The sequence below is a fragment of the Rhynchophorus ferrugineus genome, unplaced genomic scaffold, assembly GCF_030347505.1.
Source record: "Rhynchophorus ferrugineus isolate W39M unplaced genomic scaffold, kcgeb_rfMv2 rfM10, whole genome shotgun sequence".
Classification (NCBI taxonomy): domain Eukaryota; kingdom Metazoa; phylum Arthropoda; class Insecta; order Coleoptera; family Curculionidae; genus Rhynchophorus; species Rhynchophorus ferrugineus.
Window position 1 is genome coordinate 14537965 of NW_027472589.1, and position 131076 is coordinate 14669040.

The 131076-nt window shown below is 33.8% G+C and overlaps 17 protein-coding genes and 2 long non-coding RNA genes across 34 annotated transcripts; 7 read left to right on the plus strand and 12 right to left on the minus strand.

The window, feature by feature from the left end:
• Positions 1–10719: 10719 nt before the first annotated feature.
• Positions 10720–12239, minus strand: LOC143204162 (uncharacterized). Its single transcript, XR_013007532.1, has 3 exons — positions 12103–12239; positions 11152–11271; positions 10720–10954 (listed from the first exon to the last, which is right to left on the minus strand). It is a non-coding gene; the product is annotated as an uncharacterized LOC143204162 (long non-coding RNA).
• A 191-nt stretch (positions 12240–12430) lies between these two features.
• LOC143204153 (gamma-glutamyl hydrolase A) lies at positions 12431–22276 on the minus strand. Of its 2 annotated transcripts, XM_076416630.1 has the most exons (6): positions 22144–22276; positions 20967–21135; positions 18285–18335; positions 18129–18231; positions 15085–15433; positions 12431–12920 (listed from the first exon to the last, which is right to left on the minus strand). In XM_076416630.1, the coding sequence occupies exons 1-6, from the start codon at positions 22145–22147 to the stop codon at positions 12655–12657; spliced, it is 942 nt and encodes a 313-aa protein (XP_076272745.1). In that variant the 5' UTR covers positions 22148–22276; the 3' UTR covers positions 12431–12654. The 2 variants fall into 2 exon arrangements, with proteins under 2 accessions (XP_076272745.1, XP_076272744.1); XM_076416629.1 differs by lacking the exon at positions 22144–22276 and having other exon boundaries at positions 20967–21258.
• A 774-nt stretch (positions 22277–23050) lies between these two features.
• Positions 23051–36268, plus strand: LOC143204139 (zinc finger protein ubi-d4 B). 2 transcript variants are annotated; one of them, XM_076416606.1, is made up of 8 exons: positions 23051–23347; positions 23484–23859; positions 23923–24048; positions 24108–24246; positions 27647–27946; positions 30499–30900; positions 34333–34445; positions 35619–36268. In XM_076416606.1, exons 1-8 carry the CDS (start codon positions 23280–23282, stop codon positions 35742–35744), a joined length of 1650 nt encoding a protein of 549 aa, XP_076272721.1. In that variant the 5' UTR covers positions 23051–23279; the 3' UTR covers positions 35745–36268. The 2 variants fall into 2 exon arrangements, with proteins under 2 accessions (XP_076272721.1, XP_076272722.1); XM_076416607.1 differs by lacking the exon at positions 27647–27946 and having other exon boundaries at positions 23062–23347.
• A 2795-nt stretch (positions 36269–39063) lies between these two features.
• tsr (Cofilin/actin-depolymerizing factor homolog tsr) lies at positions 39064–42977 on the minus strand. The gene is made up of 4 exons (XM_076416634.1): positions 42787–42977; positions 41421–41537; positions 41049–41254; positions 39064–39445 (listed from the first exon to the last, which is right to left on the minus strand). The coding sequence occupies exons 1-4, from the start codon at positions 42787–42789 to the stop codon at positions 39325–39327; spliced, it is 447 nt and encodes a 148-aa protein (XP_076272749.1). The 5' UTR covers positions 42790–42977; the 3' UTR covers positions 39064–39324.
• Positions 42978–43379: 402 nt separating this feature from the next.
• LOC143204161 (uncharacterized) lies at positions 43380–43734 on the plus strand. Its single transcript, XR_013007531.1, has 2 exons — positions 43380–43520; positions 43591–43734. It is a non-coding gene; the product is annotated as an uncharacterized LOC143204161 (long non-coding RNA).
• An 827-nt stretch (positions 43735–44561) lies between these two features.
• Rtf1 (RNA polymerase-associated protein Rtf1) lies at positions 44562–49411 on the minus strand. The gene is made up of 10 exons (XM_076416598.1): positions 49048–49411; positions 48562–48778; positions 48336–48501; positions 47988–48242; positions 47564–47935; positions 47317–47500; positions 45586–45798; positions 45381–45529; positions 44951–45318; positions 44562–44892 (listed from the first exon to the last, which is right to left on the minus strand). Exons 1-10 carry the CDS (start codon positions 49111–49113, stop codon positions 44792–44794), a joined length of 2091 nt encoding a protein of 696 aa, XP_076272713.1. The 5' UTR covers positions 49114–49411; the 3' UTR covers positions 44562–44791.
• Positions 49412–49591: 180 nt separating this feature from the next.
• On the minus strand, positions 49592–51912 carry Arp2 (Actin-related protein 2). 2 transcript variants are annotated; one of them, XM_076416622.1, is made up of 8 exons: positions 51771–51912; positions 51603–51713; positions 51512–51526; positions 50962–51120; positions 50776–50904; positions 50531–50719; positions 50253–50477; positions 49592–50197 (listed from the first exon to the last, which is right to left on the minus strand). In XM_076416622.1, the coding sequence occupies exons 1-8, from the start codon at positions 51816–51818 to the stop codon at positions 49874–49876; spliced, it is 1200 nt and encodes a 399-aa protein (XP_076272737.1). In that variant the 5' UTR covers positions 51819–51912; the 3' UTR covers positions 49592–49873. The 2 variants fall into 2 exon arrangements, with proteins under 2 accessions (XP_076272737.1, XP_076272738.1); XM_076416623.1 differs by lacking the exon at positions 51512–51526.
• Positions 51913–52028: 116 nt separating this feature from the next.
• Positions 52029–53272, plus strand: LOC143204152 (uncharacterized). Its single transcript, XM_076416628.1, has 4 exons — positions 52029–52169; positions 52225–52284; positions 52337–52578; positions 52647–53272. Exons 1-4 carry the CDS (start codon positions 52071–52073, stop codon positions 53239–53241), a joined length of 996 nt encoding a protein of 331 aa, XP_076272743.1. The 5' UTR covers positions 52029–52070; the 3' UTR covers positions 53242–53272.
• A 185-nt stretch (positions 53273–53457) lies between these two features.
• On the minus strand, positions 53458–54718 carry LOC143204156 (mitochondrial import receptor subunit TOM20 homolog). Its single transcript, XM_076416633.1, has 3 exons — positions 54506–54718; positions 54233–54441; positions 53458–54035 (listed from the first exon to the last, which is right to left on the minus strand). The coding sequence occupies exons 1-3, from the start codon at positions 54630–54632 to the stop codon at positions 53910–53912; spliced, it is 462 nt and encodes a 153-aa protein (XP_076272748.1). The 5' UTR covers positions 54633–54718; the 3' UTR covers positions 53458–53909.
• A 168-nt stretch (positions 54719–54886) lies between these two features.
• On the minus strand, positions 54887–56024 carry RpL18 (Ribosomal protein L18). Its single transcript, XM_076416632.1, has 4 exons — positions 55902–56024; positions 55686–55772; positions 55365–55623; positions 54887–55177 (listed from the first exon to the last, which is right to left on the minus strand). The coding sequence occupies exons 1-4, from the start codon at positions 55902–55904 to the stop codon at positions 54960–54962; spliced, it is 567 nt and encodes a 188-aa protein (XP_076272747.1). The 5' UTR covers positions 55905–56024; the 3' UTR covers positions 54887–54959.
• An 82-nt stretch (positions 56025–56106) lies between these two features.
• Positions 56107–61240, minus strand: LOC143204154 (uncharacterized). Its single transcript, XM_076416631.1, has 3 exons — positions 60977–61240; positions 56512–56684; positions 56107–56456 (listed from the first exon to the last, which is right to left on the minus strand). Exons 1-3 carry the CDS (start codon positions 61168–61170, stop codon positions 56146–56148), a joined length of 678 nt encoding a protein of 225 aa, XP_076272746.1. The 5' UTR covers positions 61171–61240; the 3' UTR covers positions 56107–56145.
• Positions 58130–60979, minus strand: Sply (Sphingosine-1-phosphate lyase). The gene is made up of 3 exons (XM_076416608.1): positions 60172–60979; positions 59928–60097; positions 58130–59314 (listed from the first exon to the last, which is right to left on the minus strand). The coding sequence occupies exons 1-3, from the start codon at positions 60665–60667 to the stop codon at positions 58334–58336; spliced, it is 1647 nt and encodes a 548-aa protein (XP_076272723.1). The 5' UTR covers positions 60668–60979; the 3' UTR covers positions 58130–58333.
• Positions 61241–61327: 87 nt separating the features above from the next.
• Positions 61328–65581, plus strand: LOC143204142 (DDB1- and CUL4-associated factor 11). Its single transcript, XM_076416609.1, has 12 exons — positions 61328–61455; positions 61511–61674; positions 61859–61946; positions 61998–62102; positions 62155–62317; positions 62384–62530; positions 62588–62769; positions 62851–63001; positions 63056–63244; positions 63301–63453; positions 63509–63615; positions 65232–65581. The coding sequence occupies exons 2-12, from the start codon at positions 61514–61516 to the stop codon at positions 65373–65375; spliced, it is 1590 nt and encodes a 529-aa protein (XP_076272724.1). The 5' UTR covers positions 61328–61455; positions 61511–61513; the 3' UTR covers positions 65376–65581.
• Positions 65582–65874: 293 nt separating this feature from the next.
• Positions 65875–66627, minus strand: LOC143204159 (histone H3.3C). 2 transcript variants are annotated; one of them, XM_076416636.1, is made up of 2 exons: positions 66492–66627; positions 65875–66421 (listed from the first exon to the last, which is right to left on the minus strand). In XM_076416636.1, the coding sequence occupies exon 2, from the start codon at positions 66395–66397 to the stop codon at positions 66026–66028; it is 372 nt and encodes a 123-aa protein (XP_076272751.1). In that variant the 5' UTR covers positions 66398–66421; positions 66492–66627; the 3' UTR covers positions 65875–66025. The 2 variants fall into 2 exon arrangements, with proteins under 2 accessions (XP_076272751.1, XP_076272750.1); XM_076416635.1 differs by having other exon boundaries at positions 65875–66435.
• A 922-nt stretch (positions 66628–67549) lies between these two features.
• Lamtor4 (Late endosomal/lysosomal adaptor, MAPK and MTOR activator 4) lies at positions 67550–68560 on the plus strand. The gene is made up of 4 exons (XM_076416691.1): positions 67550–67710; positions 67766–67910; positions 67964–68054; positions 68138–68560. The coding sequence occupies exons 2-4, from the start codon at positions 67774–67776 to the stop codon at positions 68174–68176; spliced, it is 267 nt and encodes an 88-aa protein (XP_076272806.1). The 5' UTR covers positions 67550–67710; positions 67766–67773; the 3' UTR covers positions 68177–68560.
• Positions 68561–77989: 9429 nt separating this feature from the next.
• Positions 77990–111790, minus strand: babo (TGF-beta receptor type-1 babo). 10 transcript variants are annotated; one of them, XM_076416613.1, is made up of 10 exons: positions 111689–111790; positions 111379–111617; positions 111041–111167; positions 99317–99471; positions 96162–96404; positions 95873–96103; positions 95642–95809; positions 93505–93677; positions 93270–93451; positions 77990–81756 (listed from the first exon to the last, which is right to left on the minus strand). In XM_076416613.1, the coding sequence occupies exons 2-10, from the start codon at positions 111440–111442 to the stop codon at positions 81573–81575; spliced, it is 1527 nt and encodes a 508-aa protein (XP_076272728.1). In that variant the 5' UTR covers positions 111443–111617; positions 111689–111790; the 3' UTR covers positions 77990–81572. The 10 variants fall into 10 exon arrangements, with proteins under 10 accessions (XP_076272728.1, XP_076272725.1, XP_076272730.1 ...); XM_076416610.1 differs by lacking the exon at positions 99317–99471 and adding an exon at positions 97038–97201 and having other exon boundaries at positions 96162–96401; positions 111689–111789; XM_076416615.1 differs by having other exon boundaries at positions 96162–96401; positions 111689–111789.
• Positions 88690–92189, plus strand: LOC143204147 (uncharacterized). The gene is made up of 2 exons (XM_076416621.1): positions 88690–89215; positions 89318–92189. Exons 1-2 carry the CDS (start codon positions 88801–88803, stop codon positions 90181–90183), a joined length of 1281 nt encoding a protein of 426 aa, XP_076272736.1. The 5' UTR covers positions 88690–88800; the 3' UTR covers positions 90184–92189.
• A 176-nt stretch (positions 111791–111966) lies between the features above and the next one.
• On the plus strand, positions 111967–114453 carry Paip1 (Poly(A) binding protein interacting protein 1). 2 transcript variants are annotated; one of them, XM_076416624.1, is made up of 6 exons: positions 111967–112388; positions 112438–112644; positions 112697–112969; positions 113026–113204; positions 113270–113401; positions 114116–114453. In XM_076416624.1, the coding sequence occupies exons 1-6, from the start codon at positions 112098–112100 to the stop codon at positions 114216–114218; spliced, it is 1185 nt and encodes a 394-aa protein (XP_076272739.1). In that variant the 5' UTR covers positions 111967–112097; the 3' UTR covers positions 114219–114453. The 2 variants fall into 2 exon arrangements, with proteins under 2 accessions (XP_076272739.1, XP_076272740.1); XM_076416625.1 differs by having other exon boundaries at positions 113273–113401.
• A 60-nt stretch (positions 114454–114513) lies between these two features.
• On the minus strand, positions 114514–121417 carry LOC143204135 (leukocyte receptor cluster member 8). Of its 2 annotated transcripts, none has more exons than XM_076416597.1 (8): positions 121354–121417; positions 120282–121030; positions 119856–120223; positions 119566–119793; positions 117199–117469; positions 116940–117138; positions 116672–116879; positions 114514–115139 (listed from the first exon to the last, which is right to left on the minus strand). In XM_076416597.1, exons 2-8 carry the CDS (start codon positions 121020–121022, stop codon positions 114977–114979), a joined length of 2178 nt encoding a protein of 725 aa, XP_076272712.1. In that variant the 5' UTR covers positions 121023–121030; positions 121354–121417; the 3' UTR covers positions 114514–114976. The 2 variants fall into 2 exon arrangements, with proteins under 2 accessions (XP_076272712.1, XP_076272711.1); XM_076416596.1 differs by having other exon boundaries at positions 121180–121393.
• Positions 121418–131076: the final 9659 nt, after the last annotated feature.

Here is a 131076-nt window from a genome sequence, read left to right on the forward strand (position 1 = left end):
TACAATAACATAAATGTTTGTTATTGTCATGCATATGTACTTATATTCATTTAATTTTTAGCGGAAGCAGAATATGAAATTGAGACCAATTAAATAATCAACACTGCACATTTTGATAAGTACCACCTTGATTGGCACCACTTTGGATTGGTACCACCAGAATTTTTCACATGATGAGGTAAATTAATATCAAATAATCATTCGAATAATGTTGCATAGAGTAAAGGAAGAATTAAATCGACTCACTTGAAGCTTATATTATCATTATTTTGAACATTTAATTGACCTATAAATGATTTTACTATCAAAATCCTATTTTTACAGAGATTATAACCGAGAACAGAGGCCGACATTGTGAAACTATTAGTGTGAATATGAAATAATAAATATTTATTTATAAATCACAGGTGTTTAATAAGTAAAAATATATTGTCATATAAGTATAATGCCATTTTGTTTTCTTGCTTGTCAGCGTTAAACTGTAATAATTATTATTTTTCATACAGGTATTATCGGAGGTGAGGATTGGCAACTGACCATCATTTGGCCCAGTTACAACTTCATCAAATAAATGAGGCAAGAGGAATGGAAGCATAGATGAATTGATGAACATTGGAATGAAGTTAGTTATTATTCAAAAATATAATGTTATGCATCTTAACATACACTTCATTGTATGTCAAGTTGCCGATGGATATGCCAAAATTCATCTTAAGATCCCTTAATTATTTGAGGAAATATTTTTTAATTTATATTAGCTATTAAGTCTAATTTGTTCAATCATTGATTTGATATTGGTATTTTTAAAGTTTTTCAAGACTCATAGTAAAAATTTTTTTAATGATAATACTCATAATTATTATTCTTGATCATTTTGATTGATTAAGCCACTAATATTTTTACTTTTCTGTCTAATTTTATACATAGCATTTGGTATTTGTATAAGCATTGTGGTGGATATAGTGGAGATAAATATCCTTTTTTTTATTTAACTATCTTGTTAAATTCTATTCATTGCCTTTATAGGCAACTCAAGATACACTACATTGCATGTGGTGTTGTAGATTTTAGGATGTTTGATAATTATGGTGCCACTTTAGGGAGTTGTTGGAATTAACATTAGTTAGAGTTTAGTCACAACTGTTAGAGTCATTAATTTTACATACCTTCACTGTTTAGTTTCGGGAATGATAATGAGTTACTTAAATATTCCACTTCTCTATAACCCTCATTTATTATGCACTAAATGTCTTTAAGCTTTTTAATCTTTTAATAAAATATTTAAAATAAATTTGTATTTACCATCGTTTATTTATGTCTATTTTTTTAGTCTTTGTTATTATTTTTAATTGCATTATAACTTATTAAGTATGTCTAATTGGGAGATATGATATTAAATTCAGAGAAATAATTCAAGTTGCCATGGGCCATAATGTATTTCCTTCATTTTTACTACTAAGATAGAAGATAATTCCATTATATGTGGATTTTTTAAGAATAATTTTATTTCTCCCATTTTAGATCATAATGTAAGACAAGAATTTGTGTTAATTTTAGAAATCTCATATTAAATTTCATTTATTTTTATATATTCAAACAACTCATTGTTATAAATTCTATTACGTTATACATTTTAATTCCAGTCAGCTAATATAAGAATATTTTAATAAAACTAAATTATTTAATAATAATCTGATGTGCTTAAGGTTTATATGAAAGAAAATGTAATAAAAATTATGATTTGCTACTAATATTTTGAATTAATATTGAATACGTTTTTTAATTTTGTTCTTGTACATAGAAAGCAGTAAAGTAAATAAAGTCTATTTAAATTATTATGGTATCTTTTATTTCTCAATATCCTAGTATATAGATCTCTTAATATACACCAACGTGTATATTGGGTTGTATGTTTAGTAAAAAAATATTTGTGCTTGTGATGTTGACATTTCTGGCAACTGTAATTTCCCTTCAATTTATATGCTGGTATAAGCCAAAAATGAATGTTCTTGTATGTTCTGATACAAGAACATTTTTTACAGATACATTTTTTCAATTTCTTGTTCCACGACGTTTCTTGAAAAATTGGGACTTTGATTAAGAGCATAGAAATATCAAAGAGGTATTTTAGAAGTCCTACTCAAAATTTAACCTTCTCGCTCTCGCATGCTCCTGATAAAGACTTCGGATTTTTTCATTCATTTTGGCAAACGATTTTCAACAATTTCTAGTTGGACGGTTCTAGTTACGGTTCGCTCGCCGAAGGTCGAGACAATTTGCAGTTAGAGCACGACGGGGAAGTGTCGGCTGTGATAAAATAAGGCCACGAAGAGCCGAATGAGTTATTGACCTAAAATATCGGCCAGCTCGGTTGTCCGAGAGATGAAGTGTGGAGAAATATCTTGAGTAGAGCTTGGATATAAAACCGTGAACTTGGGGGACGTCTAATTCTCTATGAACTTGATTGTTCCTGACAAACCAGGGGGCATTGATTATTCTCCTGAGAATTTTTATTGAAAGACTTGTAGACGTTCCACCTGGCTAGGTGAGACGTATTTTAGGTAGACACTGGAGCTATATAGAACCAGGCATCTTGTACAGGAGAGATTTTAAAGAGAGAGGAAGCCTGCTGGCCCGGTTGATAAGCGGGAATAGCAAATTAACAATACCTTGACCTTTATGGAGGGACCTTTGAATGTGGGAATTCCACCTAAACTTGCGGTCGAAGACAAAACCGAGATAGGTGGCTTCTACTGACCATGGGATTTCGGCGCTCTCGATTTTAAGACGTGAAATACTCAGTGCAAAACGCTTCTTGTGGAACAAGATGGGTTTATAAACAATTTACCTTCCTTCTAGTTCCTAATGCAGACATCAGATTTTCAAAGTTCACATTTTGGTAAACTCAACAATTTCGATGATGGATTTTGAAAAATTGGGATTTCAAATAGGAATAAAGAAATCCTATATAATTTTGATATAAAGGTATATATAAAAAAGGTATCAATTTGGGGTAGGCATTTTAATATATTCTCTATCCTACTGTCTCTTATATGGTACTAATCTATTTTTTAATCAAAAAATACATAGACTACACATCTTAGGTGCTTTGATTTCCAATGTAATGATCTTGAGGCATGTTAAATTTTACATCCTGAAATAACGTTTTATATAATACTGAAAAATATAATCCCAGATGTCGTTTTTTTGTCAGTTGGGCGAATGTAAATTTAACAAAATCTCCACCTTACTACCCCTATAGTTTGTCTCATATATTGTACTCAACTATTTTTTCAATCAAAAAATACACGGACAACAGACTATATGTGCTTAGGTTGCAAATTTGATAAAAAATTTGATATAGTGCGTTTTCCTTGAATTTTTCGTTTAATAAGATGTATCCATTATATGAAACCCACCATGTGTCTTAAATCTTATTTTTCACAGTTAGGCGTAGGTAAATTTAACAAAATCTCCATCTTACTACCCCTATAGTTTGTCTCATATATTGTCCTCAACTATTTTTTCAATCAAAAAATACACGGACAACAGACTATATGTGCTTAGGTTGCAAATTTGATAAAAAATTTGATATAGTGCGTTTTCCTTGAATTTTTCGTTTAATAAGATGTATCCATTATATGAAACCCACCATGTGTCTTAAATCTTATTTTTCACAGTTAGGCGTAGGTAAATTTAACAAAATCTCCATTTTACTACCCCTATAGTTTGTCTCATATATTGTACTCAACTATTTTTTCAATCAAAAAATACACGGACAACAGACTATATGTGCTTAGGTTGCAAATTTGATAAAAATTTTGATATAGTGCGTTTTCCTTTAACTTTTCGTTTAAAAAAATGTATCCAATATATGAAACCCACCATGTGCCTTAAATCTTATTTTTCACAGTTAGGCGAAGGTAAATTTAACAAAATCTCCATCTTACTACCCCTATAGTTTGCCTCATATATTGTTCTCAACTATTTTTTCCTTCAAAAAATACACGGACAACAGACTATATGTGCTTAGGTTGCAAATTTGATAAAAATTTTGATATAGTGCGTTTTCCTTGAATTTTTCGTTTAAAAAAATGTATCCAATATATGAAACCGACCATGTGCCTTAAATCTTATTTTTCACAGTTAGGCGAAGATAAATTTTACAAAATCTCCATCTTACTACCCCTATAGTTTGTCTCATATATTGTTCTCAACTATTTTTTCAATCAAAAAATACAGGGACAACAGACTATATGTGCTTAGGTTGCAAATTTGATAAAAATTTTGATATAGTGCGTTTTCCTTGAATTTTTCGTTTAATAAGATGTATCCATTATATGAAACCCACCATGTGCCTTAAATCTTATTTTTCACAGTTAGGCGAAGGTAAATTTAACAAAATCTCCATCTTACTACCCCTATAGTTTGTCTCATATATTATACTCAACTATTTTTTCAATCAAAAAATACACTGACAACAGACTATATGTGCTTAGGTTGCAAATTTGATAAAAATTTTGATATAGTGCGTTTTCCTTGAATTTTTCGTTTAAAAGAATGTATCCAATATATGAAACCCACCATGTGCCTTAAATCTTATTTTTCACAGTTAGGCGAAGGTAAATTTAACAAAATCTCCGTCTTACTACCCCTATAGTTTGTCTCATATATTGTACTCAACTATTTTTTCAATCAAGAAATACACGGACAACAGACTATATGAGCTTAGGTTGCAAATTTGATAAAAATTTTGATATAGTGCGTTTTCCTTTAATTTTTCGTTTAAAAAAATGTATCCAATATATGAAACCCACCATGTGCCTTAAATCTTATATTTCACAGTTAGGCGAAGGTAAATTTAACAAAATCTCCATTTTACTACCTCTATAGTTTGTCTCATATATTGTACTCAACTATTTTTTCAATCAAAAAATACACGGACAACAGACTATATGTGCTTAGGTTGCAAATTTGATAAAAATTTTGATATAGTGCGTTTTCCTTGATTTTTTCGTTTAAAAAAATGTATCCAATATATGAAACCCACCATGTGCCTTAAATCTTATTTTTCACAGTTAGGCGTAGGTAAATTTAACAAAATCTCCATCTTACTACCCCTATAGTTTGTCTCATATATTGTCCTCAACTATTTTTTCAATCAAAAAATACACGGACAACAGACTATATGTGCTTAGGTTGCAAATTTGATAAAAATTTTGATATAGTGCGTTTTCCTTTAATTTTTCGTTTAAAAAAATGTATCCAATATATGAAACCCACCATGTGCCTTAAATCCTATTTTTCACAGTTAGGCGAAGGTAAATTTAACAAAATCTCCATTTTACTACCCTTATAGTTTGTCTCATATATTGTACTCAACTATTTTTTCAATCAAGAAATACACACACGGACAACAGAGTATATGTGCTTAGGTTGCAAATTTGATAAAAATTTTGATATAGTGCGTTTTCCTTGAATTTTTCGTTTAATAAGATGTATCCATTATATGAAACCCACCATGTGTCTTAAATCTTATTTTTCACAGTTAGGCGTAGGTAAATTTAACAAAATCTCCATTTTACTACCCCTATAGTTTGTCTCATATATTGTACTCAACTATTTTTTCAATCAAAAAATACACGGACAACAGACTATATGTGCTTAGGTTGCAAATTTGATAAAAATTTTGATATAGTGCGTTTTCCTTGAATTTTTCGTTTAAAAAAATGTATCCAATATATGAAACCGACCATGTGCCTTAAATCCTATTTTTCACAGTTAGGCGAAGGAAAATTTAACAAAATCTCCATCTTACTACCCCTATAGTTTGTCTCATATATTGTACTCAACTATTTTTTCAATCAAAAAATACACGGACAACAGACTATATGTGCTTAGGTTGCAAATTTGATAAAAATTTTGATATAGTGCGTTTCCCTTGAATTTTTCGTTTAAAAAAATGTATCCAATATATGAAACCCACCATGTGCCTTAAATCTTATTTTTCACAGTTAGGCGAAGGTAAATTTAACAAAATTTCCATTTTACTACCCTTATAGTTTGTCTCATATATTGTACTCAACTATTTTTTCAATCAAGAAATACACACACGGACAACAGACTATATGTGCTTAGGTTGCAAATTTGATAAAAATTTTGATATAGTGCGTTTTCCTTGAATTTTTCGTTTAATAAGATGTATCCATTATATGAAACCCACCATGTGTCTTAAATCTTATTTTTCACAGTTAGGCGTAGGTAAATTTAACAAAATCTCCATCTTACTACCCCTATAGTTTGTCTCACATATTGTACTCAACTATTTTTTCAATCAAGAAATACATGGACAACAGACTATATGTGCCTAGGTTGCAAATTTGATAAAAATTTGATATAGTGCGTTTCCCTTGAATTTTTCGTTTAAAAAAATGTATCCAATATATGAAACCGACCATGTGCCTTAAATCTTATTTTTCACAGTTAGGCGAAGGTAAATTTAACAAAATCTCCATCTTACTACCCCTATAGTTTGTCTCACATATTGTACTCAACTATTTTTTCAATCAAGAAATACACGGACAACAGACTATATGTGCCTAAGTTGCAAATTTGATAAAAATTTGATATAGTGCGTTTTCCTTGAATTTTTCGTTTAAAAAAATATATCCAATATATGAAACCGACAATGTGCCTTAAATCTTATTTTTCACAGTTACGAATGTAAATTTAACAAAATCTCCATCTTACTACCCCTATAGTTTGTCTCACATATAGTACTCAACTATTTTTTCAATCAAGAAATACACGGACAACAGACTATATGTGCCTAGGTTGCAAATTTGATAAAAATTTTGATATAGTGCGTTTTCCTTGAATTTTTTGTTTAAAAAAATGTATCCAATATATGAAACCGACCATGTGCCTTAAATCTTATTTTTCACAGTTAGGCGAAGGTAAATTTAACAAAATCTCCATCTTACTAACCCTATAGTTTGTCTCACATATTGTACTCAACTATTTTTTCAATCAAGAAATACACGGACAACAGACTATATGTGCCTAGGTTGCAAATTTGATAAAAATTTTGATATAGTGCGTTTTCCTTGAATTTTTCGTTTAAAAAAATGTATCCAATATATGAAACCGACCATGTGCCTTAAATCTTATTTTTCACAGTTAGGCGAAGGTAAATTTAACAAAATCTCCATCTTACTACCCCTATAGTTTGTCTCACATATTGTACTCAACTATTTTTTCAATCAAAAAATACACGGACAACAGACTATATGTGCTTAGGTTGCAAATTTGATAAAAATTTTGATATAGTGCGTTTTCCTTTAATTTTTCGTTTAAAAAAATGTATCCAATATATGAAACCCACCATGTGCCTTAAATCTTATTTTTCACAGTTAGGCGAAGGTAAATTTAACAAAATCTCCGTCTTACTACCCCTATAGTTTGTCTCATATATTGTACTCAACTATTTTTTTAATCAAAAAATACACGGACAACAGACTATATGTGCTTAGGTTGCAAATTTGATAAAAATTTTGATATAGTGCGTTTTCCTTGAATTTTTCGTTTAAAAAAATGTATCCAATATATGAAACCCACCATGTGCCTTAAATCTTATTTTTCACAGTTAGGCGAAGGTAAATTTAACAAAATCTCCATTTTACTACCCCTATAGTTTGTCTCATATATTGTACTCAACTATTTTTTCAATCAAGAAATACACGGACAACAGACTATATGTGCTTAGGTTGCAAATTTGATAAAAATTTTGATATAGTGCGTTTTCCTTGAATTTTTCGTTTAATAAGATGTATCCATTATATGAAACCCACCATGTGTCTTAAATCTTATTTTTCACAGTTAGGCGTAGGTAAATTTAACAAAATCTCCATTTTACTACCCCTATAGTTTGTCTCATATATTGTACTCAACTATTTTTTCATTCAAAAAATACACGGACAACAGACTATATGTGCTTAGGTTGCAAATTTGATAAAAATTTTGATATAGTGCGTTTCCCTTGAATTTTTCGTTTAAAAAAATGTATCCAATATATGAAACCGACCATGTGCCTTAAATCTTATTTTTTACAGTTAGGCGTAGGTAAATTTAACAAAATCTCCATCTTACTACCCCTATAGTTTGTCTCACATATTGTACTCAACTATTTTTTCAATCAAGAAATACACACACGGACAACAGACTATATGTGCCTAGGTTGCAAATTTGATAAAAATTTGATATAGTGCGTTTTCATTGAATTTTTCGTTTAAAAAAATATATCCAATATATGAAACCGACAATGTGCCTTAAATCTTATTTTTCACAGTTACGAAGGTAAATTTAACAAAATCTCCATCTTACTACCCCTATAGTTTGTCTCACATATAGTACTCAACTATTTTTTCAATCAAGAAATACATGGACAACAGACTATATGTGCCTAGGTTGCAAATTTGATAAAAATTTGATATAGTGCGTTTTCCTTGAATTTTTCGTTTAAAAAAATGTATCCAATATATGAAACCGACCATGTGCCTTAAATCTTATTTTTCACAGTTAGGCGAAGGTAAATTTAACAAAATCTCCATCTTACTACCCCTATAGTTTGTCTCACATATTGTACTCAACTATTTTTTCAATCAAGAAATACACGGACAACAGACTATATGTGCCTAAGTTGCAAATTTGATAAAAATTTTGATATAGTGCGTTTTCCTTGAATTTTTTGTTTAAAAAAATGTATCCAATATATGAAACCGACCATGTGCCTTAAATCTTATTTTTCACAGTTAGGCGAAGGTAAATTTAACAAAATCTCCATCTTACTACCCCTATAGTTTGTCTCACATATTGTTCTCAACTATTTTTTCAATCAAGAAATACACACACGGACAACAGACTATATGTGCTTAGGTTGCAAATTTGATAAAAATTTGATATAGTGCGTTTTCCTTGAATTTTTCGTTTAAAAAAATATATCCAATATATGAAACCGACAATGTGCCTTAAATCTTATTTTTCACAGTTACGAAGGTAAATTTAACAAAATCTCCATCTTACTACCCCTATAGTTTGTCTCACATATAGTACTCAACTATTTTTTCAATCAAGAAATACATGGACAACAGACTATATGTGCCTAGGTTGCAAATTTGATAAAAATTTGATATAGTGCGTTTTCCTTGAATTTTTCGTTTAAAAAAATGTATCCAATATATGAAACCGACCATGTGCCTTAAATCTTATTTTTCACAGTTAGGCGAAGGTAAATTTAACAAAATCTCCATCTTACTACCCCTATAGTTTGTCTCACATATTGTACTCAACTATTTTTTCAATCAAGAAATACACGGACAACAGACTATATGTGCCTAGGTTGCAAATTTGATAAAAATTTTGATATAGTGCGTTTTCCTTGAATTTTTCGTTTAAAAAAATGTATCCAATATATGAAACCGACCATGTGCCTTAAATCTTATTTTTCACAATTAGGCGAAGGTAAATTTAACAAAATCTCCATCTTACTACCCCTATAGTTTGTCTCACATATTGTACTCAACTATTTTTTCAATCAAGAAATACACGGACAACAGACTATATGTGCCTAGGTTGCAAATTTGATAAAAATTTTGATATAGTGCGTTTTCCTTGAATTTTTCGTTTAAAAAAATGTATCCAATATATGAAACCGACCATGTGCCTTAAATCTTATTTTTCACAATTAGGCGAAGGTAAATTTAACAAAATCTCCATCTTACTACCCCTATAGTTTGTCTCACATATTGTACTCAACTATTTTTTCAATCAAGAAATACACGGACAACAGACTATATGTGCCTAGGTTGCAAATTTGATAAAAATTTTGATATAGTGCGTTTTCCTTGAATTTTTCGTTTAAAAAAATGTATCCAATATATGAAACCGACCATGTGCCTTAAATCTTATTTTTCACAATTAGGCGAAGGTAAATTTAACAAAATCTCCATCTTACTACCCCTATAGTTTGTCTCACATATTGTACTCAACTATTTTTTCAATATAAAAATACACGGACAACAGACTATATGTGCTTAGGTTGCAAATTTGATAAAAATTTAGATATAAGTGCGTTTTCCTTGAATTTGCCAATTTGATGATGATGCTTTTTTCAAAACACAAATTATACGAATCAGATTTGGGATTTTGATTAGGAACATAAAAGTATGGATGAGGTACTTTAAGTCCTACTCCTGATACTTGATATAAATGTTGTCAGTTTGGTGAATGCCTTTGTATTTATCTATTCAACTAAATTCCAGTTTATAAGATCCAACATTTTATTTCCTTGATCTCGTACCTTCTAATATCGGGTTTCGCATTTTCACCTAGAAATTCGACTTAAGGAATCGAGATTGTGATTAGGCGCAATATAGGTATTTAATTCGTTCTCCGGATAGCCAGGATGATGACAATTTGGTGAAGGTAATTTTTTTTTCCTTTAGTGAAATCTAGATTTGTTAGGATGAATATTTTATCTTTAATGATTATTCCAGATATTGCAGTAAAATATCACACATTGGCAGAACAAATAAAAAAGACAATATTTTTTAAAAAGGTTTATTAATTAATGCTCATAAGGATATTAACTAAAATAATATTAAAATATATAATAACTTATAATAATATATAGTAATTAATAATTACTTAATATACTATACGAATTATTAACACATATATCTTATATATATTAACATCATATATACATTATATATTATACTAATTATAAATAATATGTAATTACGAATTGCAACATATTAACAAAGCAACATTATATAGTAATTAATTTAATTCAATATACCACAATACTTCAGATTTCATGATGGGAATGATGATGAGTATTCTGTTTTACTGAAAGGATTCTGACTCTGGCCCCCAATGATTCCAGCACCATTGTCTAGAATGAGAAATTATAAAATTAACATATTGGCAAAACAAACTAGATTTCTTACATTTTATAAGTTTAATTTTATATACATAATTTATCTTAACAAATGGAGACATCACTATTATAGTGACAATATATTACTGTTTTGTTTTTAATGAAATTGATGTTACAGTACTAATTAATTATTATTGGATTGTAATACTTACTGTGCCAAGAATACTGATCATGTACTATACAGGAAACAATCTCTATTCACAGTAAAATTTCGAATAAAGTTGTTGTTGGACGTTGTTTGACATCATCTACTCTGCGGCTGACTCGTTTCTCTGAAACCCGTAACTAATATATAAATATCTTACCTAAAGCAATACTTATAACTGTCATGTTTAATATTTAGACTTAATGGAATTATTATATTTTTAGATTTTCAGCGATGTAATTTTTATTTCAATTTCTATAATTCAATAAAAATTAATAAGTTATGTATAAACATATTATATAAAAAGGATAAAATTAACATATTCCATATTAAGTATACATATTAATATGTATATTATATATACATATTAAGTTAAATGTCTTTAAAGTCTAACATTGTTAACTCTACGTCAAGAATTTATCGTCTGATGTGTTTTACAAACTATTGTTATATAACTCGATATACCCCAATGTGTATCTTATGTTGCTGAAGATACTAGGCAACTTAAAATACATTTCGGTGAATATTGAGTTGCTTGACGTGATTGGCTCGATATACTTGATACATTTGATTTTTTAAATTGGTGTTATATATTAACTGAACTTTAAATACACTGCCGTGTAAATATTGTTATCTAATAACAGTAATTTTTGACATCGTAATGTCTTATTTCATTATATATCTGTTATATGATATTATTTGTAACTCGATACACACGATTGTGCATGTTATTTTGCTGAATGTATTAGGCAACTTACAATATATTTTCTGTGTATAAGAACTATAATTAATATTGATTATTTGTTTCTAAAGAGGATTATCTATAGTAATCAATAGAAAAATGAGATTAATTAGAGAACAAAAGAAATAACTCATATATATCATAAAGAAAAAATGATTTAGTAAGTGTGTTTGTTCATCTAATTTATTTAATATTAAAATTATTATTTTCCATTACCTAATTGTACCATCTTGGTATATTCTCTTTCATATTATTCATTATCGATATTCATGCTCAATACTTCTCAACCAACATGTTATTGTTGTTGTAGCAGGACTTCTTCACCAAATCTCAACACTGTTGGAAATCGACTGCAATCGCTCTGGTCTCAGACAATATTAGTGTTCTGCTTTTCGAGGAATTTTTACGGGAATCCCAATTTAAAATATGAATTTCATCAATGGTAAACCAGGATATATAGTGTGAAGGATATTTAGTTTAAATAAAATTTTTTTTTGTTAATAAACAATAATACTACTTAAAGAAACAAAGAAAAAGTATCACAAAGGATATAAAATACTTTATATATCACATATCATAATGAGTTAGATATAATTTTAAAATATAAATATTTTGAATATACTTGAACTTGTACTGTTTGAACACAATTGAAGCGATAGACTTAACAACTAATCAATCATAATCAGATAACTATAATTGTATAATATAGATAAAAAATAAGATTTTTTAGGTTTGGTTTCAATAAATAAAGTTCTTAGCTGATAACGACTAGATGAGCTGATGATTTTCGAAATCTCTTCTTAAGAATACATATATTTGGGTGATACTGCTTTGGTTTCTTATGTATTCTGGATTGAAGTTGAAGATCAACGAGCTGGACTCGATCTCGTCATTTGGAAATTTGTTCGTATTCTTACGACATTCGTTCACGAAATAGTTAGCGAAATACTGGGACGACCTGATACTGTTTGCGGAATGGGGAATGGACGTTCTACCGAATTCGAACATGTTCTTTTCTGGATGAAACTGTATACCTGTAACATACAAATGTCGGTGATTACTCTCCGGTTTTCGTAACTGATTTCATTAGCCATAAGCATGCAATGTTATGATTTGATGTCATGTCATGTGTCATTTTATTCTACGGGCTTTAACATCAAAACTGGCGCAATGGGTAGGGTTTCGGGAAGGTCATAAGACTGTTGTCTTTTGATTTCATTCAATTAATAGAAATTATATTGATTATCAAGAAAAGAAGACGCGTTGACGTTGTATTGGCAGTCGTTCCTCAATTACTTGAAGCGTTTCTTAGTGTAGTTCGGGCGGAAGTATCGCAGCTGAAGCTGTAAGGTCATAGCCGTAAACAATTACAAGTAAGAAACATTAAAACTCTGAAAAACCAACATCACAACTCAAAGTGTAGGAAAGACTGAATTTGCTGTAAATTAACGTAGTCTAGAGAAGGTTGCAATTCAAGGTAAACGGCCATCAAAGGCAGATTGCAATAGCTCCATTTCTTAACCTTGTACTATTGAAATATGGAGTCACTAAAATTGAGAAAACCAATTCGATAGAGGGGTACCATGGAAATTCGAGGAGAAACTGTGCCATTTCGAAGACCTTCGAAAACTAACTAGCGGACGAAGGTACGGACCTGTAATGTTTTCTTTAAAAGGGAGTTGTCATATTGTATGACTAGTACAGCACTGGCTGCCGACTGCACCGTAATCTGAGGGTCTACTACGAGGGTCACTATTAATATTTCGGGAATTGGCAACACTGTTGTCATGTGAGTCTATCTGACGTAAAGTTCCATCGTAAAGTTTGACATTTTTTACGATAAATGTACTCAGAACATTTTGTCGCACGGGCGCTATTTATTTATTTTATATTTAGTTCAAAGTTTCCTCTCGACAAAAAAATTACACAACAAGAGTGCATCAGTCAACTTAATTTGACTTTTGGCAATGAAGCTCCATCAAAAACCACCGTGTATCGCTGGTTTAGTGAATTAAATCCTGGTCGTAGTTCGCTGTCCGACGAGTTTCGTGAAGGTCGTCCAAAATCGGCTGTTGTGCCAGAAAACATCAATACTGTGTGCGAAATGATTAAGCAAGATCGTCAAGTTACCTATTGTGAGATTGAGGCATCCCTAAGCACCAGCATATATGCGATTTTACATGAACACTTAGCTGTGCGAATGTTATGTTCGCGTTGCGTACCACACAATTTGACAATCGCTCAAAAAAGATTCGTGTCGATTGGTGCAAAGAAATGTTTAAGAAATTCAATCGCGGTGCTTCGAAAGGCGTTTATAAAATCGTGATCGGTGACGAATCATCAATATATTCGTATGAGCCTGAAAGTAAGCAGCAGTCGACTGTATGGGTGTTCCAAGATGAATCAAATCCAACAAAAGTTGTTCGCGCACGAAGCACTTCAAAGAAAATGGCCTGTTTCTTCGGGAAAACTGGTCATACTGCAACAGTGCCTCTAGAGGATCGTAGAGCAGTAAATTCTGATTGGTACATAACCATTTATATGCCAGAAGTCTTCGATGAAATAAGGAAAAGCAACAAGAGACGCCGGATTGTTTGTTCTTCATCATGACAATGCGAGCTCGCACACATCGGCTCACACAAGAGACTATTTGAGCACTCCAAACATCGAATTGATGGGTCATCCGCCGTACAGCTCTGATTTGGCACCCAATGACTTCTTTTTGTTCCTATCTGTGAAGAATAAACTGCGTGGTCAACAATTTTCATCGCCCGGCGTATGTACAAAATAACTTCGAATAGACTATATGTTATATTTAATATTAAGAAGAATAAAAAATTTGTGACCTTTTAAGTCAACCTTTTAAAATTATATTATTAGCCTATCGAAAAGAAATTAGTATTCCCTTAAAGATCATAACTGTCAGATTAGATAGGTGTTTTTGAAGTTTTATTTTAATGGATTTAGCAGATTCGACAGAGTAAAAAAATGGCCGAATCGGACTCTCACAAAACTGTGTAATAAGTTATTTTCTTTTTACTAAACCTAGTATTTACACAAAACATATTCTCACAATGAACTTGACGAAAAGGGACATCTACTGAGTGAGCGATGAAGCCGACTATGGATTGCTGATGGTGATGATGATGATGATAGTGGGCACGATGAAAACTTGTTATCCGATGTGTTATCTCATACCATAGAAGGGGACCTTTTTATGCTCGAAGGAACTGATAAATTCGAGGCCATTCTCGTCCTGGTTTGTAGACAGAATTCGCCAGTCGTCCAGCATGTTTTTATCGCTTAAAACCTCCTGCGTCAGGCAGTACCTGTGCTGGTTATAAGTGACTTTTTCGTTCCGCAAGATTTCCATGATATCCGCTGGTGCTTGTGCGAACAATCGGCTAGTTGACTGATCCAGGGTAAAGTTCAAGGCTTCCACCCTATTATTAGACGAACAATCAACACGGATGTCTTCGGTACCGTTCAATGCCGCGTACATCAACGCTTGCATCCCCAAACAGATACCCCATATAGGATAATAAGTCTAAAATTAGCGACAATAAACTTTTAGTACGTCAAGTAGTTAAATAATAATAACAATAATAATAATTGTGAGGGACTGTATCGTAATATTAGTAGCTTTATTGAAAACAAAAGTCTAAATTGTTATTTATCCGAAGTTATCCAAGATTCCGCCTGAAAACATGAGATGAGGTTACTAATTTTGACAAAAAATGTGCTTTTATGGTAAGCCGGGGACTCTTCAATTGACCTGTTAGATGTAATAAAATGTGTATTTCTCAAAAACGTGATTTAATGTGACGGTGTAATCAACTCCATCATGGAATTAGAATTGCTTGGGATATGATAACTAACACCTTTGTTAAGAGCACCACAATCTATGATTTTCTCTAACCGAGACAAACAAAATGAAGACTAAGCTACCGTGATTACAGTTTTGATTTTCTATGTTTATATGCGAATATTGTGATTTAAATTTTAACTGTGTTTTCATTAAAATGCCCATTTATTAGTGGAAATCGTCCACTTCAACAGGGTGAGCAGATTAGTATTTACGTAATTTTAAGGTTAATAAACAAATTTTCTTTGTTTAAACAAATCGTAGTCCAACTAAACTTGATACAACGAGTATTTTCTAATTCCCTTCACTTTTATTATATAAGTTGTAGTATATAACCAATACACCTCCTTTCTTCTTCCCCCTAGGTAAATAATTTCAAACAGAAAGCAGTTATTATGAAAAAACATGTATCTAGGCTATAGAAAAAGTACAAGTAACGGTCATCGATATCTGCAAATGGGCTGGAGATTGGAAAAAACCTAATTATATCACTTGACGGATGCCCGATTCCCCAAGTAGAATCAACCGAATACCTCGGAATATATATCGATGGTAGATTAAACTGGAAACATCATGACAGACAAAAAGCAGAGCAGATTAGACTGAAAGTCAAGCAACTGTACTGGCTAGTCGGAAGATACTCTCATCTTGACCTAAAATCAAAGAGACCAGTTCATCAATCAATCATAAAGACAATTTGGACCTATGGGGTGCAAATATAGGGTTGGACTAAGACATCAATCTAACTAGTAATCTAACGTACCCAAAACGAGTTCTACGATTAATTACCAATTCTTTGGATGATGGAAATCAAATGGATTTGCAAAGTTATCCAAGATGTCGCCTTAAAATATGAAATAATGTTGCTAAATCACAGCAACGTGGAAGCAAGCAACTTGTTTAGAGTATAAGTGTATTCTTATATTTAGCTCAAGTAGATTAGCTTTATTTTAATTCGCCTTAAAAGGTACTAATTTAAGATTTAATTAATTAAAAAAAAAAGAAAGTAGTGCACGTGCCAAGACGTTTTTTTTTTTTGTTCTGGCCTAAATCCAGGCGGTGGAGTTCATGACGCATACCTGGTCGCGGAGACCTGCCCTTGAGTGACAAGTTGGACCAGGTTATGTGAAACTGCCTCTGGGTTTACCAATACACTGACCTCTGTGGGTCTACTACGGAATTAAATTTGGAGATGCAGCACACGCCAACCTGGCTACCGTTACTGGGCACGAGGAGACGACGAAAAGCAGATAGTGAAACCAACCATAGATTCGCGAACTGGAGTTAGCACACGACTAGGTGCTGTCGTATGGGGGCAAAAGTTGCAGCGACGGATGAGGTTTCAGCCTGGAAAAGAGGAGATTATTAGCGGTGACGCGGTGCTAAGCTCCCAGTATGTACACCAGCTGGAGAAGGACTGAAGATATGAGATGCCTCATTTCTGAAATGTCAGTTTCCCTGTGAATTTAATTATTTCTATCAACTATTGAGCGTTTAAGATTCTCCTAAGGAGCTTGTTTTAGAAAACCTGAAACCTGAAGATCCGTAGAGGAGCACGGACCCAATTAACATCTTGTCAAATTAACACTTCATGGAGATAGCAGGTTTGCAATTCTCGAGGACACCTAGGTACGTGATGTTATCCAGCCACGGAATTATTGCGGTATCGATCTTAAATTGCGAGACGCGCAGGGCGTAACGCTTCTTACGGAAAATGATGGGCTGTGTTTTCAGGGGGTTGATTTGTCACCTCCAGAATTTGAACCGCTTGACCACATGATCGAGATGCTTCTGTAAACGTTCTTGAATGGTAACCTCGAGCCTGGAAACCGTGAATAAAGCAGTGTCGTCAGAGTAAAACGCCACATTAATATGCTCTTTTCTCGGCAGATCTGAAATAAAGAGGTTAAATAATGCTGGGGCCAACGGGGAAGCCTAGACGTTATACTTTTGGTAATATCCCTTCCGCTGACGTTAGTTTTTTGTAAAATGGCTGGTTTTATATTGTATCCCTAATATGAAGATATTACTCAAGTCAAAACGATGTCGTTGAAGTGGTTTTTGTCGGAGTTTATCGAGTAGTTAGTAGATCGACGATGCCAAATGTGTCGAATAGGTTGGTTGGGCAATAATACGAGTTGAATATTTAACGAAAATACAAAAAATAACTGAAAAGTGGTAATTTACGACCATGACGAATAAGACCAAACGCAACAAAACAATTAATCATTCCTAAACCTCAGAAAATGATGGTGGAAAATGAACATCTTCAATTAAAAAAGCTGGAGGCTGGAATAGATATGATCACAGATGCTTAATAATGCAATTTTTTATCAAAACCTGAGACTTTTCAACAGATTTGTTATAATTAGCGTACGCCTTTATTGTTCTGCTCTAAAGCAATTCTATAAAGATGGGTAGCAGCTTCACCATAGCCTCCTGTTTCGTTAAAGTAGGTCCCACCTCCTGGAAACATTACTCTAGAAGAACAATAGCCGTTGGCAGTGAAAAACATACTTTACACAATACATACCCGTTGGTGTAGTTTATCACGCGTCGATAATACTCCTCCGTTTGGCCAATCCTAAAACAATGAAGTGCATAAACCCGTAGCCTTTACAAAAGGTTTATGATATAGTCTATCCAAAATAACAATAAACTCAAGTTATCACAATGTAAATTATATTGCCTATTGCAAAGAGAAGGCCGACATTTTCTCAAAACACTTAAAAAATGTTTTTAAACCTTTCCAGTCTCAGCTACATAAAGATGACGAAAATAAAATTACTAGCTTTCTAGATTCGCCATTTCAAATGGATTTACCGCACGAGAAATTAACGGTCAAAAAAGTTAAACATACAATAATGAGAGAGATTAATATTAAAAAAGCTCCTGGTTATGACTTAATTACTGGCAAAATTTTAAAAGAACTATCAGAAAAGGCTATAAAACTATTAACATTATATTTAATGCTATGCTACGAATTAATTACTTCCCTAGTATCTGGAAAGTAGCTAAAATATTAATGATACTTAAACCAGGAAAAATACCAGAAGATGTGACCTCCTACCGACCTATAAGTTTATTACCAATAATCTCGAAAGTTTTCGAGAAATTATACATAAAAAAACTAAACTATATAATAGAAAAAAGAAAAATTATTCCAGAACATCAGTTTGGCTTTCGCAATAAGCATGGGACTATAGAACAAGTGCATAGACTTGTAAACAAAATAAACGCTGACCTAAATGCCAAAAGATATTGTTCGGCTGCTTTCCTAGACATATCTCAGGCTTTTGACAAAGTATGGCATACGGGCTTGCAGGTTAAACCAAAGAAACTTCTCCCTCATCCGGACTATCAGCTACTAAAATCGTATCTGACTGACAGACATTTTATTGTAAATCAAGGCGATGAACATACCGAATTAAATCCCATATATTCAGGAGTTCCGCAAGGTAGTGTACTGGGTCCAGTACTGTATCTTCTGTATACGGCTGATCTGCCCACCACAAAAATAACTACTGTGGCAACATATGCAGACGATACAATCTTAGCATCCCATGAAGATTCAGTAACAGCATCAATAAACCTACAAACCCACCTGGAGTAAATACAATTATGGTTGAAGACATGGCGCATTAAAGCCAATGAATCCAAATCCACGCATATAACGTTTACCCTGCGTAAAAGAACATGTCCACCAGTGAATATCAATCATCGTCAACTCCCCCAAGCAGAGCATGTTAAATATCTTGGTATGCATTTAGATCGACGCCTAACCTGGAAGAAGCACATACTCTCTAAACGGAAACAACTTGGACTAAAATTATATCAAATGTATTGGCTCATTGGGCGCAAATCCAAGTTATCATTAGATAACAAGGTATTGCTGTATGAGTCTATACTCAAGCCCATTTGGACATATGGAATTCAACTATGGGGTACCGCTAGCAAATCTAATATATCCATCATTCAACGGTTCCAAAATAAGGTGTTGCGTGCCATTGTTGATGCTCCGTACTATATTTCAAATAAAGTGATACAACGCGATATTCCTCTAGAACCTATAACGAGTGTAATTCAACGTGTTTGTGTGAAGTACTTCGAAAGTAGTTTAAAATAGACGCGTAGACTAAAACGTTTAACACCACCTGATCTGATTACTGGACATATATAAACATTAGAATAAGCTTTAGAATAAGACTAATTAATTAAGATAATATTTTATACAGAAGATTGCTTAATGAAGTGATTTTCTACATGCCATGTATATATAATTTAGACAGAAGAAATACTTATTGCCAATAGGGCAGATTGTGGATTCACGAAGAGTAATAAAAAAAAATTGCCTATTGCAATTTGTAAATTCGTTTTAAAATTTACGACGTATGTACAAAAAAAACCTTGAATAGACTATAAAATTTAAATGGTGTAAAGATAACCCACGAAGAAATATAACGTTGTTAAAGTAAATATTTGTTCTTTAGTTAAAAGAAGGAATCTGTGTTAAGTACAATAACGAAATGTTACTAGTTTCTAGGGTCTTTAGAGTTATATAGTTGTCAGATATATAAGTGTCACTCAAGAGAGAAACCACGTTGTTGTTGTTTGTTATTGTATATAGATTAATTCATTAGTTCGTTTATATAGAGACTTCAACTGTTTAGATAGGTGTATTAAATAAAACTGTTTGTTAAAACTAATCTCAGTACGTAAATTAATAACCGTAAAATCTCAACAAATGTAATCTTAAATTAGACCTCCAGGGTATATCGTAGGAGGCTTAGGAAATAATTCAATGTAATTATAATAAAATAACACTAACCTATAAACTATTGTCGCTGTTTAAGTGTGATTTAAGCCTTCGGATGATATACGCATTTAGTTATACTACAATGTTAAAATAAATTATATCTTATAACGTTTTCTTCATCGCTAGAATGTTGTTAATTATATACATCACAGCTAAAATAAACTAAACGCAAAGTTAAATGTAGCAACATTACGACATTCTGACGTCATAAATTAAGATGACTTGAGTTCACTGCTATTTTGGATAGACTACATCTATTAAACGTTTAAACGGTACCGACTTCAAACTGATTTTTATTTCTTTATTACAACAATTATTATGTACATATTCTATTTTAAAACGTTTTCTTGTGTTAAAAGTCTATGTTCGATTATTATTTACATTTTAGTGAGAACTTACCATATCGGAATAATCCTGGCACCAGCACTTTCTAGGAACTTGACGTATGACGCCTGAATAAAACTATCATATTTTCTATCAGGGAAATATTTGTTTATAATATACGTCTCTTGTGACAGTATTCCCACAATGGGTCCGTCATTTAGCGCTTCTGTTGATACATTCAAAGCTAGAAAACACAAAAACAATATGACCGAACGGCACATCCTCTTAGCCTGTTATTATCGGCTTGAATAGACGAAATATAATGAAAAATCACTTAATCACGTCTTATTTATAACGAGAAAGACGTTATCACCTAATAATCTTCGAAACAATAAGAAGCAACCGGAAAACTAGTTCTCGAACATTTCGATTATTTTGTCAACTTTGTCCCCTGAAAAAATCACAAACCCTTATGTTCTTTGTTTATCAACAACTTCATACTATCATTAATTACACATTACTACACCTATTATAGGATTGTTGTTAAATATTTATTTTAAATATCCGGCGATAATGACCAGAAAATCAAATTAGGAGAATAACAATTAATATTACATTGATTAAACTGCGATGAGATATCTTTAACAAGTACTATAATCTATTTTATATAATAAATTATTATTAGACACATCTTATTTTGCATTAAACCTGATATTTATATAATTATCATACAAAAACAACGTTCTAGAGTTCTGACAAGATTTAAAATGCAAGGTTAAAAGCAAATTTTTGCAATATTTAGTGTTCTCAACGAAGAAAAGTTTCAGTATTCTATTTTAAGGAAGTCTGATTATATGCAACCAACGGTACCGATTATTTACCTAAGTATGATGGTCTACTTGACTTCCAATGGTTCACTACTTAGAAAACTAAAAATGCACCCGGTCACTGTAATTGAAAATAGGTTCATTATATAAAAATAAAAATAAAAGAATTGCGTCAATGAATTTTAACGTCAATTCCAGCTCCCAGCTAAATAAACGCTAACATTAAAATCCTTTTGTAATTCCTATAAGAACCTTCGAAAACTTACTGAAACTGAAACTTGACATTTTGTGAAGAATTTCAAATCAATATAAATTATATTCGAATAAGCTGGGTATATCCCTATTCCCAATAATTCTTTATAATTTGAAAAATAAAGCTATTTCTTGGTATTTGTTTAACAATATCATATTCTAAAATTACTCACCCATAATTATTTATTTAGAATATCCTAAGACACAATACATGAAATTATATTAAACTAATTTGCCGACTGTCATGATTAACACCTTTGTATTTTTAATCAATTACTTGCACACTTTGTAATAATATGTATTTTTGATTTGTGCGATTTGATTATACATTTAATTATTATATCATTCATATCTAATGTTTCAAGTTCTATTATTATAATCTCAACGAAAACTAATATAAGACATTAGCCAAATATTTTTGATACTGAAATATTTGGATCTATTTTAAGGACTCCTAGGTAATTAAATAAAAACAATCCTAATATCCATTACAATGGAGATATAAATATTATAAAATACCATTAAATTTTAACAATTCCTTTAACCACGACATATCCAGGCTTTATTTTGGATATTTTTAAGCTTAAATATTATATAACAATAGCCAGATAAACCGACAGATGGCTCTAGAGGGGACGGTACTTAAAAATACGACAGATGGCGCACGTTAGGAAGTACTAGGGATGTGGGCCCAATATACTATCGATTTTTTAACAAATATCGATATATTGGTTTCAATATTTTTAATATTGGATAATCTCAAAATCTCTTTAATTATATTAATATTTCTTTGCAGCAGTCTTAATTTGAGTAGTAATTTTAAATGTGACTGACCAACTCGTTATTTTGAAAACATATTGAGATATTGATCAAAAATAACGATATTTCCTGGCATTCCTAGTATGTCCTGTCATATAATTAATTAACGGCATTTTAAATTTTAATGGCATTACAAAAGTAAAGGAAATCGCCATAAGTTGCACTAAGTGAAATAAAAACATGGCTTTTAACTGAATATTTTTTGGATAGCCATATATTTTTATTAGATATTCTGAATCATATAAAGTTCGTTTATTGACTATTTCACTAGAGGGCCTTGACGTAGTCAAGCTTTCAAAACAAAACGTTTAAGAGTGATTGTTATGTTTTGTGGGAACTTTGTACTTTAGTTAAAAAGTGTTAGTTCCCTTTGATAAAGCACGGAGCTTTTATAGTGAATTATGATGCATAAATAATCACATTATTGGAATATTTTTCGGACAATTCGCGAAAGTGCATTAATTATTATCACACTACACATACCAATAAAATGGCGACAGCAACCGTGGCTCCAATGCCACCTACGAATTCTCAAACAAATTTAGAAAAAATAGAGAGGTGATGATTAAATAATCATTTTTCAAATATCATACTTTTAGGATTTAGTTTTTCGTAGTATTAGGCGTTGAATAGTTTTATATTGATGTAATGTATTCAGTGATGAATAACTGTTTTAATGCAATTATTATTTTAGCTTTTTGAACGACCCTTCTTACAAGGAAATACTGGAATCATCAGCAAATTTTAATACTAGACTATGTATTGAGAGGAGACTCCGATTACCATTTATAGATACTCAAACTGGTGTTGCTCAAAGGCACTGCTCTTTATTTATGCATAAACGTCAAAGACTGCCTGGGATACTACCTGGACAAATTTATTCCTATCCTCGACAAAGATGGCGCAAAAAGAGTAGACAGTATTTGAAAATGAATACAAGAGCCTATGCGCGACACGCTGAGTTATTAGATGGTGAGGGGGACATTCACAATATTAGTCAGATTGAAAATCCAGCGCTGCAAGATACTGACAGTAAGGATAGCCAGTTGCTTCCTGGGGAGGTATCAAAAGTATGTCTTGATTATAATTTATTAGTATATGATGTGAGATGTCAGTTCAATTTATTTTTATAGGAATGGTTTTATGATGAACAGGAAATGTTAGAAATGGATACATATGATGAACCTGATGCAGACTCTGACCTGGATTATGAGGAGACTTACAGTAAGAGGAGGAAGGGGAGAAAAGGGGCTGGCAGGGTAAATACCATTACTGATTCATATGGTTATGATTGAAACCTGATTTATTTCCTTTATAGGGTCGCTCTGGTACTGATTCTCCAAGTACCCCTGGTCGTAAGAGGGGCCCGGGGCGAGGACGGGGCAAAAAAAGTGGGATAGGTGGTCATAACTATGATCCTACTCCTGGAGATCCTGATAAACCCTTTGCATGCGAACGTAAGTGGAGATTTTAGTATACCTTTGCACAATCTATAGTATTTCTCTTAAAGCAGGTTCAAGATAATCTGATCTATGATTAGTTTAAGACTTGTACCATATAACAGTTATCTTAAACTGATCATAGTCTTAACCTTGGGAAGGTATTAGTTTCAAATTGGTATAAGGGTTATATATATTTATATATTGTTATTAAGTTTGAAAAGTGATTTTTCCTTCTGTGAATAAGCTTCCAGTTCATATATTTAACTAATTTATTTAATTATACAATAATTACAGGTTGCATTGCATCAGCATGTTTGAAATGCAATAAATTGAAAGTAGTTTCTAATAGTTTATAACTGAGAGATTGGAATTTTTTATACAATTACAAATTCGTTACCTTTGTAGGTGTAATTTCAAAAGATTCCAGTTGATCGTACAGGGACACTTTTTATTTTATGAAGTTAAGTTGATTTTAACATGTTTTTTTTACCTGCGCGTCTGGTCTTATGGAGTATAACACTAGGTTCGTTTACTGAGTCATATTTCAGGTCGATCCAAGACTGGGTTTTGATCTAAAATCTAACCTAAATATGTATATGGTGAACAACCAAATTAGAAAATTTGTTTTATTCTGTAAAAATAGAAAAAATAGTATGTATGTTATATAGAAACATTTATGTTAAATGTGTTATTCAAATATTATGCCATACTTCAATAATTAAACAAATCCCTCAAACTTCAAATACAACATTGACGCTATTGATTTATGTTCTAAAACAGGCAGACACGCAAGTTTAAATAAGAAAAACATTAATATATAATTTGAAATATTAAAAAATGTCTATTAATCTTATGTATTTCATAATTCATACCTATTTATTCTACATCAGTTTTTCCTGCCTTTGGGCATTAAATTAACTTACATACTTTGAATTTTTTCTATGGGAATAAGCGCATCATCTCTTGATGGTTCATAGGTCCATGAAAAATACATCATGAAACTACATGTAGCTAATTGTTCTGAAATGTGTTCTTTTGTTTTATTATTTCAGCTAATTACTTGAAATAAGTTTCGAACAACTTTTCAGGGTGTGGCAATAACTACGCCAAACTTCTAAAATATTTAATAAATTGAGTATCGTGATAATGAAGATTAGTCTTATTTAAAACATCTTCCTTATTGGCTTTATGTTCCCACTGTAGTCTCATAATCACTTGAGATATATTGAAATAAAACCTAATAAATCATAGCAAGTTTATTGGTGCTGTGTATGTTTTATATTTAACGTTAATAATTTGAATATATTATACCTAAAAATGTATTTTTACTTTATATTTCAAAATATAAATTGATGTCTTTCTCTATCTATCTGAAATAGTTGCTTTAGAATTGCTTCCAAACCATAATCTAAAATTGAAAACAGCAGATTCAGTCCAACGATTCCATGATGTACAGTAAACGAACCTATTAAAAATTACTAACATTTCTATTATTCAGGAATTCGTACCAATATTTTTGATTTTAAACAAGAAGTATCATAATTTTTAATTAAAGGGTTATTCTGTAGGGAAAACTAATGCAATATGGGAATAAACGATCTGATATTTGTAATATTTTCGAAAAATAAGAATTGGTTTTGAATTAAACCGTATTTATTTGTTACCGTTTCCCTTCAAAATCCTCTGAGTCTCATCACGATGGACTTAGATCGATTAACGATTTTTATATAATAGGGAGGATAATTTGTTTTGTCATGATCTTGGGCCAGGCATAAGGGAAATAATTAACCAGATAATGAAAATTGTCCGTGTACTGTTATTAAAACGCTTCGAGAACGCTTTAGCTTACTCTTATCCTACAGGCAGGGACTCGAACCGAATAGACATCTGGCTACAGTGTCTTTTTAACATTTCGATCAAAATACCCAATTGGCAACAATCAAAATTCTAGTGTGTTTTGATGAACTATGAACGATGTCACTGAATCAGTAGGAAAATTTATTTTTCTGACGAAAAATTCTTTTTGCTAAACGCTTGGCGGTAGGGATGTCGGCCGCGATGGAAAATATCGATATATTTCGATATTCTTAACAAAATGTCGATACCAAACCACGCGAGGTTCACTTGATGTCCGAAAGGGGGAAAAATCTCAAAATAAAAGCTCGATACATGTATTTTATAATCCTATTTTTGCACTCTAAATTCATTTGGTGGCCGGGAGGGGGACTCACTAAAATTTCGATATTTTTTCAAAATAATGTTCCAAAAAAATATCGATAATGGGGGAAACCCTCACCAAAAGTTCGATACTCCCAAAAAATCTAGATTTTTATTATTAAACATTTTAGTTGACAAATAAAAATTCGATACTTTCATTTACAACTACCGATATTTTGAAAAATATATCGATATTTCGAAAACACAAGAATAAAATGTCTACACTAAACCACTCAAAATTCACATAATGTGCGGGGGGGTTGAATCTCATATAGCGATAGATGGATACGTGTATTTTCCGATCCTATGGGGTAAACCCTCACCAAAAATTCGATAATCTAATTTACAATCATCGATACTTTGAAAAAAATATCAAATTCAAAAAATATAGATATATCGATATTTTTTCGACATCCCTACTTTGCAGCACATATCTATGTTCTTGGACTTAGGAGTAAGGAGCATTTCGGTTCGGGTTCAAGTTACCAGGCGCTTGGGTTCCGCGATCTACCTAAACAGATCTTAATACGTTTGTTTTCCTACTGACAGTTGTTTCTTTACCATTATTATTGTTACTGTTATTGTTGTTGTTTCCGGTCCTAATTGTGTCCGAGTTGTTACTGGCGCGATATCATGTTAGAAATTTGCGACCATATAGAACGGGAGAACACACAGTAAAAATGAATCGGTTCCAGTCCCATCCTCACTGTTTCTCAACGAACCTAAACTACCATATATACTCACGCACGGTACGGAGGTAAAAATGAAAATCTTCTGATTGTTCCCCCTATTTTTTTGTTGTTTTAATATCACACGATCTGTTCTGATTAAGTTACCTGTTTAACGTAGTCGTTATTTTGTTGCTTTTGTGCTTTATTTGGTACTAACTGCCCTGTCGCGGATTTGTTAGTTTTCTTGTTTTCAGGCACCGGTCTGTCTCGCTCTATTATCCGCGCGCGCGATCCCAGAAGATTTACCATTTTTATCTTCTTCATCTATCTCGATCTCGACCCGATCCGACCGGGTACATCTGCAGAACGCACAGCATCACCCGATCGTCCCCCTCCCTCCACCCGTAGTCCCCGCCCGCCGCCCAATCATACCACTCCCTGTGATAGACAAGCCCCGCCCTCGCACGTGCTCAACAGTGCCGTAGGCCATAGATAAACCAGCCTCGGGCATCCTCTGTCTCTTTCAGTGTGCGGAGCGCGATACAAAACACGCCCAGGACTCACCTACCATTACGCCCACTCGCACAAAGACGGCGCTAGCGACGAAAACTCGCGCGACAGCGCGTCCGCCTCCCCGATGGGCGTCAGCGCCAATAGCAACTCGGCGGGGAGCGGGACGTTCCCGACCGCGGCGTCGCCCGCCAACGCGGTCGGACCGGCCGCTCCCCTCGTCCCGATCGCCGATGGATCGGCGCCCGGCCTCGTAAGCACCGCACAAGGACAGGTCTATCAAGATAGCTATGTCTCTTTTTTGAACCAGACACCCGGTACATGCCTTAATATATTTTTATTTACACTTATTGATATATTTTTGACTGTTTCGCGATGTGAGAGCGGTCGGAACCGATCCGAACCGTCGGCAGACACCGCCTCACATCCGGTGTGTGTAGAGCATGCATGAGTAGAGACCGGCCCGTCAAAGTAACAACCGAAGTAGGACTCGTAGTAACGTCGTTTTAATTATCCTCCTCTTTAACTGTTACTACTTTCGACCCGTGCAATTGTAGACTAACTTTTGATTGGTACTTTTCCCTAGTAGTCTAGAACATTTGCGGAACTACAGCATAACGTCCAGTGTATTTTTATGTTTCCTCATGTTGGAGTCTGTTTTAAACGAATCAAAATGCCAGCCAAATATTATCGTTTATTTCTATCCTAAAGGTTACTTTTTTTTCCAGCACCATGTTTTATTGTAGTCTATCTAAAGTAGCGATGAACTCACATCATCTCAATTTATTAAAGAAGATTAAAGAAGGACTTAAACTACAGTTAATTACAACTGCAATAAATTAATAATTGTAAACAATAAATGGGAATTAAAAAGAAAAAACCCGGAATACTCTGTGAATAAACTCGCCATTTGATGAAATTCAGGTTGGGTAGCATAAAACACGGTAAAATCGACTAAATAATAAAAGGTACTCACCATGAGCGTCGCGTCTTCACAAACCACCTTCCAAGTAATGTATTTTACTTTCATTAGAGAGCATATTTCCCTTTAACGCGTAGTTCTTGTTTCCTTCGTTGCTGTGTTTTCTTGTCAAATCATTCTGATATCACAATATTTCTTCCGTTACTACTACATTTTTCCTCATAAAATTAGATTTAATCACTGCATTCTCTGCATCTGCATTTTAAGCAAATGCTAACAATTACACATATATCATGCATATAAATCTTTTACACTCTACAATATATTTTTCTACAGTTATCATATATTAATTATATGCACTCTCATTTAGTTGTTTCCACTCATCACCCTGTCTTGGAAATTGTCAGCATTAGATCATAAGCCCACATCAAAGTGAATAAGTAAGCTTTTCCAATCTATCTAACATTTGTTCAAGATTCCACCATTCGTCAATTTCTGTATCTGTATATGTGTAATTTCTGTGTGTAATTGTAGACAATCCTTACCACATATCTAAACAGTTCTTGTCTATAGTAATCCTTTGCCACATCCCATAGTAATTAGATTTAATTGGACACTGTGGCCATATTATTCAGCCATCTGATCTATTGTGTATCTTTTTTCAGGCCTATTCAGGACCAAAAAAGTACATTACATAAAACGCAATTAAACATTTCATTTATATTTACCAAGTGACAATTTGAAATACTTCACTGTTTAACAAGGTATCTTCAAAACTTACTTTATATTTTGCAAGCCAATCCTTAATTATAGCCTTTGCTAATCTCTTGTTGCGATCTTATTGTTGGATTCCTGTTTCTAGCATGAAGAACAATATATCTACAATGAATTATTAAAAAATATTATGATTTCTACAAAATCTAATCAAATGTTATTCTTACTTTTACCTTTTTCCATCATCTTGTTTTCTTTAAACTCTTTTTATAATAATAATATTCTAATGTTCCATTTTAAAATACCTTGTCCGTTTACAAATTGAAATAGTCAATCAATTGAACAAGTCTCCCTTAATTTTATTATATACATTAAATTTCTTCATGGGTTATCTGTATACTATGTCCTACCTAAATCCTATGTTTCCTAACACTGTTTGAAATGATGACTTATACCCCTCAAAGAGCTTGCATATTACTAAGTTTTCTATGGACAGTTTCCTCTAAAGTAACCGTTTTAATACATTTCATAAATTAATCTTGAATAGAGCTAAAATCAAGGTATGTAGATACTTTCTTTTCGGTGAATCCAAAGTTATATATTTATATTACGTTACGGTTACGTCACCTCGTTCCTTGCAGAAGTTACTGATTACAGACGTAATCTGTTCTGACTGACCACTTATTTGGCCTCGGCATTTTGAATCAGAGTAATCAAAAATATTAAGCAGCGAAGTGTCAAAACGTTTGCCGGTTTATGATCTCGTATCGTCAATGTTTTGAAGAATTTTGCAGGTATTTGACAACCGAACGACTTTCGTAGGCTGATTCGGTTACCCGTTCGAACGTATCAGACAGAATGCACATATATTTCTTTTTAACCGGAATAAAATGGGAAGGAAAATATTGCTTGGTATTAGAACGAATTTACAAACTGCAATAAGCAACACGTTGTGCATACTGATGACGTGAGTTCATGGTTTCTTTGGATGGATTATAGGATAATTTTATTTTACTTCTGAATTTATTAAAATTCCAGATGTGCACGTGACGTATCTCAAGTCACCAATCCCTTCTACATTATATATACTACATCGAAACGTGATTTTAACTATTTTATGCTGTGGTTAACTTAAAAACGCATTGGTATGTTTGGCATGATGTTATTGATGTCTGTCTGAGCCAAGTGTTGGACCTGCTGCACGCACCCTAAAGATATCTGTCGCATCCACAGGTACGCCCGGACGCCGCGGACGTCAACCCAACCAGCCGCCGACGATGACGCCGGGGCCTCAGCCCAACGCCCCGCCCCCGCTCGTCTCCCAATCGATGAGCGTCCAAAGTCCCGCGCCGCCAACCCTGCCCCCTAATCTCCCCGCGCAGCCTCCGAGCGCGAACGCCGTCGAGGATCCCCCCATGCCCGTGCTGAAGCCGGAAAAGGTGCTAGAGCCGCCTCCCGCGGTCCAGCCCGTGCCCGAGGCGATGCCCGGCGGCCCGAGTGGCATTCCCTTCGCGGGCGTCGACAGAAAGGTACCGCCCAGTCCTTACTGCGATTTCTGTCTGGGCGATTCGACCCAGAACAAGAAGACTGGCGGCGTAGAGGAGCTGGTGTCGTGTTCCGACTGCGGCCGATCAGGTAAGGCTTTCGGTGGTGCAGCGCCACCTGTCAAAACCGAGGAACGGGGTAAGAGGGGGCGAAAGAAGAAGGTACCCCTCTAAAATTAGGTGTTCGTACGGATCGTCCGACGGTTTTGGTCGCGCGACATTCATTCTTTCATCGGTAGGTTACTAGTCAAAAACGGACGGAACTTGTATCTAGTCTCGATCTCTTTTGTTACTTCAAGTCGCGCTTACCAGAACCTCGGATTGATCTAGTATCAACGTTTAAACTGTGTCAGGAGCTAACGTAAATATCAAAATGCTGTTTTGCTGCTTTTAAACATTGTTTTTTCTTTTGTATACACTAATGGTGCTAAATAATTGTTGTTACACGTCAAGCGATTCTTCACGATACACTAATTTTAGATTTTAATCACTATTTGTATGATATCAAATAATATAAACAGACTTCTGTTTGGTCAAAAACAGGGTATATTCTAGTCTAGTTCTTTTTTAAGCTAAAAAAGGCTCATCTGATATTTCAAGAACAAAGAAGAAAAACCACATGCTAGTAAAATTACCTCCAAGAAGTCAAATCTTATTTGTTGCCTGATTTATTTTCAGTATTCTTTTAAAAAATGTTAATATATTTTTGTTATAAACTAGAGATTATAGAAGAAGTAGATTCGACCCAAATGTCATGTATACAGATTCAGTAGAACTTGAATAACATGTCGACCATCCTACAAGAAAGAAGTGAGCATACAGTAATCTTTTAGCTGTGGTAGGGCTGCTTCTCTTATAAAAAAAGGACATGAATGTGTTTACACATTATACCTTTAATATTATTTTCAGGGCGCTGGCGCATTTATATAATTAAATTTAAACATATTTTTCATTTGTAGCAATACCCTACTCGGCAGTCCTTTTCGGATATCGTTCTTACCGAAACGACTTCATATTGCTTAGTGTTGTCATATTATTCAACATAAATAAACTTTTCTTCCTTAGCAATCTACAAAATTAGTGTTACTAATTTGTAACATTTTATGCATGGAATCTTTAAAATTACTCCATGCTGAAGAAGTGGCTTCGAGAAAAATGCTGGTGGTGCTTCATATGTATACATTTTTTTCGAATCATTGTTGTTCCATACAATAGGTCTTCCTCTACATTGAGATAATTTTTTCCAATATTCTTCCTGATAAACCAGTAATTGAAGCATCAATAACTCGTATATTGTCAGGTTTAACAGAGAACGCTGGAGCTTTTGGGTCTATTGTTATTCTCATGAAGTCTTTGAATGTATAAAAAAAACTATTTTTCAAGATGCTAGACCAGAATACCCTTTTAACAAAATCGAAAGTGATCATCTAAAATTATTGAGTATTTCAGGCTGTTTCATTATTTTCTTATTTGATAATATAAAAATTAACTTAATGACGTCAATTAGATTGCGGTCAGATCAGATTACTGGTGTTTTAACCGGCAGTTATTCAGCATTTCATGTATAGAATCACACAGACAGAACGATCAATTTTTTTTCTTAATGGAGTGGAAGTCATTTGATTTAGTTCGATTCAAGATCGTTCTGTCTGTGTAAGTTTTTCTTTCGTTTGAGGGTTTGTTATTATTGCTATTACCATTATTATTTTGAATGCATCAGAACCGCTGCCAATATTTTAATGTACAAAATTGTTCAATCAAGCCAAAAAGTTTTCATTTCTTATTCTGTGATATCGCGATATAAAATCAATTTTTGACGGAAAAACGTTTCGAAAAAAAAAAGAATCTCTCGGTTAGAAAAATAAATTGTTTTGGTGTTCCAAATAATAGTTCCTGTATGTAAATAAGGAAAATGACGTTCTTTTTCGTTGTTTTCTTTTTAAATAAATATCAATTAACCAATACTAAATACGTCGAAGTATTTATTATTGGTTCGGACTAGGTAATGCCTTAGAAGCATCAACGGTCTCGGGGCGAGACTGTAGCGAATTAAAATGTTCATATAATCATTGACAAAATATCATTCTTGACCTATACGTAACGAGGACTTAGATTACCTTTTAGAGACTGAGGTAACCAAATAAAGCAAACAATATTCTATTATTTAATCGTTCTTTAGTATTAGATTCGGAAAAAAAACTTTGTGACCTTTGCGGAGGAACGTCTTCCAAATATTTTGGGCATTTCATTTTATTTTCCGGTTAGATTTCATATATATACTTGTAGCTTGTAAACTGGGTGTGTTCAAAACACCAAACACATTGCAAATATTGTTATTATTAATCCACATTATTTTGTAATGATTTTATTGGTTGTTTTTTCTGATTAGAAATTTTTGATAAAGGTATGATCTAGAGCATCCACCATTTTTTTGCAATTGATAATGTTTATCGCACTATATACGCATTTATATTTTTGTATTACTTGAATTTTAATCTATGGATTGTATTACGAAAACAATAATTATATACTGCCGTATAAGTGGAGATAAAAGGATCGCATTTAATGTTTGCAATGCTTGGTATTTTGATATGTTTATCACACCGTCACCTTTTAAACAACTGGGATATATTTTTAAGCTATTGAATTAATAATTTATTCAATTATCAAAACAAAAATTGTATGACAAAGAAAGTGCCAGTCATTCATCTTTGTCGTATAACTTTTGTCGTAATCAATTTTTGTTGGTTAGGCAAATGTGTATAGTAAAGTAGGTTTTTTAGCGATTTTTATGTATAAGAAGAAAACGAGATATGTTCTCGATTGATGCAAATTGCTAGATTTTTTGGGTGTTGTAAGAACAGTTATTTTCCAAGATATCAACTACTTGTATACACTTGTTTTTGAGATGAAAAAAAACCACTGATAATAGATACGAAAATGAAAAAGAAAAGATGACTAGAAAATGTGCAATAAATTTTTTTTGACATTCGAATGGAAAAACTGGTGTTTTCTTTAGTGCCGAAGTTTTGGTGCACTTTCAAATTATGTCAATTTTTCAACGTGGAATTTTTCTAGACGAACTTATTTTAATGCATTGATCGGAGAGCTTCAAACACATTCATGTACATATATATATATATATATATATATAATCGTATTCGATGCATTGAAAATAATGTGGAAATAGAAAAATTAACGTAACTTGGAAAGTACCTGTTCTTCGGCACTCAATTCCCTCATCATCTCACAGCCCTTTCCCGTAACATCCCATTCGGTTTTGGTGTAACCTTGATTAGAGATATCATAAAAACTCGAACCAAAATAACACCAATAGTTCTAACTCTGATTCAAAACCAGCAATATGACGGTTCTTTTCCTCTATAGATTACCGATTGGAATCATTCCACATATTACTGTTAAAATATTACCTATTGATTCATGGTTTCCTAGATGGTGTTGGCAACTTTCTGTATCAACAGTCATCAACTAAGGAGATTTTTAAAAACCAGCAATTTTATAGGTCACCCGACATGCCTACAGTTCACCGATAACATGAAGATATCAGTGAAGAAATATCGTTGGCAGTGCATCGAATGTAAATGCTGTTCAGTCTGCGGTACCTCTGACAACGACGTAAGTAAAATTTCGTAAGGTTTCAAGGTGATGCTCTTTGAAGCTCGGCTAGGGTCACCAACTGTTTTTAAGAAAAATAACGTATCATGTTCTTAAAATTGGAAAAAAACGAAAGTATGTAGTAATTCACTAACTATTTAGGTTCTTGAATGCTTCAACGCTAATCTCGTATCAAAATGTATTGGACTATATATTCCTCCACGTCACATCACATAATAAGCCCCAGGTGTAACTAATAAAGCAACAAGATCAATTTTAGACAAATTGATCAAGATCAAAATTCTCCTTCAGTTCAGCACCCCTATATTTTTGTAATACTTTAAAATTGACTTCATTTTAATTAAACCTATTTCCTATGGCAATCTTTTTAGGTTTACAAGCGGCCAGTAGTTGTTGTTGAGCTCACCTCCATGTTTTAGATTATAACGGTATGTGGCAAAATAATTTAAAACGCAATTCGACCATTTTGGCTATAATTTTCATCAATTTGGGACACGGCGAATTCTCTTTGATAAATAGCTCTTTTGGTTTTGCGTTTTTCATTATCTCCCCCTCAGTTCTGACCCCTCGAAGGTAGTCACTGGTTGACCAATGTTTATGCAAAGTAGTTAAAATTACCTCCTGATAATTGATTCCTTTGCTATCTATCACGCAACTTCTGCCATATCTGCCATATCTGCGATGCGATATACTAAAATGAGTCGTTGGACTTTTTAATGTCAATAGAATCCTATGAACGAAATTCGTGCCTGTGAGAAGACCTAATTATAACTTTTAAACTAAAAGCTCGATTGTCATCAAATGTTGATACAAGTCATTTGGAGGTTATATTTAGAAAAATTGACAGGTGCCTGGTCAGGCCCAACTGATTGAGTGTTATTGGCTCTGAATACAATATAATTACTTTTCTTACATAATATTTTTATCTTTGTTAAAGTCAAATCAGTTGTTTAGCTCTTATCAACATAGTGTGAAAAATAAAAGATAACTATTTTGACAATTTCGATAATTTTTTCAATTGTTTGTAATCTTGATTCGTAACTAAAGAGAAGTTATGACTTTCGTTTCACGTACCGCATTGAAGATTTAAAACAATGGATGATACGTTATTTTATAAAGTACGGTTGGAAATCCTAATCAACGATATTTTTAACGTCCCGGTGTTTTTCACAGGATCAACTGTTGTTCTGCGACGATTGCGATCGAGGATACCACATGTATTGTCTCTCTCCGCCATTATTGAACCCCCCAGAAGGCTCCTGGGCCTGCAAACTGTGCATCGAACAATTTCACAAATAAATATCTCGAGGCATTCGATCCGGGTCGCGTTTTTTTTATTAGTTAGTATTTTTATACGTATAATTTCCATGCCTACTGTTTAAGGATTGGCAAACGAACGTATCTGATATAAAATGCTGATAAGAATGATAATTTTCTGTTCAAATAGATTTTTTGGCTAAACTTCCTTTTAGCTTGAAAAGATCCTTTGTCGTAGGTACTTAATGAATTAGAAACTATTCCATTGAAAATTATCATTAAGCGAAAAAAATCACTCTAAAAGTACTTAATATGTTTCATCGTCTTGTCGGATAGTTCGAAAGGTGTTTTTTTCGATTAACTACAGTAACGATTCAATGCATGTCAACAGTTTTTTTCGAAATGTGTACTACCTCTTTTAGTATATGTTGTAAAACTGGCGTGGTTTGCTAAAACACGTCGGTTCGTTTTACTTTTCCGACAATATTTTTACAAACTTCCTATATTTTTGGAGGTTAAAGTCGTTATTTTGTCCGCATATGTGAAATAAAGATTTTTTATCATTATTTGTCTGTTTTCGTTAAACAACCCAACCTCCACAAAAGTCGATTAAGTTAACATAATATGGCCTTGACATGAGGTATATGATATAACTTCAATATAGTGTATTTTAAATAACAGTGCACCACGTCATCACAATGTCGAATGTGTTGCCCATCATAATTTGTATGTTGTATGTTCTCATTTTGTTCTAATTAAAAAAATTACAATGCTGTCTATTTTCGAGCGTGTAACCGAATCAGCCTACAAAATTTGCCTGGTCGTCTGCAAAATTATTTGAAGCATTAGTGACAATAATTATAGGTTATAAACCAGTAAAGGCTTTGCTTGTGTTCATACATTTCAAATGGCTGCTTACTCTAATTGAAAATACCGAAGCGATTTAATAAGAGTCATAAATAGAATACGTCTCTAATCAGATATTTCGAGCAGTAACGAATTATATGTAATAACATCATATTGTTATTGCTTCATTATTTTATTTAGATTACTAGAATTAAAGCCATATATTTTTTAGTTAGCTCAATCCCTGAAAAGATGCGTGTATAAATTTGACAGCTATCGGGTCATTAATTTGTGAATTATAGCATTTTCAGTTAAGCAGCTTTTGTTCATTCGAAGGAATTTCGCGTATTGATAAAATATTGCTTTTTGAAGGGAAAAATTACAGTTCAAGCAAAAACTTAGCTTGATGCCGAGTTTCCGGACACAGCCCCAGGAAAATCAACCAACCAACCAAGGGTTGGTATGCTACTGGTATGATTGGTACCTTGAAAAAGGAAGGACCATCAACATCGACTATTAACATAGCGTTATTGGACCGTTTGAAGGGCGAAATCGCTGAAAAACGGCTGCATTTGAAGAAAAAGAAAGTGTTGCTTCACCAAGACAATACACCGTGCCACAAGTCAGTGAAAACGATGGCAAAAATCCTGTTACCTGTTATATTACGTGTGCATATAATACACAAGACCAATCCTTAAGATATTTCCCTGAAATACAGTCTGATCTGAGATAATTTAATTCATTTCCCCTTATTTTTAATTCCTGTTTCTTATTAAGTTGTTAATTTTGTTATATATTTTTAATAAAATCAATAATATATTATCTTACATGAAGGTATTTTCTATAAATTTTTATCTGCTAGAATAAAACGGCCTTATAAGATAATCCTATTGATTCTATACATGAATCAAAATAAAAACAGAATTATTTAATCAACATTAATTTTTAATGCATAATTATGAGAAGAGATTAAACAATATGTAATACGTTCCAGTCGTGTTGTCTCTAAAGTACGGTGAGAAGTAACTAAACATGGAAAATAAATTATTGCACTCCCACTGTTTTAAATTCCCGGTATAAAATTCAGTAATGAAATAAAAAACCGTCATCGTCTTCAATCTTATATAACCGGTGTGCAAAGAAAGAGATATTTTTCTTCTCTTACTGTTGCCTACAAGATCGCCCAAATAATTTGAAAAAATGGTGTATAACTGTAGGTAACGCGTTTTAGATTAAAATCAATAAAGGATTATTAACTTCAGTAACGTAACAGAAACAAAAAAAAATCCCATAGAGTTCAATATTTACCGCTGATCAAAAATCTTTATAAATGTAGAATTGTATGTTGAATCCTAGCAACTTCTAATTAAGAAAATAAATTGAATAAGGGCTTTGCAATCAACTCATTTTTCATATTAAAATCAATGTGAATGTACTAAATACGTAAACAATATACATTTATAATATGCATAATAACGGAATAATTTAAATTTTATTACAGTGAGAGCTTTCAAACAAACTAAACAAGTATGATCAGTAATCTTTAAAGTATTTCAAGTAAATCAATTATTGTTTTTTTTTTAATTCACACTACACTAATAATTAAAATAAAATATTTACTGTATTTAAACATTTTTTGTGCAGCTTTAACTACAACAATGAGAAGTAACCAAATATTAAACAAGAAACAATTATTGTCCTTGAATATATTTTGTTCGGATATTCATATTCATTCACACCAACACAGAAGCTTTAATGTCTATAGACAGTTTTGAAATAATACTTAAAAATAATAAAAACATGCCTCACTTGTCATACCAAAATTGTTCGTGAGGATATTAAAAGTAATTTAAATCTTTGAACTTATGATATGTTCATTGTTTCCTTTAACTATTATAAAATTCAACTATAAACGTAGTAAATAAAACATTAAAATTAATTGACATCCACGTTATGTTATGGTATTAAAGTGCAAGGAAATTAACGCAATGTATATTGAATAATTTCTAAATTCACTTCCTCACTGTTCGCTTCAAATCCTGGTATAAAATTCGGTGGATGCAGTGAAAAGGTAATTAATATTCCTATCAACGAACGGGCTTTTAAACCGCACAGAATATTACGAATGATTTTGATTACCTTTACTACCAACAAAAATTAAAAATAAGCTTAGTGAAAGAACAAGCTATAGCGCAAAGTTGAGTAACATGCATATTATCAAGTAGACTTTAAAGTGTAGGAAACTTGCTTAGATTTGTTTTAGATTAACGCGAGCTACCAGCATCTAAACAATAAATAAACAGTCAGTATGGTATCGTTTTGTTTTACTCCTGTTGTATAAAATACAATGACGGAAACAAAAAATGTAATTAACAGATTTTGTTTTTGCGCTTAAAATTACCAGATTCACCTTGATCTCAAAGCCGATTGCCGTGTAATTTGTCGGGTATTTTCACGATACAACATAGCAAAAACTACATTTTGTACACACTTCGGTCGCAAATAAAACTACACATTCCAAATTTCCATGTAAATCGGTTTTAATGGTCACAATTATTAATTACACAAAGGAATTACATTACAGTAGGTGTTTTTCGTGTTTAATTTTGCACCGTCTCGGCAATAAAAACCACCAAAATAGTACAGTTTTTAAAAATCAAGCTTTATTCTTTAATGAAATACTTAATCATATAAATAAAGCACCCCATCTGTAGTGGTGCGTAAGGATACAGTCGAACGAAAAAAATAATATTATTAAGCAATTGCGTATTACCACCTATTGGCGATCGGTGGCTCTCAATTTCTCTTCTACGGCTTCCTGGCTCGCCTCCGACAGGTCTGTAGCTTGAATATATTTCTGAACACCCACCAGCGATTTTTTAAGGGCATCGAATGAGCTATAAAATACAAAGGGTACATGAAGACGTTTAATGTTTCTGTGAAATATGGTGCGTATGCGAAAGCATCTAAAGATTAGGGCAAAAGCGATAAACAATGAATTTTATACAGTGTTCGACATAATCGATTGTATCAAGCCATATTAATCTAAACGACCGAAAAAATTAATATATAAATAAAGGCGAAGAACTGACACATGAAATGGTTGTACATATTATAAGATAACATCCGTTATTGTAATGGAAAAAATCGTTTTATGTATTACAATTCCCTACATTAGTACAAACAGCAAAAAAGAAGAGTTGACGTATATAACATTAAATGACGTATAACATCCCTCAGTGAAAACCAGCTGACAATAAAAAATGAAGGAATATGTTCTTGTTCCCATTGTTTTCCGCGAAATATATTCTAAAATTCATTCATACAAGACCCAAGCATACTTGACAAAAATTAAAACTTCTTACTGCGAAATAAAAAAAATTGAACAAATAAAAAAACGAAATAACCCAAAATAAAACTATAACCGAGAAAGAACGATGTATATGCCGCAAAATATCAATCGCAATCGTAACAAACTTCTACAATCTAAATATAATCACCAAATGAAGAACTGACAAACATGACACATAAAACCGATCGTAACATATCATAGAGTAAGTCAATAACTATTTTGGTATATGATATATTTTAGTGTTGGAACATTTCATCTTATTTAAAACATAACATAAAATAAACTAAGGACGAGAAAATAAAAATTACACACATGACATATAAAATATATCCGTCACTATTATCAATATGACATTTTAGTTTTGGACATAATCAATATTTTTTATTAATCAAATATTAAATGGCTAATTTCAATTACATCAAAGCATATTAATAAAATGACCAAAAAAACTGAAAAAGAAGGCTGAAAAGAATTGACATATATAACAAACCCAACCTTATATCCCACAGGGTTACTTAGCTGCTTAATATTCATACAATTTACCATACTCAATATATTTTGATTGATACTAATTTTAATATCGTTCAAGTGTAATTATTCACAAATAATACTCGATACTGTTTCATCACTAGAGATAATTCAGATAAAATTGTAAATATTCCAAACCCCCGACTATTTCGCTAAATAAAAGTGACCCCTCACAAACAAACTAATAGTGATGAACGGAAGCTAGCAAACTTAGATTGTACGAATTAAACAGAACAACAGCGAAGCGTGTGTAGTGGATTGGCCGTCTTCCAAATGACTCAATTAATTATAGTATCTATACTGTTATTACCAGTTTAAACGGTAGAATAGTACACAGGAAAGCCTACAAACAGGAACGAGTAACTTCATACAAAAGGCGCGGTTTATTTCCTTAAAAGGGCCAAATTACCATACACGTTAGAAAATCAACTTAACCATTCCGCGATGTACCTACAACCGAGAATGTCGGCCGCGTTTCTTTAGAAGGAACAACCGTTGTTCCTTCTATTGCATCACGACTCGTTGCTTTGCCTTCTATTACAAACAACAAATCGATCATATTCCGATTTGCCGTACTTGGAAGAAGGCGCGAATTGTCGAACGGGGGGTATGCGTCTTACCTAGAGTACAACATCTTCTTTTTAACTTTGGCGGTATCGGGACACCATGACATAAGGAAAAGTTTTTGTTTTTTGCTTGATTCAGATGTGCCTTGACATTGGTGCATGTATTCAAAGTCGTATAGACCGTAACGGCATTCGCCAGCGCCGCCTGCCTGCAGATTCTGGAGGAACTGGTCATATTCCTCGTCTCTGGCGCCGATTACCTGAAAATACACATAATCAAAGGAGAATCTTCAAATGATCATTGCAGTAGACATGTATGATAAAAGAATTATATATACGAACAATAAACAACGTTAAAATGTGATGACTAGACTTAATATAAAGTTTTATTCACTAAATAAGATGAAATCGAATTCCAAAACTCACCTCGACATCAATTTGTCGTTCATCTTTGATGAAAAAAATTACATAGCGGTGTTTTTTGTCCTTTTTAATCTCTTCATAGGTTGTTTTACATGCGTCCGATACTGTCACACCGGAAGCCTATAAATTAAAAATATTAATTCCTCGAAAACCATTGTTCAGAAAACAATTGACCGCAGGATTCGAGTTAAAATTTCTACTGTTCTGCGGGACGTCTCGCTACACATATTCCAATAAGATATTTGAACTATTTGATTAAAATGCTCCGACATAAATAATTTTTACTAGGAACTAACAATAAAACTGATATCAATCACACTTAATTTTGTTGAATGACTCACGGTTCCTACGGATTACCGATAACATATACCTTTTCTCAAGAACGGATAACTTGATGACTTATGCGTTATCTCCGAAACATATACGTCATTTTGATTCTCCCCTATCGTCCCGTGTAGGTGTTTGGTACGCCGGGTATAACATTCGTCCGTGTTTTACGTAGAAACGGTCAAATATGCCAACAGACCACTTAAATATTATTTTGGTTATTGGCACGAGCCTTCTATATTATAAATTTAGAACGTTTTGTAAAAAAAAATTAATATAATATTCTGGCGATCCACAAAATTTAAGGAATAATGATTGAACATTCTACGATCCGCTTCGGTTAAAAAGAATTGACCGTTCAGTCGAAATAATTCGGGTTCGAAAAAAACTCCGGGTCGTCCAAATTTGGAAAAATTTTCAATGGGGACTAATTTTAGAATGCCCACATGGAGCGTATTTTTAGACCCCTTTTTATGTACGAGGGAGAGCCACGTTGGTAGAAAAAGATGGCCAACAATAAATGGGTTTACTCGAAATCGGCAATCACCATTTTGCAGGCCATAATTAAAATTCGCATATATCAAATGACATGGCCATATAAATACAGGCGGGCGTTTTATCGAAATTACTGTGCCTAAGAGCAATCTATCGTATAACTCAACCTTGAAAGGTAAAGTGAACGAGTGAATCACCACCGGTTAGTCGTTTTCAAACGGTATTTCAACGTGCAAAAAGCAAAAAAAACTGTTTAACACACCCCATTTTGACAGCACGTAGACATTTTGCGAAAGTCTTTGGCGGACGAAGACACAAACAGTAACTAATTATTCCATTTTGGAGGTGACATGATCTATATATTTGATGATAAACCGTTTTATCCGAATTAAGTCACAGTTTAAAACATACCAACACGACAATTTTGCGAAAATTCGGCAACGCTTCAATGGCCGACCGGCTTCCGTATTTCCGCTAATAAAAAGTTTGGTCCTATTTACGCGATTGTCGGTCTAAATATTTAACCAATTATTAAGTAAAGGCTTACCATAATTGATTAATCCAAAAAACAAAAATCCCACAATTCACAACTACAGTAACCACTGTTCTCTCTAGACTGTCTCGCCTAAGAATCTTTTTCACGGACGTTGATCTACGATAGGTCCGTGTCAAGCGTCAATATGCGCGTCTATCTGTCTTTTTCTCGCATTGGTTAATAGACGGAGAGAGAATGACTCCTGAACGTTATACGGATTGTTTTAAATAGAAATCACGGTGGGGGATATGCGCAAATGCGAACCGGTGTTATTACTACGCCAGAGTTCTCTTTATATTATTCTCAATTTATCCAGAAATTTTAAGTTATATTATCGCACTCAGAACTTAGATATTTTAAACCACTGCTCTAAAAAATATAGTGGTCTTTAGCTTCTGTGTAATTTTCATTTTCTTATGAAATAAAACCAGTACTATATGTGATAGCGTAGCCGCGCGAGATTTTTAAATTTAAATAATACTGACGTAAAAAATAAATTACTTTAAAAGTACATCTAAATTTATCAAAATAACAACCTTATTTACTTTATCCGGATAATACAGGATTACTGAGTGCCTACCGGTAAAATTTTTCATAAAAAAATTGATGTGACCGTGACTCACCGTTTCCGACCAATGTAGAGGCTAGACACTTAAAATGCCCATAAAAGGTAAACGAGGATTTTCAAAATGGCCGACTGCGTCTTTTATATTATTGCCACACCCAAAAAGAAACTCTATTTGCCGGTAAATCTATGAGATATACTAAAGAAGAATGACGAGGACATTCTAGTTCCATATTTTTTCTAATTTACAGGTCATCGGTCACTGAACTAACATCAAAATTATTACGTATATTTCCTTATACGGCAAAAATGAAACAGCGTATGTATGCAACGCAATCTCATTGATAAAATTGTACAAAATCATTTATACAAATAAATATAATAAGATATCTTTATTTGGTGTTTAGAACTAGTCAAGTACAATCACTGGGTGTTATACCGGGTGTAAACAATTACATACATCTTAGAATACATTCATACACGATGACTCAAATCGGATATAATTGCGCGTCCAGAACAAAGAATCATTATTTTAAAACAATTCTACAATCCAATATATGTTAAACATTAATTCAATAGAAAATGTTTGAATATTTAATGACTGATAAGATACAAATTACTTAAAAATATTACGCATAATTCATTACCTTTAACATAAAAAATTGCCTATGTAGAATAGTAAAAAAAACAAAGAGGGTGACGAATTTGAATATACTATTTAAATCAATTTTCCTGATAAGTATAGGCGATTTAAAATCGTTGATTAATAGAACACTGTAACCGATTTCTAAAAAGATGAAATATAGTAGGCTTCAAAAAAATTAAAACTATATCCCTTAGAAAAATAAACTATTCTTATATATTAATGATGATTCACCAATTTCAAAATCAGCATTTATGGGACACTTTAAAAAGATAAAAACGCGGAAATATTTTGTTATAATTGTAAACATATTTACCTGGTAAGGACGGCCAACTTGATGTTCATACAATGAAAAAGAAAATTATGAAAATTTGTTATTATTTCTACCAAATATGTCCAATACCAGAGATATAAAATATGGTAAAGTTGCCATTTTTAAAAACAATAAATATGGAATACTTCACGCGCCACGGAAGCTCGGAAATATTTTATTTCCATTCATGTACATCGGGTGGGTATAGCCAACTTGATGTATATAGCGCGAAAATTAACAGATTCGAGGTTAAAATAAAAGACTGATTCTAATGTTAATGAACAATATAATCATTATAAACGATCACTTATATTGAATTAAAAAAATCACAATTGGATTTCTGTTTGGCCTGTAGAGACGGTACTAATAAATATTGCTAAAAAATAAAAGGAAAATAATTTGCTAATCTGTCTTCTAATACTTTGTTGTAAAGTACTTTTTTGTAAACTTAAGAGATAACTTAAGCCTAGCCTAAAACAAAACGACACAAAAAACACTAAATGAGTCCCCTTTTCTTCTTGTAGTCTTGCAGATTTAGACTTCTCTTCGGGGCCAGATCCTTCGTCGTAGTCTTGGGTACAACATTTACTGACGTGGCTGAAAACACGGCAGGTATCTTTAAAATAAATGACTAAATGAAACTGTGGTATCTTACCAGGTAATGGAACTTCAAGATCTATCTTAATATCAAAATCATGAGCGGAAAATAGGTCTTCCTGAGTAACCTGAGGTTGTTTCTCGACCTGCTTCTTCTTCTCCACTTCTTTAGGTACTTCCTTAATCATCTCCTCCTCTTGTTTTCTCGCGGCCGCTTCCAAGGCCTCTTTCTCGCCCGACTTGAAGTTCATCCTAGGCTTGGTCGATCTTCTGGTAAAAGGGTCATCGACTTTCTTGCCCTTATTGGCTCTGACTTCCGCCATGATGGCCTTCTCCGCTTCCTCCACATTTCTTTTCCGGTTCCTGTCGTTAATGTACGATATACTTGATATCGTAGCTGTTCGCATTTTGTCCAATTCTGACGCTCTAAAACGCACAAATGTTCAGGGCACTTGCGATTACGAGAGATTAAACATCATTTCACATACCTCTCTTCTATGGCGGCCAATTTCTTGCTCATCTCACGCGCTGTATCATCGTCACCCCTCGCCATTGCAGCATCTCTCTCTTTCATCAATTCCGTCTTCTTCATGGCGTAATTATGGGGGTTGGGCTTGAACCGCTCTTTTTCTTTAAGCTGGAAGCCATTTTCCGTCACTTTAAAACATTTGAAATCATTCCCTGTGTACTTACGATCCGCACTACGTCCTGTTCATTAAACTCATAACTAATCGCCTCCTTGATGTCTGCTTGTTTTTGTTCAATGTGACTCTTTGCGGGTAACTCGTAGCCGGCCGCCTGTGTTGCTTCCAACCACTTCTGGAACTCATTCTCCGAGAACTCTTGATTGGAAACAAATTCCAAACGAAACACTCTCTCCTGAGATCCATGTCTTACTTTAAGACCCTACAGTATATGTCTTTAATGACTTCAATATTTAATAGTGTTTGCTCATTAGCATTTGATTTACAGTGAGTCCAGAGGGAATGTTTAAATTTCAATCATTATATCACGCGTCTAACACGTCTAGTACGTAATAGTGGCTTATTTAAAATGCAACGAGTGAAGTGTTTATAAGCTTCAGATTTGCACTAGAAAATTGAGATTGGGTTTGCAGTGTCGTTGATTCAATAAGTACGTACGTACTTCTTACCGTTAAAATAAATAATGTTAAATTAAAAGTTTTTATACTTTATAATTTCATAACTTGCAGACTCAGAATGATTCCTGTGAAATCATAAAACTCTTTTGAATTGATTCAATTAAAAGGAATGCTTGTCAAGAAGAAATGTTGACATTCAGGCTGTAAGACCTCGAAAGATAGATTGTAGTGGCTCAAGGTTCTTGCAGCCATGAACTTACCGCTTTACCTGTGCTTTGAAAAACCCTAATCTGTGAACTCTAAACACAAGCATCGCTGTTAAGGTTATACTACCATCAAAGGTGGACTGATGGAAGTTACTCAGAGTATCTAATACTGAGATCTGAGAAAGCCGAATTTTAAACTTCTTGAGGTGAGGAAACATTTAACCTAGTCTATTGGAATTTAGGCATAAACTTAAGTTCACCAAGACACAATCAATACAAAAAACTTTACTACAACTGAAAACTGTTTACAGGAAAAAACGGTATCCACCTACATCCTTTAGTGATTTCTTTAAGAGGTGTTATTTGGCGCCACTAATGAGGTGTAAAATGTGACAGATGTTTAAAATATAAGGTTTTCGTTTATATTAGAAAAAGATTAGCGGCAGTACCGTCGATTCGATGAAGTATGTGTTTCCATCATAGAAAAATGTTTCTATCAATACAGAAAATGTATATTTGCAGCCTTGTTTATTTATGTAACATTCTAAACGAAAATAAACTCCATCTCTGAAGATTATGTTATTTAGTCTAAGCTAACTAGGAAAAGAACATAATATTGGTAGGAAGTATTTTTTTAAACATAGCTTTTCTGTAAAGCTTGCTAACTGAATTTTATAAGGATGAAAATGATATTTTTTTCTTCAAAATAAAATTAATTTGCTAAAAAAATCCATTAGTTAGAAAAAGTACATTTCAATAATATCAATATCAAATGCTAAGTATTGAAAAAAAAAAAGATCAATTATGTAAAAAAATAAAAGGAACCTCACTAGGGTCTTGAACCCATTAAGTCCAATGAAATATGAGGTATGATGAAGGAACCTCTGGTATCCAGCAGGTAGCAATACCACATAACCCAGGAATTCCTTCTTTACATGGGCCTTTTGGGTAAGCATTTCGGCTGAACTTTAAACAAATTTTGAACTTGAACTTTGAACATTCCCCCATTGGCACTTTAAAATTGAAAAGTATGTACTTTCCTAATGCATACACCATCATATTTGCCGCTCCAATTACAATATAGATATTATAATGGAATAGTAAATGGTGACTTACTTTATTTGTTCTTGTATTTCCCAACTGATAAATTTTTGCAGTTTCATAAACTCCAATTACTTCTGCAGCTCTATAAACTGGAGCCCCATTATTCTGGCCTATACCTATTTTAATAAAACAACCTTTAGCTATTCTGTCAAAGAAAGGCATGTGGACAAACCGTTCTAGTTTGTGCCTAGAAAGCCTACAAAATATCAATATTTAATTTCCAAAAAAAAAATCTACTGAAAATTGATATAACATCTACCTAATGGAGTTCAGATCTTGTTTATTAGGAACATAAGCTGATTTTTTGTCATCTTCTTGTTCATTATCACTACTACTAGAGCTTGAGCTGGAAGATCTTGATCTTGATCCAGATCTAGACCTAGATTTTGATCTGGCTTTCTCACGTTGTACTGGGGAACTTTTCCCATCATCCTCGCCATTATCACTATCACTGTCATCTGAGTATATATCTGAAGCTTTCAATTTAGTTTCATTCTTATTTGACAATGTTTCGGCCTCTTCTTCCTCCTGTTTCTTTTTCTCTTCCTCTTTTCTCTTGCGCTCCTCTTCAGCTTCCTCTCTTTTTTGTTTACCTTCTCTACGGGCCTTTAATTCAGCCATTGCGTTAAACCTGGGAAAAGCTTACAAAATAAAATAATTTAAATGGTAATTTGAGAAGCCACCTTTTATTTTCAGCCTTGCCTCTATTTTCCTCAATATTCTTCTTCCTTTCTTTGCTTCTTTCTTTATGATCAATTGAAGAGAAATCTGTTTGTATTTTGCTTGTGTCTGGTTCTTCTTGTTTCCTCTCAACCTCCTTAACTTTCGCTTTCTCTTTAGAAGCTTTATCTTTATCCTTGTCTTTTGGTTTTGAAGCTGGTTTGTCCTTAGCTCTTTCTAATTTTTTCTGCTGCCTAAGCTTCTTTTCTATTTCAAATCTGCAAGATAGGGTGAAATAAGCATTTGACAAAATCTCTCAAAAATATAAACAAACTAAGCACACTATGATGGATCTATCAAGAATACTTTACCTAGTTTTCATAAGTTCTCTTTGCTCAATACGTTTAAAAATTTCAGTTTCTCTCTCTTTTTCAGTAAGACTCGCCAACCTGGCTCTATCTTCTTCATCACCCATAAGCTGATCATCATAACCATCATTGAACTCCTCCTCAGAACTACTGGAGTCAGAAACCTCTCCTTAAAATAATTGTTATTCAAATATTGATCACATTTGGTTTAATATCAATATCAAGATACCTTCTTCTGGTTCAGAATTACTTTTATCTGAATCTTTCTCATTTTTTGATTCATCATTTTCTTCTTCAGAATCTGAGTAAGCAGCGTCTTGTTTTGGTTTTTTCTTCAAGTTTTTATTTTCTATTTCACTATCAGATCCACTAGAAGCTTCCGAACTTGACATATGTTTAGGTGATGCATTTTTCTTATTTTTTTTCTTTGCCAAGCCCAAAAATTCCTATAAATAATTTCTCAATAAATAATATTACAAATACTATATGACAATATAACTAGATGCTGAAATACTATATTTATAACAATATTAGACATGGAACTGAGAATGTCAAAATGACAACGTCTGCAGAAACAGTTATAATTATCTAAGGATAAATAATCTTCTTAAATTAATAGACCCTTTATTGATGAAAAGCAATATTATTTTGAAAATCCTTTGATACTGAAGAATATATAGGTTATAAAAAATATATATTTCGAATGGTTACTCACAGAGTCCAAATCACTATCTGAATTATCACTAGAATCACTCTCAATGAGAGCCTTACGCTTCACCATTTTCCCTAACTATACACTAAAATTTTGATGAAAAATACAGAGAAACTAACACACAAAACAAACGAATCACTACAGCCTGATCCCAGACAACCTGCCAAATTGAACAGCATTGCCAAATCTTCTGTAATTTTTCTTATTTAAAGTAGATAATCGATACACAAAAAGATTTCCTGAGGCAGTTTATTGTGGAAATAATTTATAGTATTCTCAGAAATATTTTAATAATTACCCAAATAGACTTAAACGACTCTCCTGTATTTATGCTTCGTGATTTTTCGGTTGCATATATCACAATAAATTGATTAATTTTTGGCTAATCAGTTACACAGGGTACGAAAACATTCATCGTTTTATTTAAAATTACAATTTAGGATATTTTTCAATCACTCTGATTGGAAGCTTAAGAAAGAGAACAGTGTATGTAAAAATTCTGGAATTTTAACAAATACGAGAAAACCTGAAATTAATTAATGGTCTAGTTAATTATTAATGTTTAATTAAAGCAAAAGCACTCTTTTTAAAGGAATGTTATTAACAATATTTGCTATTTATTAACTTTATATTAACTAAGTTTAAATATTTATACTAGTTTATAGTTGAGAAATTTAAAAATTACAAAAAAATACATATCGTCGTAGAAAAATTAATACAAAAAAATACAAGGAAACTGCTTAAAAATCAATAAAGAAAAAATCAAATGCATAAAACAGGACTTGGTAAGTTACAGTATATTTGCACTTAATATTTTCCCTAAATCACTCTATCTGGCAGTGTTGCCAAGCTTTTTCAAAATCTTCAAGCCCTGCTCTTCATATTCTTTCTTCGACAGCCAGAATTCGTTCCTGTCCTTCATGACTTCAGCCAAAACTGCCCCTCCAATGAATACCATATCTTTCCTCTGCGTCGGATCTTCGATACGTATTTTGAACTTGTTCAGTTTTTTCGGATCGTTCCTGAGCACACGCTCAAGGTACAATTGCTTTATTTCACGTTCCAGTCGCGACGGTAAACCCGGGTACATGGTGGAGCCACCCGAGAGGACAATGTGCTTGTACAGTTCAGGTCTCATATCAATATCTGCGGCCTGAAGAATGTAGAGTGTTAAAAGCAGTGTAGTTTGATAAACAGTCAGTATTTACTTGAATTGTATTAAATATGAGTTCAGCAATCCCTTGACCCTCAACATTAATTAAATGAGGCTGGAATAAAGCTTCAGGGGCTTCAAACCTTTCACCTCCCACCTTAATTACTCTGCCATCAGGTAAAGTATATGGTTCAACAAGAATAGTGGTCTCAAGGGCCAGTTTCTGTTCCATTTCAATGTCATATCCTATGTAACACAGCTTTTCCTTCATTATCCTTACCTACGAGTAATTAACATAAAAACCAAGGTTTCTATGAAATGAAACACACATACAGTTTCAAAATCAGCAGAATGATTGAAAGCATATCCCCTGAGTAACAATAATTTAATAAGGTATTTGGTTATATCCCTTCCAGCTATATCTAGTCTTCTAGTTAGGTGGGGCAAGGCATATTCCTCATAAACAGGACAGATATGGGTTACTCCATCTCCTGAATCTACCACCACACCAGACAACAGACCCTATGGAACAGGTGAATCTACACATATAAATTCATTTAAATATTTCAGCTATATACTTGAGCATAAAGTGTTAAAACTGCCTGAATGGCAATGTAAGCTCCTGCAAAGCCATACTTTTCAAACATAACTTCAATCATCTTTTCTCTATTTTTGATTGGATTCATTGGAGGTTCTGTTAAAAGGATCTAAAAGGCAAAATTCTATATTACCAATAAACAAATACTGGTAAAAACAATAGATACCTTTGTATTTTTAGGGTCTAAGTTCATTTTCTTAGGACCAAATGTATAGTCCCACACATGACACATATCATCCCAATTTCTAACAATACCATTTTCCATTGGGTAATTCACTTCTAAAAGGGACCTCAAAGCAGAGGCTTCATCTCCTACCATAAGATCCTACAAGAAAAAGACACAATTAGTAATTGAAACACTAACAGGCAATCATATCCCACCCTACTAAAAAAATAAGATTATGTTCAATAAACAAAATAAACTAAAATACCCATAAAATAAACATGAATGAAATGGGCTATCACTCTGTTATTTATAAAACTAATGTATTGTAGCATTTTTATATTTCATGCAATTTCCTCACAAATGTACTTACAGGAAGTGTACTTGCTACCTCCTGATGCATGAAAATATTTAAAATTATTATTTGATGATATAAAAAAAGTTTTTTTATAATATCAATACAATAACTAAACAACAAAAGAACACACATATGAGCTATGAGCAAGCAACTATAAATGCACAACACAGAAACAATGCAAAACAACAGACTTACATCTACATGTAAACCCTAGAAAAGACACAAAACAGTATTAATATATAACCTGAAAGTATCATCGAAAGATCTGTATCATTAGTTCACTCACCTTAACTTCAATATCTCCTATTTTATTAACAGCTCTTATAATTGGCCTACCAACCATCGAAGGGAAAATATGAGCAGGAAAGTTCGACCCAGCATAGCCGCATTTGACGAACTATTAAAATAGATGTTATTGTTATGTTAGAAGCCGTTAATTTCAATTAATACTTACACCGGTGCCATTATCACACACAATAACATTTCTGCCTTCACTATCCATGTTGGGCTAAATCTCTACCTAACATTTAATTTAAATATACTGGGCAGTTCAATTATTACAGTGATTCATTCGTTTTATCTAAAAACTTTTCATACCACACCTCAACTTGACAAATCGTTGACAGTTAATGAGTTGAAGTTAACAACTTAACTTGCCAACTATAACAAATTTCCAACCTAACAAATGTTATTTTTGTTGACGTGGTACCAAGGTATCGATATAATTTGATTTTTGAATAAAACTATAGAAAATATGGGTCAAAAAGTTAAAATAAATGTTAAAGAGCGATATACTGATGGGGAAATAGACCTAAGCATGTCTGATTTAGATGAGGTTCCAGTAAAAGAAATAGTAAGAAATTGAAGATAAAATATGTTTCTCTATATTAAAAGTTTTAATTGAATAGGCCTTGCTGAAGAAGACTGTAAGCCTTGACTTATCTAATAATCGCCTGATTAACTTACCTGTAAGTTAATTGTTGTTAGGCTTATTGCGATAATTAATTTTAAATGTTCTAGATTAATTTCAGCACATTAACAAATTTAACTAAGCTAGATTTGAGTAAAAATGAAATTACAGAACTACCAGAGGACTTTGGAGCTCTCTCAAAATTAACATATTTAGATTTATATAGAAATAAACTTCAACATTTGCCTTTAAGTTTTGGCCAGTTGACTGGCCTAAAATTTTTAGATTTAAAAGATAATCCACTTGTTCCAGCCATAGCAAAAGTTGCAGGGCCTTGTTTAGATACAAAAGGGTCAGTAAAGTTTCCTGCAACTCTTAATTTCAACATGCGTTGTATAATACCAATAATTAAATTTATAGATGTCATCAGTGTGCCAAGGATATTGTAACATTTTATAAAAGATTACAAAGTGAAGTTAATACAGAAATGGAAATACGTAACAAAGCCAGACAGAAACAATTAGAAATCAACCGCCAAAAAAAATTAGAAGAAAAAAAGAAGGTGAAAAAGGAAAAACAGAAAGCCAAAAAGGAAAACACCGAAAAACTTATTAAAAATAATACAGAGAAAATAAGTAAAAAGGAACCAAAAAAGAACAAAACCCCACAAAAGAAAAAGCAAAAAAAATTCTCGATTGGTAGTTTAATATTTTGGTTGATAATAATCCTATTCTTTGTTGTTTGGGTATTAACATCTATTCAACATCCATGGGTTGACCCATTAATAAGTACATTAAACTTATATTTTGAGAATTTGCTCAGTAAAATTCCACCAGAATATAGACCATATGGGATAAGTTGTATCAATTCAGTAAAGGTTCTTCAAGTTTATACCAGAAATATCACATTAAAAGCTATAGAATTTGTTAATACAGATAAAAATATACAAGAATTTTTTAATAGAATAAAAGAATCTTATTATAAATTAACAGAAGCTTCTGTAACAAGTAAATAACTCATATTTTAAAATAAAGATATTTCAAATATTTTAGTTTTTCTATGTTTACACACAAATTACACTAATTAAGGGACCAGTAAAAAATTTCAAACTCAAGTGATGAATGCCACATTTTTAACAAAAAACCATTGAGGTCATACAATAACCATAATCTATTTATTCATTATATTTGCTTCTTGTTTTCAATAAATGGGTTATAATAAAAAAAACCTGTTCAGAGTTGTTTCCTAATAGGAAGGAAATTTATTTACATCAAAACAACAGAAACTGTAAAAAATATTTCCTAAGTATTGCTGTATGCAACAACTTGTAATTTTTATTAATCAAAAATAGTGTTTTTTCAACAACAGGCGTAATACATCAGAAAACCACTATTCAACGACACTAATTAAGGGCCCAGTAAAAAATTTGAAACTCAAGCGATGAATGCCACATTTTTAACAAAAAACCATTGAGGTCATACAATAACCATAATCTATTTATCACCATAAATAGCTTGATGCCCCTGAAATTACTGTCCATATAATTTTTGTCTAAAATCAATCTTTATAACCACAATTAACAGTTTACACAATTATTAAATAACTTCACTCTATGTAGTTCATCACTTCACATCAATTTTTCTACTGCAAACCCTTGTGACTAGGCAAAAAAGTGCATACACACTATTCAACATCATCCTCCTGGAGTGAAGCATTTGACGTTTGTGCTTTCATTAGTCGGGGTGCCACAGTAGGCAATCTTTTTACCAAGAGATGGAACACTTCTGGTTGTAACGTTTGTTGAAGAACCTATAACAAATATACATTATTATGTAATTGTTATATGTAAGACTCTCTTTTCTTATAAAATGCGCCAATGTGTTAAAAAGTATGCTAGATTAACATGTGTTAACTGGCTTTTACTACATCAGTGGAGCATGAAATTTAATAGTCCACACAGTTATAAAGCTATCTTAATGTATACAAATTTAACTTATAAACAGTACCTGTAAGAGATCATTAGGTTGACCACATACTGCTACCGCATTACATAAATGATCAACACCGTTTTCAAGATCTCCTGCAGCAAGAAGTTCTTCACCAAGCTGAATTTCTTGAAGGAAAAATCGTTGAACGGCTTCATGATCTTTCATATCAGGGAATACTGTCTTACATCGTTTGCCTGATGATGATGCAGCTTTCTGAGCTCTACGTCCTAGAATTTTAAATTGTATATAGGTTTTTATAGTTGATATAAAAAGACATAACCATAAACTTACGTTCACGAAGTTTCTTTTTGAAATCAGGATCGTTATGGCGTTTTTTGTCAAAATAAATGCAGTAACCGATGAATAAAGTCGCCGAGACACCTGCACACAAACCGAGAACTGCTTTAGAAGAAACCATCGCACGTTTTAGGGATATATTTTGAATAAAATTTAATAACCCCTACTATTCATGACGCGCTAGCTCACGCAAGAAAGCTGAGAAGGATTTGACAGAAATTTGACAATTCATTATAAACTGTCAAAAAGAGGTCAATTTTATTTACAACATAACCTCCATAGAAAAACCTCTTACTACACTTATTAAACATTCAATTGCCAATATTACTAATTTATGATAAAATTATGTAAAAATATAAAAAACGAAAAATCATATTTGTTGGATCTCTTTATTCTTTTAACTTATTTTAAGAACAGTTTCACATAGATTATAAAAATCACTAGCCCCCTACTTCTTGTAACCGCAAGATCGCCTACGTCCACGGGCTCTCTCAAATTTACGGCCCTTGGAACGTACCAATGGTTTGGCATGACTGTGAGGCACACCTGGAGCTGGACCAAAGTGCTTCACAGCCTCCCTGGCGTTACGACGTCCTTGAAGCAAGACAGTCTTAGAACCAGTAGGAGAACGAAGGGCTAACTGATCAAAAGTGATTACTTCTCCACCTATAATAACAAACAGCTTTTAAATATCTAATATTTCCTTGATATTAAGTACTATGCCATATGAAAATATCAGAATTACGTCCTCTAATATAAACATCATAATTCCTAATGGAATATCTGTTAGAATAATCATCATTAACATTTTGCATTCACATTCACAAACATATTCTACAAATATAGGACTCACCAGCTTTTAAAATTCTAGCACGAGCTTTCTCAGTAACTCTTAGTGCACATACAGTTAATTTGGGAACTTCAAAAATTCTAGTGTCATCTGTAACAGTTCCTACAATTACAGCAGTAAGTCCTTCACGTCCAGGTTTTTTCATCAACCTCGCTAATCTAGCCAGGGAAATTGGGGGCTTGTTTATGTTGCTCATAAACAATCTCTTAAGAACGATTTTGTTAAATTTAGCTTCAGTACGACGAGCCAAGTAGCGGTAAAGCTAAAAGTAATAACAAAAATTAATTTGATAAAAATCGCATAGAATTTTAACGCAAAACTTACTTTAACCAAAAGACGTAAGTATACATCTTGACTTTTGGGGGCTGTGCGCCTAACCTTACGGTCGTATTTGTGATTAATGTCAATACCCTGAAATCAAAATTAAAAGATATTTATGTCGGCCGGTCAACAATATTTTCTTGTTTTATAAAACTATTTACAAGCCATATTTCATTTAAAGATGGATAAAATAAAAAAAGATTTTGGGCACCAACTCACCATGTTTGACAAGAAGTAACAAAAAGAGAAGGGTGTTCGTTAGCGCCACTGCACTTTAATTTTTCCAAATAACAAAGTTTGTATCACCTATAACAATCACAGATGTCGCCACAGTCGTAACTTCTAACATTACCGAAATTGGAAAAACCAAAAAGGCAATTATGATCGAAATTTTTAGATATTCAAATATAATTAAACAAAATAATTAACCTGGAACATTTATTCAAATTATGGTGATTTAACATTAATTAATTAGTAAATGTTTTTCTGCTCGCTTGTCTCGTTTACTAACACTAGAATTACCAGCTATATAGAAACGTAACGGTTTCTGGGCCCATTCTTCCCCAGCCGACTCGATACCAATTCGTGATGTTTTAACAACTGATAAATGGTCAGGGTTCATAAGAAAATCATCTTCAACCCATAGCATATTGTTATCAGGGTCGCCCAAATCTAATTTGTTACAATTATCTTTTTTGATATCCATTGATATGCATAGTTTGGATGGACCGTCACAGAGTTTCTCCGGCTTAGTAATTTCTGATGCTCGTTTTCCTGAAAAAAAAAACGTTGTTAAAAAATTATTATTCGGAATTTTGGTTGATAAAACCTTGTCTAAACTGTTTCATTTCTTCCATGCCAACAATAGGCTCTAATGACCTTAGTAAAACAGCAGCTCCTGGCTCTACACTGGAAATATTAAAACAGTAATACATGCCATAAGTTTGGTAAACGTAACACGTACCAAATGGCATGTACATAGGTTCATTTGCGGGAGTTCTCCTGAAAAATATTTATTATTTGAATATGTAATATTAAAAAAATCATAAAATACTTTTATACCGAATAGAAACTTAAGTATATAGTTGTTAAAACTATATAAATGTATTTGATGTAGTACGAAGCTTGAGTTAGCCTATGTGGGTTTTTTCCGCAACTGATTCTAAAATAAAGTTATACGACCGTGAGTACATTCGAACATTGCGATGATTTAAAAAATATAAACAAAAAATAAGTATAAGCGAAAACAGAAAAAAACGCCAGCAAGAGAAATGTTTTTTAGCTTTATTTATTATAAAATATTTTTTATAAGGAATCTTGAACGGAGAAATTCAACATTGAGATAAATGTGAATAATGCATGGTATACGGATGCCGTAGATTCCTAAATATTTGATGCAGATTTAAAAAACAAAACAAAAGAGGCAATAAAAAAAACTGCATACTGTCAATAAAAAATTTAAAACGCAATCTCTACGACACCATGTCGGGAAATGGAAGGAAAAAAGGAAGTGAAAGGATGTGAAAACAAACCATAATCTGACACTTTATAATAAGTAACTTATTAATTATCATAAAATCATTTATGCCATGAAGAAATAAATGTATTATAAAGTTTTACAAAAAAATATTCGTATCCGAAATAGGTGTACCAGTTATCGTAGATATTAAATAATTTATAACATTTTAAAAAACAAAATAATGATTATACATCAAATAAGAATAGCTATATCTGAATATGTGTTTCCTCCTCTCCATGCTGAACTGCCAACGGAGAATTTCTTTGAACCACATTATATTGTGTAGATTACTGCTTCAACATTTTACAATGTGTATCAGTAACGGGCGTGTTAGCAGGTAGCCTAGTAAACACTAGTAATTCAATCGCTTTATTAGGATTAAATTATTTAGGTAATTCACCATATCTAAACTGTCCTCTATTTTATGGATAATCTTCCAATCTTAATACAATTCGAGACAAGATAAAATAAGATTCCTGTTCTTGGCTATTAAAACCCTTTAACTCCTAATCACGGAAAGTTTTTTAAAAGTTATCGTCACTATTCAGCACAAAGATTTAAATCCATTGAAGTCCCAGAATACTAGTCGGAGCCAAACTAGGTAATTGATTGAGTAACGCGCGTAGCCAACATATTGTTTTCCGATTAACCTAATCTTTAACTTATTACACAAGTTATAATAAGTGCAAGTATAACAAATAAAGGCTTTTATTATACAATTACATTATTTTAACGGCAAATTAACAATATACCCAGCCCAGTTAAAATTTTACCCTAATATAAGCATCACGTTACCAGTTTTTTCTATGGTTACCAGACACTAGACCTATTTCTTATAAACATAAATAAGCAAACCCTTCAACCACCTTAGACCACTGAAATTGTAGGAATTAAATAATAAAAATGGCGATTAAAAAAAACGAGAAGTATATTGTTCATATTAACTTTTAATTACCATAGAATCTCACAATCTATCAACAGTTCAAATAGAAGAGCAACATAGTATATTTTGATTCAGTTAGCTTTCTCTGTTCAGTCTTTAAGAAAATTAGGAAAAATGTTGACGGCTCTTGTTTCGTTTTAAGTACTTTGCCACGTGGTGATAGATTATATAATCGATGATACTTGTCCGTTACTTGCTCTGAAGTTCCTTTAATTTGGGGATGTAGTACATGGAGTCCAAGAAATATCTGGTTAAATCTGATACGATGGATCTATCGGGCAACTGTTGAGCGGTACCGTACAGTGCCATCTTACCCTCGACGGGCAAGGCGGGATCTTTCATTATCTCAGCCAGGCATTGTTTGACGTCCTGCAAGAACTTATCCGCCACTCCGTCCTTGGTATGCATCAGCGTAACGCATATGTGGATGCCCGGAGGATACTGGAGAGCGTTCAAATTCCATCCCAACTTGTACAGTCCGTCCGATAAGCGATAAATATCGAAATCGTTGCTTCCGATCGCCACAACACTCGTGGCTGGTTGCCCGAAAATAAAAATGCCTTTCAGCCGCCTCAATCCCTTCTCAATGTGCCTTGCCGTGTGGACGATATCCCTCGTTGCAGTTATATAACCCTCCAAACCGTAATGGAGTAGAGTCGCCCAACAAGAAGCTATATTTCCGCCCGCTCTGCTACCGCACACGCTTGGAGATCCGTATACGCCTCCAAGCCAATCAGTGGTGACCGTATATTGGTGATGTCGGAACTTAGCCTCGCGATATAACACGACGGACGTTCCCTTGGGAGCGAATCCGTATTTGTGCGTATCGGCTGAAATGCTCGTTACCCCTGGGAGTCTGAAATCGGTGACCGGAGGCGGGTAACCGGCCTGATTCATGAATACGGTCAACAATCCGCCGAGACATGAATCGACATGCACCGGAATGTTGTATCTGAGGCCTAATTTGGAAATTTCGCTAATATCATCTATGGTTCCATAAGGGTAATTGGGTGCCGATCCCACTAACATTATGGTGTTCCTATTAATGGCTGCCTTCATAGCTTTTAGATTTACCTGACAAGTGTTGGGATCGATCGGTATATGTCTCATTCTTATTCCGAGGTACAGGCAGGATTTGTCGAAAGCAGAATGAGCTGTTACTGGAACTACCTATAAATCATTCATATGTAAAAATACGTTTGATTAAGATTCTTAGCATACGAATGGAGAAAATGTAATTTCGATTTTTCTAAATAGATGGCTTTAAAGTTTCATATCTCTAAAAAAAACAATTGGGTGAAGCTTATATAAATCTATAGCGCCATCGAAAAATTAACAATATAAGTTAATAAAATATTTTAGATAAAAAGGTCGCGTCAGTAAAAATGTAATAAATCCATATCGTAATAATCGTTTCCACTTGGAAATTGCTGCTGAAATTCAACGAAATCGAGATATCGAATTAATAATTATGGGCGATAGAAAAGTAGAGCACGTTTCACAATAATGCGTGAAAAAGATCGTAATCTAAAAAATGGTTTAACGCCAAGGAAAATGACGCTAAGTTTTTAAAGAATTTTTTTTAGAATTGAATTGATCATTACAAGCTGCTTAATAACTCCGTTGTTTTTTGACCAGAAATCTCAGTTCTACAGTGATGGAATAATAGATTTTTCAGGAAAATGCCCAAAATGTACGAATCAAAATGACGTTATATGAATAAACTTGCTTTGAAAAATGAAATTTTGCTGATTTTTTGTTCTTTTCTCCAACCCATTCTTACCATTTCTGGTTTTCGTACGCCACGGGTCTCTCGAGCATAATCACGATAGGCTTTACAAGCCATCATAATTGATTCCGTACCCCCTGATGTCATGCTACCACAGCTCTCTTCATCTCCATGAAAAAGGTTGCAAACTATACGTATTACTTCTGCTTCCATTTTACATAATCCTAAAATTATTAAATTAAAAGAATTAAGGAAGTCCTTACCTAAAATCTTGAATAAATGACATGGGAAAACTTACCAGGAAAGAGATCTGGGTGAAGTGGATTTGTATATGATGAAACCTTGAAAGTTTCAGCGACCAAATCCAAAACAACTTCATCATGAGCATAAACAGCTCCGGATGACTGTCCAGACTCCCAAGTTTCTTTATTTAATGTTAAATTCTTATTCAAGGTTGACAAAATCATTTCCTTCGACCATCCTTTATCAGGCAGTTTAACTATATACTCTAAATGGCTGGTTCTTTTTGCTACATCCTCTTGAAAGCCATTATTAATAGAAGTTAATTCTTGTTCTACTTTTCGCCTCACTGCAGGAATGTACCGGGCCAGGCGGAAGACCGTCTTCTTTCCCCGAACAAGTAGACTCTCTTCTCTGTCCACAAAGTCATATAACCACACAACAAATAACACAGCACTGGTAGTAAACGAAACGATTTGCCAAGGCTGTTTGCCACTAAATGCACTATTTATCGCCTCTTTGAGGGTGTTAAAGGGAATTTTTACTACATCCATTATGATATACTATTTTAATACAATATGAAAATTTAAAATCTCTATTACAGGATAAAAGTACAGATAACGAACTGAGTTAAAGTTCTGAAAAGGCGATAAGATAATTTCGAGTGGATAAAAATGTGCCTAGTGAGTACAAAGGATAATTTATTTGTAGTCAAATATGTATAAATATTTTATGAATTAACCTTTGAAATCAAAACAGAGTAAAAATATAGTGAAGCAACCAACAATACGCGCGATTTTTTATCAACCATAATTTAGTTATGAAAAATTTCGTAATATTTTATAATATAAATTGATAATCACCTGCCGTTGTAGGATTTTGAAGCTTTATCTTCATTCCCGAGATAACATTCAGTCTCAACAATTCTTCCTTTGAGTATCGTACCATTATCTAATTGTCTGACCAATATTTTTCCTAATAAGAAAAAGGCCATTTCCTGACAGGATATATTAAAATCTTTTTTAACAAGGCGTTTACTTGCACAATGTAAAGCCATTATAATATAATATACAAGAATTATTTACTGATGATAAATAAGCAAATCAGCTGTTTTATATAAAGGTCACCGTAAAAATAGACAACTTTTGATATACCTATCTATGTATAGATTGCGCTATAAGGCATAAATATTTTGAAAAAATGACGTTTTCAGTGTGAGTGGTGTGCAAAATAAAAACAACAGCTGTTGATTTTTGTGAAATGTTCCGCAGATTCATATTATTATTGTATATAATCATATAATATTTGCACTAAAAAGTGCTTTGTTGTTTCTTACGTATTGGTGATTCTTACTCGTAGTTGTATAACCCGAAGGGTAACGCTCCTTTCTTAAACAGTTTATGGGTGCTCGTAACTCTAGAAGGATGATTATGATGATAGATGAAGATGATGATTCTGTATCCAGAATAGAGGATACTTCAGAAGATTCAGATTCAATTGAATCAGATTTAGATTCAAATGAACAATCATTTGTGGATATGCTTCACAACCTTATTAGCAGGTACACTGATCATTTATTGCTATTGCAATTATTTTGTATAAAGATTGATGAGTATAGAGAATGATTTATGGTTGTTTTAAATAGTAGAAAATCAATTTTTATTAAGATTGCAGCTTTTTGATTGAGTGAATTATATAATAGTATGTTTTTGAGGAAAATGTATTTTAATGATAAATAATTTTAGTGGACAAATAATTCTGGGAAATGATGAATTTTGTAACAACAGAAGGTTACCCAAAATTAAATATATACCAGATACTTCAATAATAGATGTAAGTGACGTGTTTGTTATAGATTTGTTTACTAAATGCAACCTATTTTAGAAGAGTGAATTTTCTATTCTTACAAAACAAGCCTGTGGTTTATTGCCACCCAAGAGACGATTTAAAAATACAAACAATGTCACTGCCTTGTTAAGAAATAGAGAAGTAATAATTTTATAAAGTTTAGTGTATGTATGATATGTATTTAATTTTTCAGTCTGGATTATATAAAGAAGAGAACTTTAGTAAAGCATCCAAGTGTAAAATAAGTAGCCAATATTTGCCCAATGATATTGTAGATACATTAAAAAACAGTTCTGGAAAAATGTTTTGTGGTATATTTTCAGATGATGGTAACACATTTCTCACTGCCTCCCAAGGTAACCTATTCACTTAGTTCATGTTGTAATGGTATCGTTACATTTTTAGACAAAATATTTTTATAGATAGAAGTATCAAATTATATAATTCAAGCAATTCATCTTATGAAATGTATAAGAGTATAAAGGCCAGAGATGTGGGGTGGAGTATAATAGATGTGGCTTTTAGTCCTGATGGGCAGAACTTTGTATATTCCACTTGGTCATCAAGTTGTAAGTTTGTTTTGAACCTGTAATAACTTATTAGTTGACTTAATTTTTGAATAACAGTGCACATGTGTCCAGTACATGGAAGTTCAGATCACCAAGAACCGTTAACCATTTTAAATATATGCAGGAGGTTTTGTGTATTTTCTGTTGTTTATTCTTCTGATGGCAATGAACTAGTTTGTGGAGCAAATGATGGTTCATTGTATGTATATAATTTAGAAGTGCAAAATAGGACTTTAAAGGTAATGGTGCATCAAGAAATATTGTTTGGTGTTGTTTTGCTGTTTGCGTGCCAACTAGATATAGGTTTTAATAATTTTTAGATACCCGCTCATGACTATGATGTAAACAGAGTCCTTTTTGCTGACAATTCGTCGCATATAATTTATAGTGGCGGTGATGATGGTTTGGTGAAAGTTTGGGATAGAAGAACCTTGGATGATAAACATGCAAAACCAGTGGGCCTTTTAGCAGGTTGGTTTGTTTTATATGTTTTCAAAAGCTGTTATTGCACAAATATCTATTTAGGGCATATGGATGGAATCACGTATATTGATTCCAGAGGCGACGGCAGACATTTGATAAGCAACAGCAAGGATCAGTCGATCAAATTGTGGGACGTACGTGTTTTCTCTAACGAGGAAGCGGCGGTGCAGTCGCTACGCGCTGTGAGAAATCAACCGTGGGACTACAGATGGCAAGGGGTTCCAAAAGAATGTACGGGCTAGGTAACAGACGATTACCAATTAATAATTCTTTTGTTATGTGCTTAGTGTATCAGGATAATAAATTAGAAGGTGATACATCGATTATGACATACAAAGGACACGTAGTAGCCAAAACATTGGTCCGAGCGCGATTTTCACCGGCTGAGACCACAGGTCAGAGATATATTTATACAGGATGCGGTAACGGACGCGTAGTCAGTGAGTGTTTATTATTGATAGGTGAAGATTTTGTCTCTTAATAGTGCAATTTCAGTTTACGATGCCTTAACGGGAAAAGTGGTGAAACAATTGAAGCTGCATACATCTTGTGTACGAGATGTTTCATGGCATCCTACAAGAAATGAAATTTTAAGTTCATCTGTAAGTATTAGTAACTGAATGTTTATAAGGTATACACATGTTTGTTTTCTCAAAGAAATTTTCTCGCGGTAGTTATTTTTTATTAAATCGCTCATTCCAAAATGACGGCCTTATACGAAGACTGTGTACACATGTTGATCATGTAATTATATATCTTTTATTATAATCTTTTTTATAACCGGGTCAAAAGAACACCCCCGCCTCGTTCCTCGTTGATATTTTAGTTATGCTTGAGATTCTTCATTACACATTAGCGCGCCTAACTAAATGATGGAGTATCGAGACAAGTAGGCTAGGCATTCATGCAGTTACATTGCCACCTAACAAAGGGAGTGATTATCATCTTCAATCTCCATCGGCATTTTGTAGTCCTTGATCAGAATCTTCATTATTATTTTGATCATCTTCTGCAATTGTTTCACGATCGTTCTAATAAAATTCTACTCCCATCTCTATTACCTATGTTTTAACATCGATTATTAAAAGCTCTTCGGAAAAGTGCAATATTTTGAATATTGTACCCATAAATATGCAAACTATATCACTAATACTAAGTTTTATATCTTGAGATGGGTTAGAAAATCCTTAATCTAATAATTGGAAAATTATTTCAATAATTCTCTTATGGAAATGTTTTTTAAGCATACTAATTTTAAACCATTTACCTGAAGTATAAATATAACTGAAGAATACATACTATAGTTTTCATCACTGGTATATTTTGAGAATAGTCCTAATATTTAATAGATAGGTCTTAATAACTTTTGTTCTCTAGTTATTTGTATCAAGGGCATCCATCATTATATTTAAATGCAAAACACTCAACGTTCCATCCAAGTTCCTTGGAAATAGCGTCCTGAGTCGCTATATAGTTGGATAAAGTCTTAGCAATAGTAATGGTAAAATGTTACGCTAATTTTAAAAGGTTTTGCGTTTAAAAACCCGTCTTACTTCCTAATGGCACTCCATCAAACAAAAAGAAAGAAAAGAAAATTAACACTTGACAGTTATAAGTAGAGTATAGTAATATCAAAAAGATTTTCAATTCGTCAACACAAAGCTTTCCCGAATCAGCAATGGATTGGAAAATCGAATACACACTTTGTATACTCACAAACGAAGCAGGCACTGATGAGGGACGCAATTGTCAATTCATTTGAATAGAATTGAAGTTGAATACAACAAAGAAATGCACATGGTTTGCTTAGATATTTTTTTTTTGAAATGCAAACTTGTGAAGTGTTTTATGCTGTTCTCGGTCTTAGATTTCCTCCCTAAAAATCTATACCAGATCAACATGGCAAAAGGCTCGAATTGAAAATGGTGAAAGTTAGATTTATCGGAATTAATGGTGAAACACCAATTAATAATTTTAAAAAAGTTGTCATCAGATTGACAATTTTATCGCTTGGTTTTTTATTAACTTTTTCGTTCTTATTTTTGTTATGGTAAGTGTTTGATTATAATCTGTAAGTAAAATAACGTTTTAGTAAAGCACTGAAATGTGATACATATTTTCACCTACTATGCATGAGTATACTCCGAAATACAAAAAAAAATCATATTGGCAGACCATTGTTATTAAACGTTTTAGTAATATTAATATTTATTTTCAGTGGGATGGTCTTGTTGGTCGCTGGGTGTACAAACCGTCGATCTCTTTCCACGACTCGGACATGGACGAACACAAAGAAGCATTCATACCCCTAAGACGTAGTGCCCGTCTAGCTATACAGAGGCTCAACCGACAAAGCAACTGATATCAATGTCATAAACCTGTCGATATTACGATATTTAACTATATCAAACGCATTGAGCATTTTTACGAATGAAAAAGCTTTTAGGTTCGATCTTAAGACTTTCACTTCTCCAAGTCAAACCTACATTGTAAATTCCATAATACAATCCCATATTTTACATAATTGGCTTAGGTAAATTGGTATTGAAATAAATGTTATAATTGTTATTGTGTTTTTTGTTAAAAAGTTAAAACAATATATATATCAAACTTATTTATTTATGATAAGATGAATAGTACTACCAGCTGATACAATGTACTGGCTGATGCTGTACTTGTAATTCTTATACTAGCTGGATTGGTCCAATCTTGTATCATGAAAAAGTGTTGTTTATTTGAAATAATAGAACACATTTGTTTGAAACAAAGAATAAAAAACTACATGCTAAAATTAACAAGTAATGTTAGTAAACTTTAAAGTTAATTCTTAATTAATGTCTACATCTAAAACTTATTATAAGACATATAATTAAAATTCAATCATTTTTGGCAACAAGTTGTGATAAAAGTTTGTTTTGAGATACTAACATACGTCAACAAAACCAACATTTTTATCATAATATAGTCATTAACAAAATTTAAAAAACTTAGAAATATTGAATATATACTTGATTAAGAATTTCCCGTATCTACAGGGCCTCTAATATCCAGAACTAAGTGAATGTCCCTTGGCTGCAATGTTACTCGGCCTGCATGAGCACAACAACGATTTGCATCAGTCAATAGGTTCACTATATACCATTCAGCTGCTTCCTGTAACGCTTCTAAGGCTAGGGCCTGAATTCTATAATCTGCATTAAAATTCTGGAATATTTCCCGCACTAATCTGGCGAAGCATAGTTTCGGTATACACAATTTTACGGTAGACTGCAACTTTTGCATTTTCATTAATGTTTTTCTGTTACACGTAGTCTTCATATTATTAATTATAACAACTACTGGTTCATCTGGTTTTCTTTTTTGTCTAGGAATTTTTTTCCTCATGATTAATCCAAAATATGAAAATATCTACGAAATAAAACCTACAATATTCATTGATAAAAAAAAAGCCATAAATTACTGAATATAAATTACTTACTTGAATATTTAAAATAAAATACGGCCAAACTTTAACAGGAAAATGAATAAGAATGAAAGGAAAGTTTTTTTTTCTATAATTTAAAATAGAACTATTTAAAAATGCCGAAAAACTATCGAACAACCGTTGAAAAACATACTGTTTTAAAACAAGACAGTATGTGACAAGCGTGGGTATGCAACTGATATATCAATTTTCAAAAATGTTTTTTATGTCTAAGAAAAATTATACTATTTCTAAACAATTTATTAGTAGTCACAATGCGAATCCTTTATAAATTGTTTAATTCGTTTTTAATTTCATGATGCCGTTTAGTATTAATAATGTGCTTCATGCAAGAATATGTACAATAAAAGAATCCCTTATTATATTTAACAAAAGAAGTAAACGGTGCGTAAACTAATTTTAAAATTATATACAGTTTATTTTAGTTATAAAAAATTATGTATATGGGTAATACATGTTTAATGTTCAATTTAAATTCAATGAAGATGCATAAAGAAATAATATACCCTCTATATTCACATCCCTATTATTGTGGTATGGTCACCACTCATAACTCTGTGATGCCAAGTTATCTTCTGCAATTACTTTCGTTGGGTAAGTTACTATTATAGCGATATTTATTAAGTTTAAAATAGGTATTTATAGGAGCAGCGGGTTTAATGATGCTATTGGTTTCTGGGATAATGGTATTCATAGATCGAATTAGGTCCACTCCCGTGGTTAGAGCGAGATCGAGCAATCAAAATCAAATTTATGACGATGGTGAAAAATTGTTATTGAAGGCTTTAAGCTTGTATAATAATAAGATAATAATTAAAAATGAATAGTTATGCTTAATTGTTATTTATATTCAAAATTAATTAAGCTTATGAGAAAATTTATGTTCTTTTATATAGTTTTAAATAAAGTGTCATTAGTACTATTTTCAATAATTAATGTCATTAACATTAGAGTATAGTTTAATTTTAATATATATTTGGTTGAAATATGCACCGCAGGTAGACACATCCCTAAATTGAAAATCAAACATCCCTACCGTCAAATCATCTGCTGTCAGCTGATTTATGTCAATTAGAAACAACTGTAGGATTCCCTACAAAGTTTAGAGCGTTTTTCTGCATTTTGTGTTTGTTTGTATCTATTTTCATTGTAATTATTTTGTTATCAGTAGAATTAAATATTTTCGTGATTAACGTAGTTGGAAAACTTTCAGGTAAGTTGGAAGTAAATATAAACGATTAACATTAATTCTGTTGTATCGTTAACAGATTATGTGATGGATTGTCCTACAGGCCAAACAGGCTATCTCGTTTTAAATGCTGACGGGGCTATTTTGAACAGTGGTGGTGACTTGGACAATGATGAGAAATCCGCTGGTATCTTCCAAAAACTAATAAGTTTGTCTAATGATCGGTATGTAATTATTTATTGAATGAGGGATTTCTAATAATATTATTTGTTAATAGACTGGGTGAAAATGTGTTTAATCAAGGTTTCAAACGCCTAACTATCACATATGATGATCATGCTTATGTCATTTGTCTAAGTAACAGAAAGGTTAGTGTTTAATAGTAATTTTTATAGTTAATATAATTACATTTTATCATAGGTTTACTGGTAATGTATGTTTTTATTTTTAGATTTACATAGTAAAGCGTCAAACAGATATAGGTGACTAATACAGTTTTTAACTCTAACATTTTTTGAGAAAGAATTATCATGATATTTATAATATATTTAACCAACCAAAAGTTTATGCAAGTGTTGATAATAATGGGTAGTATCACATATTCCATGTATCAGTTCTATGAACTCTTGAATGAATTGCAACCAATTGGAATATCACCAAATATAAATGCAAACTTACAAACTTTGTAATCTATTTATGCACATATGTTACACACATTTTACTGTAGTAGGTTTTTATTATAATTTCAGATAGGAAAATGTATGGTAGGCATTTATGTTCCCATATTAAACTGCTTTAAACTGTAACATAAAGTATATTTTATTAAATATATAGTTGTTAAAGTAGAGAAATATATATAAATGTACCTATTTAATTTACACTGTTTGATTTATTGTTATAAAGGTTTTTATTTGTGATTAAAGGGAATGGATTTTTTTAAATTTTACCGGGCCCAGTAAGCTGCTTTGCGGAACTCTATATTCATGAGATTCATGTAGTTCAGTGAGTTCATCGTCTTGTTTTATAGTGAAATGCTTATGGGAGATAAAATTTCAATAACTGAAAATGTCTATGAGGGATGACTTTCTAATCTATCTAATTTAATCTGCAACCCTGTGTGCCATATTTTATCAAAAGCCTGAGATATATCCAGGAATGTAGTCAAACAATATCTTTTGGCGTTTACTTCTATATTAATTTTAACCGGTAACACCGTTAAGAGGCACGAGGGCCAGGCAAGGACACGGTGTCGTTATCACAGCATCCAGCTCGACGGGAAAAGGCGAGACAATTGGAGTAAGAGCACGGTGGGGTAGTGTCGGTTTCGATAGAGTAAGGTCACGAAGACCCAGATGAGTTATTGGCCTAAAATATCGGCCAGCTCGGTTATACATCTATTACCCGAGACGAATATATCTAGTAGAGCTCGAGTATATAATCGTGAACTTGGAGCACATCTGTTTCTCTATGAATTTGGCCAATCCTGATAAACCATGGGCCATTGATTATTCTCCTGAGAATTTTGTTCTGAAAAACTTGAAGACGTTCCACCTGTCTAGATGAGACGTATTTGAGATAGACATTGGAGCCGTATATTTATTATTTATTTATTTAAATCTGAAAACCCCATCAGCCTTTTCGGCTATTTAGGGCCGGGTTACAATGTGATAATTAATAAAGACATTTAAATTAATATAATAAGTGGCAAAGGAACATAGATGCTGATTACACTGAGGGTGTCATATCACCTGTAACAATCCCGCGGCCGTCAAAAAGTTGATAAGCGTGTCCAAGTATTTGGGCTGGAGTAGTTGCTCCAATGACCCAGGAAACCTGAGTTGCTGTCTAAGTAATTTTAGCTCTGTATAATCCAGAAGGATGTTTTTAACGCTCTACCTGACACCGATCACACAGTGGGGGATCTCCTTTTAAAAGTGCTCATGGGTCAGTCTGCTGTGGCCTATTCGTAATCGGGCATGGGTGCTAAGTTGGAACCTGCTGAAATTATTAATGTTAAGAGATTGATGAAAGACCATTTTGATCTCCCACAGTTTGTTGTTTTCCATAAGGGAATCCCAATTTAGTTGATCCAGTCCTCTATGTGGAGTCCCTATGTGTGTTTTGGCGTCTTTCTTGCTAACTAGTTCATTTATTTTAGTTGAATTCTATTTTCTGCTCGCCAGATAGTCAGCTCCTTCGTTTCCGGATATTCCCCTATAAGAGGGGACCCATAAATAATTAATTTGTACTCCCCTACTCTCCAGTTTTGTATGTAGCTCTCTGTTCTCAGTGAAATCGGGCTCTCCAAAGAGCTTATTGAATCTAATATTAGAAGTATTGGCCCGCCCATTTGTAATATATCCAAAGTATATAGGGCCTTATAAATGGTCAATAGCTCCGCGGAGAAAATGCTGGTAATAATACGGAGGGTGTTTGGGCGAAAAGTTGTTTTGCCATGGAGTGGTTAACATATATTTTATTAAGTACCTTCATGGATAGGTCTATACACTGGGCGCGACATTCCTCAGAAAAGCAAAAAAGCCTAATCTTACTAACAAATATACTGACTGGGACAAATTCAGATTAATACTGCAGGAACAAATCAGTTTAAAAGTATAGATGATCTTGAGCAACAAAATAAAAATATAATTGAACAAATTCGGTCAGCTGCAATAGATGCTACCCCAATACCAGGAGAGAATTCAGAATATTACCCCCTCGAAATTAGAGAAATGATAAAAGAAAGGCGAAAAGCTAGAAGAGTATGGCACAGAACCAGAAATGCTGCGGACAAAACTACTTTTAATAAAATTAGTCATCAGACGAATCAAAAGATCAAAGAATATGACCAAAATTGCTTTCAAAAATATGTAAGTGAATTAATACCAGAAGCAGACAAAGATTATTCGCTATGGAAAGCAACCCGAAGATTTAAAAGACCAATTATTCGAGTAACGCCAATTAAAAATGATCGAGTTCGACGCAACGATGAAAAAGCTGAATTGTTCGGATAATACTTAGCTAACATATTTCAACCTAATGATATGGAATCTACCATAGATACATCTCCTGTTTATCAACCTGATGTAGATCTAAGTCTAATTTCTCTATTTGAAGTTGCCACTGAGATTGATAACCTCAATCCTAAAAAGGCACCCACGAAAAGCAATCATCATGATATATATATATATATATATATATATATATATATATACATATATTTATATTATTCCAATTTGGTTTTCGAAATCACCGTTCAACAATCGATCCTGAAACCTTCGCGTTGTCTCTCTTTCGAACACTTTTTTGTCTACAGAAACGATAGAACTCCGGGTCGAGGCGGTGGATACCGCCATTCTCGTCAGAAAAGGAGTCAAAAACGAGCTCCTTCCATCGTTATCAGTAAACAACTTCGAAACAAGCTCCATTAAAATCGATATCCAAGAACGTCCCTTTGTGATTACATCCCTGTACAGGAAATCTTCTGCATTCAACTATACCGAATACCGATCACTCGTCGAAGGAAAATTTCCAAAAATAATAGGTGGCGATTTCAACGCCCACCACCCCACCTGGGGGTTCCAGAGCGAATCCCGCAGGTAACGCCGTCGTAGCTCTAAGTGCAGATCTGGGCTACAATCTTGCCCTGCCAGGTGAACCCACCCATCACCCTAGTACAGTTTTTCAAGGCGCAGCAAGAGTCCTTGATTTCTTAATTCTTCAAGACGTAAATCGCCTTTCCGAAGTTCGAGTCCTTGATGAACCAGACTCTGATCATCTTCCGGTCCTTCTCAAACTCGGAAACTGCGCCACCACTCAAGTACCACTAACAAGATTCAGGAAAAAGACCGACTAGAAAAATTACCAATCTCTTCTCCTGAAATCCGATCCAATTCCGAAAATTAACACACCAGAACAGCTCGAGGAAGCCGTACTCAAGCTAACTCGCGATATTCAGTCTGCTCACGAATCTGCCACAGTCAAAATTTCATCACAACCCCAGCCGTGGAAAAACAACCGTCCCGCCTCTCTTAAACGTGAAATTCGCATCAAAAACGGTTTATGCAGATTAGCTCGATTCACCCTTGATGCTGCAGACAAAAGGGAGGCGAACAGAGCATGTAAGGGGGTGAGGGCGGCCGTCTCGACTTGGCGAGCAATGAAATGGAACTCATTTCTCGCGGATCAAAGACTGGGTGGCCCCCCTTTCTTCTGGCTTGTCTCCAAATGCCTCGTGGGGAAACCGCACAATCTCACCTCCCTGAAGTCAGCGGTTACAGGAAATTTCGCAGTCACTGACTAAGAAAAAGTCGAGCTCTTTGCAGAGACCTACGAAGTTCAAATGAAATGCCTCCCACCTGCAGAGAACACTAAAGCTAAAGACAATGACACAGTCATCAACGAATCCAACTCCATCAAAAGACCAGTAACCCCAACCTTTCTTCTCAACCATTTCGTGTCTCCAAAGTCTCTACAGACTATGATCGGCAAACTTCAAACCAGAAAATCTCCAGGTTTCGAGGGAATATCGATTACCCAATTAAAAAAGCTCCCGCATAAGCAGCTCGCAGAACTGGCAAATATTATTAACTCCATCATGAGGCTGCAACATTTCCCAGCGTCTTGGAAACACGCACATATAGCGGTTATACCCAAGAAAGGAGCAAAATCATCTCCATCTGATTACAGGCCTATCAACCTTCTCAGTGCCATTTCGAAGCTTGCCGAGGGTAATGCTCTACGCTCTCAACTCTTTCACAAAGGAAAACAACCTCATTCCTGATGAACAATTCGGCTTTCATGCTCAACTCTCATTCGTCCATCAGGCTACCCGTCTGGCCGCACACATCCCTCACGCTCTCGACCAACATAAAAAGCTTGCAGCGGTCCTTCTGGACCTAACCAAAGCCTTCGACAAGGTTTGGCACGACGGATTGTTCGCAAAGTGCGTGCGGCTAGGCCTCCCAGAAGACCTAACCGCTCTCATCAAGTCCTATCTCTCGGACAGATCTTTCCAGGTCAAGATCAGGGCATCACTTTCCAGTCGTAAACAAATCGATGCCAGCGTACCTCAAGGTTCCCCGCTGGCCCGAGCCTTATTTAACCTCTTTATTTCAGATCTGCTGAGAAAAGAGCACACTGACGTCGCGTTTTACGCTGACGACACTGCTTTCTTCACGGCCGCCAGGTTCGATGACCTGGAAATCAAATAGATTTGCGAAGTTATCCAAGATTTCGCCGTGAAACACGAAAGAAGATTACTAAATCATACTAACGTGGAAGCAATACAACTGCTGGACAGCGCGCAGGATGTCAGGAAATTGAAGCGAACCAAACCATACGAACTTATATAAAGTGTATACCTGTAGTGTAAACCATAGCTATAAGTTATTATAATTTTATAATTGAGGAATACATATTGATGTATTTTATCACACTCGTCTTGCTTGTGAATTAATCCTAGTACATAGGAAAAGTAGTAATAAATTAATTGTAAATTAAGATTGTACTAAGCGTATCTAATAAAGATGTTATAAAAAAGGATAGGTCTATAGATATTTTGGAATGCTGCCATGGTGGTTTTGCCGTGGTTATGTTGGCTGCAGCAGGGATTGTTATTTTAAGTGGATTGCAAATTCCAAATGTTCTAATTGAGTCTATAAATTCATTCAATCAATGTAGGTAAGTGATCGGTATCATACAGATCAGCAATGGTTGTCCATTTTGCCAACCCTACCAGTGATGGAGAGCATAATCCCAGATCCAAACATGATAAAATGCCTGATGAGGTCGATACAAATGTGGGTGACTCATCATTCATTATGTGTAAATTATTGTTATCAATTTCCTCCATCATCGATCGGCCTCTTTGATTGTAAAATGGCGATCCCCACTCAGGTGCGTGTGCATTGAGGTCTCCCATTATGATTTTATCATAGAGAGAAAAAATCTAATACCAACACACCAGTTTGGGTTTATTAACAAACACTCAACAATTGACCAGGTCCACAGAATAACAGATGTTATTGAAAAAAACCTACGCAAGTAAAAAAGTTTGCTCAGCTATATTCGTAGATGTGGCACAAGCCTTCGATAAGGTTTGGCATGTTAGCCTTGTTTATAAACTACAGAAAATGTTACCAAAACAATACACCGAACTATTAAAATCGTATATTACAACAAGAATGTTTAGAGTCAAACAAGAACAAGCTTACTCTACAATAAAAGAAGCTAAAGCAGGTGTACCATACGGAAGTATACTGGGACCAATGCTTTATCTACTCTAAACTTGTGATATATCACAAATGAAAAATATTATGATGGCTACATTTGCCGATGATACTGCGATTATAGCTGTCGGAGACAATAGTGAAGAAGCCTCACGAAAATTACAACAGGCAAGTGACAATATAAATAATTGGACACAAGCTTGGAAAATAAAAATTAATTAAAGTAAATCTGTGTATGTGCGTTTCCCCTATAAACCGACCGTACAAGCACTAATAACATTAAATAAAACTATCATTCCATATAGCAACAACGCTAAATATCTCGGGATGAATCTTAATGCAAAACTTCGCTGGAAGGAACATATAAATAATAAAAGAAAAGAACTGGAATTGAAATATAGGAAAATGTACTGGCTAATCGGAAGAACATCACAATTATCAGTACATAATAAATTGCTATTATATAAGCAAATACTGAAACCTATATGGACATACCGTGTTCAATTATAGGGATGTTTTGCAAAGAGTAACATAAATAAAATACAAAATTTTCAGAACAAAGTTCTGAGAGGTATTGTGGGTGCACCCAAATATTATAGGACTGATTACCTACATCGAGACGTTCAGATACCCATAGTCAGTCAAGAAATCAAGGGGACATGAGGAAAGACTCCATGTTCTTTCGACATCGTTGTCTCCATTCTTTCTCGAAACAAGCCGCTTGACCGATGTTACTCCCAAAATTTCTTCATCCGTACACACAGACAAGTCCTTACTTAATATCATGCCTTTACAGAAGTTCAGTTCATATTATGCAGCTTTTTAACTTTCTCTGATTGCCCGGAATTAGCTACCATTACGAGTATAGTTCCATTTCTTAACTTTTTCACAGACTTCAACTCTCCCACTACAGATAATAATTTTCTGTGTATAATAAACGGAGATAGACCTTTCAATAGATCACTCTCTGAAATTATTACAAAATATCTGTCGTAGTCTTCCTGCGTATATCTGTCTAAAAGTTCGATCTCTCTCCTAGATCTTTTTAGACTTATATTCTGTGTGCCAGTAATAGTTACCTGCATTACGGCTCGATTTTAAGACGCGAAATGTTCGATGCCAAATGTATCTTGTGGAAGAAGATGGCCTGAGTTTTTTGTGGGTTGACTTGCAATCTCCAAAAATGTAGTCACTGGACCGTATCATCGAGATGTTTCTGGAGTCTGCCTTGGATACTACTCTTGATAGAGAATATCTTTAATTTTCACCTGGTGCGATCGTTCTGACAGAAATTACTTGATAAGAGCAGTTAGGTCATCGGGTAGACCTAACCGACCGCATTTCGCCATTAAACTTGTCAAAGGCTTTGGTTGGGTCGAAGAGGACTACTCCAAGTCTTGTAGGCAGCCGATGGGCCTGATGAACGGCTGAGTGTTTGGCGCGGAACCAGAATTGCTCATCTGGAATGATATTGTTTGCCTTAAAATCGTTAAGACCATAGAGAATTGCTCTTTCAGAAAACTTGGAGATGGAACTTAACAGGCTGATTCATTTCTATAGTTAGAAGGTGGTGACTTAGCTCCTTTTTGGTGATAACTTATCGAAACCCGGGAATTTCTTTCCCCTAATCTTGCTGATCATTTTAGGAGTAGCTAGGTGGTCTAGACACTTGAGAGTGAACGGAGATGGTCTTCCTGATGATTTCGTCGTTTCAGCAACATTTTTTAGCTGCTTGTAGGGAAGATTTTTGAGTTGCGCTATCGAAATATTATCGAAACCCGGGGCCTTCTTGTTCCGAATCTTGCTGATCATTTGCGTGAGTATTTTAGGAGTAACTAGATGGTTTAAAAGATGACTCGGAGGCACTTGAGAATGAACGGAGTTGGCCTTCCCAATGATTTCCTCGTTCTCAGCAGCGTTTATATTTGTAGCAGGAGGGAGGCGTTCCATCTGGGCCTCATAGGTTTTAGCGAGGAGCTCGACCTTTTCGTGGTCGATGACTGCGAAAGTTCCTCTCTCCGCTGACTTCAGGGGGATGACGTTTTGCGCCTTCCCCACGAGGCTTTTAGAGAGTCGCCAGAAAGATGAAGGGTTATCCAGCCTTTGTTCCGCTAGAAATGAGTTTCATTTCTAAGATCGCCAGGTTTTGATAGTATCCTTCACTTCCCGTTTTACTCTATTGGCCTCCCTTTTGTCTTCAGTCGGATCAACGACTTGATGTTTTCAGGAACTGGGTCACTTTGAGAGTTTGAATGAGATGGAAGTTCGAATGATGAATTCTGATAGGCAGATCGGATGTCTCGAGTTAGCTTCGACAGAGCACGCTCGAGTTGATCAGAGCCATAAATCTTCGGAATTGATCCGGACTACAGGATAATTTCCTGATATCTCTTCCAGTCGGTTTTCTTCCTGACTTTGTAGCGAGGAATTTCGATTGTACAACAGTCCCCGAGACTTAATATAATTGGACTCAAATTAATTACCAGGAAAAGAAGACATGTTGTTGGTTTGGCAATCGTTGCGCAGTTACGTGAAGCGTTTCTTGGTGTAGGTAAGTGGAGTTCGGGCGATAGTATCTCAGCTGACGCTGTGGGGTCACAAAAGGTGAATTAAAGGTGCTCTACTAATCCTAACCATAAACTATTCTAAGCAAGAAGCATTCAAACTTTGAAAAACACCTAGTTAGGGGATTCCTGGTACACGTATCACAGTTCAAGGTGTATTGCAAACAAAGGCGGACTGAAGTTGCTGTGATTAACTTGTGTGTGAACACGTAAATCAACTACTGGAATTTTGACAGAAGCTTGCAATTCAGAGTGAACGGTTTAGTTCCTTAGTTTTTTTGTTTTCTAAAACCTTTCACATATCTTGTTGAATTCCTTAGTGTAATTCATAAAATAATATTCGGAACGCTGCTACTATAGAGTCAATAAATACATCATAACCTGCGTATCCTGCCTGTCAGTTATATTAATTTTGAAGGACCACCAATAACGGTGATTCACGAAACTGATATAAATTAGTTCCTTCGGTTTTTACTATTTTTCTTGAAATAATAGTAAACTGTATCTTAGCTACGTATATTATAATTATTTTTCTTGCAGTTAAATGAAGTACCCGAACTATCTTCGGTCATGCGGATTAGGGATTTTGCCTAGAGGTGTTAGGCACCGAAAAAAATATCGATATTTTCAGGATAAAATAAAAATAGTGAAATATTAGCCTAAAAATATATATTTGATCAACCTTTAAAATTAAGTAATTTAATTTTTTTAAAATTATATTTAATTTATTCTGAAAAAATATCGATATATCTGCACCTGGTTTTTCTGCATCCCTAATACGGATCGATTTTATTTGATTAATAACTTGGCGTGAACTAAACTATGACGTAAATGGAATGTGAATATTAACGTGAATGAAATTTGTCGCGAATAGATGCTAACCTTTTGGTTTACTCTATTTAAGGTGGCATGTATGTCACGCTTATTCTAAAGCATACTGTATCTGCCTATTAACTTTTTTTCGAACCATTAACCAATAATAAGGGGTTTTTCCTTTTCCAAATCAGCTAGAGGCCAGACATTGGCAATCAAATGTGATCAAACACTGACCAACAATCTGTCCGAGAGACCCAAAACATCGTCATAACAATGACAATAACAATGCAGATACAATGAAAACGGAATTTTTGGAAATAAATGTTAGAATTTCATAAACATAAATTTACTAATTTATCTGTCATAACTTTTTCGACATTTTCAACATAACTCTTATTGTTTTACTCCTTTATTTATATTTTAGTGTATAACAAAATTTAATGAAAAACCGCTGAAAGACGTACTGAAAGGTGTCGTTCCCTCGACAGGAACCAAGAAGGCTGGAAATTTACGGATCAAACAAAAAAAGTCCATATGAAATTTCAAAAATCCTCTTAGTTTATAAACACACCTCGTATACGAACAGTTGTCCTGTAAAGATCGTACAATCCGATCTAAATGAGCTTAATCGAAATTAAGTTCCAGCCGGCAGGTAAGAATGATAAATAAACTGTAATGTCATGCTTAACAATGTTGTTTTACATATTAATATATTTGCAAATATGTTTACATTTGTTATACATAATATTATATATTCCTAAGCCCTAAGTAAATAAACTGTACAGAAATTTAAACAAAAAGATAAACATAACTTTTATGTAGAATGTACCCTTGCTCTCTTAAAAAAGTGTCGGTACCTTCACCCCGTATCCAAAGTTCAATGCTTCAGAATACGGATTTCGGACCTTACCTCACATACTTTAAACAAAGACAATAACTCCTACATACTACAATTTTCGTAACAATCATCAATATTGATAATAATTATTAGTATTAAATAAAGCTTTCGATCCATACTCTTATTTTTTTACATTTCTAACTTTATAGCCCGGAAGATGCTTATCCGCCGGTTAGTCTAACCGGAGGATAAGCAGTTTGTCCTGAACTAAACTACAGTTAAATCTATTGCATTTTGTGTGTACATCTAGGTTTATCCTGAGGAAAGTTGTATTACTTTTCAGTTTTTTATTAAGAAAGAATTACAGCATTTGCCCTGACAGTTTTCTGGTTGGGGGTTTCTACAGACAGACATACACTGTAATCTCAATAATTATCTCCGCCAAAACCCATATCCCGTTCAAATTGAATGTTTCTGCAAAGGATCGATTTTGCGATATTAACGCTCGATTTTATGATTAATTAAAAGCCATTTATAATTTCTAAACAAACAAAGTAAGCCCTGAAATGAGTGGAAAACAAAAGAAATATGGATTTTGGTTATGCTTTTTTTTTTTGGCAAAAGTTGCACCACTCTGTATAAAATCTTGACATGAATTTGTACCATTTGAGAACAACGCTATTGTGATTTTATTCAAAAATAGTCTCCTATTCCTTCAAATAACGGCGATCTACATAAATATTTACATTTTTCTTACAAAAATGACAGGTAGAACAATAAAATTCAACGATACAGTGACATTTTTTTTCTTAATAACAGATGATGATTGTTTGCACCTCCCAGTTCTATTAAATGAAATATTAGGCCAAAGAGCTTGTTTTACGTCTTTATCGTTGTGCTCGTGCAATTGATTCAGTATGATACTCCCCAAAATATCGGTTCATCGTTCACTTCATAAAGAACCCACACAAACACACCTCTTCTAAAATACAAAGTTTTCAATAACAATAAAAAAAATAGATGACAGGCACAAACAACGCCACCCACGAATAACATGTATCTTAAAACCTATATTTTCCTTTTTTTTAGGGGGTATCGCATACCTACATGCTTTTATTCTAAAGTTAAAAACGTTCTGCAATCTAAAAAAAACTTAAAACCAATTTTATTCAGTCTTATTTTGTATGTGGTTTCAATTCAAAGAACGGAAATTTAGTTCTCTAACGTTCTAGATATTTTTTTGCCTTTTATTTTTTAAAAAATTGGCTAAACATGTAATTTTGTAGAATAGTTCAAATTGATACGGGACTATATTAATAACGATAATTAATATTTGTACTAGGGAAGAATACTCAGCTAGTACCTGAAATTATTTTAAGAATCCTCCAATAAGCATCAATTTGAACCATCCTACAATGTTTCATTTGTATAATAAAGCAAAAGGAATTATACATATTATATATATAGCGCTATGCTAATATTAACTTTATAATCTACATAAGATTTCATCTTTTAGGTATAAAATGTATGAATATTTTGTACAAACGGTGAAACTGAGGCGTCCTATCAAGGTTCCAGGTATAACAAAGGAAAATCGACCTGCAGTCAATATCCAACAGTAAAAGTTTTTTTAAATCCTTTTTTACTCTAGCCTAAAATCCTAAACAGCACCATTATTTTTTCGAACGCCTACTTCAAAATATTTTTAATCAAGCTACTCAATTTCAAGTACCCTGGAAACTTGAAAGAGACGCGATTCAAGTATTGGGTGAATTGTGATTTCAATTTCGTCGCAGGAATACTCTCTACCATACATCTGAAACGCCTTATAATATATTTCATCTCTTTTAGTTTAGGAACTACATAACAACATTCACACGCTGAACAGTCACACACAAAAATAGCGAGATATTACATAAAAATCGGGGCAATAATGTACAGGGTCGGTCATCCATAATCTACAACGTATTTCGAGATGTTTCCTCATACAGTACACTAAATCATTGTCATTTATAAAATATAATATTGTGGATGAAAAACCCTGAGATTTGTAAGGGTTACAAACCATCGAAGTTTTTAAAATGACTAGTGGATCCATTTTCTTTCTTTAAATTTATCCCTCCGACATCTATTCATTGTGGAAAAATAAATTATCGAATAGGTGTAAAAAGGATACGTGCAGTTTGTGGTAAATAATAAAATTAAGATAAAAATGTACATTTATAATATAAAATATACTATGGAAAATGTATATTACAAACAAAAAAATATTGTATATAAATATATGATAAAGTAAGCCGTGAATATTTTCAATTATCTCAACTATTTGAAAATCTCATATTGAACAAACTAGCCACACATATGTGGATTGGTTGCACATAAAGGTACAATTTAATTATTTAGACGGTACCTTTGTAAAGTCCTCTGATATACCTCTAATGTTGTTGTACATTCAGCAGAAGTATGGCCAACGGTAAAAATCAATAGCAATTAATTGACATCCCGATGACCTCATTTCCTGTATCAACAATCAATAAATTAAAGACAGTAACAGAATCACTAAAGAATGGCAAGACTGCTGAAGCAGATTAAGGCAGGTGGGAACATTCTTTGCTCTGATCACTTTCTCTTGACGCAAATTTGGCGACCTCGAGAACCCTCAATTATTAATTACATCTTTTTGAAAATATAAAACGGTATCGAAATTAATTTGTAAGTTGAGCTGGTATTCATCGAGAAGATATCGTTTCTGTACTTCTTTGGAAAGCTTCAAAAATGTAATCCATGTAATTAAGATCATTAGAGCGATCTGAAGAATAAAAGGATATCACCAACAGTTCACTGGCTTACTTTATTTAACGTTAAAAATCCAATTTTCTATATGATTTGTTATATTTAAAAGAATAGTAATAAAAAAATATCTGTGGTCTTTTTTCTATTTAGGAATTCTTGGTGGAATTGACACTATTGCTTTGTATTTTGGCATTTCCGGATCAGCAAAGTTCATTGGCCGGCTGGGAAATCGGCATTACGACTTCAGCCGAACAATTTACAATGCAACAATTTTTAACTATTGGTAACGAGGTTAGGTTTCTTTACGAAACTGGATTGCGGAAGATTGATTAATAATACATATATATATACTATGGAATGGGATTTGGAAATAGTACTTGCTAAGTCGAACGGTGGGGTTGTCAAGGGAGTTTCAACATCAATTCCATTCATTCCAAGCGCAGGCACTCTGTAACTTATTCGCCACCGATTTAACAATAATACTGTTCGTTCCCGAACAATAACACGAATTGCGGTGGACGATTAAATTTCCCTTTCGAATTACGACACTTACTAATACTCCTGAAGATCACTGGTCAAAAAAAAATTAATAACGGTAAAAGGGTAGTGTAAAGTTTGAACCGTATAAGTTACCAAGCCAGGCGTTTACATTCGCAGCTCTTCAGATGCCTTGAAGTTCGACAGGGTCTTTTTTATCCTCAGGGCCGTCAATCGCGCGGTAGCGTTATGGTACCAGCACTCCTTCATCAGTTTGCACATGACGTGGAGAGCTTCGCACGATTGCCATCGGTTTGGAATGTTAGGCCTTTGTCGGTCGAAACAAACCACCCTGTAATAGAACAATTTTAAATTAGATTATTACTATTAAATATTGATTTCTAGTTACGGATAACTGTGAAGTAATAAACGCTAGATGAAACAGGAAATTAAAAATATAAAAATATAGTCTATTCAAAATAACAGTAAACTCACGTCATCAATATTTTTAATGTATTGCCTGCCGCAATTTGTAAATTCGTTTTAGAATCAGAAAATATTTTTCTTCTCATTTTATTCTACTTAAAGGAGATACAATACTGCCTGATATGTTCGAACATGTAACCGAAACAGCGTGCAAAAGTGCCGCAATTTGTAAATTCGTTTTAGAATCAGAAAATATTTTTCTTCTCATTTTATTCCAGTTAAAAGAGATACAATACTGTCTGATATATTCGAACATGTAACCGAAACAGCCTGCAAAAGTCGTCCGGTTGTAAAACTAAAAGGCCAGGCAGAACAGATTGCGTTTCTAATCAGTTACTTCGAACAGGAACGAGATAATGGGGGGGCCTCCTCTTGCTAGTAAAATTCGATAGACAGGTAAGCATTTTTACTGTACATTATATTATGAAAAATATAATCTCGGATTCTCCGAGAAGAAACCCTTCTTATACGAAGCTACGGATGAATGAAGATCAGCTTAATGTTAGCTCCATCAGAGATCAAATATATGAAATGTATAAAAACGGTGAGTAGTTTTTTTTTTAATATAAACATTATCTAATATAATTATTTCAAAGGAAACTGTTAGTCTGAAAAATATCGAATGGGTTTAATGGAACTTGCTTTTACATTGCTTTTAAAAGAATACAATTTTTAAAAGCATTTAGTAAAATCAAGGAAGACTTATTATTCCAATTTGTGTATTTAGATGAGACTTGGATATTTCAGAATGGGACCAATATACCCAATGGTCACTCATGGCAAGATGATAATAAAAATAGTGTTAAGACAACAAAAGTTGATGGAAAAAGGTAAACGTTGGAATAACATTTAATTAGGTTTTATCTTATATATAAAAATGAATCGCAAAATATGTTCCTAAGCGCATAACTCAACAACGCCTGGACCAATTTGGCCAAATCTTTTTTTAAAATGTTCGTTGAAGTTCAGGGATGGTTTTTACGGCGAGAAAAATTAGAATTATTGCTGGAAAAACCCTAAAAATAGCCCTTTTTGTTTGAATTTGTTTCGTGTATCAGTTGACAATTCATCTGTCATCTGTCAAAAGTCATCTGTAACAGACAACTTTTTTTTTTTAAATTTGATATGACTTGAACTCAAATCCTTTTAATCCGTACGAATTGTTTTATTTATTTAAAATTTTTTATTTGTTTAAAATTTAATTCAAATTTTAAATAAATAAAACAATTCGTACGGCTTAAAAGGATTTGAGTTCAAGTCATATCAAATTTAAAAAAAAAAGTTGTCTGTTACAGATGACTTTTGACAGATGACAGATGAATTGTCAAGTGATACACGAAACAAATTCGTATATCGTGTTTTGTGCAGAGTGTTTAGTTAGTTAGTGTTTGTTTAGTTCGTGATTAGTGAAAAAATAATTTATATTTGATATGCCTCCTATAAGACGAAGCAATTTAGGTAGAAGAACCAGAAATGCTATAAACCAAGCTAATTACCGATCTAATCGTACTGCACAAGAACGTGACGACGGAAATGAACGTGAAAGAATTCGGATATCACAAACGCGTGAAGCGCGAGCGCGACATTCAACTAATAATCGCGCAAGTTTGAATCCAGCTGCTTTCAGTTACGATGTGTCAATTGACTACAGTAACTACCAATGTGTTGTTATTGGTTCTATGAACTTGGTTTGCTCACACTGTAAGGCATTAAAATACAAAAACGAAGCCAATGGATTGTGTTGCGCAAATGATAAAGTGAAATTGATACAATTGGATCCACCACCAGAACCATTGTACTCATTGGTTTCAGGAATAGGAACAGATTCTATACACTTTTTGACACATATTCAACAATATAACAATTGCTTTCAAATGACTTCATTTGGGGCAACAAATGCAGTTCGGGAAAATTTTATGCCAACTTTCAAGGTATGTATTATAGCAGTTACTCATAATTATTTTAGCGAACAAAATTTTCTGTCACCAAAGTTAAGATGTGTTACTAATCTTCAATTTCTTAATCATTACGAAATATCGTTGTCGTTCGACCTTCGTAGAGTAAAGACGTGTTTGGAGCGACGGTCAGTGTAATAAATTTGAAAGTGTACTACCTGTGCCACAAATGCGATTTTAAAAAATAAGTAAAAACCGTGACGACAATAACAGTGTTAAAACTGCGCGTTAAATGTTTAGTGAAAATGTGTTTAAAACGATGGTCACTGCAATAAAGTAACAAAGGTAAAATTTTGGGGGCTGTTAAGGGTCGGAGGTGCATCATCTGTACCACAAATGCGGCGTTATAACGGTTCTGAAACAAATACCGGTACTGAAATTTTTGTAAAAACGTGAATTAAACTATTCATTAAATAAAAATGATTAATAGAGAGAACCAGAAACTAAATGAGATGGAAACACAATCCTCAACGTCAGGTGAAGCTTATCTGGCACAACAGAATCAAATCTTTTGTCAAGAAAACCATAAGAGAACGCAAAATGAGCAAGCTCTCTATAATGCGTATATTAACGAAAAAACAGCCCGACGGAATCTGGAAATTGCACTAACAAATATGCAAAAACAATTAGATGCACTACAACTCCTAATAAAAAACCAAAACACATACAATCCAACTAGCATTCCCGTAGTGAACCAGTGCACTGAAAACAAATTGCCTGTAAACTATGAAACAGACGAGGAAGAATTGCAAAAAGAAGTAGGCTGGATAACAGTTAAAAGAAATAAGAAACGAAAAGCAAACTATACACCTGAAGCTTCACCACAACAACCAAAAACCATTAAAGCACAAGAATTGAATAAAGAAATAAAAGTGCCGAGACCACCTCCAATTATAGTAAGTAATGTCACAGACTTTGACTTGCTATATGAAACAATGAAAACAAATAATATACTATTTAGAGCAACAACATTAAACAATGGACAAATCAAATTAAACGCCGAATGTCGTAAAACTTTTACGAAAATTGCTGAGTGCTTGGAATTCCTAAAATTACAATGGCACTCGTATGAAGATAAGCAAACCAGAGACATTAAAGTAATGGCAAGAGGGCTTCCACCGACAGCTAAAACTACTAAAATAGTGGAAGAGTTAATAAAAAATGGACTTAAATGTACTGACGTCACAAATATCCTGAAAAAAGAACGAAATAAAAATAACAATGGAGAAATAGTTGTCCAGAAGAAGCCTTTACCACTGTTTATGTTATCATTCCAACATAACACGGACATAAAAGCAATTTATGAAATTAAACAAATTCTAGGAGTCGAAGTAAAAATAGAACCTCTTAGATAGGCAAATCTTGTGCCACAGTGCAAGAGATGCCAATTACATGGACACACACAAAAATTCTGTAAAAGGGAACCAAGGTGTGTAAAATGCTCAGGAAAACACATCACGGGAGAATGCAAAAAACCCAAAGGAACAAAAGCGAAATGTGCGAATTGCAATGAAGCGCATCCAGCAAGCTACAGAGGATGCGTAGTTGCGAAAACATTCCAAGAGAGAAGAAATAAAATCAGTCAGGCTAAAGAGCAAAAAACAGTGACTCAAAATAAACAACCAAAAATGTACAACGAAGTCAACGATGAAATGACCTATGCTCAAAGCATAAACCAAACCGCTCAAAAAGAAACAAAAAAAGAAGACGTTACAACCAACGAACTGCTATTGAAACTTATAGCAAAGCTGGACAACCAGGAAAAGATTATTGAATCGTTTTCTGAAAGATTACTTAAACTCGAAAACAATAGGGCGGTGGCCTCAAGAACTAAAAATGGCAAGTAAAGACATCCGCATCGCAATTTGGAATGCTAATGGGATTCAGAAACATCACGCTGACCTACAAGTATTCCTAGAATTGCAAAAAATAGATATTTGCTTAATATCTGAAACCCATTTGACAAAGGAATCCTTTATTAAATTTAGAGGATATTACTTTTACCACACCATTCATCCAGCTAACACAGCAAGAGGAGGAAGTGCAATAATAATAAAAAATAATATATGCCATCATCAAGAACCCGGACTCAGTTTAGCAGAAAATCAGGTAACGGCAGTAACTGTTATATCTAGCAAATACAGGGTTACATTAGCTTCCATATATAGCCCTCCAAGATACAACCAAAAAAAAAGAAAATTACTTGAATGTTCTAAACAACCTAGGAGAAAAATTTATAATCGGTGGTGATTTCAATGCTAAAAATACAAGATGGGGATCTAGAATGACGACAACTAAAGGTAATGAATTACATAAAGCAGCTGCTGAGCTAGGGTGCAGTTACATGTCGACAGGAAAACCAACTTATTGGCCTACCGATCCAGAGAAAACTCCAGACCTGTTAGACTTCTTTATAGCTAGAAACATAACCACTAACTACATGGAAGTTGAAGAAAATTTTGACTTAAGTTCAGATCACACACCTGTGATTTTGACGCTGAGTGAAAACATTATAAGAAAACAACAAAATCCAACATTAACCAACAAGAGGACAGACTGGGAAGGATTTGTTGAAGAAATAAACAATCGAATTCAACTAAATGTTCCCCTTAAGACAGAAGACCAATTAAATTATGAAACCGAAAAATTCGTTGCAGACATCCAACAGGCTGCTTGGAATAACACTCCAGAAATTAAAACTTCAACCAAAGGAATAAATTACCCGAAAGAAATCAAGGAAATGGTAGCTGAAAAACGAAAACTACGGAAAAAATGGCAGCAAAATAGAACACCTGAAAATAAGAATATCTTAAACAACATAACACAAAGGTTGAAGAGGGAAATTTTGGAAATTAAAAACAATTCCATAAATAACTATCTACGAAATTTAACAGACGACAAGAACACAGACTATTCGCTCTGGAAAGCCACTAAATACCTAAAACGATCCTGTCTACATAGTCCTCCGATAAGAAACATGCATGGAAGTTGGGCACGCAGCAACCTGGAGAAAGCAGAAGCATTCGCTGACCATTTAGAGAAAACTTTCAAACCAAACGAAAGTGAAATTGAACACACTTTACCGGACATAGACGGCGAAAATTCGACAATTCAATTAACAACTCCGAAAGAAGTCACCAACGTTATTAAAACTAACATCAAGCCAAATAAATCACCAGGCTATGATTTAATAACAGGGCAATTGCTGCACAATCTGCCAAGAAAGGGTATTATAAAGCTCACTAACTTAATCAATGCAGCATTTCGACTGAAATATGTCCCAGACGTTTGGAAAATGGCTGAAATAATAATGGTTCCAAAACCTGGAAAATCACCAAATGATATAAAAGCTTATCGACCTATCTCACTGTTACCGATGATAGCTAAGGTATTTGAAAAGCTCCTCTTGAAAAGATTAAAACCAATTATAGAGAGAAAAAACCTAATACCAACACACCAGTTTGGGTTTATTACCAAACATTCAACGATTGATCAAGTGCATAGAATAACAGATGTTATTGAAAAAGCCTATGAAGATAATAAAGTATGCTCAGCTGTATTCTTAGATGTAGCACAAGCTTTCGACAAGGTATGGCACAAAGGCCTCGTCCATAAGCTACAGAAAATATTACCGAAGCAACACACCGAACTATTAAAATCTTACATCACAGCCAGAATGTTTAGAGTGAAACAAGAGGAAGCTTACTCTACAATAAAAGAAGCTAAAGCAGGTGTACCACAAGGAAGTGTACTGGGGCCAATTCTGTACCTACTTTATACATGTGATATACCACAAATCGAAAACATCACAATGGCTACATTTGCTGATGATACTGCTATTCTTGCTGTCGGAAACAATAGCGAAGAAGCAACCCGAAACCTACAACAGGCTACTGACGCTATAAATAAATGGACCCAAATCTGGAAAATACAAATTAACCAAAACAAATCTGTGCATGTTCAATTCACCTATAAACAGGCCGCGCTTACACCATTGACCATAAACCACACTGTCATACCATACAGCAATAATGCTAAGTATCTCGGAATGACACTTGATGCAAAACTACGGTGGAAGGAACATGTCAAAAAGAAAAGAAAAGAACTTGAGTTAAAATATAGAAAAATGTATTGGCTAATTGGAAGAAAATCTCAATTAACTATACATAATAAATTACTTCTATATAAACAAATATTAAAACCTATATGGACATACGGAATACAATTATGGGGATGTTCCGCAAAAAGCAACATAAATCTAATACAAGTTTTCCAGAACAAAGTCCTAAGAAGCATCGTAGGTGCACCCAGATATTACCGGACCATTTATTTACATCGAGATCTTCAGATACCGACTGTCAATCAAGAAATTAAAAGAATTGCAAAGAGACATGAGGAGAGACTTCACTCTCATGTTAATTTCGAAGTATTACAACTCTTGGACAACACCAAAACCGGACGCAGACTCAAAAGGACCAAACCATTTGAACTTGTGTAGTGTGTTGTAGTGTAGTGCAGTGAGGTGCATTAGAAAAAACTCAAAGTGTTAAAACAATTATTATTATGTTAGAGACTATGTAGGACTGATGAGTCCTATTAGATATATACCTAGATTTAAGCTATTATAAGGACAAATTGTAGGTTAGTCGGCAACGACTAGTAACAATGTATATAATTATAAAAAATTACGAAATATATCACTTAGTCATCATATTATATGGTGATTCAGTTTCAGTGACACTTTTATTATATTTTATATTTGATAGATATTAGTTAAAACTAAATATATACTTTTTAAGATCAAATATTATTTAAGTTTGATCATTGACAATCCATTAATTTATACCACACCATAATATTTTTTTTATTTACAGATACAAGGGCAAATATATCACAGAGCAGGTTCACTGTTACCAGTGTCAGATAGCGACAACAAATTCCTGCAAATTTATTTTATGGGCAATTCACCACAAGAAATTGATCTGCGTTGTGCACATAACAATTTAGTAAAAAGGTCTATTGTAGAACAATTACAAACTTTATTTCATCAACACAATCAATTGATTATATTGTTTAAAACTGCCCTGGATCTGATGCCATCCGATAATCACAAAATTGTAATCAGAGCTGATAAAACACCTGCAGGTCAACATACAAGACGTTTTAATGCACCAACTATTGATGAAGTTGCTATCGTTGTAGTTGGAGAAAACTTGGAATCCCGTGATATTGTTTTACATCGTCGGAATTTTCAATTACAACCTATAAAGGAAACACACCGCTCATATGATGCACTGCAATATCCCATTATATTTTGGCAAGGTGAAGATGGCTACGATTTATCAATAAAAATGATAAATCCCATTACAGGTAACTAAAATATTAGTTTAGCTATGGCGATAATATCTCAGTCACTATATTATGTATTTTAATTTTATATTTGAATGTTATTAAAACAAAATCTGTTTACAGGTTCTGAAACCAACAAAAAAGTCAGTTCAATGAACTATTATTCATACCGCCTAATGATTCGGGAAAATGCAGATAATCACATATTGAAATGTCGGCGATTATATCACAAATATGTTGATGACATGTATGTTAAAATTGAAACGGAGAGATTAACATTCATCAGGTTGAATCAAACCAAACTCCGATCTGAAGAGTATATTCACCTTCGAGATGCGATTAATACTGATGGAAATGCACAGAATGTCGGTCGGATGACTATTCTTCCAGCAACATACATCGGAAGCCCTCGGCATATGCACGAATATGCTCAAGATGCCATGTCGTATGTTCGTCATTATGGTACAGCAGATTTGTTCATCACATTTACATGCAATCCGCAATGGATACAAATTAAGCAGGAGTTATTACCTGGGAAATCATCCATTGATCGTCATGATATTACAGCCAGAGTCTTTAGACAAAAGTTGAAATCTTTAATGAATTTCATCGTAAAACATAATGTGTTTGGTGAGACACGCTGCTGGATGTATTCTGTGGAGTGGCAGAAACGAGGATTGCCACATGCACACATTTTGGTTTGGTTGGTTGAAAAGATAAGGCCAAATGAAGTTGATGCAGTGATATCAGCTGAAATCCCTAATGTACAAGTAGATCCTGGATTGCATGAGGTAGTTATCAAAAACATGATACATGGTCCCTGTGGAACTCTTAATCAAAATTCACCGTGTATGATGGATGGTAAATGTTCAAAACGATATCCACGGACATTAATATCGGAAACAATTACTGGTAATGACGGTTATCCATTGTATCGTCGCAGATCGACAGCAGACAATGGAAAATCAACAATTGTCAAATTAAATTAACAAGATATTGAAATAGATAATCGTTGGATTGTTCCATATTCACCCATTTTATCAAAGACATTCAAAGCACACATCAACGTTGAATCTTGCCATTCAGTGAAATCGATTAAATACATTTGCAAATATGTAACCAAAGGGAGTGATATGGCTGTGATTGGAATTGGTGCAGAGAATTCTAATGATGAAGTTACCCAATACCAAATGGGCCGCTATGTCAGTAGTAATGAAGCAGTTTGGCGAATATTTTCTTTTCCTATTCATGAGAGACACCCTTCTGTTGTTCACTTAGCTGTGCATTTAGAAAATGGACAAAGAGTGTATTTTACAGCACAGAACGCAGTACAAAGAGCTGCTCAGCCACCATCTACTACATTAACCAGTTTTTTTGAGACATGCCAAAACGATGATTTCGCACAAACATTGCTATATTCTGAAATGCCAAAATATTATACCTGGAATCAATCCTCAAGGAGATTTATACGACGGAAACAAGGAAAACCAGTTCCAGGATATACAGATGTATATTCCACCGATGCGATTGGCCGGATTTATTCAGTACATCCAAGCAATGATGAATGTTTTTATTTACGACTGCTATTAGTCAATGTACGTGGCCCAACATCATTCCAACAGTTACGAACTGTTGATGGTGAATTGTGTGGATCCTACAGAGAAGCCTGTCAACGTTTGCAATTGCTTGAAAATGACGCTCATTGGGATCAAACTCTCAATGATGCTGTAATATCATCACACACTCATCAAATACGAACATTGTTTTCTATAATCATATCTACATGCTTCCCATCAAACCCAATTGATTTGTGGATGAAGTACAAATATTATATGTGTGATGATATTTTGTATCAAATACGGAATAGAATGGGAAATCCAAATATACAAATCAGTGAAGAAATTTACAATGAAGCATTGATTTCAATTGAGGACATGTGCTTGATAATGTCAAACAAACTATTAATTCAATTAGGCCTGACCGCGCCCAATCGTCCAATGCATGACGCTTTTAACCAAGAGTTGCATCGAGAAAGACTGTATGATCTCAACGCTTTGAAAGAATAAATTCAAACAAATCTTCCACTGTTAAATGAACAACAGAAGTATGTATTTGAAACTCTTATGAAAGTAACAAATGATGAAACTGGAGGGATTTATTTCTTAGATGCACCTGGTGGTACAGGAAAAACTTTTTTTATTTCATTAATATTAGCAACAATTCGCTCACAAAATAAAATTGCACTTGCACTCGCTTCGTCGGGAATCGCAGCAACTTTGCTTGAAGGTGGTCGAACAGCCCATTCAGCACTAAAATTGCCATTAAATATGCAAAGCAATGAAACTCCAACCTGCAACGTTTCGAAGAACTCTGCAATGGCAAAGGTTTTGCAGCAATGTAAATTGATTGTTTGGGATGAATGCACGATGGCACATAAAAAATCTTTGAGAGGCTTTAGACAGAACCTTAAAAGATCTACGTAGCAATAATAACCGATTTGGTGGTGCAATGATTTTATTAGCAGGAGATTTTCGTCAAACATTGCCAGTGATTCCACGATCAACGCCAGCTGATGAACTCAATGCATGTCTAAAGTCCTCCAATTTGTGGAAACATGTTAAAGTACTTCATTTAAGCAAGAATATGCGTGTCGAGTTGCAAAATGACCAATCTGGAAACATATTCTCTAAACAACTCATTGACATTGGTAATGGCAAATTTCCTATAGACATGTTGACGGCTTGCTTTTGCTATGACTATAAACAAGTCCCAGGGGCAATCATTAAGTGTTTGTGGTATTAATCTAGAAAACCCATGTTTCTCACATGGTCAATTGTATGTTGCCTGTTCCCGTGTTGGAAAACCATCAGATTTGTTTATCTATGCGCCAGGTAATCAAACAAAAAACATCGTATACCACAAAGCAATATAATGATAATAATAATAATAATTATGATTCACATGATTAACAATAAAGCGATTACTTACTTTTCAATCCTTATATATGTTTTATTTAATTATTTTTTATTCACAACGCCCTATCACCAGGGTGATGGTTCTGTTCAGGAGAATTTTTTAAAATACGTAGGCACAAAAACTGCCACATTACAAATCTTTTTGACAGGACGAAGTCTGTCGGGTCAGCTAGTTAGTCATAATATCTATTAATAATTCATGGCAGATATATTGTTCTTTATGCCGGAAACAGGAATGGTTAATAACATTTTTGGTTTGCTCAATCAAACAGATTGAAGAATAAATTGACAAATGATGGACTTACTAACAAATGTTAGAAAGATTGGCAATTAACACCTTAGTTATTCACTTGAATGAAACGGGATCATGATTCAATGCTGACAATTTCCAAGGCAGAGTGATGAGAGTGGAAACAACTAAAAGTGAATATATAATTGATATACGATAACTGTAGGAAATCTTAATGGAGAGTGTAGTTGTAAGGTGAAAGATTTATGTGCATAAACATGTTGATTTGGATTCATAGTAACATTCTTTTGATTTATCTCTGTAGCCAACTCAAAATTGTGTAGTGAACAGCATAGTCACGTAATTGTAATTTTAATTACATTGTAATTGTAGTTACTGAAAACAGAACTAAATGGATTTCAGTAGTAGTTTAGTTATTGTGGATTTATAGATTTTCTGCTGAAATAATTTATGATTTCTTTTTGCTGATTTTCTAGTTCCAGATTTTATCATCATTTTATTAATTCTTCTAGCATATTAGCTATTATAACTGAGTTTTCTGCATTTCTAAACACTCGTTCACCACTTATTTTATTGTTCTACTATACATTAAAAAGCATGTTTCAAGATTGAGAGAGAAAACGTTGTAAAAATGTTATTATTGACCATTATGTGAAGAAAATAATTAAAGTTACTATCTTGATAAGATATATTCATATTTAGTTTGTATGGGAGTAGTTTGCATGTGTAAGTTTTTGAATAGTAAATGTTCCCTATGAGGAATAATTAAGAGGAACTATTTCACTCTATTTATATGAATATTCCAGGAAAATAATGACAATGCTAATGGGTTAATTGCAAAAGTACGTACCGTCGCATATCTTCAATGGTAGGATCAGATGGTACCGCGTCGAAGAACGGTAACTGATACTCATCGTAGATACCACCGACGTTGCAGCGACGCGCTATCTCCCAGAAAATCAAGCCGAGCGCGTAAACGTCGGCCCGCTTGAACGAGTCGAATTGTTCGATGTTCATTGTCTCGTCCAGAACCTGAAACAGCTAGGGGAATCAGTATGTCGGATGGGTTTACGTCAAACGTCTACCTCTGGGGCCATATAACGCCTGGTGCCGACTCGATTGTTGAGTGGTATGTCTACGGTATCCGTGGTGACATCGTGCCTGACCGCCAGGCCCAAATCACCAATAGCACAAGTACCATTTGACTTCACCAATATATTCTTCGATTTCAGATCTCGATGAGCTATTGCTGGTTTACCTGCGATAGAAACAATAATAACCATTAGTAATATTTTAACTATTAAACATTTCCCTAGTATTTCTTGTTGTAATTTAATAATTGTCACACATTAAAAGGCGTTTTGTTCTCCAGTTTTAATACTTATGACTTAAAATAACCCAAGTGCTTCATGACATAAAAATAGGATTTATCTTAAGGGATTTTTTCAACTATAAATTATAATTCTCCAGCACGATCGTTCCAGGTGAAGATTAAAGATATTCTCTCTAGACGGAAAACCAACGACGCTGGAGTTCCACAAGGGGGGGAGCCATGGCACCCGCTTTATTTAATTTTTTTTTTCAGATATCCCTAGGAGACCACAAGTTGAGGCAGCTTTTTACGCAGACGACACTGTTTACTTTTCTTCTTCAAGAGTAGCACCGCACATCGAAAGCAGACTCCAAAAACAACTCGATGAGACGGTCCAGTGGTTACATTTCTGGAGGCTACAGGTCAAGCCACAGAAAACCCAGGTCATCTTCTTCCACAACAAGCGTTTTGCACCGAGTATTTCGCGTCTTAAAATCGAGAACGCCGAAATCTCATGGTCAGAAGAAGCCACCTATCTCGGTCTGGTCATCGATCCGGGTGCGATCGATCGCAAGTCCGGGTGGAACGCCCAGATTCAAAGGTCCCTCCAGGAAGGTCAAGGTATTGTTAATTTGCTGTTTCCGCTTATCAACCGGGTCAGCCGGCTTCCTCTCTCAATAAAATCTCTCCTGTACAAGATGCTAGTTCGATCAGTCTTTCTATACGGCTCCAGTGTCCATCTAAAATATGTCTCACCTAGCCAGGTGGAACGTCTTCAAGTCTTTCAAAACAAAATTCTCAGGAGAATAATCAATGCCTCCTGGTTCGCCGAGAAACAGACGCCCCTCAAGTTCACGATTTTATATTCGAGCTCTACTCGAGATATTTCTCCCCTCTTCGTCTCTCGGACAATAGATGTATTACCGAGCTGGCTGATATTTTAGGCCAATAACTCATTCGGCTCTTCTTGGCCTTATTCTATCAAAGCCGACACTACCCCATCGTGCTCTAACTCCAAATAGTCTCGACCTTCTCCGGCGAGCGATTAATTCATGTACCGCAAGCTGCGTGGTGTGAAACGACGCCATGTCCTTGCCTGGCCCTTGCGCCTCTTATCGGTGTTACTGGTTACGAGCACCCTCCTTACTAACAGTAAGAAGTATCAATTAAGGTCATTGGATCAGCTGATAGGGTGGGGTTTAGTAGTGATTTTTGTGGTCAGACATACATTCTCATAATATACTGTAAAAAGAATATCAAAAACGCTTGATACCCTTTCCTTCAACAATTGAGAGCTATAGGTCTGATAACATAAATAAAGAAATTTACAAACTAACATTTTCGGCAGAAAAGTGGCTTCATATTACATTTTACCTTTTCAATTAGGAAAATCTGATAAATATGAAAATACATATCAAAAAATGTTTGAAAGTTATAAAAACTTGTTATTCCTGAAACAAGACAAACATCGTATTTTTTCTAATTATTCTTTTAATGTTAAAAATATGAGTTTTCAAGAACACACAAACTCTAACGATGCTTAAATTGTAAGATGATATTGAAAAGGATTTAGAGAATCATAAACAAGAGAACATTATCAACAATGTTTTATAGCTTTCAATAAAACAAATCTTTATATTTATTTAAATGTAAAAGTGTAAATTAAATCAACATATTTAAAAGAACCGAATGAGATATTTGAATATAACAACATCTGTACATAAGTTAGGATATAACGGTTCTTATAGACGAGCGAAGAATCGACTTATTGGTATATTAGCTATTTTAATTATATGAATCAAGTGAGTGTATATATATATATATATATATATATAAATTATAACCCATTATAACAACGCTGAATCAGGGATTTTAGAACAACGAGGTATTAATGGTTCAGCGTTACTTGCCTTGGGTCCCCATAATATCCATATGGAGATGTGCCAAACCGGTGGCGATAGACAAAGCCATCCGTATCATGCCGCTGGTATCGAGAGTGCTGCGTCCCAGGAAATCAAACAGGGAACCGTGTTCGTGAAAATCGGTTATCAACCACAGCTGCGTCCAAGTCCCATTATCTAGAAAGAAACAAACCGTTCAAACATTTCGATCTTGGGGTCACGGACCCGAATTGCTCTTACCCTTATTATCAGCCGCGATGAACCCGAGGATATTCTCATGCCGGAGCATCACGGTCTGATAGATCTCTGCCTCCCTGAACCACGACCGCTCCTCCCGGGAACTGAAGATCTTCACGGCCACGTTCTCGCCCCGCCAGCGGCCCCTCCATACCTCCCCGAACCGGCCCTGGCCGATGATCTCGATCAGTTGTATCTGGCGGGCTATCGAGCGCTGTACTAACAGAGGTAATCCTGCAACAACGGATACCGTGTACGGCCGGTCTTCGCCCGAAGGGGGTAAAAGCCTCACCAGAACCGCTGCCGCTGGTCGTCATCTCGATCATGTGCTTCAGACTGACACCCTTGCTCAGAATGGGATGGTCCGGAGCTTCGATACTGTCGTCCCCGTGCTTCAGGTGGTGATGCAGACCGCGTTTCTTGCGGGTATTCATCTTAATGAAGCAGAATAAGGTGCCTACAAGAGACACGATCGCCATGGATAGCACGACGTACAGCGTCATGTGGAAAAAGGGCAGGGACTGTCTTGGACCTGCTTGGTTTAAAATTGTCTCGATTATTCCTTTAATTAAGTGTTCATTCATCGGCAAGATGAATGTGACGTATCGTACATTGTCCAATATTAATCGGTGGTAACCGATTGGACGATGTGCGTGATTTAAAACTATTAAAGCACTTATAACTAGAACCAAAAAAAAAACAAGCAAAAAGACGATAAAAATAGAACATAAGCAGATCAGACATGCAAGCATTGGTTAGCTATAGATTAATCCTATAAAGTAAGAACATACCGTACTTTACTCTTAACAAGTCAGAAAGGTTTCTTATATTTAACCTGTCATGGCTTCAAAGATCTCCACATGTCTTAGTCCATGCTCTATGATCGAACACCCCTATAAAAAATCGACTGCTCATCGAACCATTCATGCTCTCAACGTTGCGGAAACGTACGACACGACATAAAACGAATGACTGAACCACACGATACAGTGCAATAAAACGTTATTATTACCCATTATGATTGAAATGATGGCACACTGAATGATCGCATTTCGATGTCGAGTTTCCCCTACGAAAAGACGACAAAACATTTGGAGCAAAACGACAACGACGATCGTAAACGAGAACACCGCCATATCCCCTCCCCCCGGTAAAGTTCTATCCTGACCTGACTGCTTCTCGAGGAAGCTCGCCTCCGATAGGGCATCCTCATTGCAGAAGTCCGCGTTCCGACAGCAGGACCGGACGTAATCGAAGGTCGTTTCGTTGCAGAATTCTGCGTTTTTCCCAACTTCCTCGATCAGGTCCGGAAATTTTTCGGTGTCGAAACATCTATAAATATAAATAGGACGGTATAGTGAAGGAATGAGAGTCGGTTTATGGTTTGCTCGAAGGAATGGTCGTTGGTCGGTGATTATGTATGCTAAAAAATTAATAATACCTTGTTCTTCGCCATTTTTACCTCACATTTATAGTTTTTCGGCGTTATCCTTGTTTTTATTACCATTTCCTGAAACGTTTTGAGATCTTCCTTTAGAATACAGCACATATGTATACTATTTATTCGAAACCACCCTCCAATCTTACTTTCCAGATTAAAGGAATCATTTTGATATTTTCTACTGTTATAACACGCAAATAATAATTACTATGTGTGATTTCAGCTCACTGATTAACATATTCTCTGTTTGTAATACGGTATAACTGAGTTTTAGTCATATATGGTTGAATTCAACAATGTTCTAAATATAAAATTTTTACATTAACTACGATTTATACTACATATTCAATTTAAAACTAAAATATTTTTCTCTCACTACCTTATACCTATTTATAATAACTACCTACTACCACCATATTTAAAAATATTTGAAAATTGCAAGTGCATATGCATTTATATAACATTGGTAAAAAAGTAATTTAGGATATGCAGTTTTGTACATAATTTTTTCTTAGTGCAGTATTTTTACCAATGGGTGTAATTAATTATATTAAGCTGGTAAAAAAACAATTTCGGTATTGTATCGTGAAATAACAAATCCTTTTCTTTAGCCATATATTATTTTTTTTGCATGTTGATTTGTTGGTGCTGGAATGGGCGATTAAACTCTACCATTTAAAGAATTTTGTAATATTCCATATATAAATGAATCTTTAACACAAGCATGATTATATTTTGATACATTTTTCTCTGTTAAATGAATCTTATTTGGAATACTAGTCAATTAACGAACATCCCCACTTCTAAAGAGCCTTTCATATTGGATAAGTATCAACTTTTATTTTAACACACTCTCCTTTTTTGATTTGACATTTCTTATCTTTGCTTATTCCTTAAATATACCTCTAACAAATCTTATTTCACTTCATCCACCTAGATCTTTATCTTGTTTTAGTCCTCTTGGCATCTACCCTGTTATTGCATTCTTTACTGTATTTCACAGTTCTTTTTTATTCTGTATTCATTCGTATACTTGTTTAAGAATTGTTATTACTCTTAGACAATAACTTGCTATTCGTTTTATTAGTGTGTTATATCAATTGAGACTCGTCAATTTGTTTTCCTTTCCTGATATTATAAACCCAAGATCTATGGTCTTTCTCTAATTCTTGGTTGCCAATTTTTCAATATCTACCTCAAGACATCTTAAACTATTTCAAATTGTCTATAATGTGTTTATTCTCACTCTCATGCCTTCAGCAGTTATATGAGCACTAAAACTTGGTTATAATTTGATTTGTCGAATCCGTGGGCATATTTACCCATCCTTTCTGCATCTGTTGGTTTCTTTTTTTAATGCTGTTAAAATCACATTTGTAAGTATTTTGAACTAATCGTTTAATATTACCAAACATTGTCCGATAGTAAAATTTCATATTGCGTGTCCGCCTTATACACATTCAGTGGAATGCTACAGTCCACAAATAAGATTAGCAGCAATTTTCCTGTGAACGTAACCTAAATATGAAATCAAATGGTAAAAACAGAAATACGTAATCGTAACAGAAGTTTCTCGAAATTGCGGTTTAGACAGAAACCGAAATTGCTTTCTTGCCAACTGACGTCGATACAGTGAACAGTCCGTTAAACCTAAAAAAACATTTATTTAGAACAAGTACTACCATGCAATTTTCAGTTTTCGGCAAAGCGTAGCGATTATAGGTTAATAATATGTATGTTGCCTTAGTAACTACAAAAATAAATTAAATAATAGGAAATAAAAGTATGAATATGTACAACAGTAAGTAATTGAAGCGATAAATGTGGAAACTAGATCGGAAAACTAGTCATCACTGTCGTCATTCTAAAACCATACCATCGCGTAAAAAATTGGGGAACTAAATAATAATAGAGAGCGGAAAAGAGAGTAAGGGATAGTTGTGTGAGAGAGAGAGATAGAGTGAGAAAAGGCGACCGGTGGTTTAAGGCCGTTCGGCAGCATTTACCTGAGGACTGGGTCATCAAGAGAGGCCTCAGGTTCAGATTGCAGTAGTTCCTGTCTTTGCAGCACTCCATCACGAACGTGCTGCTCAACGTGTTGTTCGGTTTGTGACAGAACAACGGGTTGTTCGTCGGCAAGGTGAGGTCGCGGTTCAAACATCTGGAACGTGTGGGAATCGTGGAGGTTTTTAGGGGACTCTCATTAGATATAACTGGGCTTGTTAGCGTGATGGTATCGGCGTCCTTAAAGGACGCACTGACGTTATTCCGGACACGCCGAGGTTCTTCTCAGTACACGCGCCTATTTTTCTAGTGAGCATGCCGATCAAAAATGACTCGGAGATAAATCTAGTGAATCTTTAAAACCGGGGAAGACATCCCCAGTATGTTGTCTATTGATTAAAAAAAGTTCATATCGTTATTTACGCAAAATTTTCAACTATATAAGATGTACAAGTAAGTTTTGGGGAACTGCAAAAGATGGCGTAACTAGTATTAAATATGTAGGGGCCGCTACAACCCTTTCGGCCACCAATATTACATCTACGTTAAGTTCAAAGGTTGGCAACGCTGGTGGATTGGTAACATGCGGTTCTCGGCTATAAAAGACCATCACGACGACGTCTCTCTCTTCTTTTTCTCTACCCCTTATAACATTACCACTTTCATAGCGCTTCCGTACTTCATTTACCTAACCTAATATCCTGTCCATTCTCCCGTCGACCACATGTAGTAATTAAATCGAAATAAAAAGTTTTTATTCAACGGATGTTTTCTGTTCCCGTACGAATTTCTTCCACAAAAATAGTAGTGAGTGTTCCGATAAACGACTGCGTCGACAACTACACAATCCGATCGACAAGACGAACATTCCTACAAATAGATTGGAACCTATAGTCGATCCAAAGAAGCAATGAACATCACGTCATCAAGATGTTTAATGTATTGCCTATAGTAATTTGTAAATTCGTTTTAGAATCGGATATTTTCCTTCTCATTTTATTCCAGTTAAAAAAAGATAAAATGCTGTCTGATACGTTCGAACTCGTAAACGACTGCAAAAGTCGTTCGGTTGTCAAATGTCTGCAAAATTCTCCAAAATATTAGTTATGACACCTACAGCTTATAAACCGGCAAACGTTTTAATTAGCTTTACTTGCTTTGGTAAATTTCAAATAGCTGCTTATTATTACTCTGATTGAAAAAGCCCAAGCCTGACAGAACAGATTGCGTTTCTAATCAGTTACACTTCGGACGGGAACGAGATAATGGAGGTCCCCTCTTGCCAATAAAATTCGTTAGAGAAGTAAACATTCTTACTCTTAAATATTAAGTTGCAACGGTTTTTATTGAGTGTTTTTTTTGCGTGTTGCACTGAATATTAGTATGGACACGGTTTTTAAAATATCTCAAAATATTAAAAATATAATCTTTGATTCACCGAAAAAAAGAAACGACCCTCATACGAAGCGGGCGATGAATCAAGATCAGATCGATGTTAGCTCTACCAGAGATCAAACAAATGAAATGTATAAAAATAGTGAGTAGTTTTTTCAATATTAACATAATTTAATACAATTATTTCAAAGGAAATTGTCCGGAAAGTATCCATAGATAGCTTAGAGCTATGATATATGGTCTTTGAGGCATGTAGAACATTCCTTCGTACACTGTTGGATAATATAGGATTTAAATGGTGTAAAGATAAAACACGAAGGGGTCTAATGGAACTTCCAGACATTGATATAAAAAAATACAATTTTTAAAAGAATATAACAAAATCAAGGAAGACTTATTATTTCAATTTGTGCATTTAAACATGGATATTTTAGAATGGACCAAAGCCAAAGTGATAATAAAACGTATTAAGACAATAACAGTTGAAAAATATGTATGTATATAAAAATAGGTGTGTAATTGTTTAGAATTATACCTGAAAATTACGTTAGAATGTATGAAGTGATGATGGATACTAACTGTTTTGTAGATATGGTAAGCGCATTTGGGAGAATTCAGTGATTAATTTTATCAAGAATAGTGTACACAAATAAACACATCATAGACGGAATCAAGAACTAAACGTAAGAAGGTAAAAATGAATCTCTCTAATTAAAATAAAATACATTACTTGAATATACAATTGTTAATTAGGTGGATTAGGCCTCCAGAGGTGGTACAAATAAAAAAAACTACGCCTAGAACTCTACCTCATGAATGGTGAGGAAAAGAGTTAAATGAAACTACAAAAAAACTATAACCTATAAACTAGTCTCGCTATATAATTAACTGTATTTTAAATTATTCGAACTAAAACGCATAGTTGATGTGGCAATCGCGACGTTTTAGCTTGAGATGACGTAGGTTCACTGTTACTTTGGATAAACGATATATTTGACTAATAAGTATTGATACAAGATGGTTGTTGATTTTAAGAATCTGTTCTGTAACCATTTTGAGCTTGATTACTTTCTTGATTTTATGTGATTATAGTTCTAGTAGTAAGACGAATACTGTCGCTTTTACACGCTTATATCGTATTTCATTAGTGATGCTCCACCCTCACGTTTCTCATGATGGCTCAAAAGATTTTTCTTCGTTAAACACACTTTCCTGCGGCCTGATTCCACTCTCACTTTTTGATTTGATGGCAAAAGGGCACTTGTCAATTTTTGGAACGTCCAGATATTTAATGCGCAACGTATCTTCAACGAAGTATTATTACTTATGCCAACAGGCAGTTTTCCTTCGAGTCCAGATTGCGATATATTTTTTTGACGGCTGGTATTCGAAACCCCATTATATTGAGTAAATTCTCGGTAAAGATACTTCTATGATTATTTTTAAGCTATTCAATGAGTTCGTGGAGTATCGTCTACTCGTCAAGAGTAGAACTAAAACTCCGACATTGTTTTTCATCATTCATGATGCACTTGAACATTTAAAAAAAACGAAAGTGTGCATGAAGTATATTCTACTTCTACTTACTTTTCACTTCAAGAAGGTATTTATTAGGAAAAATTGATACTATATCTATTAATTAAAATATTTTCTAACACTTTCTACAATCTTTTTCCATATTTCTGGTAACTTCTGGAAAGAACAATGTTGGTTTAGCGATCAAATCATCCATTATCGCGTGTGCCAATACTGTTTAGATCTGATCAAGTAGTAATCAGAAAGCTCTATGTTTGGTGAGTACGCTGGGTTCGAGAGGATTTCCCATTCAAGTTGCAACAGTGTCTCCTCAACCTTTCACAAGACCGGTCGAGCGTTGCTTTGCATGAGAATGACTTTGCGCCTGTTAATCGCTATTGCTGGTATTTTCTTGCAGCAATACGTCAATCAATTGCTTCAAATGACATCTGCAGACGTATGTAGTAACAATTTTATTTGGTTTTAGCAGATCGTAATACACTACACCTTGATGATCCCATCATATGCACCAAATGTCTTTATGAATATAAATATTCCGCTTTCTTGTTGATGTGGTTGGTTCTCCTAGACTAACCCTGAGTTTGGGATTATCGTAGTAAATCCACTATTATGTTATACGAGAAACTGATTCCTGAAAATCATTTGGGGCTGATTTGATTCTCCAGACTGTTCTTACAAAAAGTAACACATTGACATCAAAACAATTTTAAATCGCTGAAACTGAAACCGACAATCGGGGTATGATGGAGCAGCATCACCATAAGATTCTAAACGTGTTTGATGGGCTTCGGCAGCAGATTTATTCAAACCCAACAATAAGAGTAAGGAATGTCGAGAATTTCGATGATTTCGAGAATACTAAATGGTGAATTGGTATTTCATGGACAGAAATGTCAAAATCGTCAAATCTAATGGTGGATACGGATCTGAATATTCGGTTCGAACGGATTCGGCGTATTGATTATGTCTCTTATGTTGTCTGTGAATCCGCCGAATCAGTTCGAGCCGAATACTCAGATCTGTACCCACCATAACAGTTGTTTACATGCATCATTTAATATATTTTAATATATTTAGGGTAAAAAAGGAAAATACAATCAAGTTTGACACAAGCATCATCATTTTATTTTCAAAATAAGATAAGGACGTGTCATTTCATCAAAGTGTATAGAACATTTTTTATCCTCACGTTAGACAAAAAGCCCAAACACATTAGAACCAAAATAAAACAACTATACTGGTTAGTCGGAAGATACTCTCAACTTGATCTAAAATCAAAGAGGTTGATCTATAATACAATTATAAAGCCAATTTGGACCTATGGGGTGCAAATATGGAGTTGCACTAAAAATTCAAATCAGTTAGTCATACAGCGCTGTCAAAACAAGGTTCTTCGATTGATTATCAATGCCTATCGCTATGTAACCAATGAAGAACTGCACGATGACCTGGAAATCAAATGGATTTGCGAAGTTGTGCAGGATTTCGCCTTGAAACACGAAATATTACTAAATCATACTAACGTGGAAGCAATACAACTGCTGGACAACGCGCAGGATGTCAGGAGATTGAAACGAACAAAACCATACGAACTTGTGTGAACATTTAGTGTGTATTATTAGTGTAAACTATAGCTATAAGTTAATAATTAATAAATAATTATAATTTTATAATTGAGGAATACATACTGATGTATTTTCTCGCACTCGTCTTGCTTGTTAATTAATCCAAGCACATAGGAAAAGTAGTAATAGTAGTAGTTACTTTTGTTTGAATATATTCTTATATGAATATATATATATATATATATATATATATATATATATATATATATATATATATATATATATATAGTTTTATATGAATGTGCCGCTGATTGCAGCGTAAAGCATATGTTGAAACATGCTCCATCGATTCTGCCATCAGTATCAAAGAACTTGATGGCGCTTAGCTGGGAGTCGTTAGTAGATGAAAATTCATATCAAATCCAAAGAGAGATCGCTGACACCTCAACAAGCAATTTCAAACAATCTTAAGGTTATAGAAATGATTGAAAACGAAGGAAATTGGATCAATTATAATGGAATCAGTTTAACGATCTACTGTGAGCCACTCTAGCTTACGAAACCACCACTAGCGAGACAACTGCTTCCACCCTCCTTAGGCTCCCACCCATGGCTTGGCCGAGCAGCACTTCAACTCTTACGAAGAAGTCACAAAAAGGTAAAGAAATTTTCAACGAAAAATCAATAACAAAACGATGGTGGATACTTTTAATTAAAAACGTTCTATCAATTTCCCAAATTAAAAAAAAACTTAAACTTTTTGTACATCTTATATAATTGAAATTTGCTTTAACAAAATACAAATTTTGAAAAAGTGAATTAGGTTTTCCCGCACTTAATATATTGAACTACGAGTTATTTTTCCCCATACTTAATATTTACGTAAAATGTTTAAATGGAACACCACAAACCTGTTATAACTAATTATAAGAATGGATGCACCATCAGAATTAATACAACATACGATTATTTATCTCTGAGTCTCGACACGTGTGTTCAAATAAAAACGTCATCAGAGAAAAACCTCGTTTCTTGCATGTCTTAAGTACTATTTACGTGTTACTATTATCTGACAATACAATATCCTGTAATAAAAAACAAAGTTTTGGTATAGCCAGTAACGGACGGGGGGACTTAGAAAGGAATAAAATAGGTAAAGGGCATGGTCGGTACGAATCGCATTAAAAAAAAACTAGATAAGAGCAATTCTATAAATAAGAGAACCCGAAGAAATAACAAGTACAATGGCGGTCGTATCTTCTCGTTATTCAAAACACAACGGAGAAGGTCAAAATGTTCATAAACACGTTGCGTAACCGATCGACAACTCATAATAATCGTAACGCGAGAGACTACCTTTAGAACCCGTCCGAAAACTAGAAAAATCGACGTGTGCTCGAAAACAAAAGAAAATCCAAAAGTCAACGGGGCGAGCGAAAAAAAAATCCGCATTCACACTCGGTTCTCGTCCGGTTGAACTTCAGAATTGCAGAACAACTATCACGGGAATATGAATAAATATCTAAATGAAAATTATGCCTTGTTTGTGGTCGATCGGTTCTGAGAAATATCATATTTGCAATAATATCGATTTCGAGAACGATTCTACAGGACAGTGTAGTTTAGAAAAAAAAAACGTCTTTCCGGGCGCGATGTTATATATAATTAGTAACGGTAGAGATTGGTATTAGTAGAGTTACTGTGAGAATTAAGCAACAAGAATCTACGCTCGAAAAACAAAATCAAAATCAAAAAAAAAAGAAAAAAAAACTGAAAAAAAATTCAATCATAGCTTTCGTTATTGACGCCATCTTTGTGACGTTCGGAAGACGTCAGCGCCCTCAGAACATCCAAAGTAGCGGGAGCGAATGTTAGTATTTAGTTGGTTAATGTTTTCAAAGAAACGGGACAAGTTGGACTCATTAAAAAAAAAACACTTTGGAATGGGGGGCTGTGGTTGGCGGGCACACTCTTCTTCCGTTACCTTGACTCTGCGCTAAGGACTCCTGGTCCTGGAATTGGTCGATGATGATTTGTGCGTTGCAATAGTCCGCGGCCCAACAGCAACGGGCCTCTTTCGACTCGCAACCCCTATGATGTTCGGGGGGTAAAAAGTTCTTCCGGTCTAGGCATCTTTAAACCAACCAATCAATTCGCTGCATTTATGTGGAACTTTTCATACAAAATACGTAACAATACATATGTCTAAACGATTCATTAATTGCCTAATTAAAACACTGATCAATTGATAAATCCGGGAATATATCTTTATCTCTGTGAACAAGATATCCTATATAATTGGCTCTTTTAGTTATGTTTTTATTTGTTTACTAGTTTGTTATGTATAGTTGTGAAACTTTTATGAAATTCATAGAAAAATAACAAAACACTAGTGTTTTATTAGTAATGGAGAAAATTATTAAAAATTATAGCGAACCTGAGACAGCAAGTTGAGTTTATAAATATGTGTTAATCCCAGTATCTGTTAATATAGTCTATTCAAAGTTATTTTGTACAAACGTTATCTAAATTTGAGACGTCAAAACGTCGCAATGTTTGACATACAACAAAATTCTAATCTACATAAAATAACTGAACAAAAATGTTATCAAATATCATTTGTTTTAACATTATAGTACATCTAAAAACTACAGGTAACTATACAGCCACAATATTTTATAGGTTAGAGTTCTAACTTCTTATCACTATTGCTTTCAAAAATTTTGTATACATCTGACAACTGGACGACTTTGACAGGCTCATTCGTTTACGTGTTCGGAATAATCAGACAACATTGTGTCTCGTTTTAACTAGAATAAAATGAGAAGGAAAATATTGCCTGATGCTGAAACGAATTTACAAACTGGGGCAGGTAATACATTAAACATCTTGATAACGTATGTATAAAAAAACCTTGAATATGCTCTATATTATATACTATTCGTATAAAATTCATTCCAAAATCTAACTAAAATTAAAATATGAATAAATATTATAATATATTCTAGATGTCGCAACACCAACAAAATTGCCAGGATAGGCTAATATTCGAAGCTCACATAATGACAGATAATGTTAAATGTAATTTTAGTCATTACAATTCTATTTGCTTTTCGTTTTTAGCTGAAGAATGCATATAGCCCTTCCAATAAAACAGCCAATGCACGCCGCCATCCATGTCTCCTAACTAGAATAAAATGAGAAGGAAAATATTGTCTGATTCTAAAACGAATTTACAAATTGCGGCAGGCAATACATTAACGAATGAAGGAATAACGATATAACGATTAACGAATGAGCCTGTCAAAGTCGTCTGGTTGTCAGACGTATGCAAAATTCCTCAAAGCAATAGTGGTAAGAGGTTATAACTCTAACCTATAAACTATTGTGGCTGCATAATTAACTGTAATTTTCAGATGTACTATAATGTTAAAATAAATTGTATTTGATAACATTTTATTTAGATTAAAATTTTGTTGTATGCCAAAGCCAAACTGCACTTTTTAGTTGTGCAACAATGCGACTTTTTGACGTCATAAATTTAAATGACGTATGTACAAAATAACTTTGAATAGACTATATTATTCTATGACTTGAATCATTTCTCGTTCTTCAAGACGAATTATATGGGTATAATCGAATACGTGGTGACGTTGGACATATATCAATATTAGTGTTATTGTTCCTTGTGGTTACTAAAAAAATGTTGTGTAAGCATGTACATTTGATAACAATAGATAAGGAATGGCTACTGACACAGCCCATAATGTACATAGTTGTACAGTACATGGATACTAAATATTACTGGTAGATAAAAAAAATATGAAGTTCCAACAGAAGAGTCCAGACGTACAGGTATATTTAGAGTTCATTGGTCATGTGAAAAAACCAAATGCTAAGGAAATACGTCAATAATATATGAACATACATAATTGAATATATCGATGCTGCTACTTCGATATTGAAATACACCATTGAAAATTGAAAAATACCATTGAAATACATATTTACCTTATTTTATTTTTAATATCACTGTTAAAATCTTTTATTTATATTATTTTAAGTTAATTAGTGAAAAAGAAAAGCATATTAGCAAATTCGAACAACTTATTATAAGTATCTATTGATTGATGTAAACAATAAAAACGTCAAACATAATCAAACGAAATTGAAGTTATTCCCTTTATTTAAGTGCGCATGCGCTCAACTAGCCAATCACATACTACATCTTGTTCACCTATAGTCTGTCACATCATTCGACATGGCTGTATATTTTTGAATACAGCATCTCTGACCTGAACGATACAAAATAAGCCAGAAATTATTCAAACAACAACGTGTTATAAATTAGCTTTATAGGTGCCTTATTACCATAAAACAAAAACAAGGCATCAGATTACGTTTTATAAAAATAAGCCGCGTATTTTAAATTTCAAATCGGCAGCATCACCAGCTTTGACCGTGAAGATTGTATAAAACATCTACGTTACTTATTAAATTTCCACTTTCGTATATATCTACTAAGACTATGAATCAATTTTGAGGGATTTACGATATATATGATTAAAATATGTTCAATTTTGTAACCGCATTCGTGCTAAAGCCCTCTCATTAAGATTTATTTAGAAATCCTAATAATTTCCCCTCGAATTATTATTAAGAACAAATGCTACTTGTCCGAAATTTTAGTTTTCCTTCTGAATTCAAAGAAAATAATTGCCGAAATGTATTCAATGTTAAGCAAATGGTGATTTTTTTACCACTATTAAAAATCTGCTAAAAGTATGTATCTACCTAAACTATGCGATGATCAACTACAGAATATCTTGGAAATATCATCTACTGTATATATTTTGTCCTATCGAAAGTGAGTAATCTCATTCGAGATTTTAACTTGTCACAAAAGATGGAATATCTGGGGCAAACGATATAGCAATGGAGCTTCCTGTAGAATGAAAAGACGTGGCTTGATTGGTAGCTAAATTGATCCAACCACCTGATAGTTGATTTTGCACAACAATCGCACTTTAAATCCCATATTCCTTGAAACAAAAAAAAATCATGTTTTATATCCCCAAAATGAGATGTAATCAAAATTATATTTTTTTAACATTCCAAACTGCTCTTAATCTTTAAATTAGTAACAAATGTCACGCCACATTATCATTTGTATGAGAAAAACTTCCACTGATATAAATACACCCCAAAATGAGCTGAGATGCTGCGTCTTCGACTTTGACATGCTTCCAGAAAGGCGGAAAAAAGTATCCGCTAGACATGGGAATACATTGAAAAATTAATAATCTATATACAAATATTTGCAATTAAAAACCCAGCATTCATTTTCTATGAATTCGGATAAAACACTAAAATTTTGACTTCGATCATGGCCTATCACGGAAACCAATCAAAGCTCCTATCGCAAAGATATTAAAAAAACAACCTTAATTTCCCCTATTGATAATTCCCACGGTTTATCGTTAAATTCCTTAGATTTACTATAGATTTCCTTTTCCATAGATTTAGATTTACTATGTACGTACTTTTTTTGGGTTAAAAATCACCATTTTATTTTATCAAGACCAACAGGAACTCAAATGTTTGCTAAATTGTATGCATAATAACTTTATTAGTGACGTAATAAGAAAAAAATTCCTGCCAATAATTTTCAGTGTCACATCAAGTATTCCTTTTTCAATAAAGTATTTTTAAGTTTTTTTACGTCAATGAAATAAATGAAGAAAACGTTCTAGAAAATACTCGAAAATCCTAATTATTGGAGATTAATTTCAAGTGTTTATGTTTGTTGTTAAATTCGAAAGTATTTATACCTTTCATTGATAAGGAACAATTTTCTTAGGAATAGATGTCAATTTCGAACAGATTTTTTTTAATTTGGTAATTTATTAACTATCCAATATCTTCAATTATGAGAAACTCATTTATAAATCTTATATTTTCATTTTCCTATATCAATTTCAATAGATCATCATCATGTAAAAGGATTTTTCATATGGATTCATAGGATTTTATTGAAAAACCCTGTATGTATATATATATGTATTATGGAAACAAAACAACAAAATCTTAATTTAATTTAGTAAGTAATTAAAATATATTAACCGAAGAACTATTTACGTTCCCCATAAAGCTTAATTTATTGCATTAATATAGTGTCAGTTGAACCCAACAGCCCGATTTAGAATTAGATTTTTTTATTTTGAAACTATTAAATAATTTAGCTATGGCGATGAATTAATAAAATCCAAATATACAAAACGCACATTACGAAATATATTTAGGGTAAAATTTGTTTAATTTCAATGAAATTATCTATCTTACAGTACAAACAACATATTGATATTGTACATAACAATATTATTTTAAATTAAACACGTTCTGATTTTGTCCTAAACATATTATTCATAAAACAATTGAGCAACAATGACACAACTATTTATCAAGTGGACATACTTCCCCTATTTTTCCTTACCATTAGTTTTTATTTAAAAATTAAAAGAATAAAATGCCTATTAATTCAATTTTTGGTACTCCACAATTACAGCTTTCACTAATATGTAAATATTTTAAAACTGATCAACAATTTGCTATTATTATTAAAGAACAGCTAAGTGAAAATATGTGTAAGATGATAGATGCTTTTGATTTCTAAATCATTGTGAGGGTAAAACAAACGCAGTGGATAGAAACAAATTTCAAGGATTATAGACAGGATATTTAGGGTAACTGGCATACCAATTCAATAAAAGGAACATGAAATGTTTCCTATTCGAGAACAAATTCAGCTATAATGGATCATAAGCTACATTATTAGTAGTTATTAACTGATAAAACAGCAATAACAAATATTTCAAGTACTTTGTTTACAAAAATATTACATGTATTTTTAAACAACATGTGAGGTAATTATTAGATAGATTAAAATATTTCATTAATCTTGATAATGTAACGAATTAATAACAATAATTCAATATATTAAAATGCAAGAATTATATATATATATATATATATATATATATATATATATATATATATATATATATATATATATATATATATATATATATGTATGGGGGTCAACATTATCATGATTAATCTGCTGTCTTACTATTTATTTGGTTTCTTTATACATTAATAACAAAACCAATCAATATATGTTTTTTTTTAATCTAAAAACAAGTAGTATAAACCTATAATTAAAGCACTTACCTATAATTATATATAAGCTTGTCAGAATTTTTCTTTCTTTGCACTGATGTAAAACAATATCCATCTGTGGAACAAGTATAATTGTCATCTTTACATAAATCACATTTGCATAATAATGACCATACTCCTACAAACAAAAATATATTTTTTTGAGGATTGTAATATATGTTTAACATTTGATCGAAGACATTAAGTTAGTTTGTATTGAAAAAAATTATTTTATTACTATATAATATGTACTCATATAATAATAGATGTTTTTATGTCAAATCCTAGAAAATTAAAGTGTAATTACGAGACTATTAATATAATTGAAAAAAATTGACTAAATAACTTACCAATAACATGAAGACATATAATAGATAAAAAGAACCAGACGATAGAAGAGTTGATGTGTAACATTATGATTTTTATGTATAAATTTTAGAAAAGAGACCCTTTTCCTACTTTCGACGTTCACATGCAGAAATATTTCATGTTTTCAAACGAGGAAACAAAACATTCCTTTAGACGTCACATAAACCTATTCTGCACTTCAAATTTTACATATTTCACTTATTTAAATGACAACAAAACTCTACAAACCAGACAATTTATATGCCATCACATTTTCAGAAATAAAAATAAATATCTGATAATAAAACTCACTAAAAGACGTAAGTTATATCAGTGAAAAATGTCAACCATGTCAAGTCTTAACTTCATATTACGCACCTTTACTCGAGAGGGCGCTAATGATGACAAAAAAATTAATTATACCATAGAAGTATCAAATTAATGTGCCTATTTTAAATAGTTTAATGAAATTTATGTTTTAATTACTAGAGGTTAAATTTAATTTGTTTTTTTTTTGATAAAATAAAGTAGACTTTGAATGAGAAGATCTAATATTTTATTTATAGCTCTATTTTTATTCATAACCTAGAATCTTTGACACATCACAAATGTCCGCTTTCTAAGGATTTTGCGCCGTTGTAGAATTATTGTTGTGTTTGCGTTCGTGGATATGTACTCTGTAATAAGTTACATTTAAAATAGTTAATCACATGTCGTAAATATGGGCGATAAACCGTATTCCGCTACCCCTTTGTGGCACAAATCTGAAGTTCAAGAATCATTAAGATTGCCTAACGCAAGAACAGATACAAACAATCAACAGACGGGCGCTTCTTCCAGTCAAACAATTAAATTTAATGTTTTACAATCGGACTTAAAACCAGATGCTCCAGAATTCATACCGCGAGCTAACAGAAATGGATCTGATCAAATGGCACACCATAACCCAAAACCTATAAAAAATACTGCACAGAATAGACTCAGCAAACTACGGAACGAAATTAGCCATGAGGTATCACATAGTTCACTTGTATTTATATATTATTGTATATCTGTTGTAGTTTACAATTTCAAATACTCAAAATGAGTCATCCCAAAGTACAGATTATGACTCTGTAGATATGATGAGACTTAAACAGATCATTTCTTCCCTTACAAACTATCCAGGACAGTTTGATGATTTACTTATAATATTTATGGAGACAATTTATCCATATTTTAATGATATTATTGCTATGTCAGATATAACACAACTTTTAGTTAATGAGGTAACATTATTTACTTTTGCTTAATTTGCACATTTTTACACCAATTTTACAGGCAATTATTTGTCCAAATTTTCGTTATACTGGAGCAAGGCTTTGTTGGTATGTTGAACAACGATGTCCAGAATTCAGAGCAGATCTTCATTTAAAATGTAAAAAAGCTCTTCAAGAAAATCCAAGACAACAAAATGTTGTACTGTTCATTGCAGAACTGTATATACATTTACCCCATGATAGTGTCTATGGAGCTTTACTCATAGAATCTTTTCAGAAATTATTAATATCTAGAGGCGAAGACAATATCAAATGTGTCTGCCAAGCTTTAAAAGTAACATTATTTTTATGAAACAATTTTTTAAATACTAGATATAAAATTTTTTATAGTTGACTGGTTTTTCCTTGGAAGAAAATAACAAACAAGCTTTAGATGAGCTATTTTTGAAACTAAGATCTCTAAAAAATTCTATGAATGATGGTTCAGCACTAATATTACTTAATTCTGTGCTAAATCTAAGAGAATCAAACTGGGGTAGGGGACCAATGGAGTCATCGCAAAGTTCTGAGTGAGTTAACATGTACAAAATGCATTCAAAGGTACAATTAATGTATCAATACTTAAAATTTATAGCAGTTCTTCAGAATTTGATCAAGACTATGAAGAAATGGTTAAAGGAATCTTATATGAAACAAATGGTGAAATATTAACTAACGAGGAAAATGAATTTTTGGCCGTACATGCGACTAACGGTGAATTTTTGAGGTATATTCTTAATATTTTTAGTAACTTGTTAAATGATACAATCATAATTCACTATTGGGTACAACTAACGTGACCACCTATTTTTATTTGATTTGTCACTGATTTAACATAGAAAAAATTCAACAGATGTACTTCAATACAGACAAGACATACTCAATAGTTATATGAAGTTGAGATGGTTAGTTTGGAAGTAAGTCCAAATATCATCTGTTTTACACTTATTTTATTTTTTACATACTGCGTCTGTATTTTTTTTGCGAATTTAACCAGTGGGGAAGGAAAAAAATGTATTATTTTTAAGTACCAAATTATCTTGACGATGGATCACTTTTCTTCATAAACCTTTATTGCAGACACGTTTTGTTCCTTGATTTTTAATACAGCTTGATGAAGAGTACTTTCCTATATTTGCTTAAAATATTGTGTATAATTCAGGCAGGGATTTTTTCAATATATTTTTTTTTAAACTTGTAGGGCTTTACTTATGATGCTTAACACAGCTTACAAACTTTACTAATTTAATAGTTTCGGAGGTTCTTTGTTTATTTAACTACAAAACTCTTTCAAAGACTACTCGGAATAAATTTATCAACTGGATAACAATCTCCACTTCTTAGCAAGTTCACTTGGTCTATCTCCGCAAAAGGAGGATGTATGGTCATGTTAGGTACAACCTAAAAAATCTGTATTACAAAGCCACTTAATGATTTACAGTGACGATGACGACGATCCTGATGCTCTTTGTAATCCAGAACCCGAAATGGACGAAGAGATTCAGGCAGCTTTTGAGAAATTCGTCAAATTGAGCAAAGGCTAACGATCTCGACTGCTTCTCACCAGCATCTCGTATGAGTTTTATCATCCGTGTTTATAATTTATTACTTTTCTTGAATAGAAAATATAAAAATATAAACGTATTTTTAGATACTCGTTAGGATTTTTTTTTGTATGTTTATTACTATGAGTTTGTAGTTTACATTGCGTTGGAATACAATTATATAGAAAATTGATTAGTAAGTTTACAGCGCACGAAAAATATATTGTTTAAAGTATTTGGTCGTTTGATTTAGAAACAAAACACGGTGGTCGGGGTCCTAAAATAAATAAAATCCTTTAAATGTTCATTGTTTATTAAGACCTATTAGGTATACTTTAATTAATTAATCATTACATAATATTTATGTATATAACTTTCTCCTAGTACTTTTTAATATAAAAACAAACATCCTTGTAGCTTCGACCCAGGAAAGACGTAGTCCTGTCCAATTTAATATCAACGAGATTCCTTGTTGAAGAACGAAACGTGTAAACCAATTAATACATTCCTATTAGCAGGTAGGAAATGATAACGAGACCAATATCAGACGAACTGGTTCACCATTGGACCGTTTAAAATCGACGAGAATCACCTTAAGAACTATCACTAGCCTTTGAAGAAAAACATTTTCTCGTAGAAAAAACCGCCCGTTGCCCCCGCTTGGAGACGAATCATCCCCCCGCTATCATTCGGGGAAGGGATTTTGCGGGGTTGGCACTGGTTTACGACAAAGCACTACACATACATACACTTCTTGCTCAGAAGTTACCCAGAGAGCTCATACTGTTTTTGCAATCGATAAATTTCCGGCCCTCGTCCGTAAACACCAAGCCGAAGGGATCTAAGAACTCGACACACTCCTCCACTGTTTTGAAAGCGAACTCTTTCGTTAGGAATTCCACATTGATCGTCTGCCGATAGCTAAACACAAAAAAATTGGGTTAATGTTAATGGGGTCCCTTGACGGGTTCGAGGGTGCTCTTTATATACATCGATTATTTCTGTCGGTTACCGGAATTTTAAAAAGTAATCGATGTTTATCCAGGCACGTCGTGTTTTTAATAAGATTTTCTAAAATAGTACTACAATTACTGATTATACGCAAAAATTATTCACTTAGTGTTTTAACTTTGTTAAAAAAGAAATACAGTAATCAACATATCCATAATGTTAAAAATCTTTCAATCTCTTAACAGTGCTTTTGCACATAGTTCTAAAAAATACGTTTAATATTATGCAAAAGAAAATATCCACTATATGGGACAATATATTTGATATCAGTGGTTTAGTGTTGAATCATCCTTTATAATAACACAGCCTACTTTGTTTCTATAGATGAGTAACTTCCCTATTTATGTATTAATCAAGTGCTACTAAAAAAATTATACAAATGAGATATCAGGGAGCTTGGAAAGAATTGGCAGAATATAGACATATAAGATTTATTCACTTCGTTAGTTTTTAGAGGAAGGCGTTATGTATATACTCTATACATCGGATCTAACGTCCTAATTATGTCTGAAGTAATAACGTGGAATAGATGTTATGTTACAATCAAGGCTAATATTAGACTTCGCCAATTATTACGGTACCAAGACTTGTTCATTGTTATCGTCTGATCTCTAAGCTTCAAATATTCGAAATATCCGATTCCCATGCTTAAAGCAGATTATGTTTTCGAAGTCGTATTAGAAATGCGATAATCAGTCTAGACTCGAGGGGTATCCAGAGATGCAGATGTAATGGTTTGGACGTTTGTTGAATAAAGTGAACGAATTTCTACATACTTTTTAGGTGTAAGATGCAGAAAATTTAAAAACACAGATATAATCGATAAAGAGCTATCTGAAAAACAGAAAATATAATGATACTATCGAATGGGAGTGACCTGAAAGATTTAGGAAAAAGTATTCAAAGTCCTAAGGCACCCACAGCAATGGTTTAAAAGTAGACATTTTTTCCGTGCGCAGGCTATGAATTAATGATGATGGTCAATGTGATAAAGTGAACTAAATAGTTTGTGATCTGTTGGATGAATATAAAGTGGCGAAGAAATGAACTATTTTTTATATAAATATCGACTCTGATTCTTCAAGTAGCTACGAATAAGAACACAAAAATCTTTTTTCTCCAATATACTTTCTTTACATATCTTGAGAATTTGGTGTTTTTATTTACGAAAATGAGTTGGTCCAATCCTAGACTATCTGTTAGAAAAGAGCAAAAACCAATGTACGCGCTGTAAAAACAATTATGAAAGGTCGGTGATTTTCACATTATCGTAACAAATGTAGTACTATCGACATGAAAGTATCGTTTTAATTAAAGTAAATCAAATACATACGCGTCAGATACCTGAAAGAGAGACGTAAAATTTCTTGGATATATAGTAACAAAAACCGTTTCGAGTCAAAATGTGACCTGTCCCCGCGGTCCGGACAGCATGAACTTACCTTTTAATAATGCATTTAAGATAGGCTTTGCGTTCCCGCTCGATGAACCAATCGATTAAGAACCCGGCCATGAGGGGCGCCGTAAGGTATAAACTGAAAAATTTGTGGAAATTTCCCGATCCCCATGCGGACCGGACTTTTAACGCGAACGAAATCGACGAATCTAATTTATCCTCTTTCGGTAGCGATTTTAAAATCGTCATTATATCTGAAACAAAAAAACCGTTCGAGTTAGATCGGAGGGACTGTGGGTATATAGGGGGCTTACCGAGAGTATTCTTGGTGAAGATGAAGTAGAGGATACGATACGCGACGAATTCATTACGATTTTGACCACCGATGTCGTTATAAAGCGCTTTTAATTGAGTTTGGCACTGATTGAACTCTTCGTGATCGCCTTTCTCCAAAGCAATACGAGCATGAGTCTCATACACTTGCACCGTAAACTCATTCCTAATACCCTGAACCTAGAAGATAAGACGGTTCAAATTTAACTTTGTTAAGACAATAATAAATGCAGAATTTACCGTCAAGTCCTGCCGAATACTCTTCAGCTGGTCGCAGGCGTAGTAATAATCCTGTTTCTCCAACCACTTCTCTTTGATATTGGCAAGGGAACGGCGCAAGACCTCAACTGGACGGACATCGCTTGCTTCTGGCGCTTTGGTTAACCGCAGGAACGATTTCTCAATGTCCTGGCAGGTGCCAATAATATGCACGCCCGTCCAATCCAGGTCGTTGCTGTTCGACTCCCCCAAGTCTATTTTATAGCGGATTACCGCACCATTACCTCCATTCCTAAAATTAATAGCAACAATTAAAACATTATCATGTGTAACAACTTAAATATAAGTGCGCATTTGTACTCATCAGGCAGATAGAATTTTTTGCTATGTCATATATTTCTTTATTTATAAATTGATCTAAGAGCAGAAAATGTAGATTTGTTTTGTCCTTCACGCATAAGAAACATGTTGGACTTCCATCTACTTTACTTATAATATCCTAAAGTGATATAATAGTTTCGAACAATTTGTGGATAGGCGCTTAAGTGAGATAAAAATTCTGTAAAAAATACTGAATAGAATAACATTTTTGTTCGTTACATATTGTTTTTTTAATATTTGGGCTGTTCCACGGTAGCGTCTTAGGACCTCTCCTGTATCAGCTCTACACTGCTGACATTCTAACAACAAAAAAATAACACTACATTTGCTGACGACACAATTATTATGGCAAGATATATCTCTGCCTAGGGCAATAGAAAAAGTGCAAGTGGCAGTCAACAAAATCTACAAATGGACGAAAGATTGGAAAATTCAACTAATAGCTCCAAATCTGTCCACGTTAATTTTACATTGCGTCGAAATAATAAAAACTTAATTATATCTTATTAAACTATGGTAGGTCGGGGACTTTTCAATTGACTTGTTAATTTATCAAGATCCAAATATAGCTGGGACTAGCAGACACAAAATTATCGATATATGGTCGACTCAGAATAGGGAACACTGTAAAATGATGTGAATCTTTTGAAGGATTATCATCTTTCACAATGCAAGGAATGTAATACAACTTTATCTATCAAACGCCTTTTGGTGGAGTGTAATAGATTCATAGTATAGAGACAATAATTTAACATTAGTAGCGACCTGTAGGTTTTTTCGAAACGAAAAATTTGCAACCATAACCATACCAACTGTAGCGCAAAAAGATATATTTGAACATATTGGACGAAAAAAAGTAATTTTTCTACGCTCTTACTATACTTTATACTACTTACTATACTTCTCTGTTTCCTTATTATAGCACCTTTGGTGATATTAATAAAATGGGAACGCAGTTCTGATGATCAAGAAAATCCACCTTTTGGGATAAAAAAATTATTTGCATAAAAATTATAGGAAACCCACAATCCATATACACGCGGAAAAGTGTGTTTCATTAAGGTTAGAAAGTTATAAAAAATATTTTTACAAAAAAAAAATTGAACCGACTTAAAATGGAAAAAAAATAATCAAACTTAGACTTTTAACACAAAAAAAAACTTTTTAAAATAAAATATCTATGTAATAATGCCCAGTTATATACAAAAACTTTTAATGAGTTCCTTAATTATTTTTTGAAGTGGGTTCAATTTTTTTTGTAAAAATATTTTATTTTGCTCTTTTTAGTGTTAGATATTTACTCAATAAATTACGTAGATATTTTATTAAGTATTATAATGGATAGCTCAAGTAAAAGTACAGCCCGTATGAGGAAAAATAGGAATGAAGAAACAATTATTGAAAATAAGGATTGTTTCAGGCATTGGGGCCCGCTACTTAATGTAGGTGATTTAACAAAAGTTCCAACTAGACTAGAAAAAAGAAAGTAGCTGCTCTGAATGGAGTCGAACCCGCAGCCTCCGTGAGCTTAATGTTCTAACTACTACACCATAGAAACAGTTGCCTACCATGTTTTGCCCAAAGACCAAATCTGTAATAGGAAAACCTTCAGCCGATACTAAAATTGCCATTCCAATCTAATCTAATTTAACACAGTTTGAAATTTTATTCGAGTAAAAAGTTTATTGAAAAACCTTATTGCTTTATCTCATTTTGTTATCTTTAAAGATAAAAAATTAAAAGCACTCTAGTTAAAAAACTCAGCTGTGTAACAAATTGTATGATAATAAATTGTGAATTATTTGTCTGTATAAGGTATCCACTCTTCTATATATGGTGCCTATCAAACAAGAGAGAGGTTTATATACCTATATATTTGTAATTTATATACATTTCTTAGAATATAAAAAATAAATTAAGTAATCATCAAAATATACAGCGAATGTATTATGTCAAAAAATTCCTCTGATGAGTACAAGTGCGTGCTTACCTTAACAGAATACTTACTTAGCATTATTAAATCGTGCAGCTCTTTGTTGAAGCACTTCACTGTTCTCTTCGACGTCTTGCCCGAACGACTGATAGAAACTGGCCTTCTTCTCCTTCATTTTCTGCTTCTTGTTCAGTTTGTTGTTTGGCTTACCTTTTTGCGGTCCCAAACGATCAGCTAATTTATTTTTTTTGCCAATTTTCGTAGGTGTTTTGTAATCTTCATTGCTGGAATCACTCGATGAACTAAAATACAAAATAATCTTTCATAAAATCAATTGAACTTTTACTACATCAGGAAAACTAACCTTGATTTCTTATGTCTTCTCGGCGATCTACTTCTGCTGCGACTCCTACTACGACTCAGACTTCTGCCTCTACGCGGACTTCTCGATTTAGACCTGGAACTGTTGGAATCCTTGTCTCTGAAAGTATTCCTACCACCTAATCTAGCGCCTAAAGCTGCCGAAATACCCTTTTTGGGTGCATTTTGGAATTGTGCTAATATCCCAGTACTGATTTTTGCCTGGCCTGTAAATTTGGGTACTTGAACAGCTTGTTGCCTAGCTGCTTGGGTCTCTGAATGGATACTTGGTAAGGGTTCTAGTGACCAATCTTTATGCAATTGACCAGATTGATATGCTGCTGTAATTTTGCCTTTCAAGATAATCTCAACCTAAATTATTCAAATATTTAATTTATGTATCCTCATATTAATTCACTCTATAGCATACCTGATTCTTATCAATTGTAGTTTTACACTTGGAATAACAATTGTGTACATAATCTTTTAAACTTTGGGGCCAATCATCAGCAGGATTTTCACCATTCTGTAGAGTCCTTTGTGTTGGAAGAGGTGGTGCTGGAGCTTTATTCTGTTCCTCCTGCATTGGTACATCTTTGGGTAAACTAGGGAGTGGAGGATTCTCTGGAGGCAAAGGAGGTAAAATTTCAGGTGGCGGCTCTGGTTTAGGTATACTATTTAAATCCTCTGGAGGAGGTAATGGAGGGGCATTAAAATTATTTGTAAACTGAGACATGAAATTCTGATTATTTTGATTGTTCCTATTTTTCTTTCGCTTTTTCTTAGCAGCCCCACTATTTGGTGAACCAGTAGCCATACTATTCTGATTAATTAACCTCTTTCCATTAATCTGGAATCTAATTGGTTTATTTCCATAAGGAGCAACACCTCGTGGACTCATTTGATTATTTGTACCATTAGGAGGTAGAGGTGGTTGAATTTTGTTATAATATGGATAAACCCAGGATTCGAAAGGGTGCACATATGGAGCATTATAGCTATTTAGACAGTAATTCCAGTTGATTCGGGACCAAGCATTATTTTGATTCTGTGTATTCTCTGGGATAGTTGGTGGCATTAGGGGCAATGGTGGAGCATCATCAGGTGGCAGAGGTGGAGGAGAAATTCCAGGAGGAGGCGGGATCGATGCTAAATCCGTTCCTTCATTCATGACTGTACCTAAAATAGGCACCAAGCATTGTATTACCTATAGATTTGTACATATATTGTAAATAAAATAACAATAATCATTAAAAGATATATGAAGCGTAAAATCCGAAAATAACACTACAATGTATAAGCGAAAATTGTCGCCATATTGATCATACCTAGAATTTGGAAAAAATATATTGTCTATGAGGGCTAAAGCTGTAAAGAAAACTCGATGAAACGACAATTCACAAAACACAATGAAAAAACTAATCAACTATAAAAAATAGACGATAGTCTTTAGGGCTTTCAGATAAAAACTGACACAACTGCAAAACGAAAATGGACCATACCGAAATTCAAGATGGCGGTTTCTCTGTTATTTCATTGGATAATAATCATTTATAAATAGGTAGTATAAGCTAAATTCAGCCATTGTATTACTGGTTATATAAATTGTAAATCTAAATATTTTCTAGATATAGAAATATATTATCTGAATGTTTAAAAGAATATAATCTGGAATTATGTTTATCTAAAGATATGTATTAACTAAAATAATTATGACTAAGTGGTCAATACAAATTTAGTAATCAGTATTTACACAGTATATACTTATTATATAGTATATATAGTATATATTTGTAATAAAGCTGAGTAATATAATTATATTAAAATGTATATATTAGTAAGACGTACGCAAGTAAGAGTTATTATTCACTTTGTCTTCTTTTGAGGAGTGAAATATTTTTACTAATAATAGTATGCAAATCTAATTTTAAACGTTTATAATCGGTTTATCGGTAATTAAAAATACCTTATAAATTTCTTCACTTGACCTGATACTGTATCATGATAATGCTTAGTTTCCATGTATTTTTCAATGCCTAGCGCATTCGCCATATAATCGATATTTTCATAAGATTTTATTAGTTTTTGGCAAAGAAAAATAATTCAAAATGAAAATTCATCGTTTCCTTGCATCTATCGGTTAACAATTTTGTATTGCGGCAGAATTTATTACGTTCAGAACCTTAGCAAAAAGTTTAGCTGTTCAGTGGTCTTAGACTTCATCTATTCTTGGTAAGCTCTTGAAAAAGTGTCTTAATTTCACTCAATTTGGACTCGAGCATTCTTTCACAAGTCTCGCCACCGTAGGCCTGAATCTTCTAGTTAGAAGATTCACATATCCGCGTGTTTGGATCTGATTGCTGAATCTTAATAGAATAATTTCATCTTTAATATGACGTGGGAAGAAATGGCATCAGAATTTACGGATTCTTAGGCTCAAGTAGTCATCAAATCATACGTAACTATTGTCAAAATCAGAGTTTGGAAGTCTGGTTCCAGCCTATAACAAATTAGATTTGTTTTGTTGGTAATTTAATTTTGTGTATATGTCACAAAATTATATTATTATTCTTGTATTGTTTGGGCTCGACACCGACTTCAAAATGATCAGTTGTTGTTAGTTAAAAGAAAATTGTAAATAGTTAAATAGGTTTAGGCAGGTATTAAGATAAATTGTGTGTATATAGTTGAATATAAAATACATATAGTTAGATAGGTTAAATAAAGTTTTTGTTTATTTTTATTTAGTTATTATAACGATTGTTATGTACATATTTTATTTTACGTTTTTTTTGTGCTCAAAATCTAAGTTTGATTATTTTTTAATTTTTAGTGAGTTCCTTATTTATTTTTTGAATTCGGATAATTTTTTAAATTTTTTTATAAATTTTTCTCTTATCTTTTAGTTGCGTAGAAGAACATGTCCACCAGTGAATATCAACCATCGTCAACTCCCCCAAGCAGAGCATGTTAAATATCTTGGTATGCACTTAGATCAACGCCTAACCTGGAAGAAGCACATACTCTCTAAACGGAAACAACTGGGACTAAAATTATATCAAATGTATTGGCTCATCGGGCGCAAATCCAAGTTATCATTAGATAACAAGGTATTGCTGTATGAGTTTATATTTAAGCCCATTTGGGCATATGGAATCCAACTATGGGGTACCGCTAGCAAATCTAATATATCCATCATTCAACGGTTCCAAAATAAGGTGTTGCGTATCATTGTTGATGCTCCGTACTATATTTCAAATAAAGTGATACAGCGCGATATTACTCTAGAACCTATAACGAGTGTAATTCAACGTGTTTGTGTGAAGTACTTCGAAAGAGTGTCAGTGCATCCCAATGTAATCGCTAATCAGCTAAATATGCGACGTGATAGTGAAGTGCGTAGACTAAAACGTTTAACACCACCTGATCTGATTACTGGACATATGTAGACTTTAGAATAAGCTCTAGAATAAGACTAATTAATTAAGATAATATTTTATACAGAAGATTGCTTAATGAAGTGATTTTCTACATGCCATGTATATATAATATAGACATAAGGAATACTTATTGCCAATAGGGCAGATTGTGGACTCCCGAAGACTCTCGAAGACCTAGGTAATTTGATACATGCTCTAACCAAACCAGAACAGCGACCTCCGCGTGTGATCTGAACGCTCTAACAACCACCCGTTCCCATATAATATGGTTAGTGCTTTCATTTCATCATCAGCTTACCTAAATAACTTCAGTATACAATTAGTTTTCTGTACGTCCTCATGATATTTAAATAAATAACAGGTCATTTAAAAAGTCCTCAGCCTACCCTAGTGAAACACATTTTTTTGACAAAATTAGTTTTTTTATTCAACACAATTCCCTTCAGGGTGATACACGATTATAGCGACCCGCCAAATTTTCGATACCATTTTTGTAGTACGATTTGTCCTTTACTTCAAAATAAGCCTCAATTTCGGCAATCACCTCTTCATTCGACGAAGATTTCTTCCCAGCGACCATTCTTTTGAGACCTGAGAACAGGAAATAGTCGCTGGGGGGCAGATCTGGAGAATACCGTGGATGATGAAGCAATTTGATGCCCAATTTATGGATTTTTGCCATCGTTTTCTTGTGATTTGTGACATGGTGCTTTGTCTTGGTGAAGCAGCACTTTCTTGTTCTTCAAATGCGGCCGTGTTTCGGCGATTTTGTCCTTCAAACTGTCCAAAAACGCTATGTAATAGTCACTGTTGATGGTCCTTCCTTTTTCAAGGTAGTCAATGAAAATTATTCCATGCGCATCCAATATACAGACGCCATAACCTTGCCAGTCGACTGTTGAGTTTTACCACGCTTTGGAGCGGGTTCATCGTGTGCAGTCCACTCGGATGATTGTCGATTGGACTTTGGAGTGAAATGATGGAGCCATGTTTCATCTATTGTCACATATCGACGCAAAAACTCGGGTTTATTACGCTTGATCATCTTCAAACACTGCTCCGAATCATCAACTCGTCGTTGTTTTTGGTTAAAAGTGAGCTCGCGCGGCATCCACTTTGCACAGAGCTTTCTCATACCCAAATATTCGTGAATGATATGATGTATTTAGTCAGCCTCAATTCACGGTCATTCAAAATCATTTTGTCAATATTTTAAATGTTTTCGTCGGTAACAACCCCTTTTGGGCGTCCACTGTGTTCACCAATTTCGGTGCTCATTTCACCACGTCTAAACTTAGCATACCAATCTTTGATGGTTGATTTTCCTTGGGCAGTGTCCGAAATCTCGGCATCAAGCCAAGTTTTTGCTTCAACTGTATTTTTTCCCTTCAAAAAAGCAATATTTTATCAACACGCGAAATTCCTTTTTATCCATTTTTTTTCACAATAATAAGAGTTGCTTCACGCAAAATGCTATAATTCACATACTAATGATCCGACAGGTGTCAAATTTATACACGCATCTTTTGGGGGTTAGGGCTAACTAAAAAAACATATGGATTCAATTCTAGTAGCGCCATCTATGTGTCAGACCGAGCACTTTTCAATTGAACTGTTATCCTCCGGTTAGAACTCCTAACTGTTAAGGAGTTGTTTCTTCCGTCACATCAGCTTAGCAATAACGTTATATATAAATGTCTGATTATTTTAGGTAAAAAATATGTGAAAACATTGTATCAGCCTTTGAAATTTGAGGTTTTCCCTCGATTTCACCGGATTCCACCTTCAGATCCGGACTTGGTTCCAATGGGACATGGGAATTGAAGAACCTAGAGCACCTGCTAGAAGATATACTCTATAGAGGCACCATGAAGTACATAGACAACCGATAGACACAAAGGCGATATCGTTTTGGTGGCAAGACAATACTCTGTGTTTTGTGGGACCAGAGTGGCGCGGTGTATTCGTATTGCCAACTGTCGATACGTGGTAAAACAGTTAATAGTGATCGCTACCGACTGCAAATGATCGATTTGAACCATGCATTGATAGAAAAACGTACAGAAGGGACCCGAAGACACGATAAAGTGATTTTACAGCACGATAAAGCGCGGTCTCGTGATCACATAGACACAGACAGATCGCATGACATATTATAGCACCCGCTGTATTCTTCAGACCTTGCCCCGTCCGACTATCAACTTTTCCCATGAGTGGGACACGCGCTTGCCGAGCACCACTTTGCCATTTTCGAAGCAGTTAGAAAATAGCTGGATGAATGGTTTTGCTCAAAGGACAAGCATTTTTTTGGGATGGCATCCATAAATTGCCTGAAAGATGGGAAAGGTATAGAAGCAAATGGTCAGTACTTTAAATAAATATTTTTTTCCAAATTCTCGAATTTTTTTTTATTACTCTTAGTAGTTCCACAATCTGTCCAGAGGGCAATACGTATTTGTTATGTTTATATTGTATATACGTGGCATGTAGAAAATCACTTCATTAAGTGATCTCCTATATAAAATACTATTTTGATTAATCTTATTCTAAAGTCTATATATGTCCAATAATCAGATCGGATGCTGTTAGACGTTTTAACCCACACAGTTCACTGTTACTTCGCATATTTAGTTGATTAGCGAGTACATTGGGATGCATTGACACTCTTTCGAAGAGCTTCACGCCAACACACTGAATTACACTGGTCATTGGTTCTAGAGGAATATTGCGTTGTATCACTTCATTTGAAACATAGTACGGAGCATCGACAATGGCAAGCAACACTTTATTTTGGAACCGCTGTAACAGGTCAATTGAAAAGTCCCCGACCTGACACATAGATGGCGCCACTAGAATTAAATCCATATGTTTTTTAGTTAGCCCTAACCCTCAAAGATGTGTGTATAAATTTGACAACTGTCGGATAATTAGTTTGTGAATTATAGCATTTGGGTGAAGCAACATTTGTTATTTAAAAAAATGGATAAAAAGGAATTTCGCATGTTGATAAAATATTGCTTTTTGAAGGGAAGAAATACAATTGAAGCAAAAACTTGGCTTGATGCCGAGTTTCCGTACACTGCCCCAAGAAAATCAACCATCAAGGATTGGTATGCTAAGTTTAGACGTGGTGAAATGAGCAATGAAGATGGTGAACGCAGTGGACGCCTAAAAGAGGTTGTTACCGACGAAAACATTTAAAAAATCCATAAAATGACTTCGAATGACCGTAAATAGAAACTGAATGAAATAGTAGACACTCTAAAGATATCAACTGAATGTGTATATTATATCATTCACGAATATTTGTGTATGAGAGCTCACTTTCGAGCAAAAACAACGACGAGTGAACGTGAACAGTGTTTGAAGATGGACAATGGATGAAACATGGCTCCATCATTTCATTCCGAAGTTCAATCGACAGTCATCCGAGTGGACTGCACACGATGAATCCGCTCCAAAGCGTGTAAAAACGCAATAGTCGGCTGGTAATTATGGTATCTTTATTTTGGAATGTGTATGGAATAATTTTCATTGACTACCGTGAAAAAGGAAGGACCATCAATAGCGACTATTACATATCGTTATTGGACCGTTTGAACGACGAAATCGTCGAAAACAGCAGCATTTGAAGAAAAAGAAAGTGCTACTTCACCAAGACAATGTACAGTGTCACAAGTCAGTGAAAATGATGGCAAACATCCATGAATTGGGCTTCGAATTGCTTTCTCATCCACTGTATTTTCCATATCTTGCCCCAGCGACTATTTCCTGTTTTCAGATGTCAAAAGAATGCTCGCTGTGAAGAAATTTTCGTCGAATGAAAAGGTGATCGACGAAACTGAGGCCTATTTTGAAGCAAAGGACAAATCGTACTACAAAAATGGCATCGAAAAGTTGGGCAGTCGCTATAATCAGTGTATCACCCTTATATGGTTATATTAGACTTGCTGGCGGTTCGCCATAGTTGGATTCCATATGACCAAATAGGCTTCAATATAGATTTTACAATAATGTCTTGTTATCTAATGATAACTTGGATTTGCTTCCGATAAGCTAGTACATTTTGTGGAGTTTAAGTCCAAGTTGGTTCCGTTTGGCGAGTTTGTTGTGAAAATTGTGTAGTTTTTTTTGAAAAAAAAAAGCGGCAATGAATTTTTTGGTAATGTACAACTGGTACTTAGCTTTAAGTGATGGTAAAATCAAATATTATGTTTATTGGTGACGAGTATTAAAAATGTTTTAATGATATTAAGAAACACATTCTGTTTAAATTAAAATGTTTTGGAATGTATGGAAACAAACATCGCAGGTGCTTGAATTTAAACGTTTGCAATCGACCGCCTATTTATCGATAATATTCTAATAATCGTTTTCGTCTGGTGACGGAGCGGGTACGGTAACGTCTCCTAGCGTCAAGTACCATCGGAACATAAAACTGTGTCCGCACCTCGGCGCTCGACCAGATATACTCACCGGCCTCGGTACCATTTGGTGCCAGCCGCGTGGTATGGGTCAAAGCGGCGGGAGTACCATCGCCGGTACCACGATGCATGGAAATTCAATGGATCGGGGCGCTGTTGCCGCGTCTACGGTACGCGATTGTCGTTTCACGGGCTTCGATCCCGTTCGCGGTGACCTACAAAGTTACGGATTCTATTTTATCTATCCTCAACTGGCGTGTATGATTTGTATTATCTCTGGTTACAAACGGCCGTCGTTTATAAACCGATAATTAATTTTACCGTAATGAAAAAAATGGAATATTCTTCGAAACAATCCGATATTTGGTCTATTTCTATATTTATTCCCAAATATTGTGAGCAAATCAGAGAAATAAACATAGGAGAAATGAAAAGAAATAATGAGAAGGACAAGAGAAAGGCAGTTATACAAAAATAGTGCTAAAGAGAGGTTAGGAAAGCAGTCACGTAGCGAGATAAATTTACAATATTTGACTATCGAAAACAAGGCACAGTAAAATGACCCCTGCATGCATGTTGATTGGTCAGAACTGCTCTAGCGCATTTATTCTAAACTAGCTTGACATACTTCACAGCCAAGTGTTGTTGTTTACGAAAATTGTGGTTAGGAAGTAATTTTTAGGTTAATTTTATATTTACAAAATTATTATTAAATTCTCTTGAGGTAATATAATTATATATTGTTTAATAAAGAAAATTAGCGAGAGACAATGTGTGTATAAAGTATGAATTATTTGTAAAATGTTATAATTATGTAACATTAGTATTGTAGATTGCTATGGAATGAGAAATTTTTAAGAACCTAACCAGATCCGATACAAATATGGCAATAGTGTCTGAACAATCTTAAAAAAACAAATACATTAATGGGGAATGCTAGGATAACAGTTGAAAAATTATTAGATTCGTCAGATGATGTTATAGATTTGGAAGTATGGAGAAGGATTTTGATTATTAAACGGCCTAATGCTAATAACTACCAAGATAAAATAATTGTAGCCCATAAGAGAGAAGAACTTACAAAAGATAAGTACAAAATTCATACAGTTCTACAACACTCAGGCAAATTTAAAATAAATTAAATTATTATAATAATAATAATTATAATTTATAAATATACATTAATAATTACAATAAAGCATACAATGTAAATAACAATCAAATTTGTGAAAATATTTATGAAATTTGTGTGCATAGATATGCCTGTCTTGTTGAACAGGTTAATTGAAAAGTCTCCGGCCTACCATAGTAAAACACGTTATTTTGGCATAATTATTTTTTATTCAACATGATTCCCTTCAAGGGTAATACACTAATTATAGCGACCGTCCAACTTTTCGATACCATTTTTGTAGTACGATTTGTCATTTGTCCACAATTGGTGACCCCGACGTGATCAAAGTGCCTAACAGGTAAACCAGCTCAACATAAGCCACTCGACAGGTGCTTGACACGTGCATGGAAGGATAGCACGAGGAACGGTACAAATTCGATCGGGTTGGGATGCCCATCTCATCAGCAGTCCCTGGGCGTGATTGCGGGTGCACTCCTGAACCTGTACTACATAGAGGTATGTTCCACGTCAGTTCCACTAGGAGGGGAGTCATGTGGCGACCGCCACGACCCTTTAGGCCACCATGCATTAACCTACAACAAGGTCGAAAGGTTTCATGGTGTGCCAAGCAAAAGAGAAAAGTTCTGTGTGGCGTATAATCACTGACGATGAAAAGTGGATCTACTACGACAATTCCAAGTGCAAAAAAACACGGTTTAATCCAGAAAAATTATCCACAATGACATTGTGTTCATGGCTATAAGATCTTGTTGTGTATATGATGGAATTAGCAAGGTGTAGCGTATTATAAGCTGCTAAAACTGAACAAAACTGTAACTGTACATGTCTACTATAGTCAACTGGAGAAATTGAATAATGTCTTGTTACAAAAGAGACCAGCAACACCGGGCAACAGGCGCAAATTTATCCTTTTATACGACAACGTTCTCATCAGACATAGCGTTGCAGCACTGCTGGGCATGATTTCGAAGCGTTGAAGAAGCGTAAAAATGGATCGATGATTGGATCGCTACCAAATCTGCATCTTTATTTCCACACAGTATAGCCATGTGGTCAGAAAGATGAGAAATAGTTATTGAAAATGGTGGAATATATTGTGGTTAATATATATTCTACCAATTTTTGTACCAATAAATGCCTTTTAACAAAATCAGATTTGTGCGAATTGATACGTACTTTGTTTATACTTAATACTAAATATGTTTTTTTTATTAAATAAGTAAAAAATGAAATGTTGATAGTTATTATTTAAACAACACATAGAATGAAAATGTCAATATTATAAGTACAAAAAAGAAATAGAACAGATGTAATAAATGGACGTAATGGACGAAATGGATGTAATGGATAATAAATGGACAATAATGAGAATTGAATGAACCATAATGCAAGAACGAGATGGATTAATGAATGTTACCTTATGAACTATGAACACTCTATGAATGTTATAGGGAGAATAAGAATGAATAACTAAGAGCTAACAGTTTCAATGTTCCTCATTGAGGAGGTGAAAATGCCTTTTGATTTTGAATTATTGACCTATTTGTGAAAATTAGTGATTTGGATTTAGAGATAATATGAATAAATCTTAAAGCATAGATAAAAATGTTAATACTAAAAAGTACAAAAAAGAAATAGGACAGATGTAACAAACAATATAAAGACTGAAGAAAGAAACGAAAATGAAGATATATAATGTGAGTGAACAGAAGAAGGAAAACTTTGAATAGACGAACGGCGATGAAAATTACAAAACAGATGAAGACGAACAAGGGATCTCATAACACAATGGAGATACTAATTAAGAATGAACACAAAAATAAACAGAATGAAAATACTAAAGAACAAGTAACGGAAAGAGGAATATAGAGGAATCAAAAAATTACTAAAATCATATTTAGGCAACACATGATAATAAATGGACAATAATGGGAATTGAGTGAACCATAATGAAAGAACGAGATGGATTAAACATTTAATAAAAGTTATAGGGGTAATAAGAATGAATAACTAAGTGCTAACGAGACAAAAGACCCCAGAGAAGCATAAAAGATGAAAGAAAATGACAATCCGAAGGAAACAATTACAAACACTAAAAATAATCAAAATAGTAATTCTTAAATAATATCAATATCTGTACTTTTAAAGAAACCAATTTAATCATCTGTTAAATAACTGCACTTTTCTTTTGAGTAAAACATGGAGGAAGAAACCAATGGACATTTT

Excerpts from the sequence above, each read along its gene's own strand:
- LOC143204153 (XM_076416629.1), bottom strand. The coding sequence starts at position 21,172 with ATGTGCCGTTCGGTCATATTGTTTTTGTGTTTTCTAGCTTTGAATGTA. Across the intron at positions 18,336-20,966 it reads GCCAGGATTATTCCGATATG|GATTGGCCAAACGGAGGAGT; the intron begins GTAAGTTCTCAC and ends TCATTGTTTTAG. Across the intron at positions 18,232-18,284 it reads GTGATAAACTACACCAACGG|AGTAATGTTTCCAGGAGGTG; the intron begins GTATGTATTGTG and ends TTGTTCTTCTAG.
- LOC143204139 (XM_076416606.1), top strand. The coding sequence starts at position 23,280 with ATGGCGACAGCAACCGTGGCTCCAATGCCACCTACGAATTCTCAAACA. Across the intron at positions 24,247-27,646 it reads TAAACCCTTTGCATGCGAAC|TGTGCGGAGCGCGATACAAA; the intron begins GTAAGTGGAGAT and ends TGTCTCTTTCAG. Across the intron at positions 27,947-30,498 it reads TTTTTTGAACCAGACACCCG|GTACGCCCGGACGCCGCGGA; the intron begins GTACATGCCTTA and ends TCGCATCCACAG.
- tsr (XM_076416634.1), bottom strand. Across the intron at positions 41,255-41,420 it reads AACGACAAATTGATGTCGAG|GTAATCGGCGCCAGAGACGA; the intron begins GTGAGTTTTGGA and ends GTGTATTTTCAG. Across the intron at positions 39,446-41,048 it reads AAGAAGATGTTGTACTCTAG|CTCATTCGATGCCCTTAAAA; the intron begins GTAAGACGCATA and ends TGTATTTTATAG.
- Rtf1 (XM_076416598.1), bottom strand. The coding sequence starts at position 49,113 with ATGGTGAAGCGTAAGGCTCTCATTGAGAGTGATTCTAGTGATAATTCA. Across the intron at positions 48,502-48,561 it reads TAATTCTGAACCAGAAGAAG|GAGAGGTTTCTGACTCCAGT; the intron begins GTATCTTGATAT and ends AATTATTTTAAG. Across the intron at positions 47,936-47,987 it reads GGCAAGGCTGAAAATAAAAG|GTTTAACGCAATGGCTGAAT; the intron begins GTGGCTTCTCAA and ends AGCTTTTCCCAG.
- Arp2 (XM_076416622.1), bottom strand. The coding sequence starts at position 51,818 with ATGGATAGTGAAGGCAGAAATGTTATTGTGTGTGATAATGGCACCGGT. Across the intron at positions 50,905-50,961 it reads TAGACCCTAAAAATACAAAG|ATCCTTTTAACAGAACCTCC; the intron begins GTATCTATTGTT and ends TTTGCCTTTTAG. Across the intron at positions 50,720-50,775 it reads TTTTAACACTTTATGCTCAA|GGTCTGTTGTCTGGTGTGGT; the intron begins GTATATAGCTGA and ends CCTGTTCCATAG.
- LOC143204152 (XM_076416628.1), top strand. The coding sequence starts at position 52,071 with ATGGGTCAAAAAGTTAAAATAAATGTTAAAGAGCGATATACTGATGGG. Across the intron at positions 52,170-52,224 it reads AGGTTCCAGTAAAAGAAATA|GCCTTGCTGAAGAAGACTGT; the intron begins GTAAGAAATTGA and ends TTAATTGAATAG. Across the intron at positions 52,285-52,336 it reads ATCGCCTGATTAACTTACCT|ATTAATTTCAGCACATTAAC; the intron begins GTAAGTTAATTG and ends TAAATGTTCTAG.
- LOC143204156 (XM_076416633.1), bottom strand. The coding sequence starts at position 54,632 with ATGGTTTCTTCTAAAGCAGTTCTCGGTTTGTGTGCAGGTGTCTCGGCG. Across the intron at positions 54,442-54,505 it reads CAAAAAGAAACTTCGTGAAC|GACGTAGAGCTCAGAAAGCT; the intron begins GTAAGTTTATGG and ends TTAAAATTCTAG. Across the intron at positions 54,036-54,232 it reads AACCTAATGATCTCTTACAG|GTTCTTCAACAAACGTTACA; the intron begins GTACTGTTTATA and ends TATTTGTTATAG.
- RpL18 (XM_076416632.1), bottom strand. Across the intron at positions 55,624-55,685 it reads ACTTACGTCTTTTGGTTAAA|CTTTACCGCTACTTGGCTCG; the intron begins GTAAGTTTTGCG and ends TATTACTTTTAG. Across the intron at positions 55,178-55,364 it reads TGCTAGAATTTTAAAAGCTG|GTGGAGAAGTAATCACTTTT; the intron begins GTGAGTCCTATA and ends TTGTTATTATAG.
- Sply (XM_076416608.1), bottom strand. The coding sequence starts at position 60,667 with ATGGATGTAGTAAAAATTCCCTTTAACACCCTCAAAGAGGCGATAAAT. Across the intron at positions 60,098-60,171 it reads TCACCCAGATCTCTTTCCTG|GATTATGTAAAATGGAAGCA; the intron begins GTAAGTTTTCCC and ends TAATAATTTTAG. Across the intron at positions 59,315-59,927 it reads GCGTACGAAAACCAGAAATG|GTAGTTCCAGTAACAGCTCA; the intron begins GTAAGAATGGGT and ends AATGATTTATAG.
- LOC143204154 (XM_076416631.1), bottom strand. The coding sequence starts at position 61,170 with ATGGCTTTACATTGTGCAAGTAAACGCCTTGTTAAAAAAGATTTTAAT. Across the intron at positions 56,685-60,976 it reads TCAAAATCCTACAACGGCAG|GAGAACTCCCGCAAATGAAC; the intron begins GTGATTATCAAT and ends AATATTTTTCAG. Across the intron at positions 56,457-56,511 it reads AATGAAACAGTTTAGACAAG|GAAAACGAGCATCAGAAATT; the intron begins GTTTTATCAACC and ends TTTTTTTTTCAG.
- LOC143204142 (XM_076416609.1), top strand. The coding sequence starts at position 61,514 with ATGGGTGCTCGTAACTCTAGAAGGATGATTATGATGATAGATGAAGAT. Across the intron at positions 61,947-61,997 it reads CAGATACTTCAATAATAGAT|AAGAGTGAATTTTCTATTCT; the intron begins GTAAGTGACGTG and ends AACCTATTTTAG. Across the intron at positions 62,770-62,850 it reads TGCAAAATAGGACTTTAAAG|ATACCCGCTCATGACTATGA; the intron begins GTAATGGTGCAT and ends AATAATTTTTAG.
- LOC143204159 (XM_076416636.1), bottom strand. The coding sequence starts at position 66,397 with ATGAGGAAAAAAATTCCTAGACAAAAAAGAAAACCAGATGAACCAGTA.
- Lamtor4 (XM_076416691.1), top strand. The coding sequence starts at position 67,774 with ATGGATTGTCCTACAGGCCAAACAGGCTATCTCGTTTTAAATGCTGAC. Across the intron at positions 67,911-67,963 it reads ATAAGTTTGTCTAATGATCG|ACTGGGTGAAAATGTGTTTA; the intron begins GTATGTAATTAT and ends ATTTGTTAATAG. Across the intron at positions 68,055-68,137 it reads TTTGTCTAAGTAACAGAAAG|ATTTACATAGTAAAGCGTCA; the intron begins GTTAGTGTTTAA and ends TTTTATTTTTAG.
- LOC143204147 (XM_076416621.1), top strand. The coding sequence starts at position 88,801 with ATGGGCAATTCACCACAAGAAATTGATCTGCGTTGTGCACATAACAAT. Across the intron at positions 89,216-89,317 it reads AATGATAAATCCCATTACAG|GTTCTGAAACCAACAAAAAA; the intron begins GTAACTAAAATA and ends ATCTGTTTACAG.
- babo (XM_076416610.1), bottom strand. The coding sequence starts at position 111,442 with ATGTTACACATCAACTCTTCTATCGTCTGGTTCTTTTTATCTATTATA. Across the intron at positions 111,168-111,378 it reads TATATGTCTTCATGTTATTG|GAGTATGGTCATTATTATGC; the intron begins GTAAGTTATTTA and ends TTTTGTTTGTAG. Across the intron at positions 97,202-111,040 it reads AAGCTTATATATAATTATAG|ATGTTTCGACACCGAAAAAT; the intron begins GTAAGTGCTTTA and ends TTATATTTATAG.
- Paip1 (XM_076416624.1), top strand. The coding sequence starts at position 112,098 with ATGGGCGATAAACCGTATTCCGCTACCCCTTTGTGGCACAAATCTGAA. Across the intron at positions 112,645-112,696 it reads CACAACTTTTAGTTAATGAG|GCAATTATTTGTCCAAATTT; the intron begins GTAACATTATTT and ends CCAATTTTACAG. Across the intron at positions 113,402-114,115 it reads ACTAACGGTGAATTTTTGAG|TGACGATGACGACGATCCTG; the intron begins GTATATTCTTAA and ends AATGATTTACAG.
- LOC143204135 (XM_076416597.1), bottom strand. The coding sequence starts at position 121,022 with ATGAATGAAGGAACGGATTTAGCATCGATCCCGCCTCCTCCTGGAATT. Across the intron at positions 116,880-116,939 it reads CTTCACCAAGAATACTCTCG|ATATAATGACGATTTTAAAA; the intron begins GTAAGCCCCCTA and ends TTTTTGTTTCAG. Across the intron at positions 115,140-116,671 it reads CTTAAATGCATTATTAAAAG|CTATCGGCAGACGATCAATG; the intron begins GTAAGTTCATGC and ends TTTTGTGTTTAG.